Source organism: Schistocerca americana, chromosome 2 (assembly GCF_021461395.2).
Source record: "Schistocerca americana isolate TAMUIC-IGC-003095 chromosome 2, iqSchAmer2.1, whole genome shotgun sequence".
NCBI lineage: Eukaryota > Metazoa > Arthropoda > Insecta > Orthoptera > Acrididae > Schistocerca > Schistocerca americana.
In genome coordinates, this window is record NC_060120.1 from 872063722 (window position 1) to 872207900 (window position 144179).

Consider the following 144179-nt stretch of genomic DNA (forward strand, 5'->3'; position numbering starts at 1 on the left):
TTAGATCCGGTAAGGCGGCGGAAGGCCGACCAGTACTTAGAGAGTTGATAGGTAGTGTAGCATTAAGACGGGTGCATGTCTGTCTCCAGGCCCGGTGTTTCTTGGCCTCGAGCAAGTTTCGGACGTGTCGTTGGAGTTGCCAGTGGCATTGTAGTGTGTCCCGGTCACGTGTTTGAAGGAAGGCACGGCATAGACGGCGGAATTCACTGAGGAGGAGGACGGCTTGTGGGGGTAAGTTGGGACGGTGTGGATGGATGGAGACGGTAGGGATGTGGGCCTCCACGGCCTCAGACAAGGTCTGCTGGAGAAAGGAGGCGGCACCGGTAACGTCATAAGGGTGGTGGTAGGCGACGGGGTGGCTATCGAGTGGTGAGGGTATCCCGGTAGGCATTCCAGTTGGCACGGGAATAGTCATGGATTCCTTCTTTATTTTTAATTTTCGGTTTTTACGTTACCTTCATTGCAAATACATGGGGTGCATATGTGGAAACTCTTTCCTTGTTTTTAATTTGTGGTTTTTACATTACTTGCATTCCCAATACATCGAAATAATGCTCAATATACAGGATGTACCAAAAAGAATTATCGGATTTAAAAATATCATAACTATTATGTTAATTGAGATATGTGCGTGAACAATGTACTGTTGGAAAGAGCAAACTCTCGAGCTTTACATGGTTCCCGCTAGGTAGCAGCAGTGTGCGCCCACTTCTAGTAAAAATGGTGTCGGAACAACAGGAAGAGTTTTGTGTTTTACGTTTTCCGCAGTGCGGGTGAGTAATAACTGTTCAGCGTGACTTTCGTACTAGGTATGGTGTAGATCTTCCGACAGCCAAGACCACTAGACGATGGCATGAATAATTCCGACAAACAGGCTGTTTGTGTAAAGGCAACTCGCCTGGCCGTCCCCGTGTGTGCCTGACACAGACATCGAACGCGACCGACATAGATTCACAAGGAGTCTGCAGAAATCAGTTCGCCGTGCAGCTCGACAGCTCACCATGCTCTCGATGTCCGTCTGGCGTGTGTTGCGTCGACGATTACACATCAAACCATACAAAATTCAGCTAGTGCAGGCTTTTCGTGAAGGTGACAAACAACAACGTGTATAGTTCTGCAATTACGTTTTCGACCAGATTGAGGATGACAGTTTTCTTCCACGCTTAGTGTTTAGTGACGAGGCAACATTCCATTTATATGAAGAGGTGAACCGTAAAAGTGCAAGAATATGGGGTACGGAACAACCATGCTAACTTGTACAACATAAGAGGGACTCTCCAAAATTGTGTTTTTGTGCAGTTTCACGGGAAAAGCTGTATCGTCCAATTTTTCTTTGCCGAAAGCACTAATACAGGAGGTACATACCTCGATAAGCTTGAGAACTTTCTTTTTCCACAGTTGGAGACCGATTCGAACGGCTTCATTTACCAACAGGATGGGGCACCACCACACTGGCATCTGTAAGTGCGGGATTTTTTAAATCAAAGGATTACTGAACAATAGATCGGTCGCACTGTACCACATGATTCGGCCTTACATTACTAGCCTCCAAGGTCACCAGGCCTGACTGTATGTGATTATTTCTTGTTGGTGTTTGTAAAAGACTCTGTTTGTGTGCCTCCGTTACCAACAACAATGAATGAACTGAGACATAGCATGGCAGCATCTGTGGAAACTAAATCAAGACATGCTCGCTGCAGTGTTGGAACAATTTGAATACCGCATTGACATCTGCCGTGCATCTCAAGGGGGTATATTAAACACCTATGAAACAATATAAAAAAATCTTTTTGAGTTTCTCGTTCATCAAAAAACAAAATGCATTGTATGTCTTTATTAGTTTCAGAAATATGGACATGCGAAACAGGACGATTCTTCCTGATACACCTTGTATTGTACTTATTAATATTTTCATAAAAGGCATGGAAAGAAAAAGCAAAGGAAATGGTGTGATTGCAGGTAAATATCCAGGAAGGCATTGTAAGTCGTAAACAAGAAGTTAATTCTTCTATAATTATACAGATGATGTGCGCCTGCGTAGCTGAGTGGTAACATGTTTGCCTACTACACAGCAGTTGGGTTCGATTCCCGGCAGGGTTGGAGGATTTTTTTCGATTTTGGACTGGGTGTTGTGTTGCTCACATTGTCATTCATCATCATCGACCCACGAGTCGCCCAATGTGGTGTCACATGTAACAAGACTGGCAACCGGCGGCCGAACATCCCCGGATGGGTCCTCCTGGCAATCAGTGCCACACTGTCATTTCATTTTTTTCACAGATCATGATTTGTATATGCTCGAAGGTAAAAATCAAACTAACGGAATGTGAAGCCCTGAACGCATACAATCCCCTCTTGGAGAGTCCTCGTTTCCACTGTAAGTAAATTCCTTTTTTGAAAACTATATTCAGTCCCAAATTTTATTTTGCGTTTCCTCTTAATGACTTTCCTGACTATATTAATTAAACAGCATATTTAACACTACTTCGCTTTATTTACAGTGTAAGTAAAGGAAAAACTGAAAGTAAAAAGTAAAAAAATGTTTTAGCATCGGGACTCGACCCCAAGACTCTCGGATTACTGTGCTGTACACTCTTCCCTGCACTATCCGCCGCTTGAAAACTACAGTACTACATACTGTGACAATAAAAAGACACATCACACAGAAGTTATACAAACAGGTCACAAATTGATATTCTCACCGGTGTCGTCGGAAAATGTAAAATAGTAAACTTTACTTCCGTTGGATGAATGTGTGACACTGAAGCGCAAGTTAATAGCGCAGCTGGCAAGGATAGTGAATAGAGAACATTAAGTCTTTGCGAATTTCATTCAGTGTGCTCAGTTGGACAGTGACTTTGCGTTGTATACTGGAGCATCAACAATATACGCAGATGACAGCGCTTGTGAGGAGACGTGTATTTGGGCTCAAAGAAGCGGTTGGAGTTCTTAGCGAAACGCTCGACATTTGAAAGGGAATGATGGCATTATTCGACGACGATGGCAGGAAAGAGAGAATCATGGCTGAACACAGCTTCAAGAAGGAAGCAGCCCATCCAGAGAGGACATACCGTCAGGACCGAGGAATCATCAGCGAGGCACTTAGAGTCCCAGATTCGTCATTATCATCGATCACAATGACCATTAATAGGTGGTTCACATAAAGGGGGCTGAGATCATATCGCTTCTGCGCCGACTACCATTGACGTCTGTACACCAACGAGCCCTTTTGCAGTGGTTTCGGGCACATTTGCCCTGGAATCTCATTGAATGGAACAGAATTCTCTTCAATGACGATTCCCCCTTCAAACTGAGCCCTGATGACAAGGTGGGACGTATCTGAGACACCCCAGACATTTGTGGGATACCTGTCTGACTACCGCCTGCCGTATAGTCCGACAACCATGAGTGGTGGCCTGGGGTGTCATATTATTTCATAGCGAGACACCTTTGGTTGACATCTGCGGCACACTTATAGCACAGTATTACATCGACGATATTCTGTACCCTGTTTTGTTGCCTTCCATGATATGGCCTTACATTTTAGCGAGATAATGCTCAACCACCCACAGCGAGAGTTTGTACTCTTGTCTTCGTTGTGAAATTTAAAATATTCCCGGCGAATCAACGGTTCAAAGAGATTTCGGGATTGCAGCCGGTCGTCGTAAACTTCATTCCACGATATTTCGACTGGACAGCTGCCAGCCATCTTCAGGTGAGCCGAACTAGGACTGACTGCCCCATATGGGCAGGGGATGGCTGTCAGCAGCACAATCCTCCGCTCTTCAGCCGAGTGACATGACAACTAAAACAAGAATCAAATGCTACATATACAGGGTGAGTCACCTAACATTACCGCTGGATGTATTTCGTAAACCACATCAAATACTGACGAATCGATTCCACAGACCGAACGTGAGGAAAGGGGCTAGTGTAATTGGTTAACACAAACCATAAAAAAATGCACGGAAGTACGTTTATTAACACAAACCTACGTTTTTTTAATGGAACCCCGTTAGTTTTGTTAGCACATCTGAACATATAAACAAATACGTAATCAACGATGGAATTTTTATGGATGATGATTCACCATGTGACCAGGCCACAATGTTCGCAACTGGTTTGAAGAACATTCTAGACAAATCGATCGAATGATTTGACTGCCTAAAATGCCCTACTAAATCCCATCGAACATTTATGGGACACAATCGAGAGCTCAGTTCGTGCTCAAAATCCTGCTTTGGCAACACTTTCACAAATATGGATGCCTATAGATACAGTATGGCTCATTATTTACAGGGGACTTCCAACGACTTGTTGAGTCCAAGCAACGTCGAGTGCAGTACTACGCCAGGCGGAAGGAGATCCAACACGATATTAGGAGGTATCCCAAGACTTTTGTCACAGTACATCTTTGGGCATGCCCAGCAAGAAAGCGAGACTTTGAACATATAATGCATGGCACAATGCTATTGTCCTGCTACACATACTTTAACGTAATAGTACTTTCCCTTCCAACTCACACAAAAGTCGATCGATTACATCATAGGCTCTGCCCAGTGGTAACACATGTTGGCTACACACTCAAAGGACGCAATATGTACCAAATCTCACAACATCTGGCATTATGTAGTAGCCCGTAAGCCAGAGGTGCCTCGTGTGTTGCCAAATGTGGAGCATCTCTGATGTTTATGTGAGAACCATTTTGGCAGCCTATGGAATACCTGTGTTTGAGAATGACAGTACCACCAGTTTCCCTACAACCTTCAGCTGTGGGCTAGCTGCGAAGACCAACATGCAGTGCAGAGGTGGAACGTCTGTTTCACAGGAGCTGTGCACAATCGTCCAGATTTCTTAGATGACACAAACACTGCTGAGCCTCTTTTGATCCATTGTGGAATCTGGACGGCGGCCAGTCAAATATTTACCAAGGGAAATCGCCAAACAGCCGTACGTTTTCAATAGTTATTCTGTATAGACAAACAGTTTTGGCACTTCAATAATGACACCTTCAGTCCCATATGCACTCCACATACAGACGGTCAGATATATCGATACTTGCGTAATGGAGCCATCAGTATATGGATTCTCTGAGTTTATCTTTGCAGTTTTTTTCCTCGAAGACTTGACAACAACTGAGCACACCTGCAGTCTCTTACTTACTCACCCACAGCATAGAGGATGTTTACAAGATGAATTTTTCACTCTACAGCAGATATCGTTTAATCTTCAGACAGTGCCTGGGCCACTCCCATGAAGTTGGATCCTAAGAAAGATGGTTCTTTCCAGCTCTGTGGTGATTACAGAACTCTTAACTCTCGCACAGCTCATGGTAGCTACCCTGTGGTGAACATCCAAGACGTCTTGTGTCCGCTCATGCTGGTATTACTACTTCTAGTGAGATCGATTGCCCACAAAGCCTACTGTCAAATCCACATGCTTGTGGACGATTTCGCAAAGACGGCTATTATTATGTCCTTTGGCCTGTCTGAGTTGCACTATGGACGGAAGAATGCAGCTGAAACGTGGTAGCGATTTTTTTGATGGGTACTTTTCAAGCTCCACTGCTGTTACATGTTCCTAGATGGTATCTTAATTTTCTCTACTGGCGCTCAAAGCAGCAAACGACACCTCCAATTACTTCTCGCTGCTTTCTGAGACGCAGGAGTGACCATCAATGAGGATAATTCGCTGTTACAGAAGCCAGAGGCGACATTTCTCGGACACACCATCAACGCTAGTGGGATCAAACCAACACCAGACTGTGCCGACCTTGTTCATCAGCTGCCACCACCTTGAACATACCATGACCTTCGGTGGAGGCTCAAGCACCTCTCTCCCCACACAAACACTTGAAATGGAATCTCGTCTGGACAATGGATATGCAAACAGCGTTCAACTACTCCAAGAAGTGTCTTGCGACAGCTGTGTACCTGACTATCCTATACCAGATGTCCAGCCTACCATCACCATGGACTAAGTGATTCAGCCATTGGGGCAGTTCTCAGCAAGAAGTGACACACAATCCCTCTTTTACTTCTCCAAGAAACTAACGGCCTCTTAAACAAAATGGCCTGAGACCACGAGATGTTCGCCTTATACGAGGCTGTGCACTACTTTTGGTAAAACCGTGCAGGTCGCCACATTGTCATGTACAGTGACCACAAACGACTGGCGGAAGCCACATGTCACCTCTCTATGACTGTGAACACACGACGGTTTCGCAATTTAGATCTCATTGCCCAGTACTCCACCAATGTCCGTCATCTGTGCGAAGTGGACAACATTGTCGCTAATTACCTCTCACACAAGAACATGATCTGCCTCACTCCCAATAACAGCAGACTGGCTACGGAACAAGAACTGAACCTGACGATTTCTGTCTTTCTCGACAACAATTCTCGAATCTCAAGCCTGAGTGCCAATCAGCTCCGTTTGGATGCCAGTATCCTTTGAAAAATGTCCCAATTAAAATACTAGAGTCCTCTGTGATGTGTCCCAGCACAGACTTCGACTGCTCCTCCCTACGTCGATGCAATGGCCACTCTTTGACCGTCTCCACAACCTGGCTCGTCTGGGAGTTCGACAGACGATCCGGCTTGTCGCCGAGAGCTTTGTTTGACCAAGTGTCAGGTGCGACTGCCATGTATGGAAGTGGGCATGCTTCGAGTGCCAATTCAGTAAGATGTGTCGCCATGTGCAGGCGCCCCTTGGCAGCATCATGTATCACAAGGGCACTTTTCTTACATAGATTTCGATCTTGTTGGATGTCTGTTGGAGTCAGACTAGTATAGATATCACTCTCCATGAAATATCGTATTTCACGCTTTGGTGGAAGCTTTGCCAATCACAGCTGCTTGGATATCCTATTTCAATTGCCCAGATACCATTATCACTGCTCAGGGTCTCATCAGTTTCGAAACTTCACTCTTCAGTGCCCTCTGTAGCTTCTGTAGCATAACCCACCATCATACCCCAGCGTAACATCCACAGAGCATCATTCTCGTGGAATGGTGGCATCTTACTATGAAGATGGCACTCATGTGCCACATTTATTTAGCGTATGGCTAATACAGACATATCATGTAATTAAATTACTTATACATATGTACATACTGACACACAAGAAACTTAAGTTTGTCTTTATAACTGAATATACAGTCCTTCAATCCAGCGCACTGCATCTGAAGTTGCTAGCAGGAAGTCCTCTTTGGCGCTGTGATAGGCTCGAATCCTGCATTCAGTGACAATGTGGTGAACAGTCTGGTATGGAGCCCCGCAGTCACAAGCTGGATCAGACAGCTTCTTCCACTTAAAGAGAGCATCCCTGCATCGCCCATGGCTGGTACGGATTCTGTTGAGAGTAGTCCAGGTCTTGCGTGGTAAATCGAATCCACTTGGAAGTTTAGCACCTGAGAAGAAGTTATGCAGGCACACATATGTCACTGCTTCCCACCGACCTTTCCATTCTTCAAATTCTTAGCAACCATGTCAGCAGCATCGCACAGAGTTGGGTGGCGTGATTTCAGTCTCTTGCGATTTAAAAGTGGCAGGTCGCTATGCACAGGTAGGTTAGAATTCCTGGAGATCTTGTGGAATTTTCTCATAAGGGCAGTACATCTGCATAGATCAGGAGGCGTTATACCGGTTAACAGTGGAAGCCAATAAACTGGAGTAGATCTGATTGCGCCAGTTATTATGCGCATTGTCGTATTTAGACGGGTATCAACAAGCCTTGTATGATGACTGTTCATCCAAACAGGTGCACAATACTCAGCACTTGAGTACACTAAGCCCAGAGCTGAAGATCGCAGGGTGGTTGCTGAAGATCGCCAGGTTGTTCCGCATAGCTTATGAAGGAAGTTGTTTCGAGTCCTCAGCTTTTGAGCCAAGTTAAGAAGGTGTTGTTTGAAGTATAGTGTACGATCCACGATGACACCAAGATATTTTGAGTTCCAATTATGACGAAGAATTCTGCCTCTGAAACTTGCTTCCAGTTTTACGTTCGCCAACCAGTTATTTAGATGGAAGCAACACACTTCTGTTTTACTCACACTGGGTTGGAGTCTCCAGATTTTGAAGTAATGATCTAATGCAGACAGGTCATTCGTTAGAATCTCTTCTGTTGTCTCCATTTCCTGGTGTTTTACGGCTAGAGCCAGGTCATTGGCATAGTAGTATTTTCTGGACGAAGTGTCAGGTAGATCAGATAGATATAGGTTGAACAGTAAGGGTGAGAGAACTGATCCTTGAGGCAATCCATTGTTCAGCTTCCTCTCCTTACTTATGTTGCTTCCACTGATTACCTGGAACTTCCAATCACTTAGAATGCTGTTAATCAGTCGAGTCATTGTTCTGCAGGTTATGATGCGGAGAAATTTGTAGATAAGGCCTTCTCTCCACACAGTGTCGAAGGCAGCAGTTAGATCAACAAATGCCACAGATGTTTTCTGCTTCATTTGGTATCCTGACTCTATGAAGGATGTGAGAGACAATACTTGGTCGCAGCTACACCCTGGTCTGAACCCTGCCTGATCAACTGGAACGTTCTCTAAGATAGCGCTACTTATTCTGTTATATATTAGCCTTTCAAAAAGCATGTAGCAGCAGCTGAGTAGGGAAATGGGGCGATAGTTTTCTGCCCTGTTGCTGGGTTTGCCAGGTTTCAGAACAGATATTATCTTCACCTTTTTAAACTCAGATGGAAGTTGACCAGTCAGCAGAATGTCAGTGAAGAATTCTGCCAGCCATTTCTTAGCTTTTCCTCCCATATGGATCAGGAATTCTGGGTGGATACCATCGAATCCAGGTGCCTTAAGAGGTTTGAGGTCCTTCAGTCCAGAGTCAATGTCTGAAACTGTGAAGGGATGGGTATACTCAGATGAGGGAGATGCCTTCTTTTTCAGGTCACGAAGCTGTCGTCTGATATGTCTTGTATGCTTCTTGTCAGGAGGTACTCTTGAGGTAGTAATGATGTGGGAAGCAATTTGGTTTGGTGTTACTTCGGAATTTTTTCTGCATGCTGGTGCACTTCCTCCCAGTTTTCTCAGGAGACTCCATGCTTTCCTGCTCGAGTGGGTAAAGTCCATATTTTCGACTGTTTCTGCCCATTTCTGCCTCTGAGACATGTCCAAGCTGGACAATAGTTCCGTAGCTATCTCTGGGTCACCACTTTGCTGGAAGTGTTGGTACAGTGTTTCACTTTCATCATTCCATCCTGGAACATATTCTTTTCGGTATCCTCTTGGCATACACTTTTTAGCTGTTGCTGTTACTGCAACAATGAAGCGTTGATAGTTATTACGTGATGGAGGTATCCATCGAATGGTCTTATCCAGTTCCGTTGAAAACTTCATCCAGTCAGCTTTCTGGAAATTCCATCGAGCATGCGGAGCTGATCGTATGACAGGAACAGTGCAGCCAATTTGTGTTATTACAGATCTGTGTTGGCTGTGAGGAAAGGCATCTATCACTCATGTGCCACAGGAGTGCATGGACTGGAGCCCTTCTGTGTGTACTCCTGAGCGTCTGTGCAGCGTTCAAAGATGACTTACATGCCATACTCGAAGAAATATTGTGTGGCAGAACCCTGGCGCTACCCACTCCTATGACTATCTCGACACAACTCTTGTCTTTGGTGTAGCGTGTCAAAAATCACATCCATAATTCGCTAGTGCCTCTCCCAGCTGTTCACTTTGCCCCATCGGCATTCATCCACAGGAAGTTCACAGACTGAGTAATTTTGTATATGTCATGCTCTATGATGCCACTATATAGGTAGTCTTACAACCTCCCTGTACTGGACTGTTCCGGATGTTGAAGTGGGGTTGTGACGTACAGATTATTTCTGCGATTGTCTCCATCTACAGACTGAAACCTGCGTGTATCTTCTGCACCTTAGACGACCCAACTGATTTTCAGGATAATAAGATGTGACAATGAAACGTCCCCTTAGAAACATTAATGAATTACTGTGCTGATAATCATCCTACATCATTTAGTTTTCAAACAGCTGAGCAGAACTGAACGTACTCAGACATTTCTCTCTTTACTTATTCTTATCATCACTAAACTGACACACAATATTTTTAGCGAAACACAATCTGACTTTCAAAAATCCCTACAAAAGGATGGTCCTGACTAACAATAACCTATACCTTTCATGAATCACCTACCTCACAAAAATCTTCGTTACTCTAAGTACTGCAATACAGCGAGCGCCAATACTGCCAGCTAAATAAAAGATTCTAACTACTGAAGGCACTAACTACTGATAGGCATAGTTAGCAAGTGAATGATTTTGATAGAGAACAAACAATGTACTGACCTTACTAATATTCAAAGGTCATCGTATATACATATTTAAGTTCATGAGATCCAGTCTTACAAATTTACTCTCTCTGATGGACACACATGCAGATCATCCACTCTCAAAACTCTACCATCTCACTCCCCACATCCACCACTGCTGGCGGCTCACCTCAAACTGTGCAACGCTACGCGCTGTTCACATCTAACTGCCCAACACTACAATAACAATGTTCCAACAATGCAAATCAGCCACAGACTGCACACAGCACAGTCAGTGATTTTCATACACAGCGCTACGTGGCGTTACCAACATAGAAACCTAAACAGCCTACTTACAACTCACCCACACTGGGCTCATGACTCACAGAGCCAGTGACTAATACAATCAATGTCCACGGCTTTTGACTGGAGAAAGTCAAGGTCAAAGTGGCCAACAAAGAACTTTTGTTTTAAGTTAGTCATGAGGGTACAGACTCCCCATCCATGCTAATCACTATCTGACTGATCCACACCTTCCACTTGTCACCAGATGTGGATTTTGCTGCTGTATACTCCCAGCATTCTCCAGCAGGTAAGCTCACTATCACCCTGCCAGCTAACTTTCTGCACCTCTCGCCATCCACAGCTACACCGCTGCTATTGCCACCACTGACAACCTGTCCATCAACATCGATGGCAGATGCAGATTGCTCCCAGTATCTCATGCTATGACCCTCCCAAAAGTCTGCCCCCGCAGTTCATGGTCTACCAACTGTACTCAATATTCAGGTGAGAGCCATCAACAAGTATTGGTAGTGCTTGATGCTCGCTGGTGTTGATCTCATAGCACACCCTCCAATGTTTGCACTCCAGAGGAAGCAGGAGGGGGAGGGGGGGGATGGGCTCCTGTGGGACATCATCATAAATAGTATCACTGACCAGCATTCTCATGTGGAGGAATGGAATATCTGTGACTGGGAATGGCAGTTCATTCTAAAACATGTTAAAAACATGTTAAAAAGTGTATGCATTTTATTGTGTTATCATGTGTGAATAAAAGCTTTACATCCTTATATTGTGTCTGGTGTATTACTGTTCTGTTCCCCTATCCTATAAGAGTAACACTACCTAAATGCATTTCAAATGTTACACAATGAAGAAAATATGATTTAATGGGAGCTTCAATTAAAAATCAGTAGTTCCTAATAAAGTGTGCAAAAAATGAAAAATTCAGCATTTTCTGCAATTAATGGAATGATTATGATCAACATCTATCAAGACCATTGAATCATAAATGTAAGTACAATTAATGTTTGGTTTTCTGCTCTTGACTAATTTTACATATACTGGAATATGCTCAAAATTTCTGAGTGAATTTAAAGTACAACTGAATTCTGTACAAATTGTACCTCATGATTAATGAGTTCATGAGTATTACACACTTTGGCTTGGTTGCAGGATCAGGAGTATACTGTTGCAATTATGTATGTTTCCCTTAGGAAACTGCCTTTGTAGCTGAGGTTGCTAATGGGCTTTTGTGCAGTGGTGCTCAACTCTGAGATAGCTGCTTTGAATTCTAGCGGTGGAAAAAATTTCCACTGACAATATTTGGCTGACAAGGGGTGGAGAGGTCATGGCATAAAGTTCATAATCACCTTATACTGGCAGCATTGTCCTGCATCAAATTCCAAACCTCTTTGGAACATGCAACACTGTTGAGGGGATCTGTCCATTCAAGAGGATGGTAAACTCAGTGGATCCCTTGGCTTCCACATTACATGTAATAATTTCGGGTGTCAAAGCTCTAAAGGCCAGTATGAGGATTAATAATGTTGGTAACTTTATTATTAATGACTCTTTTGGATAATCACATAGCATCTAGTACTTTTGCACCACAGATAATTTTGTGTAGGATTTCTTTTTGTATTAATGCAATGTACACAACAGGTGTAACATATTCTTTCCAGAATATCTGCTATCAAAAAAGTATTACTGTTTTTCAACTTTAAAAATGTTATGACCAATTTGATAATAACGACATCAACAATATTGCTGTAATTTTCTGAAGTTTCCTCATGAATGACTTTCCCCACAGATGATATATGTAGCTCACGTATGGTCCCTGTAGTGCCTTTGAAATATGTCCAAAACAGCCCAGTCTCATGCCACTGGAAACCTTATACACTAACATATTCCCCCAAAGCTCTTCCTTTCACAATTATCTTTGTGTCAGATATCAGTTCCAAAGAACCGTGCAGTAGTGATTCAACACAGTGCTTGTTGGTTCTCTTTATCAGCTGGTGTTGGTGTGGAATCGTTATCTGGGTGTTTTCTCTTTTCATCATTTTATCAATGACTTTGCTGTATCACTATATAGTTCAGTACTAGCTAGAGAGATGTCAGTTTAACCTGAGGAATAAATTTGTTTGTGTTGGTTGATTGGTCGACTGGTTGGGGGCAGGGACCAAACAGTGAGGTCATTGGTTCCATTGGATTAGGGAAGGATGGGGAGGGAAGTGTCTGTGTCCTTTCAAAGGAACCTCCTTGCCTGAAGTAATTTAGGGAAATAATGGAAAACCTAAATCAGGATGACGAGATGCAGGTTTGAACTGATGTCCTCCCAAATGCGAGTCCAATGTGCTAACAACGGCACCACCACGCTCTTGGAAATTTGTTTATATGGAATTTTTAAGTAGTTATTTTGTGAGCTCTCCAATCAGATAGGTTGCCTGGAATACCATTGTATCCTGAAACTCTCTGTTGTGGATAGTGGTGGTGGTAGTTTACAGGAAGACTGCTTGTGCAGTTTCCATTTAATTAGTGTGAACTTAAATGTGGCTGTACTTCTCTTGTAGATGATTTATGCGTGAAACAGTAATCATAAGTATGGGAAAAGGATTGAGAAAGTGTGTTATATAGTATTGGATGATGAGCATTTAAAGGTGCAAGGAATAACTGACACCAGAGTATAGAAGATTTCATATAACGCATGAAAAATTAGTTATGTGAAAGCTTTGCACTTGATGGGTGTCACCTTCGTAGAGATGAAATGTGAAAATGAATTTATGAGCAGTACTTGTTTATCATTGGACAAACAACAATTTATTGAACATATGCAGTTACTAACATGACTAACATGAACTACAAAATGAAACTAAGTTGAATATTCTAATCTCTAAATACTATTCAATGAATCCTAGACTGATGTGATGCAGTGTAGTGAACAGTAAGAGTGTGTAGCATATAGTCAAAATGGCACTGGCACAATCAGACCCAACCACGTCCAAAACAAAGGTAGGAAATCACTATAGTTTTTTATAAAATAAACACTGTGACAGGAACAGTGGGTGTAGCATTCACAGCATACCATTAAGTTTTGAATGTACTCTCTTTAAGTAATGGAGGTTCCATCTTTCTGCAATGGTATGATTTCTGATTGCGGTATTATGAGTGGGAGAAGTGATGGGAGATGAATCTGATTAAGGCTAGTGTGTGTGTATGTGTATGTGTATGTGTATGTGTGTGTGTGTGTGTGTGTGTGTGTGTGTGTGTGTGTCATGTGTTCATTTGTTTATTATATCCTAATGCTTCTAGTGAGTCTTCTTAACTGTCATTCCACAGAGTTGCTTTTAACGTAAATTACATGTTACTGGGACAATGTATGTTTTCTAAACTTCTTTCATCCTCCTGAGATCACAATTTCTTTCATTATGGTGGTTGTTGACTGTGTTTCAAACAGACAAATGGTAGCACAAAAAGGATATAATGGAGAGACAGAGACATCATCATGGTCCTAATGTCAGCTGAAGTGATGTGTGTAGTGTGTGTATTGAGTTTGATGCATGCAATTGATGTACATATATCATCTGAGGTTTTCCTAGAGCCAAAAGTTCTGAAATTTGATTACTCAAATGAGGTACCTTTTATAATCATGAATTGCTACATCAGGCAAAATAATTTTAGTTATTGGACGAAAATTCATGTGTTCTTTAGTTAATTTTCACATGAAGTCTGCATGATGGATTGCCCAGCTTGTCATTTCCTGTTGTATATTGCTTGATCGAACTTATTTTAGAAGCTTACAAGAAATACACAAAGAGTTCTACTTTCCTCATTTTGTCATTATGATACACACACCCGATTCTGTTCCCAATCTGTAAAATTTCACAATCTCATATCCCTTACCAACCAATGAAAACTGTAGTATTGTTATTACATATTAAAATGAGTGAAGATTGAGATAAATAATTTTCAGAGACTGTGAAAACAGAGTTTGAGATCACTAATTCTCTACTTTCTTATATTAAATTGTATGACTCAGCACATTTATAATGCAGCATGAGCAGACTTAAGAACTGTGTTTGCTCTATGACTAACATTTTTCAAATGTTAGAAACAATTTCTGGGTTATGCTTTTATGGGGAGCTCACAAGCTCATATTGTATTATTTCACAGTAAACAGTCACTGTAAAACAATTATATTCTTATTTTCTTTAAAAAACAGCACTAATTTCAATCACAGAATCACAGTTCAGTCAGTGTCATCCTTTGCCAGCCTTCTTTACATACTGAATTAAAGGACTTTCCACATATTATTTACGAGTTACAAAAGTTTGCTTTGTAGTAGTACAAGCAGAAAGTATGTGATAAATTAACTAGTGTTTCATGTATCATCCTGTATCTTACTTTCCTTTGATGTGGTCTTACAACTTAACCATTGTGTAGTACCAATGTATAACTACACACAATACAAGAGAGGTTTATATTTCACAGTCTTGTATGTGAACATACCAGTTGACAATGAGATTTTATAATAAGAGTAAAAACTTGGAAAGTGAACCCAGTTTCAGAATTATATAACCGAAATTTTTGGAGAAAAGAAGTAAAATAGCCTTTAGCACATATTTCAAAGATCCAGTATTCATATAAACACGTAAATTTGCTGCAGGAGTTTATTTTTTTGCTACAGAATGAAAAGATGAAATGATAAATTTGAATTAAAATAAATCTATTTATTAAAAAATATAGTTTGTTCTCTTTTTCCTTCAGCTTCAAGAAACAAGCATGACCTCAAAGGTCAGATGCTGGTCTCCTGCTGATCCAGTCTTTTATGGCTGGAATTTCACATATCTTCTTCTTAAGAGCAGCTAGATTTGGATAATCTTTTGTAATATCAAACTGAGCTACACAGTTCATATATTCAGAGATTCCAGCAAAGAAGAAGTCTCCCCAAGACAACTGTAACAAAAGAAAAAAAATATGTATTAAGTGGTATTTCAGATTTCATATTAATCTCAACAGGACTGCAGTACAGCATGGCAAGCACCACAGATCTAGAAACAAATCAGATTAATATGTTATGATAGTATAGTTTCTACTCTTTGTAATAATATCCGCATCCAAATATTCCACCAAACTCTTAAATAATTCACAGCTTTATCCCTTGAATTTTACTCATATAGAGCTATCAACATCAAAAATATTTAAATGTATCTTTCATTATTTCACTGCTAGAGTGTGATATATGTAGTTAGAAGATATACATGAATCTTTGCTGCCACTTAGATAGAAATGAGTTATGTTTTGTGATCAATGAAAAGTTTGTATAAGAAGGAGTCTGGTGACATGAAACCACAACAGATATATTTTTACAAAATTTGACATTTGCTGACGTCCCTGAACATTTGAGAACATTCACTCTCCATTGTATTTGTTTAGCAGTTAGCAGTGGCATAGCAAATGCAGCCAGTGCCCAAGGTATGACACTTTATTGGTACCTTCCTCCCCCCCCTCCCCACCACTTTTCTCACATTGGTACCTGGGGGCACAATACTTTTCTTAGAGAAAAATAAAAAAATAATCGTTAGCAAAAATCTCAGCACCCAGGGTATGACACTACCCTTCACTGGTGTCCCACTCCCTCCAGAAACACATATAGGATGTAACATATAGAATCCAGTAATAATATATGTTCCATAAAATGTTGTTTTTTGTGGAGATTATTTGTTGCCACTCTGTAAGTGGTGCCTGGGACATGATAGACATCTCCCACCCCCCTCCCCCACCTTGCTATGCTACTGGTGTTTAGCTAGCAACAGCATATTGTATGATTCATTAATAATTACTAGCGCAGAAAATATGTAAACATTCAATAAAATAATACTGGATTCCACTTAAATTCGTGCATCCAAAACATCAAACATACAGCAGCAGAATGGGTGTTCTTTCACTCCGCTAACAGACTCAGTTTTATTAATAACAACGGTGCAAAATACTGAAATGTGTAATAGCAACTTGTTACAGTACTTCAAGAAACGTAAAGATATTCTGAAAAATCTTTACAATAACCCCAAAAAAACTAGTTTGATTAAATAGGCGTTTATAAGACTCTTGAGTGATGCAACACTGAAGCAGCTACAAGGTTTTTATAAACGAGTACCCTACTACATAATATCAGCATGAAAGTTGAATCCGACAAGAAAACGTAATACAACAATTATCTGAGCCATAACTACTGTCCATAAAAATTACTCTGCAAACCATTGTGAAATTCACAACAGTGGGTATGTCACGTAGTACTTACTAAGGCGTTTTTCCTGTTCCATCCACACATGGAGCATGGGAATAATGAGTCTTTATATGCCTCTGTGTATACTATAATCAGTCTTATCTCGTCCTCACAATTCATACAGAAGTGGAACACAGGGGTTTTATTAGGTTCCTAAAGTCAAAATTTAATGCCAGTTCTTGAAACTATGAGAGTAAGCTTACTCAGGATAGTTTTCATATCTCTTCAAGTTTCTGCTATTTCAGTTCTTTCCACATCTTTTTGACACCTTGCCACAGGTCAAACAACCTTCACAGTTATTAAAGGACTCAAACATATAATGCTTAACTAGAAGGCTATTGTTAGGGAAATTAAGCTGTAGGAATATTTGAGCATGTTAACATAATATGATGACATTACGGTAAGGATTTGCAAACATTATGCTTAAACAATGAAAACCAAGCCATAGTTTGTGAAGTTAATCACACATATTTGTTTTCTTAACTATTATCTTTTTAATAGAAGTGGTTCCTAATTATCTGGATTACACTTAGAATTATGAAATTAAATTGATGATGAAATAAATTTTATTTATTTTATTTTTACAGTAATAAGAAAAAAAGGAATTAGTCTGTAATAGTCATCACTATAGCAGAGGAGAAGTGTTGAGAGATTTAATGGAAATATTTAGTATGTAGAACAATGTTACTAATTACTAATCAGGAAGGATTACATACAGGCTACCAGTTTTAACTTCCATGAAGAACTATTTATTAATCTTACTGTTAAAATCCTTAATACTGAACTAACAAATAAATAAAATAACTTGACCTACAAACTTGAGTTTTTTCCATGAAAATTGTTTCTCCATGGACATACAAAGCTACTGTCCAACATTCAGTTTCTCACCAGCATGTCACCAGTCTTGTCTGCAAGTGTCAAACTTGGAGCATGTATAATCTCAGAAATATCCTGTCATAATAATTTGAGTTGACTGCCACAATCAGTTAGTTCCTTCACCTCTCGGTTACTTATTATACTTTTTAAATTTGCAGTTGTTGATTTTCATCTTAAGTGTGTTGGCATTCATTGTCGCTTTCTGAGCATTCTTCTTGTATGTACATTCAAATAAGATATGGGCACACTCTTTGTAATTGAATCGTCTCTTTCCATTACTCTTCTGGTTGCAATCATTTGACCTGTGGTCACTCGCACTGCAATTGAAACAATTTTTGTTTTTATCTAAAGCTGCACTTTCAGTATTTCTGTTACTTGAGTCTTTAGCAACTTTCTCACAAGAGTTTAAATTTTCATTGCTGTGACTTTTGCTAACATATGTCTTTTTGGCAATGACTTCACAAATCTCTCATAATACTTCGTTTTTTCCTTAAATTCTTCCACACTTGCAGAGGCATAAAGTAGAAGTTTTGCGCCAGAGTTCTCTTCTGTCCCACCAATCACATGCTGACATAACAAGACATTATCAATACCAACAGAGGTGTCAGTTTCCTCTCTCGAAGAGAATCTTCCCATTTCTTATTTTATTGAGACAGCAGTTTGGTCGATCTCCACAGCACTTGTTTTCAAATTGAACTCTTCCTGCAAACGATGTAATGCTTAGCCAAATCCTCAAGTGTTTATTTGAATAAACAAGGGTTTGCAGCTGTCTCCAACTCATTAAAAACTCCATTTCCTCGAAATTCATGGACCACTTTTTAACTGGATATCTGTCACTGCCAATAAATGGCTTAAGAGCACCATCAATATCATGAAATGACAGAAAATTTACACTGATTTTGTGAATGTGGTGAGAATCTTATTTTGCTTTCATCGCCTGTCTCCTTTTCGAGTAAACTCAGTCATTTCTCATTTACCATTTGGATTGCATTCTCTTGATCATCACTGGCATCACCACCCTCTTTTTCATGTTCTTTGTTGTCATTAATTTCCACTGCAAGTTTGTAAATGTTCGGTAAATAATAATAAATCTTGGTAGTGTTTTCAGGTTTCGTCCCACTAGAAAAATCATTAGATGAACGTCGGCCGAAGAACCCGAGACAGAAGCCAATAGGCAGTTTGTCAACAAGTGGCCATGAAAGCCTTAACAGTTTTGTATTGCAGATTGTCCCTAATTATGCTTCTGAAAATGATACATCAATGAATGACTTCTTAGCTTCAGGTACACCAGCTACTAATTCAAAAAATCCATGGTCTAGATGTCGCCAGCACAGTAGCTCAGCGTGCTCGGTTAGCTGCCCTCTGTTATAAAAAAACTGAGTGAATGGGTCATTGACAAACTTGAACAGGTGTCATGGGACGTCCGCCTCGAATAAATGCAATGAAAAATAACGATCAAAAGGAGATCAACAAAAAGAGAGAAAAGGGGGTAACATCTAGTCAAAATGTCGTCGGTCCAGGTTCGAAACTCGCTACCGGCTAAATTTTGATTAATAATCAGCGTTGGCGTCCAAAGACTTCTGGCATAACACGTCCCCCCCATTCCGCCAACGGCCTTGTCAAAGAGGACGGAGGAGTGGACAGTAGTACAGGGCACTCTCTTGCCCTTAGCTTCATGATGCAGAAGGCAACAGAAACCACTGGATTAAAGACACATACCGTGCATCCGCAGGACATGGGACCTGTAATTGAAAAAGTGGCTTGGTGATCTCTCTCCATTGGCAAAAGATTCCAGAATAGTTCCACATTCGGATCTCTGGGAGAGGAACGCCAAGGGAGAGGTGGCCATGAGAAAAAGATTGAATAATCAACGAAAGGATAACGTTCTACGAGTCGGGGCGTGGAATGTCATAACCTTACATGTGGCAGGGAAGCTAGAAAATCTGAAAAGGAAAATGCAAAGGCTCAGTCTAGATATGGTAGTGGTCCGTGAAGTAACGAGGAAAGAAGACAAGGGTTTCTGGTGAGAAGAGTATAGGGTAATATCAACAGCTGCAGAAAATGATATAACGGTAGTAGGATTCATTATCAATAGGAAGGTAGGGAAGAGAGTGTGTTACTGTGAACAGTTCAGTGATAGGATTATTCTTATCAGAATCTACAGCAGACCAACACCGACAACGATATTTCCGGTATACATGTCGACGTCGCAAGCTGAAGATGAAGAGATAGAGAAAGTATATGAGGCTATTGAAAGGGTAATACAATACGCAAAGAGAGATGAAAATCTAATAGTCATGGGGGACTGGAGTGCAGTTGTAGGGGAAGGAGGAGAAGGAAAGGTTACAGGAGAATATGGGCCTGGGACAAGGAATGAGAGAGGAGAAAGACTAACTGAGTTGTGTAATAAATTTCAGCTAGTAATAGAAAATACTCTGTTCAAGAATCACAAGAGGAGGAGGTACACTTGGGAAAGGGTGGGTGATACGGGAAGATTTCAGTTAGATTACATCATGGTCAGACAGAGATTCCGAAATCACATTCTGCATTCTAAGGTGTATCCAGTAACAGATATAGATTCAGATCACAATGTAGTAGTTATGAAGAGTAGGCTGAAATTTAAGAGATTAGTTAGGAAGAATCAGTACGCAAAGAAGTGGGATATGGAGGTACTAAGGAATGACGAGATTCGCTTGAAGTTTTCTAAGGCAGTAGATACAGCAATAAAGACTATTCCAGAAGGCAGTGCAGGTGAAGAGGAATGAACATCTCTAAAATGGGCAATCACAGAAGCTGGAAAGGAAAAAAAGGTACAAAGAAGGTAAAGACAAATAAACCATGGGTAACAGAAGAAAAACTTCAGCTGATCGATAAAGGAAGTAAGTACAAAAATGTTCAGGGAAATTTAGGAATACAGAAATACAAGTCGCTGAGGAATGAAATAAACAACAGGTGCAGGGAAGCTATGATGAAATGGCTGCATGAAAAATGTGAAGAAATCGAAACAGAAATGATAGTCAGAAGGACTGACTCAGCAATAGGAAAGTCCAAACAACCTTCGGTGAAATTAAAAAGAAGGGTCGTAGGAGTGCAAGCGGAATTCCTTTGTTAAATGCAGAAGAGAGAGCGGATAGGTGAAAACAGTACATTGAAGGTCTCTATCAGGGGGAAGATTTGTCTGATATGATAGACAAAAGAAACAGAAATCGCTTTATAAGATGTAGTGGATCCAGTGTTAGAATCAGAATTTAAGAGAGCTTTGGATTACTCAAGATCAAATAAGGCTGAAAGGATCGGTAACATTCCATAAGAATTTCTAAAATCATTAGAGAGACTGGCAACAAAACTACTATTTACGATGGTGAGTAGAATGCATGAGTCTGGCAACATACCGTCTGAATTTCGGAAAAAATATCATCCACACATTTCCGAAAACTGCAAGAGCTGACAAGTGCGAGAATTATCGCACAGTCAGCTTAACAGCTCATGCATCCAAGTTGCTGAAAAGAATAATATACAGAAGAATGGAAGAGAAAACTGAAGACGTGTTAGATGACGATCAGTTTGGCTTTAAGAAAGCTAAAGGCACCAGAGAGGCATTTCTGACGTTGCAGTAGATAATGGAAGCAAGACTAAAGAAAAATCAAGACACAGTCATAGGATTTGTCGATCTAGAAAGAGCATCCGACAGTTTAAAATGGAGCAAGATGCTCGAAAATCTGAAAAAATAGGGGTAAGTTTAGCGAGAGACGGTAATATACAATATGTACAAGACCCAAGAGGGAATAATTTGAGTGGACGACTAAGAACGAAATGCTCGGATTAAGCAGGGATGTAATCTTTCGCCCTTACTGTTCAACCTGTACATCGAAGAACCAATGATGGAAATAAAAGGATGGTTCAGGAGTGGAATTGAAATTCAATGTGAAAGGGTATCAATGATACGATTCGCTGATGAAATTTCTATCCTGCGAGAAAGTGAAGAAGAATTACATGATCTGCTGAATGGAATGGACAGTCTAATGAGTACAGAATATGGATTGAGAGTAAATCTAAGAAAGAGGAAAGTAATGAGAAGTAGCAGAAATGATAACAGCGGGAAACTAAACATCAGGATTGATGGAACTGGAAAAAAAGGCATTCCTGGCCGAGAGAAGTCTACTACCATAAAACATAGGCCTTAATTTGAGGATGGGATTTCTAGAACATACCTTTGGAGCACAGCATTGTATGGTAGTGAAACATGGACTATGGGAAACCCGTAACAGAAGAGAACCGAAGCATTTGAGATGTGGTGCTACAGAAGAATGTTGAAAATTAGGTGGACTGATAAGGTAAGGCGTGAGGACGTTCTGCGCAGAATGAGAGAGGGAGAGAATATACGGCCGGCCGAAGTGGCCGCGCGGTTCTGGCGCTGCCGTCTGGAACCGCGAGACCGCTACGGTCGCAGGTTCGAATCCTGCCTCGGGCATGGATGTGTGTGATGTCCTTAGGTTAGTTAGGTTTAACTAGTTCTAAGTTCTAGGGGACTCATGACCTCAGCAGTTGAGTCCCATAGTGCTCAGAGCCATTTGAACCATTTTTTGAGAATATACGGAAAACACTGACAAGGAGAGGATGATAGGACATCTGTTAAGACATCAGGGGCTGACTTACATGTTACTAGAGGGAGTTGTGGAGGGTAAAAACAGTAGAGGAAGACAGAGACTAGAACACAACCACCAGACAATTGAGGACGTAGGTTGCAAGTGCTACTTGTGAGATGAGGAGGTTGGCACAGGAGAGAAAGTCATGGGGGGGCGTATCAAACCAGTCAGAAGACTGATAACAAAAAAAACAAATTGAAAATTAAAACCAGAAAATTCTCTCAAGCATTTCATATTTCTTCTGTCATCTTGAACTGTTCCAAAAATTAACTTATGAACAAATGGTTGAAATGGCTCTGTGCACTATGGGACTTAACTTCTGAGGTCATCAGTCCCCTAGAACTTAGAACTACTTAAACCTAACTAACCTAAGGACATCACACACATCCATACCAGAGGCAGGATTCGAACCTGCGACCGTAGCTGTCGCGCAGTTCCAGACTAAAGCGCCTAGAACCGCTCGGCCGCACACGGCCGGCTAACTTATGTACAGATTTAAAGGTTTAACTGCCGAGGTAGTTATTATTTTATTTACTTTCTTGATTTCAACTAACGTTGCTACTTCTAGGTTTCTTCCTTTCTTTGTCAGCTTTTACTCTTTTTGTCATGTTTAAAATTTCTCCTTGCATCAGTTTGCTACTTCTAACTGTCGTTATAGTGTGAAGCCTCATCGCAGAACGAAAATAAACACAATTACATTCTGCTACATTGTCGCAGGCAAAACGACGCTCAGGAAAGCTCATTGTAAATGTCATAGACTAGGCGTTCGTTCAGTTGATCGCGGGTGAGCAAGCAAAATTTATAGGAGAAATTGTTTCAATTTTCATGAAGAACTATTTTTTAATTTCCTTGTTATAAACTTTAGTACTTAAATCGCAAAAAAGAACTCAACCAACAAAACTCTTTTTTTATATGAAAATTGTTTTTCCATTAGTACACAAATCTACTGCCCAATATTCAGCTTCTCTGGCACGTAACCACCATAGTTGGTAGGGAAACTCCTAAACACTCCATTCAAATCACACACACACATTCTTATCTAACAATATGTGATTAACCAGTAGCATATGGTAATATTATTGGTTGATGTGCCAACTATATCACCTGATAACTGGTACTATAATTAACATTAAACAAGATTATACTACTTTCTGTTAAAGCGATTGGATACTTACACATGTTAAAATACCTTAGTCTTTTATATTTAAAATTATATTAGATTTTTAATTACTAAAGCTTCTGAGTCATTACTGAAGCAAAAATGACGTATCCAACAAAAGAATGAATGAGTTTCAGTATCAGTACCATTTAATTACTACGAAGATCACAGGCTGCCACTTATAAGTTGAGACATAAAAACATTAGCATCTGCAATTTCATCTTAAATCTGCACGTAAGCAAACATAACTAGCTTACCAAAAACGAGCGGAAAGGCATAGAGAGAGCTGTAGTTTGAATATCTTAAAATGCCTCATCAGTTATGAATTTGTCTCTTTTTCTTGGAAGGCAGGGGGGAGGCGTTGGCACATCTACATCTATACTCTGCAGACCACTGTGAAGTGTATGGCAGAGGGTACATTCCATTGTACCAGTTAGTAGGGTTTCTTCCCTTTCCTTCCACGTATGGAGCACAGAAAGAATGACAGTTCGAATGCCGCCGAGTGTACACTAATTATCCTAATCTTATCCTCACAATTCCAATGTGAGTGATACATAGGGAGTTATAATATATCCCTAGAATAATCATTTAAAACCAGATCTTCAAACTTTGCTAACAGCCTTTCTCGGGACAGTTTGTGTCTGTCTTCAAGGGTCTGCCAGTTCAGTTCCTTCAGTATCTCTGTGACACTCTCCCACGCATCAAACAAGCCTGTGACCATTCGTGTTGGTCTTCTCTGTACATTTTCAATATCCCCTGTTAGTCCCGTCTGGTACCGGTCCCACACACTTGGGCAATATTCTAAGATGGGACGCAAGAGTGATTTTTAAGCAGCCTCTTTTGTAGACTGATTGCACTTCCCCAGTATTCTACCAATAAACTGAAGTCTATCAACAGCTTTACTCACAACCGAACAAAAGCTATCATTCCATTTTCATATCCCTACAAAGTGTTACATCCAGGTATTTGTGTGAGTTGGCTGATCCCAAAAGAGATTCATAGATATTATTTTTTGTAAACCCTCGTCATCAGTTTTGTAACATACTCGTCGTTACTGCTGTGAAGGCCGAGTTGCCACTGTTGTAACTGTAGGCTGTGTTTGTGAGTTTGTGAAACGGCTTCTGGTGCAGAACACCGCTAAGACAATTTCTCCCTGTGACTATTACACAGCTATGCTCTAGGGTCAAGTAACAGGATAGGAGAACGAAGACTCTACAACATACCAACAAATCAGTAACAAAGTCACAAAAATGTGTTAAAAGATTTAATTATTTTTGTGACTAGTTGAATAATGAAATCTTCAACGCTGCATATAAATAACACAAAAAAGCGTTCAGTGGCTAGGTGCAAACATAGGTAAACTTCACAGCACATAGCAAATGCAATTTACAACAAGTGTCTGTTCACTTCTAAGACTTCACTAACGACGTTCCCTGTCTAAGTCAGCCTTGAACGATGATTTACAAGAAAATGAACAAGAGCTGCTCTTCTATCTTTTGAGTAGGCTTCTGTCCTTTGTCCTCCCGTCATTGGTGGATTATACTCGGCCGGCAACTGGCCGAGGCGAAGTCAATATCTCCTTCCTCAACACCACCCGTGGCGCTGTCGGAACTTGCGCAAGTGGCGAGTATCTATGTAACTGGCACCAGCTCATATCTTTGCGCCTGTAATACTTTTTCCCTGGCTGTGTCTTGTTCAGACGACACAGATTTATTGTCATAGCATAACACGGTTTTTGTTTCGTGAAGTGCTAACTTTTACATTTCTGAACATTTAGAGCAAGTTGCCCAACTTTGTACCACGTTGAAATTTTATCAAGGTCTGACTGAATATTTATGTAGCTTTTTTCAGATAGGACAACTATCCTATCAGATATTTTACTATTAATATTGTCTGCAAGGTCATTAATATACAACTTGAACAATAAGGGTCCCAACACACTTCCCTGCGGCATACCTGAAGTTACTTCTACATCTGACTATGACTCTGGGTCCAAGATGACATGATGTGTCCTCCCTACCAAAAAGTCTTCAGACCAGTCACAAATTTCACCTGATACCCGATATGATAGTACTTTTGACAATAAGTGTTGGTGAGTCAAATGCCTTTCGGAAATCAAGAAATACTGCATCTACGTGGTTTCTTTGATGCGAAGCTTTCAGTATTCCATGTCAGAAACGTGCAAGTTCGATTTCACATTATTGATGTTTTGGATATCCATGCTGGTTGGCACTTAGGACGTCGTCCTGTTCAAGATAGCTCATTATGTTTGAGCTCAGAATATGTTCTAAGATTCTAGAACAAATCTATTTCAAGGATACTGGACAATTGTTCTGTGGATCACTTTTACTACCTTTCTTGTAGATCGGCGTGACTTGTGCCTTTTTCCAAGATCTATGTTACACTATTGGCCACTAAAATTGCTACACCAAGAAGAAATGCAGATGATAAACGGGTATTCATTGAACAAATATATTATACTGGAAGTGACATGTGATTTCATTTTCATCCTCTACCCTTCATTCGATCCCTGCAAAAGTCTACATTTCATCATGATAATGCATGACTGCATGTTGCAGGCCCTGTACGGGGCTTTCTGGATACAGAAAATGTTCGACTGCTACCCTGGCCAGCACATTCTCCGATCTCTCACCAACTGAAAACGTCTGGTCAATGGTGGCCGAACAACTGGCTCTTCACAATACGCCAATCATTACTCTTGATGAACTGTGGTATCGTGTTGAAGCTGCATGAGAAGCTGTACCAGTACACGCCATCCAAGCTCTGTTTGACTCAATGTCCAGACGCATCAAGGCCGTTATTACGGCCAGAGGTGGTTGTTATGGGTACTGATTTCTCGGGATCTATGCACCCTAATTGCGTGAAAATGCAATCACATGTCAGTTCTAGTATAATATATTTGCCCAATGAATACCCGTTTATAATCTTCATTTCTTCTTGGTGTAGCAATTTTAATGGCCAGTAGTGTATGACAGATTGTAGATGGGCAAACTCCACCACAGATTCAGACTTGAATCTGACAGGGACTCCTTCAGGGCCTGGAGCTTTGTCCAATTTTAACAGTTTCAGCTGTTTCTCACTGACATTAATACTTATTTTATTCATCTTTTCAATTGTATAAGGATTAAATTGGGGCTGTTCTCCTGGGTGTTCCTTTGTAAAGGAACATTTGAGAACAGAGTTAAGCATTTCAGCTTTTGCTTTGCCACCCTCAACTTCAGTTTCTGTGTCATTTGGTGGGATTGGACATTAACTATGATATCACTAACAGCCTTTATATTTGGCCAGAATTTCTTTTGGCTTTGTGAAATATCATTTGACGATATTCTGATACAGCAGTACTCAAGGCAATGAGCATTACTCTCTTGACAGCAAATTGCATTTCATTCAGCATCTCTCTATCTAGAGCCCTATGCTTTACTTTACACCTATTATGCAGTACTCTCTGTTTCTCTACAAGTTTGTTTAATGTGACTATGTACTATGGAGGTTCCCTCCCATTATGACCTGTTCTACTGAGTACATATCTATTCAGTGCATGGTCAATTATTCTTTTAAGCTTACAAGTGTTTTCAGTGTGTCTTCTTTCTTTGGAGAATCTGAAATCTCTCACGTATGCCAACAAACCACAACCAGTTTAAAATAGTCAATTTTCGTTTTTTGGGTTCATCAAAATATGTGTGCAGCAATATTTGCAGATGACTGTTGTGTGATATCATATTTGAGATGGAATTCCTCTATATTTTGGCTAATATACCCTGTATTGATTATATCTGACAAGCTAGAACTGTATATCATACTGGAATATAGATCCAAGTTTCTGCCTTTTTTGTGAGTGTATATACAAAACTGCACTACTCAAGCAACGCCAAGAACTGATTAAACAGGTAACTAGTTACAGGCTTCTTCAGTACATTCTAAATCTTGTAGACGCTCGTCCATGGTAATGGAGGGCTAGGATTTTTAAGAAGAGACATTCTTCCCAGAGTTTAGGTTTACCACAACATGAAGTTGTAATCAGGATAGAATTATTCTACACTCTGTAGGGCACACGCTGTTACATACCTTTCCCGCTGCAAGGTAACCTCCATTTTCCTTCACCAATGCATCAAGCCTTCCAAGAAAGAAGGGAAGTGTTTCATTTAAGGCAGTTGTTTTTTTCCTCTGCTTTACAGCTTCATCAGGTTCCCAGTAAAACTCAGATAACTCTGCATCAAGATTAGAAAAATAATTTTCTTTTACTAACCATTTCAAAATGAAAATACAGACTCATGAAAACAAAACTCATTATTTACCACCAACAGTGAAATTGTGGATGCTTGTAAATTGTGAGCTATTATTCTTGGAACATACATTTCAAAATAATTTGATTCAGGTATGTGGGACATACCAGAAAGTTGGTAGAAATTTAACATTGTTGAAATGCAGCAAGCTCTGACAATAGTAAGGTACCATAAATGTAGTATACAGCAACAAACACAACTCAGAAGAAAGAATATGCTAATTATTATGTCAATTAATGACTAACAAACAAAAATTTTTTTAAATAAGCATCTATAAAATGTACACACATAGCAACAAAATGGTCATACTACTATTTCAGAAGAAAATTATTGGCAGAATTATTATGTATTCAGAGGATGCAAATTTACCTTTAAAGCTACACTCTGTGACCCACTGTGAAGAGCATGGAGAGGGTAAATCCCAGTGTATTAGTTATTAGGGGTTTTTTCTCATTCCATTCTTATGTAGTATTCAAGAAGGACAATTGCTGGAATTCCTCTGTATATACTGCATTTAGTTGAATTCTGTTTTTTCGGTTGATATTGCAATCACACTAGAGTCACCATCCAAGTTAGTTTTGGAAAGTTTCGAAGTTGTCTTTCACTGTATAGTTTGTGTCTGTCTTCAAGTGTCTACCAGTTCATTTTGTTCAGCATCTCCATAATACTCTCTCATGGGTCACAAACATCTGTTATCATTAAGTTACCCTTCACTGATAATTCTCTCTCATGGGTCACACAAATCTGTGATCATTTACATTACCCTTCACCATAGATATTCAATATACCCTGTTATACTACTTGAATGAGTGTAACACACATCACACAGTGACATACATGTTAATCATTGTAACACCACACTATGACAGAAAGGTGTATATCATGCAGGAAAAAAACTACACAGCAGGTTACCAACTAAAGAGCTTTAAAAAGTCTGTGACAGCGTTCCTTCTGAAAAACTGCTACTATTCGACCTCACAGTATCTCATGCAAGAAAAAATTTAATTTGTATCTGTAATTTTAGAAATAACTTAAAAATACGCAGTATTAAAAATTGTAATTATTAACTGCATAGATCAAATTTGTTACAAAAATTTAAATACTATATGTTTGATGTTTGAAAAACCAATAGATAAAAAGGTTTTCTGTCCAATATCCTGTGTAAGATATCTGTACTGGAAAAAAGATTTATATAGACAAATAAATACATAAAAAGTAAATAAACACTTGAGCAATATTCTAATATGGATTGCATGAGTGTTTTGTATGCAGTCTCTTTTGTAGACTGGTTGCATTTTGCTAGTATTCTAGCAATGAAATGCAGTTTTCCACTTTCTTTGCCTCTGGCTGAGTCTATGAGACTGTTCCATTGGATAACCATACAAATGGTTACATCCAAGTATTTGGTTGAGTTGTCTTACAACTGCCCGCATCTCGTGGTCGTGCGGTAGCATTCTCGTTTCCCACGCCCGGGTTCCCGGGTTCGATTCCCGGCGGGGTCAGGGATTTTCTCTGCCTCGTGATGGCTGGGTGTTGTGTGCTGTCCTTAGGTTAGTTAGGTTTAAGTAGTTCTAAGTTCTAGCGGACTGATGACCATAGCTGTTAAGTCCCGTAGTGCTCAGAGCCATTTGAACCATTTTGACTTACAACTGTGGCTCACTGACATTGTAGTCATAGGGTATATTTTTTGCTTTTCAAAGTGGAAAATTTTACACTTTGGAATATTTAAAGCACGTCGCTAGTCTTTACACCATTTTTAAATCTTTCAAGATCTGACTGTGCAGCGTTTTTCAGAAAGTGCAGCATTATAGATAACGGCATCGTATGCAAGAAATATGAGATTACTATTGATATTGTCTGCAAGGTCATTAATATACAACATGAATACCAGAGGTTGCAACACACTTTGTTCTCCTCACCAAGAAAATTTCAATCCTTTCACAAATCTCGCTATGTAACTGATATGAGTGTACTTTCAATAATAAGTGTATATGTGACACCAAGTAAAATTCATATTGGAAGTCAAGAAACACTGCAGCTGCCTGACTGCCTTGAACCACAGCTTTCACCATGTCATGTGAGGACAATACGAGTTGAGTTATACATGATCAGTGCTTTTGGAACCCAACCTGGGTGGTATGGAATTGGTCAGTACACTTGAGATACCTCATTACGTTTTAGCTCAGAAAATGTTTGATGATTTTACGATGAATGTCACTGCTTTAGATAGGAAGGCAAGGACATGACGTCAAGAACACAGCAATTTTGTTTTGTGGATCACTCCTGGTGCCCTTCTTGTAGATGGATGTAACCTGTGTTTTCTTCCAATGCCTAGCCATAGTTTTTTGATTGATGTCCGTGGTATATTATGGTTAAAGAGGGGCAAACTGAGCCACAAATTCAGTATAGAATCTGATAGAGATTGCATTGATTCTCGATCTTTCTTCATTTTTAACAATTTTAGCTGTTTCTCAATCCCACTAATGCTGACATCCTTTTTACTCATCTCTACAGCAGTATGAACATTAGGTGGAGATAATACTCCTGGATTTTCCTGTGTAAAGAAAGTTTTGAAAATAGAGTTTAGCATTTCTGCTTATTCTCTGTCATGATCAATGTCAGTTCCTGTTCCTGTCCATGAAAGTCTGGACCCTAACACTGATGCCGCTGAAAGCCTTCACATATCACCAGAATTTCTTCACATTTTGTGAGAGAACTTTCAAAAATTTTCTGCTATGGAACTTGTTGAAGATTTTACGAATTGTCTTCTTGACAAGCAAATGCATCTCATTCAGCAACTTTCTGTCTATATTCTTATGCTTTGTTTTACATCTGTCAAGCAGTATTCTCTGTTTCTTTAGAAGTTTATTTATGGTGACCTTATACCTTGGGGGATATCTCCCATCACAGCAGGGTGCTCTACTGGTTACATATCAATCCACTGGATGGTCAACTATTCCATTAAACTTGAACCATCATTCCTCTACATGCTCCTGCCCTGAGCTAAATGTTTCAAATAACACACTGAAAAATGGGGTAATACTGCTTCTTTGTCTAGGTTAATGAAAATATAAATATTTCTGCCTCTTTTAGTTGCTCTTTCTGCTTTGTTAATCATTTGTGCTGCCATTGCTTTATGGTCACTGAAACCGATTTCAGTGTAGACATCCTTAAAATATAAAGTTCCTTCATTACCGTTAGATATGATATAGTTCCATCACAAGTAGGGTTCTGAGCTACATGTTCTAGGTAGATTTTAGACAAGGCACTCAGTAAGTTTTCACAAGGTGTCTTTTCATACTTAGCACTAACAAAACTGTAACTGTCCCAATTGAATGTCAGATGATTAAAATCTCCTGGATGATTACTACTGTTAATACAACAACTACAAAGGCTATTTGTAAATAAATATGCTTGCCTATATACTCACATAACTTTTATCAACTTACAGTAATCATGGCAATGTTACACATAATGACTATATAATAGTAAGGATACCAGAGAGGAATGTGGCTGAAAAAACAATAACTGTATTTTTTTTAAAAAATAGTAGCTCTGCTGCTGATTGTGTATGCCACTTTGTAACTAACCGTATGCCCAATTAGAGACAAGAAAATTTATATTACTGATGAGTAATTGTTGATATTATTTTTTGAAGTAATTTTCCATAGGTGTTTTGGCAATGCTGTGATCCATTACAAATCCCTGGAGATTTTGCTTGATTATGGGATTAATGAAAAGCATTGTATAAGTTTAGTATTAAACTGTACACCAATGTGGCTCTACACTTGTGTATAGATACAGAATTCCAACTCACAAACATTATCCCCACATGAGAGAGAAAGCTATTGTCGTAGGACTTCTTTAAAGGGGATAAGATAATGTATACATATCAAAAAGAGAATAAAATTTAAACTGAGACATGACCTTATCACAGTCAACATTTTGAAATATCAGTGTTGAACTAACAGGTTATCAAATTTATATAAAAGAAAGAGTAACTATTCTTTGTGTGTAGTGATCACTGATGGAAACAGAGATATCATTTTTTAATACATTAATTAAGGTTCTGAACAAAGTTTCAGTGTGCAAGTGTAGTATAATCTTATAAGCAGACATAACTAAAAACACAGATACCATAGATGAAACCAGTAGCAGTGTCATAAACATTCTTCACAGTTTTGACATGTAACAGTTGGTCAACAGACAACAAGGATAACAAAATCTTTATCTTCAGTAATCAATCACGTTTTTTTTTTTTGAAAATACAGTCACAAAGCATTGCCTTCTACATGTAGAAATTCTCGGACTCTCCAGTCATTTCTAGCAAATAACAAAAGTAAAAACTGTGTTGTATAAGCCCATCAGACTCCAGATCTAAAGGTCTCTTTCAAAATACTAAACTCAAAAGTTTTCAAAGAGACTGTTAAACCAAATCTGGTGTGAAGTGTACACAGAAAACAATATAGATACAAAATTCTCTATGTTCCATACAATATTTAAGCTAAACTTTGAACAGACATTTTCAAAAAGTATCCACATCTATAGCAAAGCCCAATAAAGACAGGTAGATAACAGCAGGTATAAGAAAAACCTCCCATACATAGAAATATCAGAGTTCCATAAGAAAAACCCATTGTGCACCAGAGTTCAAAAACTATTTACAGAAGATTTGCAGGAAGATGTTGCTTGCCATAAAAATGTCAGCAAATGGCTAAACAATTCTTAAAGCAGAAAGTGAAAGGAAAGCAGCCTGGAGGGTTGTATAGGAAAAAGCAGGAAAACAGAAACAGACTGACAATAAATTATAGATAAAAGACAGGGGTAGGTCGATTATTGATCCACTGAAACTAGCAAATTTTGAGAAGAAATATTTTATGTATAGCAGAGAAAATACAACAAAAACTGCAAAAATTAAAATTTAGTTCCAGTCAAACTTATGCAGCGAGTACAACGATGTTTCTACCCGCCATAGAGAACAAAGTCAGCAAACGAGTACAAAAATTAAAGAATAATAAGTGAGCAGGCATAGATGAAGAGCCAACCTGCGAATTTAAAGAATGCATAGGCACTAAAAGGCCCCAGAGTATCTGAAACAGGCAATATATGTGCCTCTGCTAAAGAAAAAATGGTGATTCACGAGATTCATAAACTACAAGCCTATTTGTCTGCTGTCATCACTCTAAAAAAATTAATAGCATCTTTTTTGAACGACAAACTAATGAGTTAACTGGATAAATGTATCTTCCTCCATGAAGCAAATTTTGGTTTTGAGAATGGAATAAGTACAAAATCAGACATAGTAGAGTTTACAGAAGTATTATTAGGAGCACGAGACAAGAATGAATGTGTCAAACATATACACTGTTGACCATAAAACTCTACTTAAAGGCTAGAATCATTAGGAATAAGAGGAATTGTAAATGGCTGGTTCTGATTATATCAGGAAAACAATGTACAAAGTGTGAAGGTAACAAAGGCTTAAAATAAAGCCAACTTTTTTGGGACACTGGTCAGTTCACAACTACACTTACATACGAGTCCCTCAGGGCAGCATCTTAGGATCTACATTGTTTAGGATGTACATTAATGAACTTCTAGACATTGTTAGTCATGGGAAAAATTCTACTTGCATATGACAGCAACACTGTATTTACAAATAAAACGTGAGAATTCCTAGAAGAAGAAGCAAAAAACTCTGAAGAATGTTTGTAGTCCTCACACAATAAACTTACACCAACCTAAAGAAAACAAATAGCTTGAATTTCTGCTTCAAGGAGGAAAATAATTCTGTAAAATTAAATTTGTAAGAAAATGTTGTAGATTGTATAGCAACACAAAAATTTCAAGAATTAATATTAACTGTCACCTAAGAGGAATGAACCACAAATTCACTAGCAAAGAAAATGTCATCAGCATGCTATACCCTAGAGTCTTGTCATCAGTGTGTAGCAGATAATGCCTCCTAGTCCTCCTAGTTACATCCTTCATGTACTCAATTTTTAATTGTGGAATGATTTCTCAGGGTGGGGGGGGGGGGGGGGGACGCAGTCGTGAAACTACAGAATAGGATCATCAGAATATTAACCAAAACATTACCTGAGCTCCCGATAAGGATATGTTTAGACAGTTGGGTATCCTAACTACACTACGTGAGTGCATATATTAATCTGTTAGGCACATCAAGGAAAAAATCAGTAGTTACATCAGAAACCACAATATTAATGATCATCACAGAAGATCCAGACTAAACGTACTTTTACCAAGTAAAGTAAACCAAGTAAACAAGTAAACAACAGCATTTTCTGCAAGGGAATAAAATTGTACAGTGACTTCCTAAGGACATGAAAGAGACAACAAAAATCCAAATATTTAAATATCATTTGAAGCATACCTCTTAAATAACTCATTCTAGTACTACAAGTGAATGATTATTTAGGCAATACTGAGTAGAAAATGGTAAACAGCTGCCATTCCACTGTAAACCATCATACCTAAATGACTCTTACTGTAAAATCCTATGCCCAGGATCTGTGACGAAAATTCTAACCTCTTTCCATTTCCATGAAGTCAACATCTCATTAACTGTTGTGTGGTGCTGACTCAGATTTTCCAGTTGGGACAAGGGGACATCGTGAAGAATCTGATAGAATTGTAGCAGTATCATAAAGGTCCTGATGCCAACCAAAAGTGCTGCGCAATGTAGTGGGGCGTATGCACAGTGTGGTCCATTGATCGTGATCAGGCCAAATATCTCACGAAATAAGTGTCAAACGAAAAAACCACAAAGATTGTCTAGCTTGAAGGGGGAAACCAGACGGCGCTATGGTCGGCCCGCTAGATGGCGCTGCCATAGGTCAAACGGATATCAACAGCGTTTATTAAAATAGGAACCCCAATTTCTTATTACATATTCGTGTAGTACGTAAAGAAATACGAATGTTTTAGTTGGACCACTTTTTTCGCTTTGTGATAGATGGCTTTGCAGCAGCTTTTCGTGAAATATTTAAATTATTCCTCAACTTAGTAACTGAGTTTTCCTTAATTACCCTGATAACTTTCAAGCAATTAAATATTTTCCTGCAAAATTACAAGGTGTATAACTTTGCTTCCGCCGTTTGCCGATAGGTGGTGACAACGGTAAGTAGCGGTCGACAGAAACAGGTCGCAGACGTCAGACAGTTAGCTTGGACCTCGGTCACCATAACCTCATTTAAACATTAGTCGATTTGTGTCTACATCATAAAGTTGTTCTTGATTGAAAATGTCATTTTACAAGCCTAATTCTCGTCATTTGCGGGAGGTGTTACTATTTTGTTTCAATATGAAGTAAACAGCTGCCGAGTATCATCGAATGCTCTCAAGTACGTATGGTAACGACCCTATTAGTGAGAGAACGTGTCGTGAGTGGTTTCAACGATTCAAGAACGGTGATTTTAACGTCGTAGACCGGCATAGTGGTGGAAGAGAGAATGTTTGCGAAGATGCATCGCTGGGTGAAGACTCGAGTCAAATTCAAGAAGAATTGGCACGATTAGCGGTAGTGACACAGTAAGCCATTTCAAAACGCCTCAAGGCTATGGGCATGATTCAGAAAGAAGGAACTTGGGTCCCGTGTGATCTGAAACCAAGAGACGTTGAACGGCTTTTGTGTGTTTGTGAACAGTTGCTTCAGAGACAGAAACGGAAGGGATTTTTGCATCGCATTGTGACCGGCGACGAAAAATGAGTTCATTAGCATAACCCTAAACGCAAAAAATCATGGGGATATCCGGACCATGCTTCCACGTCGACACCCATACCGAATATTCACGGCTCCAACACCATGCTCTGCATTGGCTGGACCAGCTCCCCGTCGTGTACTATGAGGTGTTAAAACCGAGTGAAACAATCACAGGTGCTCGTTATCGAACGCAATTAATGCGTTTGAGCAGAGCATTAAAAGACAAACGGCCGCAATACAGCGAGAGGCACGATAAAGTGATTTTGAAGCACGACGAGGCTCAACCCCACGCTGCAAAAGAGGTGAAAACGTACTTGGAAACATTAAAATTTGAAGTCCTGCCCCACCCGCTATATTCTCCAGACATTGCTCCCTCTGACTATCAACTGTTTAGATCAATGGCGCAGGGCCTGGCTGACCAACACTTCTGATTTCATGAAGAAGTCACAAATTGGATCGATTCGTGGATCGCTTCAAAAGATGAACAATTTGTTCGAAGCGTGAATCGTACACTGCCCGAAAGATGGGAGAAAGTAGAGGCCAGCGATGGAAAATACTTTGAATGATACATGTGTAACCAATTTGTTACATTAAAGCCTCAAATGTTGGAGGAAAAACGGCGGAAGCAAAGTTGTACACCTTGTAGATCTCACGTTGATCACCTTGATACACCGTTTGTCTGTTTCTCTCTCTTTGTTTGGCTTGAAAATTCGGACAAAACTCATGGTGTAATTTATAGGAAGTCTTGGTTTCACTCTGCTCACACGTTTGACAAAAACGTATCGAATGTTAATCATACGATAAAAAATCCTTTCTGTGTGCTGTCATTTGCAAAAAACGTTGTTTCGATATCTTTAACCGTTTATGAGATACGACGATTTTTACGACCACTTGATTCCCGAAGCGCAGGAAAGGATTCGGACGCGCCGCGAGCGACCTGTCCGCGGATATAACAACCTGTATCTCAAGAATGAAAAGAGATATCATTCCGCTCTCAGTTTTAAATACAATTTAGATATATCGGTTACATTTCATACGCAATAATGTATCGCCTAGAATGAAATATACGGAAAGTCTCCGTAATGTAATTTTACCTCTGCAAACACTTAAAAATTTCGTGCAGCCATGTAACTCACAAGGGAATGGTCCAGTAAGAATGTCCAAACCTACCCTGAAAGTTCTTACTCAGGAAGAACACAACGAAAGAAATGAACTGTCAAAATTTTTGCTGCTACGAGGCACTGCAAGTACTGTGCAACTAGGTCCACACACACACACACACACACACACACACACACATAGAGCCGAGGTAGGCGGTACATTTGTAAACAGGAAAACCAAACAACCCGATCGTAATTTGTAAAGGACGTCTCAGGTTACCATCCGTTGTAGTTTTTCTGACACTACGCTACACAGTTACTATTCTCTCGAATTAGTCACTCAAGTAACATCTATTACAAATTATCAGTTGCTTTTCGCAGTATTGGTAAGTACTGACAATACAGTTAAGCTGAATTAATATTTATTGTGCGTTCGTAAGGCTAGGCTGCTAATAGTACCTTTTTTCCTTCCATTTTCACAGTAATGTGGAACCCAGTTAACGTTCTGAGTTTAGCAATGATGAAATATGAAGAACGTGGTTTGCAGCCGAAGTCCACTACTTCTGAGGACGTACATATGTGTCACTTGTTAGTTGATTTCCTTGACATTCATTCGAATGATAACGACATTTCGTTTGAAATTGTGGATACGTTAGAAGAAATAGGAAAAAACTGTGACGATTCCATGAATTATGGTTCGAGCGACGTCAGTTGTGCCAGTAACAGTTCCAAAGAAGAATACCTTCGAGGCCGCCCGTGGTGGCGGAGCGGTTCTAGGCGCTACAGTCTGGAATCGCGCGACCGCTACTATCGCAGGTTCGAATCCTGCCTCGGGCATGGATGTGTGTGATCCCCTAGGTTAGTTAGGTTTAAGTAGTTCTAAGTTCTAGGGGACTGATGACCTCAGAAGTGAAGTCTCGTAGTGCTCAGAGCCATTTTTTGAATACCTTCGAAGCCTTAAAAAAACATCTACTGCAACAGCTTTTAGCGACAAAGAAAAGGTGGAAATATTGGTTAAACGATGGAGGGAAAAGATGCTTGAAGTTACGCAGTGTGAAAAGGCGTTTTCGTTTCGTAAAATCGGGGCGTGAACTGTACAAAAGGAAGAATGAGTTACATGAAGCAAGCAATTTGCGTCAAACGGAAACCCGAAACCATCTGAATGAAAAACTGCTCGAAACATTTAGAATTGCTGGTGAGAGACTATGCACTGTTACCGATGGAGATCGACGAGACTGGGCCTTCCGAATTGTATCTGACACAAAAATTGCTAATTTCCAGACTTCGTCGACCTGGCTACGCAGATTCAAGAAATCGTACAGAATAGGAAGTCGCATAATTACCAAGTTTATGTCACGTAAACGTCTACAGCACCTACCAGTGATAGACAATGCTATAGAGGAATTCATAGCTGACATAAAGACGAAACTTGGTATTATCCCCGCAGCTGCTGCTTATAAAGCTAATCAGTCAGGTTTCGTGAAAGAACTGCGTGCATACCGCACTGTATGATTTCGGGGTGTAAAAAAGACGGAGTCGGTTGCCCAATCGATGAATGCAATGACACATTAACATACGATAATGCCCGTGATAGGTATGAGTGGTCCACCGTTCCCGCAGCTGTATATCTGCCTTCAAGAACCGCAAGGAACATTAGGACCAAAACTAAAAAAAATGGACTGTTTAGTTGCAAAAATCTTGTAATCGGCCGGCTGGAGCGGTTCTAGGCGCTACAGTCTGGAACCGCTTGACCGCTACTATCGCAGGTTCGAATCCTGCCTCGGGCATGGATGTGTGTGATGTCCTTAGGTTAGTTAGTTTTAAGTAGTTCTAAGTTCTAGGGGACTGATGACCTCAGAAGTTAAGTCCCATAGTGCTCAGAGCAATTTGAACCATTTTTTTCTTGTAATCGACGTATTAAAATCTGGAAAAATGGGAAGGAATAATTTTCAACATTTCGTTCGAAACGTATTCCTACCAGCTGCAGAAACTAATTCATTGCTTTTGATGGATTCATGGCCTGGACATAACGATGCCTCTGTTTTTGTGGAGGACACGAAAAATCTGTAATGTAATGTGGATTCCGCCTGGAACTACTAGTGCCATTCAACCTCTCGATAAAGAATTTTTTCGACCGTGGAAAGCATTTTTCGGGAAATTATCAGACAACGTAATTTCCGATATCTCTCCCTCATTCAGATTTATCAGCGGAATTGTGATCTTACGCTCCAGTCATTTGTGCATTACCAGTTATCTTCTCCACGCATTACGAATTTGATCAAGTACGCCTGGTATGCAGCTCAATGTGCAGAACAAAAGCCGGGACCATTTCTGATTCCATCCCAGCTCTGTCTAAATAAAACCTGTGGTTTTTCTGAAGTGACTGATTGCATCAATTTTTCCTTTGTCTGGTGTGTCTGGTGCAAGAGAAATGTTTCTTTTTGTCATTCAATAGACACTTCGCATTTTTGTGAAGGAATAAACTAAGAGCTGTTTCATTGACAGTCAAATATAAAACATTCCAACATTACTATAAGGAACGGCCTATAGGAATTGTTATAAATTGTAGTACTACAAGACACATTTCGTTTCAACATATTACATGTCCTCAGTGATGGAAGTCGTCTGTGACATCAAACACTGCTATGATTTTATTTTCTCTGTTAGCCACTGTTATCGGAATTATATATGCAAGAAATGAACTGTCGATACGAAATTATTCAAAAAAATGTTTGTATAGTTTAAGCCAGGTTTTCACCAGAGCAGACAGGATAACAACCACGACCAAGAGAGTATTCCGTCTGGTGTACCCGGTAGTCCTCTTGCAGGTGTTTCAACTGGACGCCACTGCAGCTGTTTACATTTCCGTAACCTTCCCCAGTTACCTAATCGGCAAATGAAGACCTGCAGTTTAACGTGGATTCCGAACCACATATCTTTCGTGGCCACTGCAACACCTGTGAGAAGTGAATGCCCGGTTAAAAATCACAGTGAAAAAGTTGCGGTCTGAACGAGATTTGATCGCGCGCTCTCTGGACCACGAAGCGCACGGTTTGTCACTAGAGCATGCTGTTTTTTGTTTTTTTCTTTTTAAGAAAAAGGATCTGACCATTATCCCTTACACACTAGATGGCTAGCTGTGTCATCTCTTGAGATGATGTTCGACGTCGGTAATTAGTATTCTGTTAATAAATTTCCTCTCAATGGTAATGAGAAGCAGGAATAAATGGCAGCCGACATACAAGGAAAATTTTGGACTGGTGCTAAGGAGAGATGGAGATGCAATTTCGTGTGAAGTGCACGAATTCCACGCATGTCACGCTTTCATAAAAAATGAGGCACTTAAATACTTCCTTCTCAGCGCCTTTTTCCACACTCCGTCAAGAACAGTGCGCTTTCCATGCAAAATAGTCCTCAATCATTAGGAGAGTTTCGCATTGTGGCACCAACAAGATAGAGTTGTATCCCGTATGCCGAATATTAGCTCCAAAAACTTAAAACTAATAACATAGCGTTCATAGGCAATGTTCACTACCTCATGATCTCTTCGATTCCCTCTAGCGTAACCCATATACAAGCGAAGGATGAAAGGATGATGACAACACAACACCCAGTCCCCGAGCGGAAAAAATCTCCAACCCGACCGGGAATCGAACCCGGGTCCGGTCCATGGGAAGCAAGCACGTTACCACCCAGCTAAGCAGGCGGACAGTGACAAGAGAAAACTGGCAAGACAGGAACTGGTAATACAGAACTGGGAATACAGAAATGGAGGAGTACCGGAGTGACAGCTACACTACGTGATAAAAAGTATCCAGACACCCCCAAAAACATACATTTTCATATTAGGTGAATTGTGCTGCTACCTACTGCCAGATATTCCATATCAGCGATCTCAGTAGTCACTAGACACAGTGAGAGAGCAGAATGGGGCGCTCCGCGGAACTCACGGACTTCGAACATGGCCAGGTGATTGGATATCACTTGTGTCATACGTCTGTACGCGAGATTTCCACACTCCTAAATGGCCATAGGTCCACTGTTTCCAATGTGAAGGGACACGTACAGCACAGAAGCGTGCAGGCTGACCTCTTCTGTTGACTGACGGAGACCGCCGACGTTGAGGAGGGTCGTAATGTGTAATAGGGTGACATCAATCCCGACTATCACACAGGAATTCCAAACTGCATCAGTATCCACTGCAAGTACTATGACAGTTTGGTGGGAGGTGAGAAAACTTGGATGGTCGAGCTGCTGCCCATAAGCCACACATCACGCCGGTAAATGCCAAACAACGCCTCGCCAATTGGACGATTGATCAGTGGAAAAACGTTGTGTGGAGTGACGAATCACGGTACACAATGTGGCAGTCCGATGACATGGTGTGAGTATGGCGAATGCCCGGTGAACGTCATCTGTCAGCGAGTGTAGTGCCAACAGTCAAATTCAAAATTCAGAGGCGGTGGTGCTATGGTGTGGTCGCGTTTTTCATGGAGGGCCTTGTTCGCCTTGGTGTTTTGCGTGGCACTATCACAGCACAGGGGCACATTCGTGTTTTAACCACCATCTTGCTTCTCACTATTGAAGAGCAATTCGGGAATGGCGATTGCATCGTTCGACACGATAGAGCACCTCTTCATAATGCACAGCCTGTGGGGGAGTAGCTATACGATAATAACATCCCTGTAATGGACTGGCCTGCACAGAGTCCTGACCTGAATCTTATAGATAGATGTGGAGCGCCGACTTCATGCCAGGCCTCACCAAGCGACATCGATACCTCTCCTCAGTGCAGCACTCCATGAAGAATGGGCTGCCATTCCCCAAGAAACGCACTTTATTGAAAGTATGCCTGCGAGTGGAAGCTGTCATCAAGGCTAAGGGTGGGCTACCACCATATTTAATTCCAGCATTACCGATGGAGGGCGCTACGAACTTGTAAGTCATTTTCAGCCAGGTGTCCGGATACTTTTGATTACATAGTGTATCTCTCGTACAATTCAGAGGAGCTGGTGCTGGAGACGGCAGTGGCTGGGAATAAAGAGGAATGGAGGAGGTCTTACATGATATAGTTATTAAAAAGCTTCTCACTGTTTCCTCTGAAATTAATAAGCTTTTACTGAAAATCTTATACTTATTACACTTATCAGCTTTTTGTTGTACATCCAACATATCTAATACAAAAGTTACCTGTCCACGTATCTGTTGATTATCATGGGACCAGAGACGAAGATGACAAAATGAAAACTGAAATACTAAATTCGTCCTTGTGATGAACTTGAAAGCCACAGTTTATGTCAACATGCAACACAATGGATAAAATCATGTGTTAGCAACAGAAAGGAATATCTGATGGCAGAATCTAGATGCATATCTGAAAGCAAGGCCATTAAATACAATGCGCCTCAGGGATTTGTACATAGTCCACTATTTCTGTACATCCATCCTTCTGATTAATGGTCTCTGTGACTAGGGCTGTTCACATACATACTGAAATGAACTGGTTGCTATATAATAAAATAACATCAAACAATGGCTGCAGGTATTTAATTTTATTAAGTATGGTGTGCTACTATCCAATCTCTTTGAAACAAAGTCAGTGAGAAGGAACAAAAATTTTTGTATCATGGTGACATGACGGTGGTAAATGCAGAGAAAGAAACTTGCACATTCATTTTAGCAGATAACATGGTTCAGTAGTTCTCCCAGAATGACTGAATTAAAAAATTACAAAAGGCAGTGTTCATGGTTTTCACTAATAAATAAAAGGAAGATCTCATAAATGTACTTATACATGAAACAAGACTGGAAGAAATTACCTGTATAACATTTTTGAAAACTGTGCCAGATAATTAGCTCTAATGAAGACAACATATAGACAGTGTTTGCTGTAAATTGAGCAATGTAATATTCACTATGAAACTAGCCACTTCAGTGTACAGTGTGTCACATTCTTCTTCAACTCTACTTACAATATGGAATTGCTTAAAGGGAAGCTCTGGCAGAATAAATGGAAAAAAATTCTTATATCGCAAAAAAAGGCCATTGGGATTATTCTGAATAGCACCAAAGTGACTCCTGCAGAAATGCCTTCCAAAAACCAAAAATACTGGTATGTCCATATATTAACATATACAGAACAATAGTTTCATTTATAAAAGATTGTAAATTACCAGAAGAAATGCAGATGCCAATTTTCATGACACAAGAAAGAAAGACCAGCTAAGAAGTATACCACACAGACAGGGTTGTTGATAAAATTTCTCAACAAACAGGTGTTCAACTGATAAAGTACCTTAGAATGTAAATAATGGGGAATGTTTTATTATGTTTGTTTTTCATTTACCTTTATATGAAGTGTATGAAAACAATATATATAACTGGATATAAAACCACAGCTAAATGTGAATTTCTGTATGTATTATACACTGATGGAAAAATAATCGCAAGATCAAGAAGGAGGTGCGCAAAATAAACGAAAGCTGGTAGGTGTGTTTCCACATCTGAAAGTTGAATTCCATTGCAATTTCGCACCAGTCGCGTAAGAGTGACGTAGTAGCGCCACTATGAGGATGCAAATCAGGTTTGCTTTAAATACATGCTGTAAACCTCGTGGGCATTAGTCTGAGAATAGATACGATGAGTTGACGTTAGTCAAGAATGCCTTTAAGGCAACAAAGACCCCATTATCAACATCTCACTGTGTTTAAACGAGGTTATGTATTAGGGTTATGAGAAACTGGACGTTTCTTCTGTGATACTGCAGAAAGCCTTGGCAGAAATGTAGCCACTGTATGTGTTTGCTGGCAGCAGTAGTCATGAGAACGTATGGTCCCAAGGAAAGTGGGCTCCAATTCACCATGTGGCGCTACCAAGAGGAGAGACCATCATATTTGGCATATGGCTCTGGCACATAATACTGCATCTGCAGTAGCAACTTGATCAGCAGCTAGCATGACAGTGACACAATAAGCAGTTTTAAATCAGTTAGTTCAATGACAGCTCTGAGCTAGCGACTCTGCAACGTTGATTCCACTATCCAAAACCACTGCTATTTGCGACTTCAGTGACATGAAGCAAGAGCTTATTGGAGGACATGGTGGAAGTCAGTTGTGTTTTCTGATGAAGGCCAGTGATGACCTTGTGTTTGTTTGAAGGAAGTCAGTTACGGGGTTGCAAAAAGCTGTCTGCATGCTAGACACACTGGACCTATACCTGGATTAATGGTCTAGGATGTGATTTCATATGACAGCAGAGCACTCTCGTCGTTATCTCATACACCCTGAGAGAAAACTTGTATGTTAGTCTGGTCATTCGATCTGTTGCGCTACCATTCATGAACAGAAGACCAGGAGGTACTCACCAACAGGATAACACTCACTCACAGGTAATTGTTGTATCCAAACGTGCTCTACAGAGTGTCAATAAGTTGCCTTGGCCTGCTCAATCATCAGATTTGTCTCCAGTCAAGCACATACAGGACATTATCGGATAATAACTATAGTATCATCCACAAACAGTATTAACCATCCCTGTATTGACCAATCAAGTGCAACAGGCATGGAACTCCATCCCACAAAGAGATATCCAGCACCTGTACAACACAATGCATTCACATCTGCATGCTTGTTTTCAACATTCTGACAGCTGCATTGGTTATTGATGTATCAGCATTTGTGATGACATGTCTTTTGTTTAAATCAACCTGTGATCCTGCAGTTTTCATCACTCAAATATACCTAGACATTACTCTACATTAATTACTTTTTGGTGTATGATTTTATATGTCAGTGCTATAATCACCTGATTTAAAGAACATTTAAGTAACTTTAAAACCTAAAATAAATATTGATGTAAATGTATTCACAAAGTCACTATCATATCCACCACTTTTTGCTTCAACCTGTAGGTAATATGTAGATTAAATATTTTAAGACAGTATATTAAGGTAATTTGTTCTTGCACTAAATGTAATCAAAAGGGACTACATAAAAACCGATCAGTGAACCTATGTTTTTCACACAGATTTGAAATTGATGATACAGAAATCAGTGAGTCAAGGATTGAAAACCTGGCCCCCCCAAAGATGAAAGCCTGCTGAATATGACGTGGTATCCATTTAATTCTGGTTGAGCATGTGAGATAACTGCCTCTTCCGCTAACAATAGCTCATGTTATTCAGGGAAATTGTAATTTTTAAACTGTGTATGTGATCATTATTTAATTTATTCCAGAAACTATATTTTTATAAGGTCATCACCTCATCATTTGTAACAAGCCATCCCATCAATTCACATATCAAATCACATGACCTATAATTCAAAAAACTGATTTGTACAATATTGTATTGTACAACTTGTACAATATATGATCAAAAGGATTAACAGAGGCACAAATAGAGGTGCAAATAAATTTTTCTTGTTTATTTTGCAGTGTTATACAGCAATTATTTCACATTTATAATAACAGACTGGAAAATTTTTCAATATTGGAATTTATTACAACTTGTCTCTAAATTAGGTACGAAATTTCCCTTCATAGCACAAGTTGTTTTTTATTCCATGATTACCTGTATTAGGTCCTAGCTTTCAGTTAATTTTACCCTTGTTTGTTTTAGAGCCAGAGGGTTCAATCTATGCCCCACAGGCTGCATGTTGTCCAAATTGTCCAAAGCAAATTTCAGTGTGTTGTCAGAAGTGAACATCTATCACATGATCAGTGTTAGTGTTAATGTTAAGTACATTGCATGCAGCACAAAACCCCATCTCCTCTTCCAGTGTGATCCAGGTAAGCTAAGAGTTTGGACACCTTTTGTAGAGGAAAAAAGGCTGAATGCACTGTAAGAATATCTTTAAGAAAGAGCTAAATTTGTTCATCTACCTTTTGTAAACCACTTAACTGTAAATATTCTCTTAAAACACTGTTATCTAGTCATTGTTTACAATACTGTAATACAATACTTTTCTTCTGTGATTTGAAACTAACAGGTCAGTAGCTACAAATCTTACATGAGAATAATGGAAGATAACTGGATCTAAAAACAAATGGTCGACAGTTGCTACACAACATCCTTCAGTTATCAGTGGGAAGATTGGAGTGGCAAATAAGTAAAACATAGTTAATCCAGTACAATTATATTGCATCATTAAGTTCCAATGGCATGCCTGCTCAAGCAAGAAAGAGGAACAGCACAATATTCCACTGAGGTGGTAATGGTGAAAAAATGTCCTGGCCTAAAAGGACATATACCTAATTGAATAATTAGCCATTGTTATTTGCTATACATAATGTAATTATTTGATTGTCACTATAGACACTGTTGCACTATTTGCTGTTACCTCAATGCCAGACACCTCAAAGCTCTGTTCAACAAAATATTTGCTTAGATCTAGAGATTCATATGTACATTATCTCTAAAAAAAAATGGTGCAAATTCACCCTTTCTCATACTAGATCTTCAACAATAGCAGCTAAACAAATGTTTTCGGTCTTTACCATATAATTCTGTTTGTAACAGAATTGTAGTAGTAGATTGTACAAATATAGAACTAAATAACTGTTTTCAGAAATATGCTTCAAATACTGCTAAACACAAAACTTACTTGTTCTTAAGTCTACTACTGTATCAACAGCCATATCAATCTGAGCAGATTCCCAATCATTTTCACCTGCCAGTCCAAGCTTCCTGCCTAAGTAACGGCATATGGTTATGGACTGATGCATCTTCTTTCCATCAATTTCAAGAAGGGGAACTTGTCCAAATGGTGTAGCTGCAAAATTGGAAACAATTATTTACCATTTCCATATAAACACAGAAAAATTACACAAATGCTATAAATATAGTTCTAGATATTTCTCCAGTAATCAGAGTTGAAGATTATGAAACACAAATTCTGTTGTAGAGTAGCCATTCACACCGTAGCTTTAACTTAAATCCTTGTGTACATGTGCCACCTCAAGGTATGATAGTGCAACTTTTTGTCAACATTAAGTCCTGCATCCCTGTCTCAACATTTTTGTCTCTAAATTAAGTTGTAACAGAGTTTTTAAAGTCGCTTCACATTTAAATAATCTGACGCGTAGAGGTAACAACTCACTGAATAGTTGCAGTGCTGAGCCGCTGATAATACATAAATATGACAAAGGACTTAGTTACTTTTTGGATGAATTCTGCAGCAGATCTCTTGAGTACAGATGCATACACAACCATAAAACTATACAGTGAGTTGTTATGAGGGCATGCTGAAAAGTAATGCCTCTGAATTTTTTATATAAAAACTGTTAAAGCGTTTAACATAAAACAAACACTATTAACATAATACTTCTGTTCTTCAAGTCAAGGTATATGCACCCTGTTGCCACAACTCCAACAATGTGTAACATTGTGGGCTGTAATATAACTATGTCAGTCGGTGAGAAACAGCATGATGTAATTGTGTTATAAATTCAAAGAGTCATCCACACATGGACCATCCTGTCCTTCAGCAAGACAAAGCCAGACAACATATGTATGAGTGCTGTGATATCTGCAACAATCCAATGCTTTGCGTTCACTGTCATCAGTCGTTCTCCATATAGTCGCAACTTGGTTAACAAGTTGGGCCAAAAAATGAAGGTAATGTAGACAAAAGTTTCAACCAGTTCTTTCAATGGATTGTGAGTTTTTTGATCTGCAGTGGCAGCTGACCTACAAACTTACTTCCAATTAACAGTGGGGTCCTTATCAGCTCCATCTTTTCTATTCTGAACTGGTGCAAAGCTTCTCAGATAAACAAATTTGCCAAGATTTTATTCTGTTGTGAGGTTAAATGACCTCTTTTCGACAATTTTACGTTCTGGCTGTTACGAGCTGGACACAAAATCAAGTGTGTAACTCATTATTGATCTGTTTAATCACTTCCAGATCCAGTGCAGTAACTATTATGTCACCTACAAACATGAGTATGAAGGCTGGCTGCTGTCTTTGATTGGCTATATAGACATGGTGATGACTATTTTGGATGCAACACAATTGACTTTACAGTTGCATTTACTTAGACCACTGTTGTCTGGCCAACTGAGTTTATAACTATTTTTTCTGGATTAACAGACTGTATACACAGAATGCAGTCACATTCACTAACCAATTTGGCTTTTACATGAATGTTAGTTTGTCTGTGTCTACAGTGAGAAATTCACTTAGAAACAGAAAAGTCAAACTTGTTTAACTGAATCATTTATAATTGAAATACAAGTCTAAATTGTTTGATAAAGTCATACATAGTTGCAATGACTCACACCTATCCCATACACATTAACCCTTGTTTTTATCGACATTAAAGCTCCCCTACTACTCTGTTTCTTTCCAAAAATGGTTCTGCAGTCCATTCATTGGTTTGTTGACAATGTGCCATGTATGATTTATACCCAGCTCTCCCATCTCATTGCTTAAAAGCTAAAACAAAACTCTATGTAGTTTTGGCCCCTTTAATGCACAAATGATACAAGTGTATTAAATCTGTGGTGATGCTGAGACCATGAACTGAAGTATCATCTTGAGGCAAAAACCTCACATGAAATATGAGGCATCAACATCTCAGTAAGCCTAAGTCACAATACACACATTTTAGCTATCTGTTAAATGATAGGCATAACTGAATACTTTACATTTGGGGCAAGAAAAAGAATTGGAATACATACAATTACACAATGAATATTCAGTGAAAGGGCTACGCTCTGTAAGAAAACCCATGGAAAAAAAGTGATACTACAAGTAAAATGCAAATATTGATGATTTCTGAGCTATCTATGATTTATTATATAATAAATACATAAAATGAGTTAGTTTGTATCATCATTAATGTTTACTGCCAACTGTTCTACTACATTCCTCCTATGGGAATCATCACATTAGGTCCAGTAGAAATAAAGAGAGTGAGATTGATAAAAATAAGGAAAATAATATTGCTAGATTTCATTAAGTAGTTCACTTTTAAACACAGTCTGATCTTAACCTGGTTTTTATGAAGATGTTACAAAGCCAGATTAGCTACACATATAAAGTACAAGGACTAGCAAGGTTTAATACTTCTTCCCTCTGGTTCTGGCATTTCTTTAAAAAGCTCTTTTGGTTAGTAAAATTCAGCCATATTATTCAGTCGATATGCCAATAAATATTAGAAGACTCTTTGAACTGCTTCATGCAATACTGCTAATCCTCGAAAACCAAAATCTACAGTACAACTCATATCAACAGCTGAACGACTGTTACATATGAGGCATCTGTTTCATATAAAAATGCTATTTTTAGCTTTTTATATTACTAGAAATGGGAAAGGTAACCATTATCTATACAGGCAACATGCTGAGCATCAAAATACAGATGTAGCTGAGCCATAGAACTAAACTTATTCATCAGAGCATGCACTGACACAATCTTGTGTGTTCAATATCTTCGTTACAAGGATTAAGAGTGTTTTGTGAGACAGTATGCTGCTTGATGACTTGCTCTGATTGTGAATATTTCTCCTTTCTCCAATAATTTCAGCATATGTAAGTTGCTTAGATACATTTGATTAAATGGGATGTGTTTGCTTTGTATGACTATATGAACACAGAAAAGAAATATTGCAAATGATGGATGCATTAATTCAGATATCATACTTACAAGTTTTCATAGAGCTCCACTTCTCTGGAGATTCAATACGGACATCCTCAAACTCTATCTTTCCGTAGAACAAAAGAAAACGTATTGGTTCAGCAGTTCCCTTAGCATTGAAGTAAGTTAATTTACATTTTGGTGCCATCTGGAACTAATTCATATTTAAAAATAAAAAACTGAAAGAGACGATTGTATGAACATTTAACATAAATAAAAAACATAGTAATATTTATTGTTATTTACATTGGCTGTAATTCATATCTCTCCATATACTATCTACCTCACCTATCTTAATGAGAGACAAAATTCAAAACATAACAATGACGAACATAATATGTAAGAACGATTGATATTCTTCTTCATCATAACCATTTCTGAATACCTATTTGCATTGTTTAAAACACCTTTTTTTTAAAATTACTCAAACTGACTCACTATCATACTTATGATCATGGACATTCATGTTCTACAATAACTATATTTTGTTACCTGAAGCAAAGTGAAAATATATTTCAGTTACATAGACTGTAGTCAAGTCTGTAAACGAAGGCCCCTGGCAAATGCAATGGGCTGGGCATGGTAGCTTTGCAAATGTACCTTAACCAGCTGTGCAACAAAATTTTGTAAATGTGTCTATGGCACTGCCACAGTGTTGGGGGCAGCTCTATAGTTGTGCGCTGTTTTCACCTGCAGCAACTTGCAGTTTGCTGCTGAAACTGCCAACAGTTAAGGCGTCTTCTTACACTGACTCAACTATAAGGATACTGCCTAAGTGATCACCTTGTAAACAAAATTATTTTATTGTATCTTCCCAATCTCAGACCACACAAACTATATTATTACTGGTTTTGACTTCTTAGAAAGCCAAAATCAGACTTGCATGTTTACCAAAATATTGCGTTACTATATAGCATATTCTAAAAATCTGCTAATAAATTTCTAAGAAGTCAAACTTGTAATGGCACCATTAGTATGACCTGATTTTGGAGACGTAGAATAAAAGATATTCCCTGTGTTATGCGGCCACTATCAGCTAACGAATTTTTTTAAATGCTTATAACATCCAACCGATTAAAGACAAATGGCGCCTTCCATTAGTTACAACTATTCACAACCTTATCATACATATTATTAATTGTGAGTAACATATTTTATTATTACCACAGTCAGTAATAAAAAGCAGTTTTGTAAATACTTCATAGAAAGTTAGTTACTGAAAAGGGAGGGAAACAATGATACATGCTAAACCTTAGTGCACAATATTACATTTCCAAAACTCCTCACTTGATGACTGTACGCAAAACGAAATGTAAATAAAAAGTACAGTATTCCAAAGAACATTTCCAGTCCAAAAAATTGTTGAAAATAAAATAAATAATAAGTAAAAAATTGGTTGAAAATAATATGATAAATTTTGTTAATGTCTGCTCGAAAATTTATGAGGATCTTCACTTGATGTATCCCCCAGAAACAATTTCATGCGACATGCTATGCCATTTATTCTTATTGGGCCAGCTCAGATCAGATGGATCCAATTATTTCAAATCTGAATGTTATCTTGTATAGATGGTACCTATATTATAAAACTAAATTTTAAGTTCCAAATGCAACTAACTCAGGGCTTCGATGGAGGGCTGTTAAGGTCATGCGATCTCAACAATATTTTCCGCAAACTTTAAGAGAGCTTAAAACTGAAACTAGAAGCAATGTAAACGAGATATCTGGGGTAAGTGGACAACGTTTTGAGCTCTTCGCACTGTTAGAGTTTCAAGTTTGTGTCATATACCATTTTTGTCCTGCATGAGTTCAAAATTTGGGTAAAGCAGTTGTGACGATTTTGTTAAACATGTTGTGGTTGCATAATTATTAAAAAAACAACGTACATTGAGCACTATTCAATAGTTCTGTAGAGAAAGCTGCTTGCTATCAATTCTGCCAAAACGTATGCATGAGTATGCTAGAAATTAAAATGTAAAAACCACATAAAACGTGTGCATAATTTGATGTTGTATTGCTAACTGGTACCAACACTTTTTTTAAAAGAGATAATATATATACCCCCTGTGAATCATGGACCTTGCCGTTGGTGGGGAGGCATGCATGCCTCAGTGATACAGATAACCGTACTGTATGTACAACCACAATCTGATGAGAGGCCAGACAAACGTGTGGTTCCTGAAGAAGGGCAGCAGCCTTTTCAATAGTTGCAGGGGCAACAGTCTGGATGATTGAGTGATCTGGCCTTATAACACTAACCAAAACGGCCTAACTGTGCTGGTACTGCGAACGGCTGAAAGCAAGGGGGATAATTTTTCCCGGGGGCATACAATTTACTGTATGGATAAATGATGATGGCTTCCTCTGGAGGCAAAATAGTCCCCCATTCGGATCTCCAGGCGGGGACTACTCAGGAGGACATCGTTATCAGTAGAAATAAAACTGGTGTTTTACGGATTGGAGTGTGGGATGTCAGATCCCTTAATCGGGCAGGTCGATTAGAAAATTTAAAAAGGGAAATGGATTGATTAAAGTTAGATATAGTGGGAATTAGTGACGTTTTATTGCAGGAGGAACATGACTTCTCGTCAGATGACTACAGGATTATAAATACAAAATCAAAGTAGAGGTAATGCAGGAGTAGGTTTAATAACGAATAAAAAAATAGGAGTGCGGGTAAGCTACTACAAACTGCATAGTGAATGCATTATTGTGGCCAAGATAGACACGAAGCTCACCCTACCACAGTAGTACAAGTTTATACGCCAACTAGCTCCGCAGATGACGAAGATATTAATGAAATGTGTGATGAGATAAAAGAAATTATTCAGATAGTGAAGGGAGACGAAAATTTAATAGTCATGGGTAACTGGAATTCGATAGTAGGAAAAGGAAGAGATGGAAACGTAGTAGATGAATATGGAATAGGGGTAAGGAACGAAAGAGGAAGCTGCCTGGTAGAATTTTGCACAGAGCGTAAATCATACCTAACACTTGGTTCAACAATCATGAAAGACGATTGTATGCATGGCAGAGGCCTGAGGATACTGGAGGGTTTCAGATAAATTATATAATGGTGAGACAGAGATTTAGGAACCAGGTTTTAAATTGTAAGACATTTCCAGGGGCAGATGTGGAGTCTGACCACCATCTAATGGTTATAAACTGTAGATTAAAACTGAAGAGACTGCAAAAAGGTGGTAATTTAAGAAGATGGGACTTGGATAAACTGTCAGAACCAGAGGTTGTAGAGAGTTTCAGGGAGAGCATTAGGGAACGATTGACAAGACTGGGGAAAATAAATACAGTAGATGAAGAATGGGTAGCTTTCAGAGATGAAATAGTAATAGCAGCACAGGATCACGTAGGTAAAAAGACGAGGGTTAGTAGACATCCTTGGGTAACAGACGAAATATTGAATTTAATCGATGAAAGGAGAAAATATAAAAATGCAGTAAACGAAGCTGGCAAAAAGGAATACAAGCGTCTCAAAAATTAGATAAACGGGAACTGCAAAATGACTAAGCAGGGATGGCTAGAGGACAAATCTACGGATGTAGAGGCATATATCACTAGGGGTAAGATAGATACGGCCTACAGGAAAATTAAAAAGACCTTCAGAGAAAAGAGAACCACTTGTATGACTATCAAGAGCTCAGATGGAAACCCAGTTTTAAGCAAAGAAGGGAAAGCAAAAAGGTGGAAGCAGTATAATGTACTTGAGGACAATATTATGGAAATGGAAGAGCACGTAGATGAAGATGAAATGGGAGAGGAGTTTGACAGAGCACTGAAAGATCTAAATCGAAACAAGGCCCCGGGAGTAGACAACATTTCATTAGAACTTCTGATAGCATTGGGAGAGCCAGCCCTGACAAAACTCTACTATCTTGTGAGCAAGATGTATGATGCAGACGAAATACCCTCAGGCTTCAAGAAGAATATAATGATTCCAATCCCCATCAAAGCTGGTGCTGACAGGTGTGGAAATTAGCGAACTATCAGTTTAATAAATCATGGCTGCAAAATACTAACACGAATTCTTTATAGACGAATGGAAAAACTGGTAGAAACCGACCTCGGGGAAGATCAGTTTGGATTCCATAGAAATGTTGGAACACGTGAGGCAGTACTGACTCTACGACTTATCTTAGAAGATAGATTAAGGAAAGGAAAACCTACGTTTCTAGCAACTGTAGACTTAGAGAAAGCTTTTGACAATGTTGACTGGAATACTCTTTTTCGAATTCTGAAGTTAGCAGGGGTAAAATACAGGGAGGGAAAGGCTATTTACAGTTCGTACAGAAACCAGATGGCAGTTATAAGAGTCGAGGGGCATGAGCGGGAAGCACTGTTTGAGAAGGGCGTCAGGCAGGGTTGTAGCCTATCCCCGAGGTTATTCAACCTGTATATTGAGCAAGCAGTAAAGGAAACAAAAGAAAAATTCGGAGTAGGAATTAATATACATGGAGAAGAAATAAAAACTTTTTTGGTTCGCCGATGACGTTGTAATTATGTCAGAGACAGTAAAGGACCTGGAAGAGCAGCTGAACGGAATGGACGGTGTCTTGAAAGGACGATATAAGATAAACATCAACAAAAGCAAAACGACGATAATGGAACGTAGTCAAATTAAATTGGGTGATGCTGAGGGATTTAGATTATGAAATGAGACACTTAAGGTAGTAAATGAGTTTTGCTATTTGGCGAGCAAATGATGTTCGAAGTAGAGACGTAGAGATGATATAAAATGTTGACTGGCAATGGCAAGGAAAGCGTTTCTGAAGAAGAGAAATTTGTTAACTTCGAGTATAGATTTAAATCTCAGGAAGTCGTTTCTGAAAGTATTTTTGTGGAGTGTAACCATGTGTAGAAGTGAAACATGGACGATAAATAGTTTAGACGACAAAAGAATAGAAGCCTTTGAAATTTGGTGCTATAGAAGAATGCTGAGGATTAGACGGGTAGATCACGTAACTAATGAGGGGATACTGAATGGAATTGGGGAGAAAAGGAATTTGTGGCACAACTTCACTAGAAGATGGGATCGGTTGGTAGGACACGTGTTGAGGCATCAAGGGATCACCAGTTTAGTATTGGAGGGCAGCGTGGAGGGTAAAAATCGTAGAGGGAGACCAAGGAATGAATACACTAAGCAGATTCAGAAGGATATATGTTGCAGTAGGTAGTGGGAGATGAAGAAGCTTGCACAGTATAGAGTAGTATGGAGAGATGCATCAAACTAGTCTCTGGCCTGAAGACAACAACAACATACACAGGGTGGTTCATCTGAAGTTTCGGATGAGATTATCTCGAAAACTATACACTGGGTCTAAATAGTGGGTAAGACAAGTTCGTAAGCTCAGAGGGGGACATCAAATGATACTACATGTGACCTCTAGCGCCCGCCCCCTTGGGTGGGGCGGGGAGTAACTTTTAAATCTTAAACGGAAACACATATTTCTTATTGCAGATTCGGATTCTCCATAAAAAAGTAATGAAATTGTGTCTGAAACATTTTTTTAAACGATTGACAGGTGGCGTTGAAGTTGAGAAAAATTAAAATTGGGGAAGAACTCATATTTATTTAGAATGATCCGAGACGGACGCATCAAAATGGTACAAAATGTGCACCAATTCTTTCGTTACGCCAGATTAAGCTATTTTCGTACAAAATTTACTGTATCCTACTTTCGCGTTACCCAGGAACAACGATATGGACGCAGTAGAATGATGTTCCTATGGGGTGCTTCATTAATGTGATTCCCCTTGCATCTCACATGTTGGGATGCTACATTAGTGTTAATCCCCTTGCCTTTAACATGTTGGGGTTCTTCATTAGAATGAGTTCTCTAGCCTATCATACTTTTCGGGTGCTTAATTAATGAAATTAGCCACGAAGAAATTGTTCAAAATTGTCCCCATTTGCTTCAATGCATAAAGTCAATGGACCTCCCTATACATATATATAGCAGTGAATCTTCTCATTATTTACCTTATCAGTCCACCCAGTTTTCAAAATTCTTCTGTAGCACACTTCACATATGCTTCACTTCTCTTCCGTTCCAGTTTTCTCACAGTCCATGATTAATTACTATGCTGTGCTCCAAACCTACATTCTCAGAACGTTTTCCTCAAATTAAGGCTCATGTTTGATTGTTTGATACTAGAGGGCTTCTATTGGCCAGGAATACCGTTTTTGCCAATGCTAGCCTACTATTCCCTCCTTGCTCCGTCCATCATGTGTTTTTTGTTGCCTCAGTAGTAGAATTCCTTAAATTCATCTGCTTCAAGATCATTTCTGATGTTAACTTTCTCACTTTTCTCATTTCTGCTACTATTCGTCTATCATTAATTTTCTCTCAATCCATATTCTGTACTCATTAGGCTCTTCATTCCATTCAAAAAATTCTGTAATTCTTCTTCATTTTCACTGAGGATAGCAATGTAATCAGCACATTTTATCATTGATATCCTTTAATCTAAAATTTTAATCAGGCTAATGAACCTTTCTTTTATTTCCGTCACTATTTCTTAGATCTATAGCTTGAATAGTCGGAGCGAAAAACTACATCCCTCTCTTACATTGCTTTGAATCTGAGCACTTAGTTCTTGTTCTTCCAGTCTTACTGTTTCCTCCTGGTTCTTTCACATGTTGTGCTGTATATTATCTTTAACTAAAACTTACCCCTATTTTTTTATAATGTCGAGCATCTTGCACTATTTCATGAGTACACTGTCGAATACTTTCACCAGGTCGGCAAATTCTATGAATTTGTCTTGATTTTTCTTCAGTCTTCCTTTTTACTAATAGTCACAACGGCTGAACTGCCTCTCTAGTGCGATTACCTTTCCTAAAGCCAAACTGATGGTAATCTAACAGATCCTCAATTTTCTTTTCCATTTTTCTGTATATTTCTCATGTCATCAACTTGGATGAAGGAGCTCTTAATTTGACGGTACGATAATTCTCCCATTTGTTGGCTTTTGCAGCCTTAGGAATTGAGTGTATGATGTTTCTCCGAAAGTCTGATGATGTATCGTCAGTCTCACACATTCTACACCAACGCGAATAGTCATTTTATTACCAATTCCCCCAATTGTCTTACAAATTCCGAGGGAATTTCATCTATCTATTATGCCTTATTTGATCTTAAATTGTACAAAACTCTTTCAAATTCTTATTCTAATACCGGATCCCCTCTCTCTCCTCTGTCGTCTTGTTTCTTCTTCTGTAACGATGTAACGACATCCCACGTAGAGGCCTTCAATGTTCTCTTTTCACCTATCCACTCTCTCCTCTGCATTTAACAGTGGAATTCCCATTGCACTCTTAGTGTTACTGCCATTGCTCTTCATTTCATCGAAGGTTGTTCTGAGTTCTTAATATGTTTATTCAGTCCTTCCAAGCACCATTTCTGTTTTGATTTATTCACATTTTTCGTGCAGCCAATTTTCCTTGGCTTTCCTGCACTTCTTATTTCCCGGTACTTCATTCCTAAGTGACTTGCATTTCTGTATTCCTGAATTTCCATGCACCTTTTTTTTTTTTTTACTTCCTTCTTTCGGCGATCAGCTGAAGTATTTGTTCTGCTACCCATGTATTCTTTGCAGTTACCCTACTTGTACCTGTGTTTTTCTGCCCAACTTCTGTGATATCCATTTCTCGAGATGTCCATTCCTCTACAGCTGAACTGCCTGTTGAGCTATTCGTTACTGTAGTATCAGGGAACTTCAAGCGTAACCGTTCATTCCTTGGTCCTTCCATATACCACTTCTTTGCTCACTGATTCTTCCTGAACCGCCTCTGAAACTTCAGCCTACTCTTCATCATTACTAAATTTAGATCTGAGTTTATATCTGCTCCTGGGTATTCATTACAATCCAATATCTGATTTTGGAATCTCTGCCTGACCATGATGTAATCTAAATGAAATCTTCCCGTTTCTCCCAGCCTTTGCCAAGTTACCTCCTCCTCTTGTGATTCTTGAATAGAGTATTCGCTATTACTGATATTTGTTGCAGAACTCAGTTTTAGCCCTCTCGTTCCTACTACCAGGCCCATGTTCTCCCGAACTCTTTCTTCTACTCCCTCTCCTTCAACTACATTCCAGGCCCTCATGACTATAAGATTTTCATATCCCTTTAGTTACTGAAGTACCTGTTCAGTATCCACCTACATTTTCTGTATTACTCATCCTCTGCTTGCAACCTCCGAATGTATACCTGAACTGTAATTGTAAGTGTATGCTTGCTGTCGATTCTGATGAGAACAACCCTATCACTGATATGTTCACAGTAACTCGCTCTCTGGCCTACTTTCCCATTCATAACGGAACCTACTCCTCTTACCTCATTTTCTGCTGCTATTGATGTTACCACATATTCGTCTGACCAGAAATCCTCATCTCCTTTACGTTTCACTTCACTGACCGCACTAAATGTAGATTGAGCATCTGCATTTCCCTTTTCATATTTTCTAGGTTATCTATCAGGTTCAAACTCGTTACATTTCACGCGCCGGACCATGGAACGTTACCCTTTCGATGGTAATTCAGTCTTTTTATCAAGGCCACCTTCCCCTTGGCAGTATCCTCCTGGAGAACCAAATGAGGGCTAGTCCTGAATCTTTTGCCAATGGAGAGATCATCATGACACTTTTTCAGTTTCATGCCACATGTCCTGTAGATACATATAATGTCTCTTTAATGCAATGGTTTCCACTGCCTTTTGCATCATCATGCCGTTGATCATTGCTTATTCTTCCGCCTTTTAGGGGCAGTTTTCCCACCCCAAAGGCAAGAGAGTGCCCTGAATCTCTGTCTGCTCTCCCGTTCTCTTTGACAAGGCCGTTGGCAGAATGAGGGTAACTTCTTAAGTATTCCGCTGCCACTGCTGATAACTTGTATTTAGAATTTAGCCAGTGGCGGGTTTCGAACCTGAGTCTCAAAAATATTTTCATTACTAGTTAAAGACGCTACCCCTTTTTCTTCCTTCATTTTTATCGTATTTGCTGGCATTTGGTATAGACCACGGGTACCATTTCATAAAATGAACTATAAAATACTAATGTCAGATACTTGCAAATTGTTTTCATATTTAATGCTATCAAACGCGACAGTGCTTCACAATTGCTAAATACGTATGGGAACTAGATATACAACCCAAACACCTTCTCCGAATCTCTGTCCATCTCCTCCCCCCTGCCCCCCCCCCATTTCTCCATCTCCTCCTCCACCCGTCTCTCTATGTGCCACTTCCCCCCCCCCCCTATCTCTCCTCCCCCCTCCATTTCTCTGTCCTTCTCCCCCATGTCCATTTCCTTGACCCTTCTTGTCCATCTCCTCTTCTCTCCTCTCTATGATGAGCCTTGTTTGTTGTTGATTGGGAACTGAAGTTGGGATCACTGATATACAGGATATGAGAGAGACCCCGCCAGCTGATGACTCTCAGTGGATAGTAACTACAATGACAGTATATCGCTTAGTTTTAATCTAAAAATGGGTAGAATTACAAAGTTTTGATGATTCATATTCCGTTGTAGTCTTCTAATCAAAAACCCATAAGCCATAAATACAACTTTCCCGTTTTCTGTAAAACTGATGGTGATGAAGAAAACAAAACAGAACATTATTTTGTATACACTCTGTGTTGAAATTAAATGCAAGGAGAAAGAATGTATATGGGAGAAACAATTTGTCTAATGGTTTACATGCATTGCAACTGGAACTCGCCACTGTGTTCCTCGAACCACTCCATCATGCTCCTTGTGACGTGGCCCTTTATCTTGTTGAAAAATGCCACTGCCATAGGAAAACATGATCGTCATTAAGGACTGTACGTGGTCTTCAACCAGTGTACAATACTTATTGTCAGTCATAGTGCCTTGCACGAGCTTTACTGGACCATTGGATGCCCATGTGCATGTGGAGCTGCCGCCAGCTTCTGTCCTTCCTGCAGTACAGGAGTCAAGGAGCTGTTCCCCTCAACGGATTCGCGCCCTCCTACCAGTATTATGAAGAAAGTATTGAGGTTTATCAGGGCTTGCAACGCTCTGCCGCTGCGCCGACGACGTCCAATGCCAGTGGTCACGTGCTCATTTCATTCGTAGTTGTCACGCATGGGTCGTCGGTTGCGGAGGCTCATTGTTAGGAGTGTTCGGTGTACTGTGTGTACACACACGTACTCTTCCCAGCATTAAAGTCGGTGTTAGTTCCATCACAGTTCGCCACCTGTCCTTTTTTGCCAGTCTGCCCAGCCTACGACGTCCGACATCTGTAATGAGGGGTGCCCGGCCAATCCCGCAACGTCTGGACGTGGTTTCACCTTGGTTTCGCTAGGTGTTGAAGACACTCATCACAACACTCCTCGAACGCCAGACAAATCGTGCAGTTTCCGAAACGCTCATGCCGAGCCTGTGGCCTTCACAATCTGCTCTCGGTCAAACTCAAATGGATCCCGCTCCTTCCCCATTCTACACATGGACAGTACGCTCACTGATACAAAATGCACTGTACGTGTCTGACTAGCAATCATTCCTCGCCAAGTGACGCCGCTTTCCCGTAGAAGTGTTTATATCGACAATAGGTCGGTGGTCATAATGTTCTGGCTGATCAGTGTATATAGACAGTTCGTCCATTTCGAGAATCGAGGCCCTCGATAATTTTTGTCTGTTATCAACATTGATACTTGCAAGATATCAGTCCAAGGGATTCCAAGATTTTGGAGGATGTTTTAATGTCAATAACATAAATGTGACAAAGGACGCAGGCGACCTTTATTGTAATAATCAATAGTTCCGAATTCAGGCTGACTGGATGGCAATGACAAAAGTCAAACATCAGTCAAGGAATGACTTTATAGCTCATGTGAAGCGCTTTGGACTTTATTTATCGTCAGATATACAGGAACGATTGCTACACGTAGGTATAGCGTTTCAAGCTGTCTGTGAGTGTATGTTTCACACACGGCTTGAAACACCTTATCTATGTGCATTAATCGCGCCTGGATATGTGACGATGGATAATTTCCGAAACGCGCCATATGAGCAATAAAGTTATTCCTTGCCCGATGTTTGGCTTTTAGCATTGCTACCCAGTCAGCGTGGATGGAGAACTCCTATTGTTTAAATTTCAAGTTTGACATTGAGTAACAAACGACGAAAGAAACTTTTTTCTAGTGATATAATTACAAATTAACAATTTTCTAATTTTTTTCCTTTACTTGTAGTGTGACACCTTGCTTCTTGCCGAATTTCATGATTCTAGGTCAACGGCAAGTACCCTACAGGTTTTGACGAGTGAGTTTGTATCAAAATATGTGACATAAATGGCCGTATCGTTTGACTGTATTGACTTAGAAGCTGCAATGTTTTACTCCACGAAGGAACCGTAGACCTTAGTACGTGACATAAATTTCGACGTGATACTTTTACCCGTTCCTGAGAGAAAGGGATTTCAACAAACAGACGGACAGACAGACAGGGCGACAACAAACGACAAAAATTTTTTCCGTGCGATATAACTAGAAATTTGCAGTTTCTGGATTTTTTCCTTTGATTTTACTGTGAAACCTTGCTTCTTGCCAAATTTTATGATTCTAGGCCAACGGGAAGTACCTTGTAGGTTTTTGATGAGTGAGTTTGCGAGTATAAAAATACGTGACATAAATAGTCTGGTTTTTTATTGCATTGACTAAGAAGCATCAATATTTTACACCGCCAAGGGACCATAGACCTTAGTAAGTAACGTCAATTTGAACGTAATACGTCTAAGGGATTCTAGGAAAAAGGGTAGGACAGACAGACAGGTAGACAGACGGACAAAAAAGTGATCCTACATGCGTTCCGTTTCTACCGACTGAGGTACGCAATCCTAAAAATATGTAGTCCATGTCCGTCTGAACGATTACTAGAGTACTGTTTTAAAAAACTGAAGTAAATTGGTCAAGAACCTTTCAAGATTTTTGTTGAAAGTGTTCCACATTTATCTATTATATATACATTTAAATATCATATACTTTTAAAAAATAAGTAGCTGACGTCCGTCCGACAATTTATTAGAGTATCGTGTAAAAGTTCGAAGTAAATCGGTCAAATACTCCAGAATGAGATTTTCACTCGGCAGCGGATTGTGCGCTGGTATGAAACTTCCTCGCAGATTAAAACTGTGTGCCAGACCGAGACTCGAACTCGGGACCTTTGCCTTTCGTGGGCAACTGAGTACTTGCCCGTGCAAAGCAAAGGTCTCGAGTTCGAGTCTCGGTGTGGCACACAGTTTTAATCTGCCAGGAAGTTTCATAGGTCAAATACTTTTCGAGGTTTTTGGTAACAATGTTAAACAACTTGTCTTTAACGTATTGATGTAGAGTATAGATGTCAGAGATTTTAGTGTTTTTAGATTTTGTAATTTTGTTTGTTTGCTAGTATTTTTACTTTTCATTTGCATCTATTCATAACCAAAATATTACACTGTCTAGTCACATTAATGTGACCGTCGCCATATTCGACATCAGTGTGCCATACTGTAATCGCTCACAGACGACTGGTGGCAGCACTAACAGTTGAGGGTATGTTAAGCGTGTCGGGCGGATGCGTAAATCAGTGAGGTCGTTGTCATAATGTGGCCAACGTCCAAAAGGGCATGATAATTGTCTTTTGGACCAAGCGTGGAAGAATGTCTGAAGTGGCTAACTTTTTAGACTGTTTGTGTGCCGCCGTGGTTAAAGTATACCGTGCACAGCAAAATGGCGCTATCGAAAACCAGCGCCAAGTAACTGTGATGCACTACGGGCCACGGATGGCAGGGGTGAATGATGACAGCGATGCGTTCGGGCGAATAGACGTGACAGCCCATATGAACCCTGGGACTACCAGCAATGTCTCCTCAACAACAGCAACGGGACATCGACTGAATCGCGACAGGTGGCATTTTCAGACGAATCACGTTTTGTGCTCCGTCAGACAGATGGCCGTTGTCGTGTACGGCGTGAAACGTCTGGAAGCAAACACCCTGCAACATTCGTCGCAAGGGTCCAGGTCGGAGGTGGGTGCGTTAGGGTATGGGGAACGTTTTCATGGCATTTCCTGGATGATCTCGTAATTTTCGAAGCCACAATGGATCAACGCATGTGTGCATCTATCCTTGGGGACAATACCCAGGCTTCTGACAAGTGGTGACATTCGTGTGACTGTGTATTAAGGCAATGGGCATCCAGGATGGAAATAGTTAAAAAAAGAACGGGATATCACTCACTAACAGATTATTATACAAGTATACTTCTTCAAGTATTCGACATACGTACGTTGTGGATTACATATCTCCAGACATACTCTGGCTGGATGCACGAAGTTTAGAGGTAGCTTACACCCACCAAAAGATAACATCTGTCAGTGTTTTATTTGATTAAAAAGTGACAAATATTTTGGTTAAAATTCTCGGAGGTTCAAAGGGTTCAAATGGCTCTGAGAACTATGGGACTTAACTTCTGACGGCCGGAGTGGCCGTGCGGTTCTAGGCGGTACAAAAAATGGTTCAAATGGCTCTGAGCACTATGGGACTCGACTGCTGAGGTCATTAGTCCCCTAGAACTTAGAACTAGTTAAACCTAACTAACCTAAGGACTTCACAAACATCCATGCCCGAGGCAGGATTCGAACCTGCGACCGTAGCGGTCTTGCGGTTCCAGACTGCAGCGCCTTTAACCGCACGGCCACTTCGGCCGGCTAGGCGGTACAGTCTGGAACCGCGTGACCGCTACGGTCGCAGGTTCGAATCCTGCCTCGGGCATGGATGTGTGTGATGTCCTTAGGTTAGTTAGGTTTAAGTAGTTCTCGGTTCTAGGGGACTGATGACCTCAGAAGTTAAGTTCAAATGGCTCTCAGCACTATAGGACTTAACTGCTGTGGTCATCAGTCCCCCAGAACTTAGGACTACTTAAACCTAACTAACCTAAGGACATCACACACATCCATGGCCGAGGCAGGATTCAAACCTGCGACCGTAGCGGTAGCGCGGTTCCAGACTGTAGCGCCTAGAACCGTTCGGCCACTCCGGCAGGCCAATTCTCGAAGGAGAGCAAGCTTCCAGTCACCCGTAGATAATTGTACAGACGTACTTCTTCAAGTACGACATACATTTGTTTCCACCCCCCCCCCCCCTACCCCCCACCCCAATTGTCTTTTAATTGTCGACGGCAGCGTGGTCATTAGGGGTATAATTGTTGTGAGTGTTAGCCCTTCTTTACAAATTCATCCGTCAATGAAACACATTGTTCCCAACAGCTGTATGCGTCTGCACTTTTGTGTTCAGGAAATGTTCCAGCATGAAAATCACCTCTTTGTCGTTCTGGAAATGCCTGAACGCAATGGTTCCTCCATCTGAAGGAAACGGAAGAAGTCACTGGCTGCCATGTCAGAAGAATACAGGGAAGTGAGGCAGAACTGTACAGCATAAAGAAGCAACGTGTATGATGAAATCCAGTGCATAATGAGCTGGTATGCTTCATGAAGCAAATATACCGTTTTGGAAAGTTTCTTGCACTTCATCTTGACAACCTCCCACAAACTCATCAGCTGATTTTAGTAGTACGCTCCGCTGACACTTTACCCCAATGGCAGTCACAAGAAACACTCATCACCTTGCCCATTGATGGTTGGGTCCTTGCCCTCCTCGGCCACTTTGTTCTTTGCCATTCAGACTTGTTCTGCTACACTGCAAGTGTTTGTGTCACCGAAGCACTGTTCCATTAATGGTGGATTGTTGCCATACACTTTCGCCATATGAGCATGGATTGTCGCAGTATTGTTCCCCCTCAAAATGTGGAAAACAAATTACGACATGATACTCTATCAGTGGGATGCTCCATGTTGTCCTGGCTCCTCTAGTAGCAAGCTACAGCGGTGCGGATTTCAGTGTGTAGCAAGACTGCAGTGATATACCTTGGTCTTCTGGGAGATACTGGTTAATATGTTGCCAACTTATTTCTCAAGCATGCAATAAAATGGAATTGATTTGTTTACTAGGTAGCTTAAAGGCTTTGGCCCTGACTTCCTACATCACACAATTAGTTGTTTTCATGGAGTCTTAATTCTCATAATTTTTTTTTTTTTTTTTTTTGCAAATTCACTGTTGGAACCATTTCGAATTAAAAAGGGCTTACATGCACCAGAAAAAGGAAGAGCAGCTGAATTAGGAATATTTCAAGAAAGTACTCAATATGTCAGAACGAGTTAACGAGTTCTTAAAAAATTAAAGATTCTGTTATTCTTATCAAAGGTTTCAGATGCTGATGGTCATGAATAACCAGAAATTGAAGAGAATTTTAATTCAAATTTGTCAAATCTTGGCTATTCTCCTTTAAAATAAGAGAAAGTTTCGAAATTAGATTCAGAAATTTACATAAAGCTTAAGTTTTGTCCGGTACATCCCGAAATTTGTAGACAGTTTTCAGTTCCTGGTGGGGTTGAGACAAAACATCTCTAGAGAAAAATTCTAGTGATCAACAATTCCAGTGCTGCGCTGATTTTGATGACCTACTGCTAAGTGAGTTGAAGAAAAATATTTGAGGTTTTTCAAGTACTGAGATTTGAATATATTAATACTCGCTCCAAAAAGTTGGCGTTTGCCGCAGGTTTCTTCTGACTTCACAATTTCAGTCAGAATGCTCATAACAAGCTTTACACTTAAACAGTAAGGAGTTACATTAGCGATGCCTGGCAGGAAGAAGAACAAGTTATTTCTGCAAGCATAGAAGGAAGGGTTTGTGTTTTGTTGAGAATAAAGGAAGTTAGTTGTGATGGAAATCTATCAAGTGCACTGTTGCACGCATAAACACTATTACTAAGTTTGTTATATGAAATATAATTGTCTAATTGATGGTTTGTGAGTGTCTGACAGTAGTATTTTCCAGAATATATTTTTAATCTTGTCCATAGGGTCTCCAAGACAAACAAAATCTTTTCTAGGAGAAAAACATTTGCACTTTCTCATGAAATAAAAATAACTAGACAGAAATATAGCACATGACATCAATATATGCACAATATTGATGGTATGTGTACATATTTATTACATCTAAAATACACTTATCAAGTGCAGTTCGGTAGAACTAGCGACAATGAGATCTCTGTGGAACTACTAAGAGGGGCTACCTAATACCTTATTTGTGCAAACATTACTAAAACAACAAAATGGTTGAAAAATCGTCACAATTGATTTTATACACAGCTCTAACCTAATATAGCACGAAAATGGCGAATGACACGGTAAGTTGTGCATCAGATTCAGGTATCTCCTTTGGGTTGGGCCTGAGGGGACTCGAGTAATAACACCGCTGCCACGACAGAAAAATACGTCTCTCGTTCCCGGCAGCAGGTTATTGTGTGGGCTCTTTGGTTTAACAGTCTGCTCGATGACTTGTAACGTGTCGGTCGCATTTCATGCATGCTTTTACGCTCGATAGTAAATCGTCATCTGCATCATTCGTACGTATATTAATTACGTTTCTTACCCACCACCGTGACTAAGAACTAGAAGCCTACTACTATAAGGCGTTTTGTCACGGTCCGCACGGCTTCCCCCGTCGGAGGTTCGAGTCCTCCCTCGGCCGTGGGTGTATGTGTCGTCCTTATCGTAAGTTAGTTTAAGTTAGATTACGTAGTGTGCAAGCTTAGGGAGCGATGACCTCAGCAGTTTGGTCCCGTAAGACCTTACCATAAATTTCCATGTTTTACTATTATAAAATTTCAATTTTAAGTAAAGTTTTGGATGATACCTAAAATTTGCCCACTTCATGTGGAATGACCCTATTATTAACCAGATTGACATTCGTCATGATGGCTGATCGGAGCGACTGTGAATGGAAAATATATTTTACGATCGCTCGTATCAGCCTTCGTGGATAGTGTGAACTGGATTTGCGCAAATAGAACAAGACACACAGGGATATGACAACTAAACTCTGATGTAACTGTTTCATTCTTAGAAGGTTTTTTAATCCAAATGGTTCCTCTAGAGATCTATTTAATTCGTTGAATGTGCTTTATTCAAAAACGTACCCTTTAGAGACAACGCACTGACCTTGCGATACAGTACGCATCCAAAGGAGCTGACTTCAGCAGATCTTGCGCCGAAACGTTTTATTTTGCGTACCAGTATACATTATGTTGCCTGCCACTGTGGCCGAGCGGTTCTAGGTGCTTCAGTCCGGAACCACGCAGCTGCTACGGTTGCAGGTTCGAATCCTGCCTCGGGCATGGATTTGTGTGCTGTCCTTAGGTTAATTGGGTTTAAGTAGTTCTAAGTCTAGGGGACTGATGACCTCAGATGTAAAGTCCCATAGTGCTTAGAGCCATTTGAACCATACATTATGTTAATATGTGAAGCTCAGCTGAGGGGTATAGCTATAGTCATGGAATCATGAGCCAAATACCATTGATTCGCCACTCATAACGTGTGTTCCGTCTTAGCCTTTGCCGAAACATATTTTACAGGTAATCCTTTTAATTTCACAGAGTCTTAATGCAGACTGACCTCTGACCTCGTTAAAGAAGTTAAACGATTCACACCTATGAAGGATTTCCAGACGTCTTTGATTACCTTAAAAACGTGGAAGATTTCTCTTAACTGCTCGATTTTATTGCTTCCAAATTTCCTTCACATTTTGTCAACTTATTTTTTTCTTCGAGTGCCAAGGGTAGCCTGATAGGATGAAGGAGTGTTCGGAACACCAATCACATATTCTGATGTACGGTAGTTCGCTGTTATCGTCTTTATGTTAGAAATGGCCTCTTGCGGCGCTTATTAAGTTCTTCCGTGAAGCTGAATTCCTATCGATGTTTTCTCTGTTGTGACCGTTTCCATAACAACTTCTTAAGAACAATACGGCCCATATGCCCGGAGGGCTTCGATCAGTAGTGCCATTAACAGTTAATATCGGTCTCTGAACAGCAGGCACTGGTAAAGAAATAGCCTAAGGTTTTGCAATGGATATGGAACTGACAGAATTAACAGAGTTACAGAAGAAGCAGTGAAATAACAGAGGACTGGAAAATAGCGAGAAAGGGCGAGCGAGGGAGTAACGAAGAGGAAGATAACTACGCACACACACACACACACACACACACGTACACACACACACACACACACGCACACACACACACACACACACATTCTCTGATCAATATGATTACTTAATCAAGGCTGACTGTGAGATGTATAATTCAAAAAAGAGAATCAAAGGTTTGAGATGCAGAACTTCCCAGGAACTGCGATGTAGCTAATGCTCATCTTTCGTAAGAGCGTAGTACCTGGACGTAGTGACCGAGCGTGATGGCGCGTGGTTAGCACACTGGGCTTGCATTCGGGAGGACGATGGTTCAATCCCGCGTCCAGCGATCCTGATTTAGGTTTTCCGTGATTTGCCTAAATCGTTCCAGGCTAATGCTGGAATGGTTCCTTTGAAAGGGCGCGGCCGACTTCCTTCCCCATCCTTCCCAATCCGATGAGACCGATGACCTCGCTGTTTGGTCTCCTCCCCCAAAAAACAACCCAACCCAACCCTGGACGTACTAAACAAATACTGCTCTAGTACGATGTACATGTCAAGGGTTTCCGAGAACTCTAGGTTCAAAGTTTTACGAGTCGTTGAAGGTCAAGCTTGATCAGTGGCGTCAGCAAAAGATTATGTCTGACGATACTGCGTTCAAGTTTCGTCATTAATTTTTTCTAATCATCCATCAGAGACTGGTATCATTACAACGAATTATCTTGCTTCAGAGAGCGATAGTAATAATCATAGCGCTTGGTATGAGGCAAAATATGTTAACGAATCGTGATGAAAAGAATATTTATTTATCAACACATTTATGCAAGTATCGCAGTGAAGGCATACCGACATACACCTCCTTCAGATAATGTACATTGTAATTGTATCGATTCTGAAGCATTAACAGAAAGCAGCTATGTTCCCTATTTGTGGGACGGGCCATGGTTCGTATCTGCTGTGTTACAGATAGCCTCATTTCGATTGCAGAAGTGATCGAGTTGTTAATCAACAGGTCATAACCGGTCAGGACCTTCTTTCATTTCTGTACGTTTACTGTGTTTTTGAAATGGAAATGTTACCAAGACCTTCTAGGGGGATTGGACAATAATCACACTAGTGCTTGATGGTAGAGTGGGAAAAAAATAACGGAATTCAAAAGTAATAAATGCATATTGGCCCGTTATACCAACGCCACGGCTCGGCGGTTGGTGCTCTCGTAAGTAATTCAACAAGCTCATAAAACTTAGAACCTCTGTTTCCCAAAAATGCTCGAGAAGCATCGTTCTAGAACAGCATTTGTTACATCCACCTGCTCATCCCTTAGTGCGGCGGGTCCAGGAAAACTGCCACTTGCTCCCTCTTGGTGGAGCCAATGTCGTGTTTCTGTGGGTCCCTGGTCACGACGGTCTGCCAGGAAGCGAGGCTGCTGACACTGCTGCCCAGGCTGCGGTCCTCGTACCTCAGCCCGCGAGCACCTCTATTCCCTCCGATGATCTCTGTGTTGCCGTCTGTCAGGAGGTGGTGTCCCTTTGGCATCGCCAATGGTGCTCCCTTCACGGCTTCTGCTTATTAAGCCTCTCGCGGCACCTTAGACAACCTCCTCTCGGCGCTCCCACCGGGAGGAAATTACTGTAACTCGGCTGCGTATTGGGCACTGCCTTTTCAGCCGTCGTCATTTGCTCAGTGGCGCTGCCCCACCACCTTGTACGCATTGCGCCCAAATTTTTACTGTCCGCCACTTCCTGCTGGAATGCCCCCCCTTTTTTTTAGCAATTTACGTTCCAGCTTGGGTTTGCCATCTGATTCATCAACCGTTTTCGCGAATGGCGCGCGGGCTGTCGACCGCGTTTTACTTTTTATCCGCCGAACCAATATGGCGAAGGCCATTTAATTTTCAATTTTTGATCTCCATTTTTGTATGTTTTTTTACCCTTTTTCCACGTTTTAGTTGTCTCCTATTCTGTCCATTGGGACTGACGTATAGTCAAAAATGGTTCAAATGGCTCTGAGCACCATGGGACTTAACATCTGAGGTCATCAGTCCACTAGAACTTAAGAACTATTTAAACCTAACTAACCTAAGGACATCACACACAGCCATGCCGGAGGCTGGATTCGAACCTGGGACCGTAGCAGTCGCGCGGTTCCGGACTGAAGCTCATACAACCGCTCGGCCACTGCGGCCGGCTGGCGTATAGCCGTTTCCGTTGTCTCTGTGTTTGTGTTCTATAGTTTTGACTTGTGCCCTAAATAAAAAAAAAGTATGCTAAAGTCTTGCGAAAGTTGCGAAAATCGGTGACCCGTTGGCCGTATGCTTCCCTTATTTTTAAATCTTCTTTTCATTGTTATTGCTGAGAGAGACTAAAGGCATAGTCGAAGAGTTGACGTGATCCACATATGTCCTGTCAGCCATATGCTTGACATGTGATGTGTGATAGTGGGTAAAGGATGAACCGTTTCTCCTTGTGCGGCTAGGAAGGCACAGATGATGTGGTTGTGTGTAGAACTGTAATTTTTCGCTAGTACTGTGGTAGAGGAAGAGTATGGCGTCTACAATGTCCTTCTGCTACTGATTACTCTTAGAGTCGTCCTCAGTCTGAGACTTGCTGGTTGAAAGAGCCAGAGGTTAAAAGTAATTTCGTGGAGCTACTTGGAGCTCGTGAAACCAAATGTAGTCGACCAGTAGCCCTCGTGTGGCTGTAGGAGGCAAGCCCTTTGCGCTAGGGTGTGGAGTTGGTGTTTCGACGTGTATTTCTTAAGCTGGCAGTCAGAGACCCATAACGATGAAACGAGTTATTTTTTAAGAATCAGAAAGCCAACAAGAATCTAAACGCATTCCCGAGCGCGGTCGAGGAATTCTGATTAAATCATTTCTAGTTTTGTAGGCAAATAGTCGAGCTAAATACACAGAACACGAGATACCGTTCGCTTCTGGGTCCGTTGCTTTTCTTGATATACATCAGTGATCTGCCGTTAAACATGACAGACGACTGGAAAATTGTTCACTTTGTAGATGATACAAACAGTGGCGGCTCGTAGCTATACATTCTGGGTGTTCACAAATTTTTAAATTCGGATAAATGTGAGAGCGTGAAATTAATAGCATCTGCTGTAAAACAGCTATGCTTATCAGCATATTTATACAACTTCAGCCATCGTCAATAATAATAACAATAATAACAATGATGTGCATAACTTACCCGAAAGAAAGAATTGTTTTTGTGAAATTTTGTTGTTTTGTACATAATTACGTACAGTTTATGGCAAGAACGAAATGATGTTTAAGCTTTCGCTACTCTCTGTTTCGCATTTTTTGTAAGTGGGAGCTTTCGTGCTTTTTTATTTTTTATTTTTTAGACAAATTTACAAGATCCAAAATATTCATGTATTAGGTAACGAATTCACCTCTTAGCTGAAAATCAGGCATTCTTACTTTGCACGAACAAGGCAGCTTACGCTTATTACATATTTCTTTGTTAAATTTTCGCTTGCAGTTACGCTTAATTGATTTCGTCACTTTCTGAGACAAAAGACCTGGTCTGGGAGGCCCTACTTCCTTTGTGGATTACTTTTCCCGGTGATTTCCTTTTCTGTTAGCGCTTAAAGCAGATTCAACAGAGTTCATGTTGAAACTGCATAGGAATGCCTATTCCCACACAGTAGGCAACCAGCTCCAAACACAAACAGCCTTTTGTGGAAATTATTAAATTCAAGTAGTACTATCTACCAACAAGGTCACTTGACTAGAATACAAATGAGGTGCTGACAGCCAGAAGGACCAAAAGCGCACCGGCTTCAACCCGACATTTATGTGAATATCAGAGAAACCAGTGAGTCAGCTTTTCGTGAATGTTCATGTATACAGTGTGAGCCTACAGCACAGATAAACCTGCCCCACCGTAAGGTCAACAAATGTCAGAAGCGTCGATAAACGCTACAGTCTCACAATCGATGATGATGTGCTTTATGGTTCTCAGTGCCTCAACTGGATTACTGTATGATAAAATTCAGAACCTAGTGTGCGATATCTCACTTACAATCGCACAAAACAGGTTTTCGTATCACTCTAACTGTAATATATACTGATATCCGATTTAATTGCGCAATATAGTGAGTGAATCGGCGTATTTGTGGAGTGTGCTGCTGCCTAGCAGGATTTCTGCCAAACAGACGTAGATAACAGCCTGCTGCAGTGTGCTACCACCTGGTGGCATTGACGTAAGCTTGTAGTTGAGTGGTAACGCTGAGCTGTGAACCGTGCACATTGTTTATCAAACCCGTATGTATTTGGCCTGTAAGGCAATTACGTCACACCAGTTGCGCATGGGCAGAAGCAACTTAAAACGTTCACAACGGAAGATGTGCTTGCGACCCTGATGCCAGGCTCCACTTATACAAATAGTCTACAGGAGCAATGTAGCACAGCATTACGTTTTATGGCATTCAAAGAAAAATAGCCAATACATCCGCAATGTATAAAAAATGGCTCTGAGCACTATGGGACTTAACATCTGAGGTCATCAGTCTCCTAGAACTTAGAACTACTTAAACCTAACTAACCTAAGGACTTCACACACATCCATGCCCGAAGCAGGATTCGGTCGCGCGGTTCCAGACTGAAGCGCCTAGAACCGCTCAGCCACACCGGCCGGCAATGTATAAAAGCTTGAGTGTGCGAGTGCTCTTGTGCTCTTACACAACAGCCGCCACTGGACACAAATATTGTTGTGAAAGACTTGGGGCGTAATATAAGTGATGTAGCTCATACGACTGTCAGTAACATCTGCACGTGGCATTCGGAGAACAGATTAACGCTTAATTGCAACAGAACACAATGCATAAAGTTTCGGACACGGAACTCTTGAAAAAGCGAAATTTTGTAGTCCGAAATGTGGTCAGTCAGTGAAATCGGTTATCTTAAATTCTTAGGACAGAGTGTAGACGGACGGCATTCCTGGAAGTATCACATTCAAGATCTTGTGCAAAAACCGAAAGCTGCTATCTTCAGAATAAGGGAGCTCTCTCCTGTCTCTGACACTGAAACACAAACACATGTTTACTGTGCTCACTTTGACTTTATATTATATTTTGGGGCAATTCTGTACATTCATCAAGAACATTCTTAGCCCAGAAAAGAATGTTCAGACTGATATACGGTGTCAATTCGCGAACTTCCTGTACACTGTCGTTCAAGTGTCTCTGAAATCTAACGCTGCCGTCCCCGTACATATATTACATCTCCCAGATTTGTTGTTGACAATGTTGACTCTTCAGAAGAAACTGCAACTTACATGCCGTGAAGATTAGACTGAAAAATGATATGTACTTGGATCACACTTCCTGAATAAAAGTTTGCACTAGTCAACAGGTTTCATGTTCAATAGTCTTCCGTAAGAATGATAACATTGCGTGATAAACCGGAAATACTCAAATCCAAGTCGAAAGTTTCGTTGAGGCTCACTCCGGTTCTTCCCACGCCCGGGTTCCCGGGTTCGATTCCCGGCGGGGTCAGGGATTTACTCTGCCTCGTGATGACTGGGTGTTGTGTGCTGTCCTTAGGTTAGTTAGGTTTAAGTAGTTCTAAGTTCTAGGGGACTGATGACCATAGATGTTAAGTCCCATAGTGCTCAGAGCCATTTGTACAGAAGTTGAACGCATTACTTAAAAGCCTTTCTCTATAATGTTTTTTTTATTAGTATAGTCTGTTTCTACGTTGTTGACAGGTTATTTAAATCTTTGTTTATATATATTTGAATCTTTGTTTATATATATTTTGTAAGTTGCGCACTGTCTTGTTCCATTACCAATTAACTTTGGCTCGCATGGTCAAACTGAACCTGGTAAATAAACTATAGAATATCACGTGTGTCAGGGGTGTCTAGTCTGTCTTTGCGTCTCCCGATTTTCGTGTTCTACTTTAAAGGCGTTAGGAGATTAAGGAAAGCATTTAATCGCATATCTGATTAGGACAACTAATGACATTTTGGAAAATTTGGAAATTTGTGGAAAGGTCTTATGGGACCAAACTTCTGAGGTCGTCGGTCACTAAGCCTACACACTACTTAATCTAACTTAAACTAACTTACGCTATGGACAACAAACACACCCATGCCCGAGGGAAGACTCGAACCTCCGACGGGGGCAGCGGCATGGACCGTGACAAGGTGCCTTAAACCGTGCGGCTACCCCGCTCGGCTATGACATTTCTTGAGCCTCCCAAAGAAGTGCGTGTTTGGGATAAGCGTACGAGAATTTTTGCCTTCATAGCGACAATTGTTGTGGGGAAATGCAACGACTGTTAGCGAAAATAGAATTTAGGTTTCTGATAGTGCCTTTTATAATTCAAATTAGCAACAAGAAATTTTATCGCGTCAGAGCATTGTACATCTTTTCTACTATTATTTTTCTCTAAAATTTATTACGTTGAGAACGTATTGTATTTTACAAAAACATTAAAATTGGCATTTTTACGTGAGGTGACCTCTTCAGATATGAAAGTAGCTTAGGGCATATCCCAATGGCGTGTCAAAGGAGTATTGCTGCAATTCCGTTCATGATATGCACTGAGTTGACAAAAGTCGTGGGATAGCGATACATACACACACAAATGGTGGTGGTATCGCGTACTTAAGGTATAAAGGGCAGCACACTGGCGGTGCTGCCATTAGCAGTCACGTGATTCTTGTGAAAAGTTTTCCGAGGTGTTATGGTCGAACGATGGGAATTAACAGACTTCGAACGCGGGATGGAGCTAGATGCATGAGACACTCCATTTAGGAAATCGTTGGGGAATTAAATATTCGGAGATCCACGGTGTCAAGAGTGTGCTGAGAATACCAAATTTCAGGCATCACATCTCACCACGGAAATGAAGTGGCCGACAGCCATCACTTAGTGACTGAGACCAACGGCGTTTCATAGCCATGGAAATCAATATCAGACGAACGTATCCGTTAGAATAGTGCGGAGATGGCATTAATGGGCTATAGCAGCAGACGAGCGACGCGAGTGCCTTTGATAACAACACGATATCTCCTGCAGCGCCTCTTCTGGGCTCGTGACCACATCAGTTGGACTCCAGAGGACTGGCCCGGTCAGATGAGTCCCTATATCAGTTGGTAAGAGCTGAAGATAGGGTTCGAATGTGGCGCAGACCCCACGAAGCCATGGATTCAAGTTGTCAACAACGCACTGTGCAAGCTGGAGGTGGCTCCATAATGGTGTGGACTGTCTTTTCGTGGAAAGGTCTGGGTCCTCTGGTCCATCTGAACCCATCATTGACTGGAAATTGTTATGCTCTGGTTCTTGGAGACCACTTGTAACCATTCATGAAGTTCATGTTTCCAAACATAGATGGACAATGCGGCATGTTACCGGGCTATAACTGCTGGCCATTGGTTTGAAGAACGTTCTGGATAATTGGAGTGACATGAATCCCATCGAACATTCACGGGACATAATCGAGAGGTCAATCCACGCAGAAAATCTTTCCAATTACGGAAAGCTGTAGGGGCAGTACGGCTTCATATTTCTGCAGGAGACTTCCTACGACTTTCTGAGTCCATGCCATGTCGAGTTCCTGAATTTCGCCGGGCAAAAGGAGGTCCAGTACGATATCCTATGACTTTTGTTACCTCACTTTATATGATACATTGGTTAACGAGACAGTCATATATAATTTTTTGAAAGAAATTTCGGCCATTTGACTGTCAATTATTCATTTATTTTACACAGTCATAGAATGAGATTTTCACTCTGCAGCGGAGTGTGCGCTGATATGAAACTTCCTGGCAGATTAAAACTGCGTGCCCGACCGAGACTCGAACTCGGGACCTTGGTTTGGAAGGTAGGAGACGAGGTACTGGCAGAAGTAAAGCTGTGAGTACCGGGCGTGAGTCGTGCTTCGGTAGCTCAGTTGGTAGAGCACTTGCCCGCGAAAGGCAAAGGACCCGAGTTCGAGTCTCGGGCGGGCACACAGTTTTAATCTGCCAGGAAGTTTCTTACACAGTCATGATATTTGCTTTATAGTTATTCTGAAGTGCATGTTGAAAAGTTAAAATATATCTGACCCGTCTCTGACATGTCATCGTCGTCGTCAGGAAAGATGTTTTCTTAACCATGACGTGTCGCAGACATATTTTAACTTTTCAACATGCACTTCAGAATGGTTATGACGCCGAAAACATGAGTGTGCAAAATAAATTAACAATTAACAGTCAAATGGCAGAAAATTCTCGCAAAAAAGAAGAAAAAAGAAAATTAATCAAGAGATTCTTGTATTAAGCTTCTTCTTTGGCTGTTGTAATGTCCGCTCCGATACCTGAATGGTCAGCGCGTTGGAATGCCGGGTTCGATTCCCGGCTGGGGGGGGGGGGGGGAGATTTTTTCCCCTCAGGGACTGTGTGTGTGCTGTCCTCCCATCAATTCATCCCCATTACCGATGCGCAAGTCGCCCACTGTGGCGTCGCACTCACTAAGAATTGCACTTGGTGGCCGAACTTCCTGTCTGGGAACTCCCGACCAATGACGCCATACGCTCATTTCCATTTTTATGTTGTAATAAGTCGAATCACGGACACACACTTTCGGGAGTGAAGATCTACATGTAAAGAAGCCGAATGTGCGGTTGTCCACTCCAGACCGAAATCGCTGTAAGAAGGACATTCCTACATAGTGTTTATTAAAGTTCAAGCATAATCTGTTGTACGTCTGGGGTTATTATGTGATGATGATTCGTGGAACCACCGTTACATCCAGAAGAAAAAAGTGTCAAGTCGTTGGTGGCCGTGCAAAATATACGGAAGTAGTGGGAAAACAGGGGAAAGTAATGGCAACTGTTTCTCTTCTTTTATGGGCACGTGGACAAAAGTTGACCAGCTATCATTGACCAAGGCTCTTGGGTTAATTGCATAATGCGTAGGGGTGGGTGGCATTTCTCGGTCCAGGTTACTGAGCCTGTCCATACATGGGTGATTGGGATGGTAAGTTTTGTTCACAGAAGAGAAGTAATACGCAGAGTTACAAACACATTTCTTGTCTACCGGAACTCAGATAACGGACCCCTGTTATATCGAACGAACTGAGGTCCTCGAGGTTTAGGCTGAAAATCCTTTTCTTTTTAAAAAAATAATAGTAAAGTTGGTCAATCCACTCTCACGATTCTACCGGAGTGAATAACTGCAGAAGTTCGAGTTCCAAACTGCAGTGCACCCTTGGACTAATGACCTCCGCAGTTGAGTCCCATAGTGCTCAGAGCCAGAGCAGTGCACCCGCAATGAATTACATTATACCAATGAGCGATAAAAATGCAACGATTTAGTCATTTAGAAAGTGAGTCCTACCTAGATCTGTTGCTGAGAGAATTACAATTTCGTCTGGCGGTTTCAATTTTACAAGGATTTTCTTTCCTATTCAGGGCATTTTTCTGTAAAAGATCTCCTAAATGCCTGCCGGAGTGGCTTACTTTTCCCGGTGATTTTCTTTCCTGTTAGCGCTTAATGCAAATTCAGCAAGCCGGCCACGGTGGCCGAGGGGTTCCAGGCGCTACAGTCTGGAACAGCGCGACCGCTACGGTCGCAGGTTCGAATCCTGCCTCGGTCATGGATGTGTGTGGCGTCCTTAGGTTAGTTAGGTTTAAGTAGTTCTAAGTTATAGGGGACTGATGACCATAGAAGTTAAGTCCCATAGTGCTCAGAGCCATTTGAACCATTTTTTATCTACTAAATACGATGCCTCAATATTTCCATCTCTAATGAACTCGTCGCCAGCGAAACGTTAAACCCTTATCTTACATTTCGTCAACAAATAAGCCTGCAGTCAAGGGTTGAGTATGCTTTTCTGGTTACTGAACCCGCAAGGATATTCCCGTAAATAAAAGATTTGCCACAACTCCGAGACTAGCTGCTAGCCAGGCACACAATTATTCATATCATGCGGTAACGAGTATTAGTGTCGGTGCATTACATACCAGATGTGAAGTACAGTCGCAATAAGCGGGGCGTAACGCTGCTGGGCGAATCGCACGTGTCTGTATCGGAATGGGCGGCTACAGCCTGTTTTGTAACCCTGCAGGAGCTGCGTCATGCTGAGAGCAAACAAAAAACACATTGACGAGATAAGAGCGTCGATACCGCCGACTCATACTGACTCGCTTCACGTTTCTAGAAAGTTAGTAACTTGTCTCGTCATTTACAGCATCATTTTAGAAGGCTCTGCAAAACATAAGGACGAGATGGGTAACGTTACATAACATATTAAGCACTCGGTAAAAAAGTGAATGTAAGTGCGGCAGCATGTTACCAGACGTTTTGCAGTCATGTTGGGCGTCACACGGCATGATGTCAGCGTCACTGTAGCGTCAAATTGGGCTGGTCTCTCAACGTGATGCAATAGAAGGAACGGGAAAAGACAGCGTGTGTCAGTCAGCGAGCGTTTGCAATTCGCTGTGGTGATGTTCTCCATTACACGGGTTGGCGACAATATTTAGATGTTTTCACAAGGGGATGAATCATCTGGAAACTGGAAGAGGGACGAAGTGCCCCGTGCGTAGCCCAGGACTTTTGTATAGCTCACAGTACTGTCCCACCTGCATAGGAAGTGTGCCGAACCACAAGTACTTGTTCGATCCCCACCTCTTTCTGTGTACCCTTCTGAGTGTCCGAACGAATAAATGGATCTGCACTGTAAGATAAAAAAAAAAAAAAAATACGGCTCACCACGAAGGAGATGCGCAGATTGGTCACATACAGGTATTCATACAGGTGTCGACGGAAAATGCAAAACTGTAAACGTTGGCGGCCGATGGATGAACGTGTAACGCTGCAGCACAGCTGGTAAGGATAGTAAACAGGGGACGTGTCGATACCAGGATGCCATGCACAAAGGACAACTTCAAGGTTTGCGCACAAGCTCAGTGATACGCAGAAACACATGCACCGGTACAATAGGTATTATTATAAATTGACTTCATTCCCAGTCTAAAACTTATGTTGGAATGGATTGCACATACAGGTATCATATAAAGATGAGGATCGGTAATCACAGAAAATGGCAGTGTAATTACAGTTAAAGTACAGGGTTACAATGGACATTCACAAAGAAGAAGGAAAACATCTTCAGCATATGAATTCACTGTTAACAAGAGTTATGATGCAGTCTTAATTAAACAGTCCCTTAACGCAAGTAAGACGCCATAGTGACAAAACAAACATTAAATGCTGTAACTGAACAAGGCGAAAACTTCTTAACATGTGCCGCTACTCGTTCTGCCTGTAACTCAACGTATTTCAACATGGAATACATCATTACTTGCTGGCCACAAAACAACGGACACTTGGTACAGTCTGTTCACCACGACTGTATTCAACATAGCTTAGCCCACATATAAAACTCAGAGGAATAGAGGCGCGAAATCACTGAACTCCATCGCTGAAGGTGTAATCTTTTCACTTAATTAGTTCAAATCACTTACTTAGTTCAGAATTAACTTTGACTGACTGTGGTGCCACGTAGCATGACTACAAATCGAACGAATTCCGAAAGTAAAATGACCAAAATCATTTGAATAAACGCGCGTTTAAATTACAAATGAAGCAGCTCACGAGAGACTATATTTGCAGATCTGTAGGCACTTCTAATTACGTTTCAGCACGGACAAAGCTTGCTACGCGAAACTGCACTCTACTCATAGTATCTCAATATAAATAACCAAGAAATACTATCGTAAATTTATCTATTCAATTACAATTCCGATCGTAATAGATGGAAACCCGTTACGTCTTGAAATGAATCAAACCGAACTGTACCAGTATTCTCAAAAGAGCCACCGTCTTATACTCACCTGTCCCAGAAGCAAACCTGTCGCCTCATTCGCGAATTTCGGCCGTCCGCGTCCTCTCGGAAGAGTGGATGGGTGCACAGTATCTTTCGTCAATGCCAGCCACAGCTCAGGCGCGCTTAAGGAAAAACGGAGTCTCTGTGGGTTTGCCCTGTGTTCATTGCTGTCCCCAACTACCATAAATAAGTTCTCTTCAAAAATCTCAGGCACATACAGTGGTTACCTCTATGCCACAGCGTGGAACTCATAAAAAAGACAGAAAATGACACACTACGAAGGAATTATACGAATGGAATCAAAATAAGTGAGATGTACATGTACAGACAAACAAATGATTAAAATTTCAGAAAAAATGGATTATTTATTCAAGAGAAACACCTTCACAAATTGAGCAAACTAATAACGCACTGATTCTCCTCTGGCCCTAATGGAAACAGTTATTCGGCTTGACATTGACTGATAGCGGTGTTGGATGTCCCACTGAGCGATATCACGCCAGATTCTGTCCAAACTGTGCGTCAGATCGTCAAAAGCCCGAACTGGTTGGAGGGCCTGCCCATAATGTTCGAAACGTTCTCAATTGGGGAGAGATCCGGCGACCTTGTTGACCAAATAAGCGTTTGGAATGCACGAAGACAAGCAGTAGAAACTGTCGCCGTTTGCAGGCGGGCATTATCTTGCTGAAATGTAAGCCCAGAAGGGCAATAAAACAGAGTGTAAACTGTTATCTAGGTACAACTGTTTCATAAGAGTGCCGCGGATGAGAATGAAAGGGGTGCTGCTATGAAATGATATGTATACCAGACCATCATTCCTGGTTGCCGGACTGTATGTGTTGGCGACAGTCAGGTTTATGTTCCACAGATGTCCGGGACACCTCCAGACGCGTCTTCGCTTGTCATCTGGGCTCTGTTCGAAGCGGGACTCTTCACTGGAGACAATTCTACTACATTCAATGAGATTCTATGCCGAATGTACCAGATACCACTGCAAACGGGCATGTTGGTGTACAGAGGTCAAAGGTAGTCGCCGCAAGGGGTACTGTGAGCTCAGCCGCCTTTCTCTGGGCCGCCCGCCGGCCGCTGTGACCGAGCGGTTCTCGGCGCTTCTGCTGTGATCGCAGGTTCGAATCCTGCCTCAGGTATGGATGTGTGTGATGTCCTTAGGTTAGTTAGGTTTAAATAGTTCTAAGACGAGGGGACTGATGACCTCAGATGTGAAGTCCCATAGTGCTTAGAGCCATTTGGAACATTTTTTTGTTGGCCGCCTATTAATGGTTGTTGAGGCAACTGAAGCACCAGCTGCACGTCGGATCGATGATAATAATGAATCCGGGTCTCTGAGTGTCTCTCTGGCAATTATTCGATCCTCGGTTTATGTCATACCTCTAGGTCGGCCGCTCCCTTCTTGATGCTTTTTTCGTCCATGAGTCACCCATTCCTACCAACATCGTAAACAGTGGCATCGCTCCTATTCCGATGTGGGGCGCTTCGCTGAATTCTCCATTCAGCTTCTTTCAAATACATCTAAATGACTGCTCTGCAATTTATAATTAAGTGCCTGGCAGAGGGTCCAACTAAACGTCCTCTCTAAAACGTTGACATCTGTCCATGTTATTCACGCGCCTGTCTATGAGGCACAGTTACTATGCGGTGAAACTACGTTGAAGCGTTACACATTCATCCATCGGCCGCCAAAGTTTACATTTTTGCATTTTCCGTCGATACCCGTATGAATATCGGTACGTGACCAGTACGTCTTTATTTCCCCTTAGGCCGGCCAGAGTGGCCGCGTGGTTCTAGGCGCTACAGTCTGGAACCGCGCGTCCGCCACGGTCGCAGGTTCGAATCCTGCCTCAGGCATGGATGTGTTTGATGTCCTTAGGTTAGTTAGGTTTAAGTAGTTCTAAGTTCTAGGGGACTGATGACCTCAGAAATTAAGTCCCATAGTGCTCAGAACCATTTGAACCATTTTTCCCCTCCAGTCACTCGTTCAGACAGTCAGAAGGGTACACAGGAAGAGAAGTGGATGAAACATAAGAAATTAACTCAGTTTCGTCGCATTCTTCCTCCATAGGCTCGTCACTACAGTAAAAGAGTGAGATTGGTGTGACTCACACGTTAATAACACGCTCGTTAATGCCAAGTGACAAATCCATTGAAACAGGATAACAGTACCGTTTCAGTTGTTCTTTTGGAACAGTGTAATCGGCCGTGGAAATGATTGTAGAAGCAAAAATATAGCGCAATAAAATGATTAGAAAAAGTAAAACAATTAATCAGTTTCGCTTGGCGTGAATGTATGGTAGTAGGTGTAGAGATGGAGGACATTCAAAAAATTTGACTGGTTGGTGACCGGAAAACAATAGGATCAGTGGCACCTCGTAACAAGAATGACGCTGGAAGTGGAGAGGCAAGTTGGGAGCTTTCTAGAAACGCGAAGCGAGTAAGCATGATTGGACGATTTCAGTGCATCTTATCACGTTAATGTGTTTGTGTTTGTCCCGATGACTTTGGCAATTTTTATCACTGTGACCACAGGTGTACTTGTAATATACATAAAATTTTTCAGGTCGTGTCAGAATAAAATAAATTACATAGTTTTATTCATGAATTAAGATAAGAAATTTTGTAAAGTACCGTATAATTAATTTCATGAAACCAAAAAGAAAGCGCAGTGTTGAGAAAACCACTAACGATTCCGTACATACAAAAGATGAAACGTATCGGCATTAACATTAACTGCTTTCCAGAACGGAAATAATAGATTTATTAATTGCAGATGAACGTGTAGCATACGAAAGCTGCTGCAAAAAACGGTTATCCTAACGTAGAGTTCTATAGGAATAGTGAAATTGACTGGTGAAGTAAACATAGAAGTAAAGTTATTTGCGTGAGACGATGATCAGAAAATTGAAGACAAGTTACCAGTGTTGCTCGTTGTGATTGTAGTAGATGAAGATATTGAGGACGCCATCAAAGAAGTTGAAAGGCTGATGACTGGTAAACGATGGAGTCAATAGCTAGCTGTGTGACAAACATCATAACTGCCCTGGAGAGCAAAACTTAAGGAAGAAAGTAGCTTTCACGTGATGTGGCTCTGTCAAGTAACATGACTCGATGATATTTGGACTATACGCAGAAAGAACTACTGCAGTAAATCCAGAAGGTAACTGAAAGAAATAGCCAATGCGACGAACAGATGTTGTTGTTGTTGTTGTGGTCTTCAGTCCAGAGACTGGTTTGATGCAGCTCTCCGTACTACTCTATCCTGTGCAAGCTTCTTCATCTCCCAGTACCTACTGCAACCTACATCCTTCTGAATCTGTTTAGTGTATTCATCTCTTGGTCTCCCTCTACAATTTTTACCCTCCGCGCTGCCCTCCAATACTAAATTAGTGATCCCTTGATGCCTCAGAACATGTGCTACCAACCGATCCCTTCTTCTAGTCAAGTTCTGCCGCAAATTTCTCTTCTCCCTAATTCTATTCAATACCTCCTCATTAGTTATGTGATCTACCCATCTAATCTACATCATTCTTCTGTAGCACCACATTTCGAAAGCTTCTATTCTCTTTTTCTCTAAACTGTTTATCGTTCACGTTTCACTTCCATACATGGCTACACTCCATACAAATACTCGATTTTAACAAATTTCTCTTCTTCAGAAACGCTTTCCTTGCCATTGCCAGTCTACATTTTATATCCTCTCTATTTCGACCAACATCAGCAAAACTTATTTACTACTTTAAGCGTCTCATTTCGTAATCTAATACCCTCGGCATCACCCTATTTAATTTGACTACATTCCATTATCCTCGTTTTCCTTTTGTTGACGTTCATCTTATACCCTCCTTTCAAGACACTGTCCATTCCGTTCAGCTGCTCTTTCAAGTCATTTGCTGTCTCTGACAGAATCACAATGCCATCGGCGAACCTCAAAGTTTTTATTTCTTCTCCATGGATTTTAATTCCTATTCCGAATTGTTCTTTCGTTTCCTTTACTGCTTGCTCAATATACAGACTGAATAACATCGGATGACACTTTTACTCAAGAACAATAGTTACAGTGAAGCCACCGTGATTTATTATTGCCCCCTGGACATGGCAAAAGGCGGGACACGGTTCATAATAGCCTGTGTGATCACCAAGGACGACAGCGCATGCTGTGAAACGTGCTACCATGCTGGCTGCAAGGTTGGTGAGGAATTCTTATGGTAGAGCGCTCCATTCCTCCATCAGCGCGGTTGACAATTCCTGGATGGTCTTTGGTGCAACTGGACGTGCTGCGACATGTCTCCCCTATATATCCCACACGAGCTCGATGGGATCTACGACGGGGTAACGGGCAGGCTAGTCCATTCGTCAAATTTCGTCTCGTTCCAAGAGACTCACCACCAGCACACTTCGATGCGGTCCCGCTCGGTCATCGATAAGAAAGAAGGCAGGGCCGAATGCAACCAGGATAGACCAACATGGGGAAGGAGTACAGCGTCATAATAACATTGACCAGTGAATGTACCGTGTTCACATACAATGAAGATCCAAAGAAACTGGCACACCTGCCTAAAATCGTGTAGGGCATCTGCGAGCAAGCACAAGTGCCGCAACACAACGTGGTATGGACTGGTGGACTCGATTAATGTAGTGCTGGAGGTAAGTGACACCATGAATCTTGTACGACTGTCCATGAATCCGTAAGAGTACGCGGTAGTGGAGATCTCTTCTGAAGAGCACGTTGCGAGGCATCTTAGATTTGCACGTTCGTGTGTGGAGAGTTTGGTGGCCAGCGGAAGTGTTTTATACTCAGAAGGGTGTCTTTGGAGCCACTCTGTAACAATTATGTACGTATGGGGTGTCGCATTTTTCTGCTGGGATTGCCTAAGTCCGTCAGAAAGCACGAGGTACGCCAATGGATGCAGGTGATCAGACAGGATGCTTACGTACATGTCACCTGTCAGAGTCGTATCTAGACATTCCACATCACTTGAACTGCACACGACCCACACCGTTACAGAGCCTCCATCATCTTGAACAGTCCGCAGCTGACATGCAGCGTCCATGGATTCATGAGGTTGTCATCCGCTCGATACAATTTGAAACGAGACTCGTCCGACCAAGCAACATGTTTCCAATTATCAACAGTCCAATGTCAGTGTTAATAGGCCCATGCGAGGCGTAAAGCATAATCAAGGGTACACAGTCCGCGGCTCGTGGTCTTGCGGTAGCGTTCTCGCTTCCCGCGCACAGGGTCCCGGGTTCAAATGGTTCAAATGGCTCTGAGCACTATGGGACTCAACTGCTGAGGTCATTAGTCCCCTAGAACTTAGAACTAGTTAAACCTAACTAACCTAAGGACTTCACAAACATCCACGCCCGAGGCAGGATTCGAACCTGCGACCGTAGCGGTCTTGCGGTTCCAGACTGCAGCGCCTTTAACCGCACGGCCACTTCGGCCGGCGGTCCCGGGTTCGATTCCCGGCGGGATCACGGATTTTCTCTGCCTCGAGATGACTGAGTGTTGTGTGTCTTTCATCATTATTTCGTCCTCATTCACTCGCAAGTCGCCGTAGTGGCGTTAAAGAACTTGTGGAGCGGCGGCCCAACCGCCCTGCGAGGGGTCTCCCGGCCACCAATGCCATACGTTCATTATTCATTAAGGGTACACAAATCGATGATGTTTCATTGATTGATTCTCACGCTGACACTTGTTGATGGCCCAGCATTGAAATCTGCAGTAATTTGCAGAAGGGTCGCACTTCTGTCACGTTGAAAGATTCCCTTCAGTCGTCGTTGGTCCCATTCTTGCAGGATATTTTTCCGACCGCAGCGATGTCGCAGATTTGATGTTTTACCGGATTCAAGATATTCACGGTACACTCATGAAATAATCATAGATAAAATCCCCATTTCGCCGGCCGAAGTGGCCGTGCGGTTAAAGGCGCTGCAGTCTGGAACCGCAAGACCGCTACGGTCGCAGGTTCGAATCCTGCCTCGGGCATGGATGTTTGTGATGTCCTTAGGTTAGTTAGGTTTAACTAGTTCTAAGTTCTAGGGGACTAATGACCTCAGCAGTTGAGTCCCATAGTGTTCAGAGCCATCAAAATCCCCATTTCGTCGCCGGCCGCGGTGGCCGAGTGGTTCTAGGCGCTTCAGTTCGGAACCGTACGACTGCTACGTCACAGGTTCGTATCCTGCCTGGGGCATGGATGTGTTTGATGTTCTTAGGTTAGTTAGGTTTAAGTAGTTTTAAGTTATAGGGGACTGATGACCTCAGATGTTAACTCCCATAGTGCTCATAGCCCTTTGAACCATTTGAACCCATTTCGTCGCTACCTCGGAGATGCTGTTTCCCTTCGCTCGTGCCCCGACTGTAACACCACGTTCAAACTCACTTAAATCTTGATAACCTGCCACTGTAGCAGCAGTGATCGCTAACAGCTGCGCCATACACTTGTTCTCTTATATAGGCGTTGCCGACCGCACTGCCGTATTCTGCCTGTTTACATTTCTCGTGTCAAATCGTATCGAGCGGATGGACGTGTACGGGTTTGAGAACAACCGAATGGATCCATGGACCCTGCATGTCAGCAGGAGACTGTTGAAGCTGGTGGAGGCTCTGTAATGGTGTGGGGCGTGTGCAGTTGGAGTGATACGGATCCCCTGATACGTCTAGATACGACTATGACAGGTGACATGTACGTAAGCACCTGCTGGCTGATCACCTGCATCCATTCAGGTTTATTGTGCATTCAGACGGACTTGGGAACTTTCAGCAGGACAATGCTACACCCCACACGTCCAGAATTGCTACAGAGAGGCTCCAGGAACGCTCTTATAACACTTCCGCTGGCAACCAACTCTCCAGGCACGATTGAGCATGTCTGGGATGCCTTGCAGAAGAGATCTCCACCCCCTCGTACTATTACGGATTTATGGGTAGCCCTGCAGGATTCATGGTGTAAGTTCCCTCTAGCACTACTTCACACATTAGACGAGTCCATGCCACGTCGTGTTGCGGCACTTCTGCTTGTTCGCGTGGGCCCTACGCGAATTAACCAGGTGTACCAGTTTCTTCGGCTCTTCGGCGTATAACGCTAATTACACTATGTGACTTTTGGGACTGTCCTCCACAGCTTAGATACACGGTAAAATATTTTAAATTTTTTGAAAAAATACTATTAAAATCTTCTAAAAATTTTTTGGTAGCCACATTAGCTGTTAGCGTATCCTTTATTACTGGATCATACATAACAGGTTTCTCAGTTCAGTCTCAATAAATTTCATTCTACAGGTAACTATTCCGTTTTTTGTAATGACTGTCTGGCGCCCTACATTGGGCAAACACAGCATAGTTTCCGAATTCCGTATGGGAAACATTTGAGCCTTAAGTGTTCTAAATCAACGCTTATCATTCACCTAGGTGAAACCGAGCGTACTATTTCCGACCCGGCCACTAATCTAAGAATTTTATGTAACGGTAACAAAGAAAATGTCTTCAACGTACTCTGAATGGCCAGTTGGAACTCAGACGTCGTAGCATGCCCTCAACTCTTATTGCCTGTGGCCTCCCCCCTCCTCCAGTTTCTCACCATAAGTTCGTCCATTAGGCACCGGTTTTCTTTTTCTTTTTGCATACTAGTCGTTGCAGTTTTTAGTTCAGTTGTCAATCTACCTCTGTATCTATTGCACTACCTAGTCTGGACTTAAGGTGTGACTATGGAGCGGTTACTTGTCTCCATTTAATTGTTCCATAATGGGTTTTGTTACAGTTTAACCATTTACCTATATATAACTATGCAATCTCCTTTATTCATGTTTCACTACAAGAAGTTTAAGTTTTCTTTGACACCCCGCTATGTATGCATTTATACTATCTACGCCTAGCATTACTGCATGACTATGGAGCGGTTATTTCTCTCCATTTAACCGTTGCCCTAATGTGTTTGAACCGTTTAATGAATCACTCTGCGATTTCACATTACTCATGTTGTACTACAGGAAATTTTAGTTCTCTTCCACAGCCTACCATCGTATGTTTTTGAACTACCTACAGTTTGTCTAGTGTTATTTTATGACTGTAGAACGATTACTTGTCTCTACTTCATATGTTACTGTAATGGGTTTTGTTGCAATCTTATCTATTTTCATAGGTGACTTTGTAATCTTTCAGGCATAGTCACGTCTCCATCATGTGGCTTTTCAGGCATCTGTTGAGGTTTCATCACTGGTGAGTCGTTATATTTTTCTACCCAAACACGGGTTTATTCCGCACGGTTTTCCTCTGCAGTCTTATTGCTACTCCTTTTTAGGTTCATACCTGTAGCTCACAGTGCTCATGTACATGACCTGCGCCTGCTACCCACAGCAACTTTCGATGTTTCATCTTGTAATCATACAGTTTAGACGATTCTGGCAATTCGAATGGCATTCGAACGGTTGGGAGACCGTGTATTCAACGAACCAATGTTAAATTAGTTATGTATCTGCAGGACTGTGTTTCTTGTTAATTGCTTTATTTTTAGCATTTTTATAACTTGTAATTGACATTAAATTTTTTTCATAAATGTATACATCTGAGAATGTGATTAGCTATCGCGAAATCGGTCGTGTATGATCCTGTAATAAGGGAACTACTAACAGTTAATGCAGCTACCGAATAGTTTTTGAGAAGATTTTAATAGTTTCCATATTACACTAGTCAACAAACAAACACTTTTTCTTCGTGTACTTTGTAAATAGGTGGATATGTTCAGTTTTGGAGAGGTAAATTCACTGGGAAAATCAGTTTTTCTCTATCATATCACAATTCCCAGATACACAGTATAATCACAAAAAAGTGCTGGCGAACACTGATAAACTTAAAACAAACAATAAAAGCACGTTCATAAATAAAGAACTCAGTACTATTTAATATGGATATGACACCAATAGGAAGCCTAAATTATTCCACAACATATTTACAGCTTCAATCTCCGATATTCGTTTCATCACTCTCCCTAGTAATACCCCAGCAGTCATCGCCCATCAATGAGGTGTTCCAGTCACTTTGATAACGGTGCTTCACCGCACGGATATTTTGGTAGAAGCGTTCACTCTGATCATTACTTACGGCTCCCAAATTTTCCGGGAAGAAATCAATGTGGGAATGTAAAAAGTGAATTTTAAACGACATTCTACACCCATATTCTTGTAACAACGTAACAGATCATTCACAATGGAAACATAGGTATCATCTTCCTGTTGCCCAAAAGGCCCAGTCTCAACTCTTTTGAAAGAGGACCAAATAGCTAATTCGATATTTTTGAGTTTGGTATTAAAAGTTGGATCTTTTTATCAATTTTCTTACTTTTGGTTCAACAAATATACCTTCTTTCAGCTTTGATTCGGCCAGTGTAGCAAATTTTTCTTTCTTCATCCATACGTTTTACAAAATTCTTCATAAGCCCCATCCTGACGTGAGGATGAACAAATATGCTAAAGCTACGTTTGAAACGTCACAACTTTTTACTATTTCTCACAAGAAACATTAAAGTGAACGAAGTTTAGAATTTTTATCAGTCTGCCATCTCGCGACGATTTGCAGATCTCCTAGCATTCCTGTACAAAAAAATTAAAAATTAGACACACAAACAAAAGAACAGCAAACAACAAAATACGGAAAATAAACAATAAAAACCTTCAAACAGTCAAAAACCTTATGGTAGAATACTTTTGAAAGGTAGATTCGGATTCTACATACAGAAATAAGCTGTAATCAGTACATCACATTCCAAATACCAAATAGCTGTTGAGTAGTGTTACTTTTTCAGTGGTTCCACAATTTTTGTGTTTTGGATCGGCAGCGTGCAACAATATTGTGTCCGCTTTGTAAAATGTTCTGTTTATTTTGGGGAAATGTGTATGTGTGTGTGTGTGTGTGTGTGTGTGTGTGTGTGTGTATGTGTGTGTGTGTGTGTGTGTGTGTGAGTGTATGTGTTCTCTTGTGTGTGTCAAAGAACGGGTGTTATCATGTTCATAATTTTTGAACAGGTCATTAGGTTTTTCTTTTGTACTTAGTAACAGAACTGCTTGTCATTGTTTCATGCCTCAAGGAAGTTCATTCGACAAGAGGAAGTTTTCATTAAACAAGAGGAATTATCATTATTCATTCTAGGGCAAAGAGTTTTTTAATCACTAGTGAAGTGCAGGACATGGTGTCTGAACGAGATGTGCTAGATAGTGGAGCCGCCTTAGCAAGCCAGGAGAAGGTGAATAGTTGCAGGCAGAAGAATTCGCAGGAACCGCAATGCTGGGTAGTGCGAACGACCTTCCAGACGAAACAAGAGAGGCGGAAACAGGTTTAACGGCCCCTTCCACGTCCCTGGTAAGCACAAACGTGTGTCTGGAGCCCAGAGTGGACAATGTTATTGTGGGGTCAACCAACCCAGATTGGTACAATTGAGATGTGGGCCACACTGGCACACATGGAAACCAACATGCTCGCACTAATGTGACGGATGGTTCAGGAACAAAAAGGAGTTGCTTCATAGGAACTCGTAACAGTGGTGACCAATCTGTGGTATGTGACGAGTGACATGAGGAAATTAACGAGCAAGCTGAAGGCATGTTAAGCAATTCAGTATCTTTGATGGCAGGAAGCCACTGCACTGCGGAACATATTCAAAAGTAAGTATTTGAGAGTAGAATAGAGAATCCTGACAGCGCAGTTGAGAAACGTGACGAACCTAATGAGGGACCAGATGCTCAAACGCACAACATGCAGAGTGCATCTGAGCCTACAGTCGTAGGTAGCGGCAGGTCCATAGAAGATGTTCAAGATGAGGTTCACAAGAACGAAATAGTCAGTCATGAATTACACGTAACAAGTGTGGATGAGAAAGTGGGAGAAGAGTTGCAGTTAGAAGATGTGTGCATGTTATTGATAGAAGATGCGAACAGACGAAGTTTGAACCACATCACGAGAATAGATCATAGTGGAGAGAGATGTTTCCAGACTACATATTTAGAAGTTCAGGTTAATTTTGTGGCACTGCACAAAGCAGAGGCGCAGTCTGAGTCAGACACCAAGATTAGTGGCAGTTATAGTGGAATCTGCTATGTTCTGAGTTTATTAGATAACTTGTGTGATTTGGAAGGTTGCAACAGCATGAGGCCACACGCTCAGAGACGACATCTGTTCAGGGTTTGTGCCGCTAAGATAGACAGGGCCTTTTATGCTGATTGGTGACGTGCAGGAGACGGCGGAAAACGAGTGGTTACACAAATACAAAGTGTGAGAGACGTAGGCGCAGCCCACTCCGAAGCAGGCGCGGTTGCATCAAGAATACCAGGATGTTTATAGGAGTAGGAGCAATGAGTTTGATGCAAACTGCATGGTCAGACGTAGGCTCCGTGGCTAAAACTATGACTTGTGCCCACACCTGTTCTCTGGCTGACAAAATTTTGACAAGAAAATGAAGTCAAGCATGAAAATGATGCAACTGTTGTGTTATTTGTAAGTGCAGATGTAGTAACACGTAGATAATTTGAGACTAGGACAGAAAGTTCATGAAATCATGTTGGCTGGCAAAAAGGCATAGATTTTTGTGTAATAATTTTTTTAACATATGTTTGGTCCTTTCTGTGGCAGTAGAATAGTTCGTCAAAACCCCAACTAAACTGAACCCTGTGAATGAGAAGCCTTGCAGAATACAATGCATCCCCAACCTTAAAGTTTTCATAGAATAAGATTCGTTATTAACTTCAACATGACTCATTCTTAGGTTTTTCATCGCTATCTGCATTAGTATTGTTTAGGTTTTCTTTTGCTCTCATCTCTCGTTTGTTGGACCTGCTAACAAAGTCATTATAACACGTTAGTTGTATTTCGAGTTGGAGAATGGTTCATTAGAACAGTGTGTTTCTTAGATAACAACACACGTTGCGGAACAGGAAGAAACCTAAGATGGATGAAACTTCATGAAGACGTGTCGCCATTGTGGCGCACCAGGTAAGTTAGGGGTAGATTCATACCATAGATTCAAAACAGGTTCCAAACTAGCTGCAGTAAGAGTAGTAGTAGTAGGTTCTTACCAAAGATTCAAATATATTCTCAAGTAGCTGTTTCACAATGACCACATACTTTTTTGACAGATGGCAGTGTTACCGAACACTAATTTTCTCCATAGGTCGGCTACAGTGTGATAGAAATTCATTAGTACTCATCGGACCTGTCGTGGTCTACGCTACAACTCTTATGCTAAAACATGGCGATGTATAGAGGCAATTTGTTACAATTTTTCTGTAAAATGACAGAGTACGTGAGCTTGTTACAAGTCTGGTGTAACATAGTGGCGTATGAAACAGTCTGATATAATTTTGCTGTAACCTGGGGTGATTTGTTACAATTTTGCTGCGACATTCTGATGTATGGAGCAATTTAACTGTGGTCTCAGCCCGGCATGACATCTTCCCTGATGATGTAATACTTTAAGTCAGAGAAGACAAGATATTTCAACAACACATTCATCAGACTGATATGAGATATTCACACTTCAGGCGCTGCTGAAGCATTCTCTTTAAAGTCGCCTACTTTATGAGAGGTCTTGTATGACCAGCACTACAGTGAATATATGATTTCTGCTGTTCCTGTCACACTGTTTCTGCTGACACTGTTTAGTAGACACATATTAATCCTAACTGTCCCCGTTGTGGCAAAGATTGTACATATCTTCCTTAAACCAGTCCTATTATTCGTATATTACGTTTAGAACACGAAATTTTCCTCATGAACCAACGATAGTAGGTCTGCAACAATTGTCTTCTATTTCTCCTCGTTCAAGGTCTGTTAAGTCCAATATTATGGTTTATTGACAGCGCCATGATAATTACACACCCACTGACAGCTATATGGGCAAGTCTGAGCCTAATATGTAATAGGAAATTGTACTCCAGGTCCGCCATCTATGATTAAGTACGTAGCACTATTGAGTCTGTGGAACTGCACATGGATTTTGGAATTTCGTTCCATTTTCCGAATTTTAGTGATCGATGATGATGACGACGACGATGTCGACATGGAATGGATGACTGGGAGGCCCCACCAGGGGAAGTTCGGCCGCTGAGTTGCAAGTTCCTGCAGTTGATACCACAATGGGTGACCAACCGTCGATGATGATAAAATGGTGATTACAATTCAACACGCAATCCTACAGTGGTGAAAATCTCTGATCCAGACGAGAATAGATCCCGGGCTCTCCGCATGTCAGTCAGATGTGCTGACAACTGAGCTAAGGAGGCGGACCGAATTTCGGTGCTTAAAACTGACCGAATAGTTATATTTAATGATCATTCATCTGCTAAAGTGGTACATGTAGCTATTATTTGAATGGAAATTTATAATGCAAACACCAACGTAAGTATTACATGAGCGGATTTTGACACAAAAATAACTGGTTCTACACAAAATTCGGTGATTTCTAACAAAATCCTGGCAATTTGTCACAATTTTGTTGTAAAATGGGAGCAATCGGTTTCTATTTCACTGAAACATCGGCTAGTTGATACAATTTTATCGTAACCTTGGCAGATCGTAACTACTTTGGTAAAATATGAGCGGTTTATTAGAACTTTACTACAACGTGGACAGTTTGTTATAATTTTCCTGTAACGTGGAGGCAGTTTGTCACAATTTTGTTGTTACACGGTGACAATTATTGAACTATATTAAATAAAATAGTCATAACTTGTGAACGGTTTGCCTTAGGACGTTAAAACTGTGCTGTTGGCCGCAAGGCATGACGGGAATTAGTGTGGGCATTACGCTTTGGTTTAGCGACGAACCCCACTTTCATTTGGATGGGTTCGTCAATAAGGAAAATTGGCGCATTTGGGGGCCTGAGATTCCGCGTTTCGGAATCGAGAAGTCTCTTCACCCTCAGTGTGTGACAGTGTGGTGTGCAGTGTCCAGTCACGGAATAATCGGTGAGATATTCCTTGATGGCACGGTGACTCCTGAACTGTACGTGTAGGTTTTGGAAGATGTTTTCATTTCCGTTATCCAAAGTGACCCTGATTTCGACAAGGTGTGGTTCATACAAGACGGAACTCGACCCCATAGAAGCAGGAGTGTGTTTTACGTCTTGGACGCACACTTGCTCTGGGATACCCAGAGGCCTCGATTGGCCACCATATTCTCCGGATCTGAAGGCATGCGACTCCTTTTTGTGGGGCTATATTAAAGACAATGTGTACAGCAATAAGGCCAAAACCATCGCTGAGCTGAAAATAGCCATTCAGGACGCCCATCAACAGCATTGATGTTCCAGCACTTCAGAGGGCACACAGAATTTCGCTTTTCGTCTGCGCCGCATCATCACCAATGATGGCAGGCATACCGAACATGTCATAACCTAAATCCTAATATCTGTAGTGACGTTTGCATGTTGGATAAAGTGTGTCCACGCCGAAGTTTGTAACTAATTTACGTTTTTTCATATAGTTCAGTAATTGTCACCCTGTATATGAGTCAGTCTGTTACAATTTTTGCTATGACATGATGATGCATGACGCATTTTGTTACAACTTTGATGTAACATGTTGATGTATACGGCGAAGTGTTATGCAGTTTCCAAAGTGCATTAGAGTAATTTAGAAACTCCCGCGCACTTGAAAACTATGTGCCAGACTTAGGCTCAAACTTGGGAACTTTGCCTGTCACAGGCAAGTGATCTACCAACTGAACTACAAGAGCAAGACTCATGATCCACCCTCACAGCTGTACATCCGGCAGTACCTCGTCTCCTATCTTCCAAACTTCACAAAAGTTCTCCTACGAAGCTTGTGGTACTGGCACTCCTGGAATAATTGCGGAGAAATGGCTTAGCCACAACCTTGGCAATGTTTCCACTCTGTAGCATACGATGCTCTGTTCAGTACTCTTCTAGAGGAGCGAAACTCGCTGGAGTGAAGCATACATTTTGCACTAACAACTGTTTATGACAGATGAGCAACAGGTGCTGCGATGATATGGTCCTGTGAGGCTGAGAGCTGGTAACAACACTGTCTCTGAAGGCAATGAGCATGTGGGCAATCACAACAAATACTTCGAAGAGGAGCCCTCAGCGGCTGGTGGAAGAGCAGCCTCGGAGGCGGCTCAAGACAAGTCACTCTCTGTGCACAGAATGCCAACTTAAGTACACTCCTGCGGAAGGATACATGTATGGTACCATGTAAGCATATGACCGTGCAGACGTAAATTAACTCCTGTGACTGTAGTGCTGTGTGCTACCCGCCAGGGTAGCCGAGAGCGCTAACGCGCTGCTTCCTGGACTCGGGTAGATGCGCCGGCCCCGGATCGAATCCGCCCGGCGGATTAACGACGAGGGCCGATGTGCCGGCCAGCCTGGATGTGGTTTTTAGGCGGTTTTCCACATCCCACTAGGTGAATACCGGGCTGGTCCCCGTGTTCCGCCTCAGTTACACGGGTCGCAGGCATCTGAACACATTCGCACAATTCCATGGATTACACTCGATGCAGACAGTTGGGATACACTAATTCTGTCCCGGGGGTTATGAGGTGGCGGCAGGAAGGGCATCTGGGCACCCCTTAAAACATTAACATGCCAAACCCGATTAACGACGGCTGACCCTGTTTAACTGCGGGACAAGGCTCAAGCGATGGATAGATAGATAGATAGAACTGCAGTGCTGTGTGCTGTATGCCACTTGGTGGCGAGAGTGGCGTCCCCAGGACGCGCGGTGTGGCCGCATTGTCTGAGGCGCCTTATCACGCTTCGCGCGGGTACCCCCATCGGAGGTTCGAGTCTTCCCTCGGGCATGGGTGTGTGCCTTGTCCTTAGCGTAAGTTATTTTACATACGATTAAGTAGTGTCCAAGCTTAGGGACCGATGATATCAGCAGTTTGGTCCCGTAGAACTTATCACAAATTTCCAATTTGGCGCCCCTGGATACTGTGTTGACTGCAGCCAGTTTGACTGTTCACAGTAGCTTGCCTATTCTGTTTAAATATAGCCTTCTAGGTAAGGCAGGGGCTGTACTGGCCTGCGAAACATAACAATAAATGTGGTGGCCGAAATATCGCACAGAGCAGTCCTGCATACCCACTATCCATCGCTCCTTAGAAAGAGATGATGCATCAATCTCAAAGGAGCGCCATACAAGGAAAGAGGGACACAATAGCAGCCAGCGCTGACTGTCCAACCAATACAGTAAGACAATGTGTAAACATGTGCCTGAGAAATGAGCAACATGGGGATAACGAATTTAAGACAACCCTGCATCCCACAAGCACTGAATAGAACGTAAACATTATATAGAAAAAGAACCCCAGACCAGCCCCGGCTCTAACATATTTCCGAACCGGGGCAAAAACTTGATAGTGGTGCCCCCAACCATGCCCTTCCCCTCCAGCGTCTAAGACAGGACCTCAGACATTAAAAAAGAGAAGTATATTTTATTTTTGTAGACTTGTATTGTTGGTACACTTCACTCTCATTACGGTCGAGTTTTTGATAATTATTCTGTTCGTTGATCTTCTGAGTTAATTTACTATATCATGGAAGTTATTAGATTAAATGAATTTTCGTATTAGAATCTATACTTTTTTTTATAAATTCCTTCTTAACTGAAATTTCACAACTTGAAGGTAGAGTCAATGTGTTCCATAGGCATTTTGTGTCAAGATTATGCACCCAATTTTCCTGCGCAGACTGTAGTTAGTTTTTTGCAGTAATTTTTTTTAGCTCTTTCTGGTAGTGCTTCATTTTGCAGGTGACATTCATAATACGTGATTGTTTTGTTTCCTTTGCGCAGTCTGGGTTCTGGCAGTTTCTTTATTTTACCAGGGCCATATGTCAGTGCAGAAAATTTTCGTGTGTTTCAGGTTACATTCTTATACAGGTCGAAATCACAGTTTTTTTTTTATACAGTTACGTGTTTTTCAAACTGTTCGCACTGACCAAGTGTACTGAGCCTGAAATTATTGGTTTCCTTATTTATTTGCTTATGAATAAGATCGGTTGTCACACACACACACACACACACACACACACACACACACACACACACCAACAGACACAGGATTATTTTCAATTTAATGTAAGTGACGTAGCTTTGAGCTCAGTAGCACATTTAGATTGTCAGTTCACATTCCCAGGTTTGTATTTACAATAACACACACACAAGTATAGGCAATTTACTTACAACGTTCCACTAACATGTCATAATCCATTTCACCGGACGAGAGGCTTGAAAAATCTGACAACACAAACGGAAATTTCTACACCACACAAAAAAGAAAATTGGCAATGCGTTGATTAAATCGTGTACCGTAGGCCATGAACCGCAGCTGTTGACAGTACAGGTCCCAGCCCTCTTTCTGACCGTCAAACACACAAACAGTTCGCACAGGTGCAGGAGCGGCATGTCAACACACGGCTGTAGAAGCCAGAATCTGAGCAGTGGTTTCTGTTATTTTCTCATCCTCTAACTGAACTTGAGACAAACATAGCTCAGATGACATGATGATTAAAAGACAAGCAAACGTAACGCGAAAATACGCAGCAGAAAAATGAAAGTTGAACCTCTAAATACTGAAAAAAAACTCGAACCAATAGTGGTAACTGGGAGAATTCACACTCACACAGTATGTGAACCGACCGCCTGAACTATGCTGAAGAGACAACAACGATTATGAAACTTCGTTCGCCTACGTGCGTAGACTGGGGAACTTGTTCCGTGGTAGGAAGTGCAAAATTCGATGGACGCCACTGCCTCTAGACTACAGCAACACAAGAAGCAAGAGATGTTGCCCTGAATCAGAGGTTGATTTCTGAATGCGTCCATAGTGTATTTGATGTCCTGCCAGGGGAATCTCCGTTACATCTAGAAATAAAAAACTTTCCCGCAGACGAAAGAGGACGGGGCTGTACGAACTTAGGCGAATAAACCTAAACGGGTTCAAACCAGCTGTATGTTTATGTGGTTGACTGGGTGCGAGAATGATAAACGTTACTTTAATTATTACTGACATCCATACATTCAGACTGCCAGAGTAGAAATAAACGACTAAGAGGAATAACAAGTAAGAAAGATTCCATATTATCTTCTCGATGCATAAAAAAAAAATGAAATTTTAACAGAAAATTTTTGGTAGAGCGCTACACTGCTACGAGCCAGTTGTACAGCCGATTAAGTTATATTCTAGAAATGGAGCAGAAAACGCGAACTTTCACACAAGCAAAAATCCACTTGGTTCTAAAACCACACGAACAAATCTGAAAACGAACTCTGCTGCGGGAAACGAACTAAGGCGCATCAAAACACGAAAAAACACTTCGAAGAACCAAAACGCTAAGCCTTTTACCTTGTCTCCAATGTTCCATCCTTTGGCTCTGAGCACTATGGGACTTAACATATGAGGTCATCGGTCCCCCAGAACTTAGAACTACTTAAACCTAACTAACCTAAGGACATCACGCACATCCATGCCCCAGGCAGAATTCGAACCTGCGACCGTAGCGGTCGCGCGGTTCCAGAATGAAGCGCCTAAAATCCCTCGGCCACACCGGCTGGCTTCCATCCTTTCCTACAGGAAAAAAAAGTTCAAATGTGTGTGAAATCTTAAGGGACTGAACTGCTAAGGTCATCAGCCCCTAAGCTTACACACTACTTAACCTAAATTATCCTAAGGACAAACACACACACCCATGCCCGAGGGAGGACTCGAACCTCCGCCGAGATCAGCCGCACAGTCCATGATTGCACCGTCTTACGTGGTCGTGCGGTAGCGTTCTCGCTTCCCGCGCCCGGGTTCCCGGGCGGGGTCAGGGATTTTCTCTGCCTCGTGATGACTGGGTGTTGTGTGCTGTCCTTAGGTTGGTTGGGTTTAAGTAGTTCTAAGTCCTAGGGGACTGATGACCATAGATGTTAAGTCCCATAGTGCTCAGAGCCATTTTGCAGCGCCTTAGACCGCTCGGCTAATCACGCGCGGCTTTCGTGCAGGAGCAAGATTCGCTGAAGTGAGACATATACTTTGCAATAACTACTGTTTATTACAAGAACTAAGCCAAATACAACCTCTGAGATTCACGCACACAAAACTTGAGAAGAACAATGTGTTGAGGAGCACGGAACACGACACAGTCCCATGAGGCTGGTAACTCGTAGGCACTCTCCTGATGAGCAGCAGGTGCTGGGACTACATGTCCCATGAGGGTGAGAGCTCGTAGGCGGTTTACTGGTCTACATCTACATCTACATGGATACTCTGCAAATCACGGATAAGGGCCTTCACCTTCACAATAATTCTCTATTATTCCAATCTCGAACAGCGCGCGGAAAGAAACGAACACCTATATCTTTCCGTGCGAGCTCTGATTTCCCTCATTTTATTATGGTGATCATTTCTCCCTATGTATGTCGGCGTCATCAAAATATTTTCGCATTCGGAGGAGAAAGTTGGTGATTGAAATTTCGTGAGAAGATTCCGCAGCAACGAGAAACGTGTTTGTTTTAATGACGTCCACCCCAAATCCTGTATTATGTCAGTGACACTCTCTCCTCTATTTTGCTATATAGAAAACGTGCCGCTCGTCTTTTCTCGATGTACTCCGTTAATGCTGTGTTTTAAGGATCCTAGACTGCGCAGCAGTACTCTAAAAGAGGATGGACAAGTGTAATGTAGGGAGTCTCTTTAGTAGCACTGTTACATTTTCTAAATGACTTACCAATAAAACGCAATCTTTGGTTTGCCTTCCCCACAACACTTTCTATATGTTGTTTCCAAAAAATTGTTCTTAATTGTAATTCCTAGGTTGTTGTTGTTGTGGTCTTCAGTTCAGAGACTGGTTGATGCAGCTCTCCATGCTGCTCTATCCTGTGCAAGCTTCTTCATCTCCCAGTACTTACTGCAACCTACATCCTTCTGAATCTGTTTAGTGTATTCATCTCTTGGTTTCCCTCTACGATTTTTACCCTCCACGCTGTCCTCCAATACTAAACTGGTGATCCCTTGATGCCTCAGAATATGTGCTACCAACCGATCCCTTTTTCTAGTCAAGATGCGCCACAAATTTCTCTTCTCTCCAATTAAATTCTATTCAATACCTCCTCATTAGTTATGTGATCTACCCATCTAATCTTCAGCATTCTTCTCTAGCACCACATTTCGAAAGCTTCTCTTCTTGTCTAAACTATTTATCGTCCACGTTTCACTTCCATACATGGCTACACTCCACACAAATACTTTCAGAAACGACTTCCTGACACTTAAATCTATACTCGATGTTAACAAATTTCTCTTCTTCAGAAACGCTTTCCTTGCCATTGCCAGTCTACATTTTATATCCTCTCTACTTCGACCGTCATCAGTTATTTTGCTCCCCAAATAGCAAAACTCATTTACTACTTTAAGTGTCTCATTTCCTAATCTTATTCCCGTAGCACCACCCGATTTAATTCGCCTACAGTCCATTATCCAGGTTTTGCTTTTGTTGATGTTCATCTTATATCCTCCTTTTAAGACACTGCCCATTCCGATCAGCTGCTCTTCCAGATCCTTTGCTGTCTCTGACAGAATTACAATGTCATCGGCGAACATCAGATTTTTTATTTCTTCCTCATGGATTTTAATTCCTAGATATTTAGTTGAATTTACGGCCTTTAAATTTGACTGATTCATCGTGTAACCAAAGTTTAACCGATTACTTTTAGCACTCGTGCGGGTGACCTCACACTTTTCATTATTTAGGGTCAATTGCCAATTTTCGCACCATATAGATATCTCTTGTAAATCGTTTTGCAATTTGTTTTGATCTTCTGATGATTTTACTAGATGATAAACGACAGTATCATTTGCAATGAACCCAAGATGGCTGCTCACATTGTCCCTTAAATCGTTTTTATAGATAAGGAACAGCAGAGGGCCTATAGCACTACTTTGTGGAACGCCAGAAATCACTTCCGTTTTACTCGATGACTTTCGGCCAGTTACTACGAGCTATGTCCTCTCATACAGGAAATCACGAACCTAGTCACGTAACTGAGATGATATTCCAACAGCACGCAATTTGACTACAAGCCGCTTGTATGGTACAGTGTCTAAAGCCTTCAGTTTGAGAAAGAAATCAAAAAACATAATTCCAGCTTATTACACCAACATAAACAGCCATTGGTTAAGAATTTTCAACTGTCAGCAGATATTTTAACTCCATCCAATTGTAAGTCAGTCAATGTGAAATGTCAGCTATCTTTATTGCATCAAAATATTCGAGGACTGAGAAATAAAATTAATGAATTAACTATCTGCATAGATGAATTAGAGTCTTCAAACCCAGCTGACATAATCTGCCTCTCTGAACATCATGTGACCACTGGTATAGAACTTTTAAGTGTTACAGGGTTTAGGTTAGCATCTCACTATTGTAGATCAGAAATGGAGAAAGGAGGAGTTGCCACATTCATCAGGAACTGTCATAAATTTAAGAACATAGACATTCATAAATTTTGCCTAGAACAGCATATGGAAGCATGTGCAACAGAATTAGATTTTCACAAAAAATCTTTCATAATATTAAGTGTATATCGAGCACCTGCAGGTAACTTTAATCTGTTTGTAAACCACCTTGAAGCTGTACTGGCCCATTTAACAACCAAAAACAAAGAAATAGTGGTTGCTGGTGATTTCAATGTAGATTTCCTTAAAGACTCTCCCAATAAGAACCTATTTGAGTTAGTAACACTATCATTCAACTTAATTCCCACAGTAAAGTTCCCCACTAGGATAACCACTTGCTCACAAACAGCCATTGATAATATCTTTATAGAAAAGTCAAATGAACAAAATTATATTACAAAACCAATAGTCAATGGCCTCTCAGACCATGACATGCAGTTCCTTCTGTTAAATGTTAATACTGAACAGGATATAAAATCTGTTAAATCTGAGCTCAAGAGGGTAATCAGTAAGCCAAAAATTGATTATTTTAGGACACTCCTCAGAGACATTCACTGGACTGATGTTTACAGTGCTCATGGCATGAATGAAAAATATAACATTTTTGCTAATAAAGTGCTTACCTTATTTGAACACTGCTTTCCCCCAAAACTTACCAAGGTTAGAGCAAAGTCTACAAAGAAGCCATGGATTACTCGAGGAATAGGGGTATCTTGTAAAACAAAAAGAAAACTGTATCTGTCAATCCGAAACATTTCCAATGTTGATGCTATAGCACATTATAAGAAATACTGCAAAATATTAAAGACTGTAATACGGATGTCAAAGCAAATATATTACAAGGAAAAGATAGTCATATCAGATAACAAAATAAAGACAATATGGGATATAGTGAAGGAGGAGACCGGTAGAACCAGACATGAAGAGGAACAAATAGCATTAAGAGTAAATGATGCATTGGTGACAGATGTGTATAGTGTTGCAGAACTTTTTAACAAACATTTTATAACTGTTACTGAAAAGATGGGGTTGTCAGGTTCGGTAGATGCTGCTATGGCTTACCTTAGACCAGACATTTCAAGTAACTTCCATAATATGAATTTGACCCTCACTACCCCAACAGAAATAATGTCCATCATAAAATCTTTAAAATCAAAAACATCTAGTGGATATGATGAAATATCAACAAAGTTAATTAAAGAATGTGATTCTGAGCTAAGTAACATATTAAGCTATCTGTGTAACCAGTCGTTTATCAGTGGAATATTTCCCGAATGGCTGAAATATGCTGAAGTTAAGCCACTGTTTAAGAAGGGAGATAAAGAAATAGCATCAAATTTCCGTCCAATTTCACTGTTGCCAGCATTCTCAAAAATTTTCGAAAAAGTAATGTACAGTCGTCTTTATAACCATCTTATCTCAAATAACATACTGCCAAAGTCACAGTTTGGATTTCTAAAAGGTTCTGATATTGAGAAGGCTATCTACACTTACAGTGAAAATGTACTTAATTCATTAGACAAAAAATTGCAGGCAACTGGTATATTTTGTGATCTGTCAAAGGCATTTGACTGCGTAAATCACAATATCCTTTTAAGTAAACTAGAATATTATAGTGTAACAGGAAATGCTGCAAAATGGTTCAAATCTTATATCTCTGGCAGGAAACAAAGGGTGTTATTAGGAAAGAGACATGTATCAAGCTATCAGGCATCATCCAACTGGGAACTAATTACATGTGGGGTCCCACAAGGTTCCATTTTGGGGCCCTTACTTTTTCTTGTGTATATCAATGACCTTTCATCAGTAACATTACCAGATGCCAAGTTTGTTTTGTTTGCTGATGATACAAACATTGCAATAAATAGCAAATCAAGTGTAGTCTTAGAAAGATCAGCCAATAAAATATTTGTAGACATTAATCACTGGTTCCTAGCCAATTCTTTGTCACTAAACTTTGAAAAAACACACTACATGCAGTTCAGAACTTGTAAGGGGTGTCCCAAGAGTATATGTCTAACATATGATGACAAGAAGATAGAAGAAGTGGACGGTGTTAAATTCTTGGGATTACAGCTTGATAATAAATTCAACTGGGAGGAGCACACCACAGAACTGCTGAAGCGTCTTAACAAATCTCTGTTTGCAATGCGAATTTTGTCAGACATAGGGGATATAAAAATGAAAAAGCTGGCATACTATGCTTACTTTCATTCCATAATGTCATATGGGATTATTTTCTGGGGTAATTCATCAAGCCAAGCTAAAGTTTTCCGGGCACAAAAACGTGCAGTAAGAATTATATGTGGTGTGAACTCAAGAACATCCTGCAGAAGCCTGTTTAGGGAACTAGGGATACTAACTACAGCTTCCCAATATATTTATTCCTTAATGAAATTTGTCATTAAAAATATATCACTTTTTCAAACCAACAGCTCAATTCATGGAATCAATACTAGAAATAAGAATAATCTTCACAAGGATTTAAAGTCACTTAGTCTTGTACAAAAAGGTGTGCATTATTCAGGAACACACATTTTCAATAACTTGCCAGCAGCCATAAAAAGCTTAACAACCAATGAAATTCAGTTTAAGAGAAGCCTAAAGGATTTATTGGTGGCCAACTCCTTCTACTCCATTGATGAATTTCTGAGGAAAACCAACTGATTTGTATATAAGTACAACATAACTTCTACACAATTTCAGTGCAGTAATGTGTTCACTGAAAATTTGTGTGTGTGTGTGTGTGTGTGTGTGTGTGTGTAAGTATAATCTAACTTCTGCACCATTTCAGTGCAGTAATGTGTTCATTGTAAATAAGTATTACAGTAGTTGTATTACATGTTTCTTACCTTATAAATAAATATAAAACTTTTTTATTTTAAATTCAGTGCAATAGTATTTGTAAAATGACTCTTAGTGTTCATTAAAAAATGACGATCATTCCACTTGGGACCTGTGGAATGGTACATTAGTTTATTTGTTTTAGTTTAAATATTTGTCATGTATTCTTGTTTTTCTGACATGTTCCACATCCTGGAGGACCTCCTCACTACGGATCAATTGGAATGAAAGTAAATCTAATCTAATCTAATCTAATCTGGTAATCTAGAAATACGGAAAACCCTGGTCAATAGCACTCAACACATTGTGTGAGTAAAGAGCTACTTGTGTTTCACGAAAATGATATCTTCTAAATCCGTGTGGACTGTGTGCCAATAGACCGTTCTCTTCGAGGTAATTCATAATGTTCGAACGCAATATATGTTCCGAACTCCTACTGCATATCGACATCAATGATATGAACCTGTAATTTAGTGGATTACCACTATTGTCTTTCTTGAATGTTGGCGTGACCTGTGCAACTTTCCAGTCTTTCAATACAAATCTTTCGTCGAACGTTACTGGTAACGACATGGTCCTACAAGGCGAGCCGCACGCGGGGTAGCCGCGCGGTCTCGGCCGCCTTGCCACAGTTCGCACAGCTCCTCCCGTCGAAGCTTCGAATCCCCCCAAGGGCATGGGTATATGTATTGTCCTTAGCGTAAGTTAGTTTACATTAGATTAAGTAGTGTGTAAGCCTAGGGACCGATGACCTCAGCAGTTTGGTCCAATAGGAACTTACCACAAATTTCGCACAAGGCGATGATAACATGAGCAGTCAAATCAAGTACTGCGAGGGGGTGGAAGTGCAGCGTCGGAAGCTGAGCGGATGAGGGTAGCACGGCACGTTGGCAGGCAGAAAGTGGCAGCAGCAGGCAGTGTCCGCAGCGGAGACTTGAGACTGTTGCTAGGAGCTTGGGATGTAGCTGACATAAATGCCTGCGGAAGTACACGTGCATGTTATCACGTGAACATGTGACCGTGTGGACGTAAATTAGTGCCCGAGACTGCAGTGCTGTTAAGTTTGCACGCCACTTAGTGGCAAGAATGGCGGCACCGGACGCTATGGCGACTGTTGGCGGATTGACTGTACGCACTACCTTGCCTCCTCTGTTTACAAATAACCTCCTAAGTGAGACAGGGGCCTGCGAAACATACACGTGAATGTGATGGCTGAAATATGCTGGGAACAGCCCTGTATACTCAATAAGCGCTAATATAAAACTTCCTGACAGGTTAAAACTGTGTGCCAGACCGAGACCCAAACGCTTGAACTTTGTCTTCCGCAGGCAAGTGCTCTACCACCTGACCTGCCTAAGTACGCCTCTCTGACCGTCCTCACAATTTTGCTTTCACCAGTATCCCATTTTCTTCCTTCCAAATTTCACAGAATTTCTTCTTCAAAACTTGAAGGAGTAGCTTCCCTGGAAGAAGGATGTTGTGGAGATATTGTTTAGCCGTAGTTGGGGGATGTCTCCAGAATGAATTTTTCAATCTGCAACGGAGTGTGCACTGATACAAAACTTCCTGGCAGATTAAACCGTATTTTGGACTGAGACTCAAACTAAGGACGTTTTTCTTTCGCAGACAATAGCTCTACCAGCTGAGATACCCAAACATAACTCATTACCTGCCCTCACAGCTTTAATTCCTACTTTCCAAACTGCACAGAAGTTCTCCTGCGAAACTTAAAGGACTAATTTTCCTGGAAGAAAGATTATTGTGAAGATATGGCTTAGACCGAGCCAAGGGGATGTTTCTAGAATGAATTTTTCACTCTGCAGTGGAGTGTGTGTTGACATGAAAATGCCTGCCAGATTAAAACTGTATGGCAGACCGAGACTCGAACTCGGGACTTTTGTATTTTGAAAGCAAGTGCTCTACCAACTGAGCTGCTCAAGCGTGACTTACAACCCGTCCTCACTGTTTCAAAGTGAATAATGCAGTCTGGAAATATCCCCACAGGCCTTGCTAAGGAAATATCCTTTCTTCCTGGAATGCTAGTCCCATAAGTTTCTCAGGAGAGCTTCTGTGTCGGTGAATGTAGGAGGTAGGGTACTGGCGGAAGTAAAGACATGAATACGAGTCATGAGTCGTGCTTGGTTAGCTCAGTTGCTAGACCATTTGCCAGTGAAAGAGAAGATTTCGAATTTGTCTCTCGATACTGCAAACAATTTTAATCTGCCGTGAAATTTCATAACAGTGCACACTCTTGTGCAGAGTGAAGATGTCGTTTCAGTATAAAGCAGCATTATCAGCCCATTGCATTTATTAGTCCTCAACACAGTCACATAATGCAGGTCACATGTAGTTCAAATTTGTCCTGCTCAGTCCATGAACTGTTCATGTCATATTCCGCTTCACATAAAACATTGAAAATTTGGCATTCATTCAAAACGCAACAGTGTGTCCTTCATAAAATCAAAGTCCCCACGACCTTGAATACCTCTTAGCTTGACGAATGTCGGGAATATTTCAAGTCTCCCTATAGTCGAATATACACACATCAAAAAAGTTTTGCATCACTTCGCATCAAAGAATTCCAGAACCTGTACAGAAAATTGGAATTTTCACCCTTTTTATTGCTCATGAAAACCACACATTGCATGTTGTACCACCACGTAACGAGACCTTCAGAGGTGGTGGTCCAGATTGCTGTACACACAGGTACCTCTAACACCCAGTTGCACGTCCTCTTGCATTGATGCATGCCTGTATTCGTCATGACATTATATCCACAAGGTCATCAAGGCACTGTTGGTCCAGATTGTCCCACTCCTCAACGGCGATTCGGCGTAGATCCCTCAGAGTGGCTGGTCACGCCGTCCATAAGCAGCCATTTTCACTTCATCCCAGCCATGTTCGATAGGGTTCATGTCTGGAGAACATGCTAGCCACTCTAGTCGAGCGATGTCGTTATCCTGAAGGAAGTCATTCACAAGATATGCACGATGGAGGTGCTAATTGTCGTCCATGAAGACGATTGTCTCGCCAATATACTGCCGATATAGTTGCACTATCGGTCGGAGGATGGAATTCACGCATCGTACAGTCGTTACGGCGCCTTTCATGACCACCAGCGGCGTACGCTGGCCCCACATAATGCCACCCCAAAACAGCAGGGAACCTCCACCTTGCTGCACTCGCTGGACAGTGTGTCTGAGGCGCTCAGCATGACTGGGCTGTCTCCAAACACGTCTCCGACGATTATCTGGTTGAATACATATTCGACACTCATCGGTGAGGAGAACGTGATGCCAATCCTGAGCGGTCCATTCGGTATGTTGCTGGGCCCATCTGTACCTCGCTGCATAGTGTCGTGATTGCAAAGATGGACCTCGCTAAGGACATCGGGAGTGAAGTTGCGCATCATGCAGCCTATTATGAACAGTTTGAGTCGTAACACGATGCCCTGTTTCTGCACGTAAAGCATTATTCAACATGGTGGCGTTGCTATCAGTGTTCCTCTGACCCATAATCCGTAGGTAACGGGCATCCACTGCAGTAGTAGCCCTTGGGAGGCCTGTGCGAGGCATTTCATCGACAGTTACCGTCTCTCTGTACCTCCTCATGTCCGAACAACATCGCTTTGGTTCACTCTGAGACACCTGGACACTTCCCTTTTTCAGAGCCCTTCCATGCATAAGGTAACAATGCGGACGCGATCGAACCGCGGTATTGACCCTCTAGGCATGGTTGAACGACAGACAACACGAGCCTTGCACCTCCTTCCTGGTGGAATGACTGGAAATGATCGGCTGTCGGACCGTCTCCTTCTAATAGGCGCTGCTCATTCATGGTTGTTTACATGTTTGGGCGGGTTTAGTGACGTCTCTAAACAGTCAAAGGGACTGTGTCTGTTATACACTATTCACAGTCAACGTCTATCTTCAGGAGTTCTGGGAACCAGGGTGATGCAAAACTTTTTTATGTATTTGGATGGCCCACAACCTCGTAATTTTTTCAGAATTTCTTCCAATACTGCATTTGCAACTGTTTCACCACGTATCTTCACCTCTGCAAAAGTGGAAGAGTCCATTGTAGCATTGTTTTGCCAGTACTCTTGATCTGCTGACGATTCTATATCACTGTGTGGAGCACAATGTAAGGCACAGTGGTCCTACATCTGTACACCAAGTGTCATTTTTGCACACAAGAGGATGTAATTTCATTGGCTAGCCATGTAGTTCTTACATGTGATCGCTCTTACAATGGAACAACACAGTGGTATCTAGAAAGAATGATGTTTTGGTAACACGAAACGAAATTGAGATTGCTGACAAATTATTGTAGGCATTAATACCAGAACCTGTCTACTGCAGAGTGCAGTGGAGTTACGTTAAGTGTCACCTGTTACGTAGCTCTAATTTCAGAGGAAAGCATCCGGTGTCTATACAGCACTTGTACATGCGTCTCCGGCAGCCCAGTGCAACATTGTCCAGACGATTTTACTTTAAAATAAGGACTGTGGGATTGAATTAAATCATCGTTTCATTCATGCTGTGAATTCTGACACATGTTCAGCGCCACTACAAAATGGATTGCTGGACTGGGGGCTACGGAATGGATGGTCTGCAGAGGACAGGATTTTTGAAAGGCTATTACGATGTATATATTAATAGTGGGCTAGATACCAAATGAAAAATATAGATACTCCTGTCCACTTAGAACTCTTCTTGCATATGAGTACTGACAAATTTATATCACACTGATGCCTAGCTATTGCGTAAATCAGTGTTTGTTAAAGAATAATAATGTCATCTGCGAAGAAAGTCTCTTACCACTGTGGTACAGTAGTTGAGGATCTATATGTTTTGTGTATTGTTTGGGGGAAGAGGCCAAACAGCGAGGTCACTGGTCTCATCGGATTAGGGAAGGAAGTCGGCCGTGCCCTTTCAAGGGAACCATTCCGGCATTTGGCTGGAGCGATTTAGGGAAATCATGGAAAACCTAAATCAGGATGGCCTGACGTGGGATTGAACCGTCGTCCTTCCGAATGCGAGTCCAGTGTGTTAACACTGAGGATCTGTATGAATCTGTGTAAGAACCTAGAACTACACTTTTCACAACTAGCTGGGAATCTATTTTGAATCGGTGTGATGAACCTATTACTGTCTTACCGAGTGCACCTCAATGACCATGCATCCTTATGAAGCTTTATGAACATGTTTCCCTTATGCAACTACTGTACTGGAGTTTCAGCCGTCTCAGGTTTCCTCCTATTCTGTTGTCGTCCGCATCTCGTGGTCGTGCGGTAGCGTTCTCGCTTCCCACGCCCGGGTTCCCGGGTTCGATTCCCGGCGGGGTCAGGGATTTTCTCTGCCTCGTGATGGCTGGGTGTTGTGTGCTGTCCTTAGGTTAGTTAGGTTTAAGTAGTTCTAAGTTCTAGGGGACTTATGACCACAGCAGTTGAGTCCCATAGTGCTCAGAGCCATTTTATTCTGTTGTCTGTGTTGCTCTCCAAAAAAACACATTTCACTGACGATCCATTCTTCAGTCCTTTGAGGTTACAGTGCATTTTTTCAGAATCATTGGGAAAAATCGCAACTGCCGAAACAGAATCTGTCAGGTGTTTCATAAATACTTGGTGCCATATACCAGCAGATGTGTGGCATGCGAAATTTCCGCTGTATTGTGTGCAGAGATTTGACATTACAAAATGGCCATTTCCATTGTCAAGCAGTTTCATCAGTCTGACGAATATAAGTCTACATCGCTAATGCTGGTCGACTGTATGATTTGATATTACAAACTTTCTTGACACTGGATGTCAACATGCATTCCCTAAACAATGATCATGTAATACTTGGTTTGCTCTGTTCAACCACAGAACCACGGAAGAAGTAAATACTGATATCTAGGTTGATGCTCAAATGGTTCAAATGGCTAGATACCAAATGGTTCAATAGGACTTAACATCTGAGGTCATCAGTCCCCTAGACTTAGAACTACTTAAACTTAACTAACCTAAGGAGATCACACACGTCCATGCCCAAGGCAGGATTCGAACCTGCGACCGTAGCAGCAGCGCGGATCCGGACTGAGGCGCCTAGAACCACTCGATCACAGCGGCCGGCCAGGTTGATGCCATTTCCTTTGTGGTCAGCACTCGATACAGTTTTACACAGTCGCCATATGAACAAAATACTGAATATCAGAGCAGATTTGTGACTGGACTGAAGAGTTCGTAGCAGTTAGCATGTTGTTCTCACCACAGAGAAATATTCAGAATTAAAACTAGTTTCAGGCGTTCCTCTAAGGAGTTTTATAGCATCCAGCAGTGGCACAACGCAGCGCAATGACCACAGTGATGTCAGCCAAGTCCAACTATGAAGGTCTATTGGCATGCAGCCTGTAACAGCAGCGACCTTGATATAATCTCCTGCAGCACAATAGGAAGTTGTCCAGCTATAAAATTAAAGCAGCATTAACTGTGAAATTGTGTAGTCTTACAGTGCCCCACCTGCTGTGTGTGCACACAGCGTGGCAGCACAGTAGACAACAGGCGTTTGTCCCTATTCCAAGCAGCATGACATTGCACATTGTCCTATAGGTGTGCCCCATTGGTGGAAGCAACTCATTGAGATGTCGACATGGACGATATCACACTGTGCATCGGCTGCTCCCATAGCCTTACAGCTAGTTTGCACTAGGCTGGCAGGCTGCCAAGACATTGTGCCAATAGCATGCAGTCAGCTGCCAGCCAGCAAAGTTGTCCAGCATTAGTCCCCTGTGTGTGTCAGATGTTGGCACTTGGCCAATGGAATTGCACATGAGTGTGGGAATCACAAACATGAACACACTGATCTTCATTGTGCATGGTACCATCAGCAACACAGCACAATGCTCACTGACTTTTCTGACCATGGAAGGGGCTCTTCCACATTTTGTTTAAATAAAGATGCAATTGTCCCCGTCCTGATCTATTGTATATGTTTAAACTCAACAGCGTTCTTAAATTAGGGCATCTTGGCTTGGTGAAACCCTGTGGGGTGTTAGAATTTCCCACCATTTTAAACTTAAGACAAGGAACACAAGTGACCTGGCAAGAATGATGGCTCCACCAGTGAGGTTAGAAACAAGGCAACTGTGCAGACTGCCCCAGTACAGATCCGCTGTCTTGGATTCTGGTATCATCAGTGATGTCTTCAGTAATCCGATAGGCTGCACCACTATCGTCAGGACCACCATCTTGGATTGTGATTTCATTTTGTTGGGCAAAACCCACGGAATCTTGCAACTAAGCAGACTGTGCCAGTATCTGTAGATCTGGCATCTTGGATTTAAGTGCCCTGGCAACCATGTAGGCTGTGCCAGTGTCCCTAGGTCTGTGATCTCTGACTGTGAACCAACGTTTTCAAATTATCGCCAAGAGGCTATCTGCCCGTCTCAGATTTTTGTATTTCCCACCATTTTATGCTTACTACAAGTGGTTTGTGAAATGAGAGCTGGGGGTGGGGGGGGGGGGGGAATCTGACAACAGTGCATAGTGTAGTGTCGCAGAATAGTAAAGAGTTGGAAACGTGGAATATTGCCAAAGTTTTCGTTGCCTATGTCGAGAGTCAGAGGCAGTAGATTGGCCAAGAAGTAAAAGAATTGCACATATATCGGAATGTGTTGTCACGCAGGAGCAATGGCCTGGCTACACACAACAGGCGAGAGAGAATTGCTTAGCACGCGGGTTTGTGTTAGACGGAGACTTTCATAGAGTGCAAGACAGAGGTATAGCGTCAGCTGTACTGCATTTCACAACTTCGCGTAAGTCTGCCGCAAAAACACATAACTCTGTCGCAAGAACACCTAAGGGGCGAGTACGACAGATGAATCAGCAGTATAAGTGGAATGAATGAGGTCATTACAAACGAGCATGACGTCAGGACGTCGCTTGTGCTTCCTTTAAATACGCCAGCTTTGATAGCAACAAGGCACTCGCACTCGCAGTTAGACATGCAGTTAGATGTGTACTGGGTCGCTGCATAGCGCTCAGCTCGGTGATCGACACATTAATCATTATTAAGGAGATGTTGCAGTTAGGGCGGTCCATCCAGCAGCAGATGTGAGGGGACAATATCAGCTCTGGTCCTCTCTGCTGCTGCTGTCAATCATCAACGTAGGATTAGCGACTCGCTCGCCGCCAATGCTGGCCACATCAGTGAGCCGTCGTCGAGATCGTTCGGGGCCCAGGCCCTGTGCATCCGCCGTCACAACCGGGTGAGCCGACGGCTCTGGGGGACTGCAGCCCGTTCCGCCCGTCCACCGCAGACGAGCCACCAGGAGGAGCAGGGAAGAAGACGGGGTGGGATAAAGTACACTCCGCACTACGAGAACGCCTCTCGTGCCGACAGCGTCGGGACTCCAACCCAGAGCCACCCACGCGCAGCAGCTTGCTGTCTACAGCCGAGCCGGCCGCCGCCAAGCCCGCGCGGCCGAAGTAAGGGCATTCCTCCGCTACGTCACAGCACGCGGCGCTGCATTAGCAAGACTGCGCAGCCCGGATCTGGTGTCATCGCTACGAGTCAGCGAGGACTCTGGGAAGGTCGTTGATATCATGAAGCTACATTGTACTCGGCAGGAATAAAGTTGTTATGAATGAATAATGTTTCTTTGGCGTTTCTGACGCTTCTACAGCCATTTCCTAGCATTCTGACAAATGGAGAGGCCAGCGCTCGGCCATCCAGTCAACCGTAGGCGACCGGTACCACCGGAGCGCCTACAATAGTAACATCATCGAAAATCTGGCAGCAGTGCAGACTGTGCCAGAAAATTGGTAGCCCCACTACTGGATAAGCCTCGCCTTTGTTGGAGAGTTATTTGGAAGGATAGTTTTTTCTGTTTTTTATTACCAAAATACTTTTTAGTGTGACAAGACGTCACTCAGCAACAAACTGTATGCTATGTAGCAGAAAACATTTTACTTTCAGAACGTATTCGTACCTGGGGTACCTTCCGAGGTCAGAAGCTCCCGCTGAACTGAGTCAGCAAGACCAAGTAGGTGACTGCCGCAGCTAGGGCGGACACCAGCAAGCCGCGGTCGACGTTGACGAACCCGGCGGCGGTGAAGCGGAGCCGTGGACTGAGTGCGACCAGCCGCAGCAGCGCCGCCATCTGGGGACTCGGTGTGCGGTGGAAGGCGAACGCCCTCTGCAGCAGCAGCCGCGTGGCCGCCGCCTCCGTGGAAACAGCCGAGCAGCACAGCGTCAGCGCCGACAGCTTCCACACGTGCAGCACCAGCCACAGCAGTGACTGGCGTGTCGCCCCGACGTACAGGATGCCGACCACCTCTATTTGGCGGCTCATGGCTACGACTATCTCGTGCGAGCTGCAGATGATCCCAGATATGGTATAAGAGAGATCCAGTGCTAGTGTCATTCCGAAATGATCCTGTAGAACTTCCGCAGCCCTGCGTAGTAACAGATGTGTCCATCGCAGATTGTGGAGGTTGCCCGATGTACTACCTGGTGGTGTACCTGAGAGACCCAGAAGTGTAGCCACCACACATGCGCTATTTTCTGTCGCGACCGTCTGAAGAACAGCACTGTTCAGTGCCTTGAATCCAGCCCACAGTTCCAGCATGAATACTACGAATTGTAGCGTTACTAGAGGGTCAAGTATCACGAGATATACAGTCATTACAATTTTGAGTACGTCAACGAAACTGCTCATTACATCAGGAAGGTTTTCTACGACCGTATTTACAATCAAAGCAGTGCATAAGATGCAGAGGAAAATGCACAGTGCTACTCTCAGTCCTTTTGTTTTGGTACTTGTGCCACTGGGTAGCCAGATCGCTGCGTGATTTAATGAAGCGAAGAATAAACTGAAATGTTTCACTCCCTCTTTTCTGTTCACTGCAAGCGTACAAAGTATCTTACCTGCTCCTATTAACGACATGGCTTTGTAAACTAGCATGCTCAAGAGCGATGCGTAATGTTGGAATGGACTGAAGACTGCTAACCCGAACACAAACATCATGGTGACACACAACAACCAAATATTTGAAGGACTAACAGCTTTCTTCCAGTGCCATTTATTGACTTCTGTTCTGCGGTATGTATGCTGGGGAACCACTTCTAACGGCGCCATTCCGAACATTTGCCATACCTTGTATATGAACATTGCCGAAAAGAAAGTGGAAAGTTTCCTCAACAGTGGACTCGTTTATGACGTCGTCTAGACGAAGGAAATGTGGGGCTTCAATAACGCCTCTAGCGCTGCAGTCCTAAAATTTTCCACTGGACTGTCGAGGTGAGTACTGCTGCTCTTGAAGTGTTTCCACGGTAAGCTTTTCACAGTTCACATTGGCTACGTCCACATAGCACTTTGTGGAATTAAGTCCCTTGCACCACATAATGAAATCTTTTCGATTATCTGTCATGTACGTGAGCGATAATGAGATGGTATCTATCATCATGCTTCTAGTCCTTTCTAGGCAAACGCAGTATGAAACCTCTGAAGGAAATGTAGTTGCCTCTAGAGAGGAAAGTTTTTCAGAAAACAGTGCACAGTATGCAACCAAATAATCTGTATAAAATGGCATTTTCATTTGGCATAATGCTAAAATTGGTACTTCTGATACAGTAGTGTGCTATCTTAATAATCCTTTTTTCAGTTACTATCAATTAATTTATCTTTCCCTGAAGAAAGCAACTTGCCTTTTAGTCTGTTACGTTTCTTTACTAGACAGCCATGAAGTATGACAATTTAAGTCAAACAATAGCCCTCTTTCAACTGAACCAGCAGATAACGTTGTTCCATGCTGTACTCCTTTCAAACGGACAAATTTTCGGTTAAAGTGAATATATGAGAAGACATTACAGAATATATCGGCAGCAGCGATGTGTCAAATTCAAATAACTTAATTTACTGGACACTTCCGGGTTTAATTTGAATAACATCCACGATCTGTTCTGATAAAAGCGATTTTCTAGTTTACTACACTTTATATGTTAAACTATGCAGTGAAAATCTTACGAGTCCGGCTGAAAAGTACTACGTGTAATTACAAGTTTGAATTCGTAAACAAGAAAGGAAATATTACGCATAAAAGTCTACATGAAAAACGAAAATATCGTCCCTGAAGCAATGAGCCCACATAAATGAAGTTTTTGATCAACTACTACTAAAATTATAATCATAAAGCTTCCCAGGAAGCTGGACTCTCACAGGACTTACAAAAAGTGGACTTTCGTTATCAGAGGGTGCTATGATAAAACTTTTCTCTCTGTATCTGGTTTGTTCGATACTAAAAGATTTTTATAAATTATTTTGAAAGATAAAATTTTTATTATAATGATGAGACTTTGAAATTAAAAAAAAATTGAAACTATTGAGGTAGCATATCGAGGTAGCAAGCTGACACGAACAGTTTGATACGGGACACTTATGGTCTATGAGGTCGACAAACTACCTCTAATTGTCCTATAGAAACTACGTAAGCTACAGCGCATGCGCATCGAGGGAGTTTTTCAACATTCTCGCTCTCTGTTCGCACAAACCATTAGTTCTAGAGAAAAAAATGAATACGACCTTTTTTGTAGGAAATTTAATATAGTTTAATTTTGTACTTTGACACGTTTTCGCTGGAGGGAGCGGTTTTCGAGTTATTCAAGAAAAACCTACAAAAGTGATATTAAATGTAATCTACCCCGGAAACCATTTGGAATAGGACATGCGTCAATATGAAGTTTTTTGTTCAGAATCACTAATACTATCACCCCTCAAAGCATGTACCTTTCCTCCTCACTCACCCTATACAGGGTGGTCCATTGATAGTGACCAGGTTAAATATCTCACGAAACAAGCAACAAACGGAAAAACTACACAGAACGAAACTCGTCTATTTTGAAGGGGAAAACCAGATGCCGCTATGGCGCTATGGTTGGACCGCTAGATGGCGCTGCCATAGGTCAAACGGATATCAACTGCGTTTTTTAAAATTGGAACCCCCCCATTTTTATTACATATTCGTGTAGTACGTAAAGAAATATGGATGTTATAGTTGGACCACTTTTATCGCTTTGTGATAGATGGCGCTGTAATAGCCACAAACGTATAAGTTCGCGGTACACAACCCGTGATACATTATCAGTGTTAAAATGGACCGTTTACCAATTGCGGAAAAGGTCGATATCGTGTTGATGTTTGGCTATTGTGATCAAAATGCCCAACGGGCGTGTGCTATGTATGCTGCTCGGTATCCTGGACGACATCATCCAAGTATCCGGACCGCTCGCCAAATAGTTACGTTACTTAAGGAAACAGGAAATATTCAGCACATGTGAAACGTCAACCACGACCTGCAACAAATGATGATGCCCAAGATGGTGTTTTAGCTTCTGTCGTGGCTAATCCACACATCAGTAGCACACAAATTGCGCGAGAATCGGGAATCTCAAAAACGTCGGTGTTGAGAATGCTACATCAACATCGACTGCACCCGTACCATATTTCTATGCACCAGGAATTGCATGGCGACGTCGTGTACAGTTCTGCCGCTGGGCACAAGAGAAATTACGGGACGATGACAGATTTGTTGCACGCCTTCTATTGGGCGACGAAGCGTCATTCACCAGCAGCGGTAACGTAAACCGGCATAATATGCACTATTGGGCAACGTAAAATCCATGATTGCTGCGACAAATGGGACATCAGCGACGTTGGCGGGTTAATGTATGGTGCGGCATTATGGGAGGAAGGATAATTGGCCCCCATTTTATCTGTGGCAATCTGAATGGTGCAATGTGTGCTGATTTCCTATGTAATGTTCTACCGATGTTACTACAAGATGTTTCACTCCATGACAGAATGGCGATGTACTTCCAACATAATTGATGTCCGGCATATAGCTCGCGTGCGGTTGAAGCGGTACTGAATAGCATATTTCATGACAGGTGGATTGGTCGTCGAAGCACCATACCATGGCCCGCACGTTCACCGGATCTGACGTCCCAGGGTTCTTTCTGTGGGGAAAGTTGAAGGATATTTGCTATCGTGATCCACCGAAATCGCCTGACAACATGCGTCAGCGCATTGTCGATGCATGTACGAACATTACGGAAGGGAAACTGCTCGCTGTTGAAAGGAATGTCGTTACATGTATTGCCAAATGCATTGAGGTTTACGGACACAATTTTGAGCATTTATTGCATTAATGTGGTATTTACAAGTATTCACGCTGTAACAGCATGCATTCTCAGAAAAGATAAGTTCACAAAGGTACATGTATCACATTGGAACAACCGAAATAAAATGTTCAAACGTACTTACGTTCTGTATTTTAATTTAAAAAAACCTACCTGTTACCAACTGTTCGTCTAAAATTGTGAGCCACATGTTTGTGACTATTACAGCGCCATCTATCACAAAGCGAAAATAGTGGTGCAACTAAAACATTTCTATTTCTTTACGTACTACACGAATATGTATTAAAAATGGGGGTTCCTATTTTAAAAAAACGCAGTTGATATCCGTTTGACCTATGGCAGCGCCATCTGGTTTCCCCCTTCAAGCGAGACAAGTTTCGTTCTTTGTAGCTGCTTCGTTTGATGCTTATTTCGTGAGGTATTTGGCCCAGTCACGATCAATAGACCACCCTATCTATCTATCATGAGACCTTTCTTAAAGTTTATTTGTGCTTAATGTAGCTCCGGAGTGCTGGTAACGTATTCCCGAGTCAGAAATGCAACATCTCACACAATCTTCCACAAGTAGTAAATTGCTCACTGGATATCGTTCAGGTAACCGAAATAGTTCTTTCAGAGATAGCAGTTTAACCTAATGTTCGACCCTGCCTAGGTCCAAATCATCACTTTCACTAACACGTCAGGTAGGCACTCACAATCGCTAAATGATTTCTTACAATTTTCACTCTAGTTCCCATATAGTACTTTAACTTTGTAGCTTGTGACGGTTTTTTTACATGGCACAATAACACTTCAGATATTTGACCCTTCAGATCTCGGCAAGGAACAAATTTACTTATTCTGTATGTTATACTTAGAAACATTAAAAATTTTCGTTTACATTTACAAATCGGTCTTCGTCCTTAACAAAAGTGTCTAATTTTTTATCTCATTACATCAACTACAGGCAAGTAAATAACAGTTGGGCCGATACAGTTTTTTTAATACTCAGTACGATGCCGGCGCTACACTATTTCAAATTCAGACTTAAGTTATACTTTATTATCAAGTAAGATAGCTGCACACGGCAGAGCAAGAAAACCGAAAATGTGTTTAAGCTACACGTGAGCTAAGTCAAGGCAAAGATAAGCTCAAACATGGAGCACCACTGGACAGTGCACATACAATTAACTTCATCAAAACTTTCGTCCACTAGATACTGCTACTTTCTTATTCTACATAAAGCTATGTGAATAATACGTTAAACAGGCTTCAAAGCTTCTTGTTCGAATTACCATGACAACAAAATACATGCACTTAAAATACAGCTTCAACGAAAAATATTAACAGAATCTTCCGTCGGTTCTTGGTAGAACAACATTATAATAATAAATGAAAAGCACCAGTTTGCTTTTGTTCTTTGTAGAACAAAAGCAAACTGGTGTTCAACGAAAAATGTTTACATAAAGAGAATCCCTTCGTTGCTAGCTGTAAAAGTTCATGTCATACGTATTCATGGGTGTAGAGCAGTTTAATCAGCATTACGCTGCATAGAAAAACTTATAAACTAGTATGTACAATTAAATTCATATTACTCATTAACATAACATCGTAGTAGTACCTAAAGACAGTATAGCTCATGCCTCTTCCAATTGTTCCTAGAGCACAGTAGTCACCTATTATTCAGATAAATTGTTTGTTCACAGTTATACATTAGTATCATGGAAACAATAAATCATTTTCACATAGAAATCTTGCTTCTTTCCAATATTAGTTTCTTGATAACGCAGAAAAACAGGTAAAATGAGGCTGCTATCTCAGGACATAACTGAATGTGTTATCATGCTAAACAAAATAATGGAAATACATTATAGTTGTGTAGACAACAGATCACTCTTTAGTCTTTCATAGAGGTATTACTTTAATCGAGTATAATCCGTGTACTAACATTAATGACTTTTCATAGAATGTAGTTACATATACAAAATCATGAATACGCTATACCATTTCGTAATCTACCGGTAATAAACAGATGCGTTTTAATAATGATTCTCAGCCTGAAAACTTCGTAGCTAACTTTGTAAATATCTCTTCAGATCTTGGTGGGCATGTAAAACTTTAACTTTCTCTGATCCTAAAAATGTCTAAGGTTAACAACGAGGGTTAGGTATGCTAATGATTTATATGGCCCAGTATAAAGCAGTTGCCATTTACTATTGCATCTATACAGAGCAGAAGATTACGGATATGATTTTAGCAAAACTGTCTTTTCAAATGTATATGTTTGAACTCATCCTAACTTTTTATCGTGCGTTTTCTTTCTAATTCTGGTGTGCTCTACTGTGGGATTGATATGATTCATGTCTTTTCTTGTAGAGTGATTTATTCTTGAAAGATATTTGTTATTTGCTCGAATGGTTCAGTCAGCTCCACCCAGCGTGTGTGTTGTGTCTTCGTACAAGTTCTTACAAACTGGTTAAATTTCCTAAAGATATGTTCAAAGGGATTAGTTTTCGGATGAAAGTGGGATATCAAAACATGTTTAATGTCATTGTGTTTCAGAAAACCTTTCCATTTTCTACATGTAAAGATCGATGCACCTTCCGCAAGGAATGCAACAGGTTTGCCAACTGTGCGTATGTGGTCATTATGAATCCTTCTTAATATAGAGGATGCTCCTGTTAACTTCAAGGCATATACTATAACATACACTACTGGCCATTAAAATTGCTACACCAAGAAGAAATGCAGATGATAAACGAGTATTCATTGGACAAGTATATTATACTAGAACTGACATGTCATTAGATTTTCACGCAATTTGGGTGCATAGATCGTGAGAAATCAGTACCCGGAACAGCCACCTCTGGCCGTAATAACGGCCTCGATGCGCCTGGGCATTGAGTTAGAGCTTGGATGGCGTGTACAGGTACAGCTGCCCATGCAGCTTCAACACGATACCACAGTTCATCAGGAATAGTGACTGGCGTATTCTGAGGAGCCAGTTGCTCGGCCACCATTGACCAGACATTTTCAGTTGGTGAGAGATCTGGAGAATGTGCAGGCCAGGGCAGCAGTCGAAGATTTTCTGTATCCAGAAAGGCCCGTACAGGACATGAAACATGCGGTCGTGCATTATCCTGCTGAAATGTAGGGTTTCGCAGCGACCGAATGAAGGTTAGAGGCCGGCCGTTGTGGTCAAGCGGTTCGAGGCACTTTGGTCTGGAACCGCGCGACCGCCACGGCGGGGGAGAGCCACGAGTCGTAACACATCTGAAATGTTACGTCCACTGTTCAAAGTGCCGTCAATGCGAACAAGAGGTGACCGAGACGTGTAACCAATGGCACCCCATACCATCACGTCGGGTGATACGCCAGTATGGTGATGACGAGTACACGCGTCCAATGTGCGTTCACCGCGATTTCGCCGAACACGAAGGCGACATCATAATGCTGTAAACAGAACATGGATTCATCCGAAAAAATGACGTTTTGCCATTCGTGCACCCAAGTACGTCGTTGAGTACACCATCGCAGGCGCTCCTGTCTGTGATGCAGCGTCAAGCGTAACCGCAGCCACGGTCTCCGAGCTGATAGTCCACGCTGCTGCATACGTCGTCGAACTGTTCGTGCAGATGGTTGTTGTCTTGCAAACGTCCCCGACTGTTGACGCAGGGATCGAGACGTGGTTGCACGATCCGTTACAGCCATGCGGATAACATGTTGTCATCTCGACTGTTAGTGATACGAGGCCGTTGGGATCCAGCACTGCGTTCCGTATTACCCTCCTGAACCCACCGATTCAAAAAAAATGGTTCAAGTGGCTCTGAGCACTATGGGACTTAACTGCTGAGGTCATCAGTCCCCTAGAACGTAGAACTACTTAAACCTAGCTAACCTAAGGACGTCACACACATCCATGCCCGAGGCAGGATTCGAACCTGCGACCGTAGCGGTCGCGCGATTCCAGACTGTAGCGCCTAGAACCGCTAGGCCACCTCGGCCGGCCCCACCGATTCCATATTCTGCTAACAGTCATTGGATCTAGACCAACGCGAGCAGCAATGTCGCGATACGATAAACCGCAATCGCGATAGGCTACAATCCGACCTTCATCAAAGTCGGAAACGTGATGGTACGCATTTCTCCTCCTTAGACGAGGCAGCACAACAACGTTTCACCAGGCAACGCCGGTCAACTGCTGTTTATGTATGAGAAATCGGTTGGAAGCTTTCCTCATGTCAGCACGTTGTAGGTATCGCCACCGGCGCCAACCTTGTGTGAATGCTCTGAAATGCTAGTCATTAGCATATCACAGCATCTTATTCCTGTCGGTTAAATTTCGCGTCTGTAGCACGTCATCTTCGTGGTGTAGCAATTACACTCGTATAATGGCCAGTAGTGTATTTAGAGAAAAGAGCATAGAAAGCTAGTAAACATTTGACACTACCTCATGCAGCTGGTGCTGGCCCAGATGTAACGACAGATATTAAATGCATTCGTTGTGGTGATAGTATTGGGTATAGTTCAGTGTTACAGAATTTATTTGTTGGGTTAGCCTTCTAACACGTGAGACAGGTTTTTAAAAGCTATTCAGTGTATCTGCGTATATTTGTAAAATAGTAGTAAAAACTCTATTTTCTCAATCATTTATAGCACTGTAGTGACTCCAGACATAGTATGGCGAATTAAAGATTCTTTGCATTTTCTAGGGATGCATACATACCAGTTCTTACTATTTACATTGCACCGGTAGAACGATATGTGATTGTGAATCTTGTAATGTTGCTGAATTACCTCAGACGGGTTGTTTGATAGAAGTATTCTTACCTTATGCCACCTAGGATCTGAATCCTGCATTGTTACCGTATCAGTATACATGTCTAAATAGGACTGTGTGTGGCAGATGTCTTTCATCAGAAGTATTCTGTACTTTGAGACTTGTTCAGTGGTATCACAAAGTTCATTTACTCCTTGTGGCAGATACGATAAAGCCGTCAGTCACGACATTATCCGTACCTTATACACGTATTATTTCGAAGTCCTATTCCTGAAGAGATGGTGTCCATTTAGCAGTTCTAAAGTGCAGTAACTTACATGTTAATAGGAAGCTAAGTTCCTCGTGGTCGCAGTACACGTTGATATGTTTACCATAAATGTAATAATTAAATTTCTTAAAAGCGCAAATGACAGCTACAACTCCAAGACCAGTAGCTGAATATTCTGTCCACTCTCAGACTAAGTCCTACTTGCAAAGATGATCCTGTCAGTCTCTAGTTACTAAACTACTGTACCGTAGAATTATGCTATTAAAATTATCAGTTAAAGTCGCTAATTCATTGGATTGTTTCTTCTGTCCGATTTGAAACATCTTAAAATCTTGACATAACTTCTGTTGTTCAGTCTTTAAATCTTTTCGTGTTGTTCAATTGACAGTTTTTGCAACACTAGCATTATCGGATCAATATGTGGATTACTTCAGGTCGCACACTACGAAATTGGACATTCGCAAAATTATAGGCCATACATAAGTCAAGCAAAGAGTGGCCATATTGAAACACATATTTCATGAATCTTTTGTAGATATAAATAAATTCAATAAAGCCAAATTTACATTTATCAGACAACTGTGGACGAACGATCTGATAATATCAGTTGCACGCACTGAAGCCGAAAGTTTGCCATGCCGAGTGTCTGTACCTGAACAGCGATGTTGTCCGTCGTCTTAAACCTTGGCTTCCTCATTTAAGGTTACTTTATATATCTGTGTCCAATTTTGTTCATAAACTGTCTTTTCCTTCAATTCCAAAATAACAATGTTTTCGTTCCACACCGATGAGGCGGAATTCCATGAAACATTAATGAAAGCAAAACTCATTTTTACTGAAGTGGCCATGTTTGACCACTGAAAAGCAGTCGCCGGTCGCTACGCGGTTTGGCGGGAGCGGCAATACGGTTTCCTGAGCGGATGTGCGGTCTGTCGCCGAAGCTGGCCACCGTGTTTCGCATACCTCGCATTGCAAATAACGGGCACCAGTGGTGCTGTCTGCGATCGTGTTCGTGATCGCACCTTAACGCGACGCCGTATGCTCAGTTATGTTGAAAGCTGGATATTCCGAATTTTTGGAAAATTGGCTACTGATTCTGCTATTGCGCGCATAGACAAACTCTGAGTCTGAGATATTGTTATCGCGACTGGTAACGAGCGAACAGTTGTTGAGAGTAGTCTGACGCAGCCTGGCGTTGGGAGAAGCCGCGCGTCAGGCTAGGCGCAAATTGAGACGCGTATAGCGCGTGTGGCGCAACGCAGCGCAGCGCGCGTATTTGTAACTTCACTGGTTCAAGTGGGACCGCGCAAACTGCGACGCGACGCGACTGGGACGCGACACGCGCCTGCGCCAGGTCGCATGGCGTTGTGGTTGAGGCACAGTTTCTCGCGCGTGCCTCGCTAGCACCGTGGGAAATTTGAGGCAGGGACCGGAAAAGTAGCTCGGCCATATGCTCACATCGGAATGGCGCATACAAGCAATGGTAGTACTGTTCATACCATAAATTTTGTCTTACTGTGTACTAAATATTATTGCCTTTGGGTAGTGTTTCGTTTTTCGCCATTTAAACGCCCCAGCTTTCTTCGTTAGTACATTATACTTTTCTGTTATTTATATTTGTATAGTTTTGTTTCGTTTTGTTTTTCTTCTGCCAAGAAAAATGCATACTTCAGTAACTGATGGACCATTGGCCGCTGGAATTGTATCATATGCCTCCCCGATGTTTTCAGATCGCAAGAAGGGACAGAGGGTAGTGAATAAGGAAGTAAGGGATATTATAAAATCATATGATTAAGAATCAAGGAAGGAAAGTAAAACAGGGTTACCTTCTCGCTGCCTAGTATGCTGGCCTACCTGTACGATCTGTTACAAAAATTTAAGAATTGACAACTCTCCTCCTGTGCTATCATTCGCCAAATTTTCGTTTCTATGTCTCTAGCGGTTTAGGAGATATGAGAGATGTTGCGAGTATTTCATTCTCGAGGGCGTGAGATCGGAAGTGAGCGCCCTACATGGGATCCATTTTCTCGAGATCGGAGGCACATAGAGACCTCCTCCCAAGTCTAAACAAATATTCAACATGTTAACTAAATTCCATACGCAGCAACATATGGTGTAATACGCACCAAACGCAAAATCGTAGCGACCCCTAATTTTCGTTGCAAACTTTTTGAGTTTTGCGTAGTGTCTTACTAAAATAGGCACATCACGATAAGAATGGTCATTAGCGAGGTCATGGGCACTTCACCACGAAGCTGACATATAACGCTAGAAGTAAGGCAAAAATCATATATTTTCAGTGAATAGTTTCTGTAAAATCGTTTGAGAAAGATAACAGGTTGCGCACGCTTCCGTTCTGCCAGCGAGGAGTGTCGCCAGTCGGCGCGTGCGAAGTATGGTTTACGCGTCGCAATATGCGCTGGACCCGCGCGACTAGTGCGGCACGTGCGTGTCGCGCTGTAGTGTCGTGTCACGTCACACGTGCTATACGCGTCTCAAATTGCGCCTAACCTGTTCGAGTCCTCCCTCGGGCATGGGTGTATGTGTTGACCTTAGCGTAAGTTAGATTAAGTAGTGTGTAAGCCTAGGGACCGATGACCTCAGCAGTTTGGACTCATAAGAACAATCCTGCCCAGACCGTGATAGTAGCTGCGGAGGAGATTTTGGGATTAATCGAGGAATTCTGGTAATTTGCCTTTTTGCTACACGTAGTTATTGCTTGCTTTCGCAATGGACGGATTCTGTCAGATTTGTGTATCCATACTTCGAGAGTAATATTCGTATCTTCGTTGTGACCAGCTGCGTGATTATTGATTATATACGTTGTGGAATAATTAAACTGTCGAATAATTAAACTTTTCAAACTGTTCAAGGAAAAGAAAAGTCTGAGTAAAGTTCGTCAATGTATGAATCTTCGTTTTCAATTTATAGTAAATCAAAAGTTTTTAGTAGTTGCTTCCATTTTTTACACCGCCTAAGGCTTGTTGACCAAATTCCTCCTGATCACTCAATTTCTGTATCAAATAAAAACACAGGAGTAGTTGCGTCAGTAGTTGTAACCATGCACTGCGCTCTGCTTGGATCGCAGTATTTCTTTTGAGTTGTAGCGAGGAAACGAGGCAAGTTGTGTGTAGGGGCAATGCAGTATAGTTGTTAGAAGACGTTGGAGAATATTTTAAAATTCGCAATCAGATACTAGAGAAATGACTTTTTAATGATTTCTAGGAAGAGTAATTAATTTCTTTTTTTTTCCTCTATCACACATGTCCGACAGTAGGAGGTTCCAGAAAATGTTTTAATACTTACATGTCGGAATAAGGGTTTTCGTTATACAAGTTGTACTGCTACATATCAGATTTTATGATAACGATGGTAAAAGTTCACTAGATTGCCTCGCAATACTATTGTTTTTTCCCTCTTTCATTTTATTTTATTTATTTATTTACTTATTTTTTATTTTTGAGAAATGTATAGATAATGATAATGTCGTCAGACATAGAACTTTACACGTTTCCGGACGTCGTTCACCACGCCAATTATAATAATTATTACAATTTTCGATAGTTAAACAACTTTCAGTGTTAGCGTGGGATCGAGCGTGCGACAGCTTCCTGGTCATTGTTTCTGTACCGTGATTGCGTATTTCCTTCCTCGATGGCGGTAAGCCACGAATCTGGAAGCCTATAGCTATCTTCGCAATCGAAGTCACATTCATCCTTGTTAATGTCAAATGATCAAATCCTAAGGGATAAAATTACTGAGGTCATCGGTCCCTAGACACTTACACACTACTTAAGCTAACTTACGCTAAGATAAAAAAAAACCACACACACACACACACACACACACACACACACACATTCTCGTGGGAGGATTGGAACCTCCGGTGGGAGGAGCCGCGCAATCCGTGATATGGCGCCTCTAACCGCCTCTAATCGTTGGTAATCTCAAAGACTTACCGGTTGGTGTCCTTGGTGTCGCTTTGTTAGAGCCGGCCGAAGTGGCCGAGCGGTTCTAGACGCTACAGTCTGGAACCGCGGGACCGCTACGGTCGGAGGTTCGAATTCTGCCTCGGGCATGGATGTGTGTGATGTCCTTAGGTTAGTTAGGTTTAAGTAGTTCTAAGTTCTAGGGGACTCATGACCACAGAAGTTAAGTCCCATAGTGCTCAGAGCCATTTGAACCATTTTTTTGGTAGAGCATGATTCTTTCTCTCAGGGATATTTTCTTTTCTTATCACTTTTACTTACGTGCATAAGTAAATATGAAACGGGTTCTTGAAGGGCCGCTGTTATTCATGTACCAACATTAGATTTTGAACGTGATGACTATAATATAGTTGCTGTTAACTGAATTGAATGTAATTTTGTTAATTACTATTTATTGATTGCAAAGCAAGGCTCGAGACAATTTCGATTATTGCCGTGGAGCGGCCAAAGGAAAAAATTAATGAACTCATGGAATCTGTATAATTTAAAGAATGAACTTTAACGTAAATTAATTATCTGTTGCAATTTATAAAGATTTTGTGATAACAATAATTAGTTTATTTTAGCAGAATACCGAATAACTTACATAAAATACGTGTAGCCGCTCAATGACTGCCTTCCGTATCGCGAAACAAAACATTGTGAGTACCATAAAGTACGCCCGTCCTCCTCGGCCGTACAATCGCGTCTCTTTACGATCCTTTTCTACTTTCATAGACATTCATCCTTGGTAATCTCAAATGATCGAATGCTAAGGGAAAAAACTGCTGAGGTCATCGGTCCCTAGACACTTACACACTACTTAAACTAACTTATGCTAAGAACAACAGACACACACACACACATACACACACACACACACACACACACACACGGACGCACGCACACACACGCACGCACACACACATTCTCGTGCGACGACTCCAAACTACGGCGGGAGAGTCCTCTCAATCCGTGACATGGAACCTTTAACCGCCTCTAACCGTTGGTAATCTCAAAGACTTACCGGTTGGTTTCCTTGGCCAGCACTCGTACGTTGTTGAAATCGATGTCTTGGGCGTAGTTCTCCTGTTGTTTCGCTACCGCAGATTTTACAATTTATTTTCAATTTTTTTTAGCTTTCGAACTGCTTAATACGTTTTTGACTGTCTTTCTGCTTCTTCTAAACACACTCTGCTACAACCGTAGCCACATATCACTTCATATTCTTTTATGTTACGACCGGAAAATGCCATATTTTTTTCCGTAGAATCCTGCTGATTAACTCAGTGACTATAGACAGGAACGGTGTTGCAGAGTACTTGGCCATCAATGTTAAAAGCGCGGAGTGATTGATTGAGCTTGGGTCAGACATTTTACACAAAACATTTATTGAAACTTTTATAAATTTAATAGTAACGCACTCAACATGCCAGAGCCAATTCACAAGGACATATAGTTCAAAGAGATATGAATTTAAGAACAAACCAAAATCACTTAAAAGCTTAAGCCTTTACTATATGAATCACTTAGGAAAACAGTTCAGCAAGTAACATCCCATCGAGACAGCTTTAGCCAAAATTTCTTTCAATTATTTAGACAGTTTTACCAGTAACGGTGAATTTAGTAAACACAATACCGAAAAAAGAAAAGGCTGGCACATAACGCAATAATCAAAAATTGTTATCGTTACAAGAACCTGTCTATGGGCAAAGCACCACAGCCGTTGGTCTTCACTGTCGTTTTTAAGAAACCCAATTTAACTAACAAGCTGAAATTTACTCTGATACGCAAGACACGTGCAGAGTGTTGAGCACTGCTTGCTTCTGGGCTGGAAAATTGGAAATTTATGGTAAGTTCCAGTGAGACCAAACTGCTGTGGTCATCGTTCTCTAGGCTTACACACTATTTAATTGAATTTAAACTAACTTACGCTAAGGACAACATACACACCCACGCCCGAGGGAGGACTTGAACCTCCGACGGGGGGAACCGCGCGAACCGTGGCAAGACGCCGCAAAATGCGCGGCTTTTAGGCTGGGCGGTGGTGTGAACTGGCATCTAAATAGCTATTTGTGTTTTTAGGCCTTCAACAGGAAGTTTCGCGGGAGATTCTTCCCGCTCATTTGACTCGTTTTACAGTGAAGCGATTGAGAATTCTTTCTGTTGTAAGCGATAGGTGCTCATGCGCAAACGGCATTGGATCGTGTCTAGGTCGCGTTCACATCTCTTGTGGTCGGATGGTTGTCAATTTTTCAGAGAACCATTAAAGGAAGTTCGCGTCTTCTCCCCTTCAGTGCTAGATGTTGACGTGAGTTAAACGAGCGATTTAGTAGAGAACTGCTGACAGAGGATGCGGATGCACACCATGCTCGAACTCTTGTGGCAATCGGCGAAATACCGCGAGTAATGTGGATAACGGGCAAGGGGTACTACACCAGCAGTGTGTGGATAAAGTGAAATTTGCGTCTGACGGGATGCTTGCTAGATTAGTAAATGCAGCTGCGATGAGAACTGTGTCCAGACGGCGCAGTGGCCAGTGCACCTGCCTAGTAAGTAGGAGACCTGGGTTCGAATCCCAGTGTGGCATTAATTCTGAACGTTAAATGTTAAAGGAACATGACGGGAAACCAGCGTATTTACCAAAATCGTGTGCAATGTTGGCCACAGGCTTCAAAGAGAGTGCAAGAGTGATTGATGTTTACAGCACTCGCACCCTCTTGCCATTGGTATGAGAAACCAATTCGCATCTCTGAGAGTGGACTGCCAAAGAGGAGGTGACCATGTAAAAAAATGAGTAACCAACGGAAGGGTAACATGGTACCTGTCAGAGGGTGATATTTCTCAAGTCTGGACGTGATCGGGAAGCTACAAAATCTAAAAATAAGAGTGCAAATGCTGTCTAGGTGCAGTGGGAGTCATTGAAGTGAAATGGAAAGATGATCTGGTCGATAAATATAAGATCTTATCAACAGTTACCGTGAACAGTTCATCAGAGTTGCCAGCAAACCAATAATTTCTTTCAACAAATCCTGCAATTCTTCGTCACTTTCACTGATGATAGCAACGTCATCAGTGAATCTTATCACTGAAACACATTCACCTGTATTTTAACTCCATTCCCGAATCTTTGTTTTATTTCCTCCATTGCCTCCTCACCTCATGGATTAAACAATAGGGGCGAGAGACTATATTCCTGGATACTTTCACCTGTATTTTAACCTCACTCCTGAATCTTTGTTCTATTTCCCTCATCGCCTCTTCACCGCATGGATGAAACAATAGGGGCGACTACGTTCCTGAATCGTACCGTTTATGATCCGAACACTTAGTTCTTAGTCTTGCATTCTTATTTCTCGCTGTTGGTTCATGTACATATTGCATACTACCCATTATTACCAATAAACAAGGTCCTATTAGTGAACGAATAGCTCCAGCAACCAAATTGCCGTTTACTGTAGAATCACCACTGCGATGGAGGCCCAACTACAAAGGAAAATATCATCTTTAAAATGATTCCCGAACATTAATGGGTTAAAAATTCACGCGGATTACTCATAAATAAGACTGTTGGTACATGGAAGACCCTTGCATCTTTGCCTGCAACGAAAGACCCATTTCAAGGAGACTGACAGCCTTACTTTAGGGCGTTATATCCTCCACAAATAGGACGACCTCACAACAGAGACGGGTAAAGATGACACAAACACCTTTAGACCACAGGCACTTTTAGAAACGACAATTACCGCAACTTATCTGCCACCCATAACATTAACTTACAAATAGTTGATGCTATAGCTCACGTGACGCATGAGGTGACCATACGTATTTATTTGCCACTTAACGATACTCTTCTGCTGACAATGAGGCCTTCTACAGTCCATTACACCTCTGTCCCACCCGTTCAGAAAACTTCGATAACACACAATGAACTGTGGAGATTCACTACCAACTGCCCTCGGAGTGGAGCTATCGACAGCCTCACACTGATAGATCTTTGTCTTCTGAACATGAAACAGAGCACTCATTTCAATACTATTGCATAGTTTCTTTCTGTCATGCACCTATCGTAATGCTCTCCTGCCCTCACACATACTGCCCAAGGAGTGGTTGATGATCTGCGTTCTAGTAACCACTTCCCGAACTGATTGCACCTATTAGTCTGGGTAGTGCGCGATAGAAAGCTGCCGCCATGGGTGCTCAACAAGGCAAACTGGACGCTATACAGTCAACTTGTTTACATTGGAACGTAAAGCGTTCTGAGTCAGCTGGATCATATCAATAAAACCAATTTACTTTGCTGCTGATAAGAGCAGATCTATCCCAAATGCCGGGCGGAGTGGCCGAGCGGTTCTAGGCGCTCCAGTCTGGAACTGCGCGACCGCTACTGTCGCAGGTTCGAGTCCTGTGATGTTCTTAGGATAGTTAGGTTTAAGTAGTTCTAAGTTCTAGGGGACTGATGACTTCAGATGTTAAGTCCCATAGTGCTCAGAGACATTTGAATCATTTTTCCATCCCAAATTCTTCAGGAGAACTGCAAAGAGCATCTGCCCAGTGGTGGAACAGTGAGTGCCCATCTGCGATCAGGAACAGGCGATTGGCTTCACATGCAGCCCATGTAATGTGAACCTCGCATGCCTTTGGACAGTTGTGTAATGAAGGCCGGCGAAAGAGCTCCTGAACTCGATTTATCGATGCACTAATCAACTAAAAATGTGGGAAGCCAACCGTTGGAGCTATGGGCAAAGTGAGATACCCTGGTAATGTTATAATAAAGAACGGAGTGCGGTGGCAACTTTCTGCCTTTTCGCATTGATAATCCGGAATTTAGTTTTGGGAAGTGGGAAGTCATTTACACTTCAGCAATGCACAATCTACACACAGCCAGTTTCCTTTACGCAGTTAGTTCTGGTCCATGTTCATTCTCCACAGCCTTAAGTTTTATTTACCTCCCATACAACAAAGGTCCGTAGATTACTCGAAAACGTAACCCGAAAATAGTCTAAGAGCATTAGCTGTAATCTTCGAATCTAGTTGTTGACATCTGAACTCCATCTGCGGAAAAACAGTGCCTGTAGTATGGTAACTGACAGCAAGGCTTTTTTCCCAAGAAATAAAATAAAGTTGACTCTAGTAAAATGGACGTACGCTGAATCTTGAAATGTCAAAATAAGCCCTTGTAAACACACAAACGAGCAGCACCTCACACATCCCTCAGTTATAAGTGTGATAATGTTCCAATGTTCTCCTAACTGAAATAATTATTGGCCTGTTAGTTCAAAAGTAAATTCACTCGCATTAAAAGTAGAAGAATTTAATACTTTACTTGCCACGCAGAATCTTACGCAGACGTCGCAAAAAACTTATACAAATCGTGTATACATTTCGTTCATTTTGTCTGATTATAAAAATATTACTTGAAACAGTCAATTTCTTTAGCATCTATAAAATGTTCACATTCACCTTTTCACAACATGACAGTTATAAAAAAAATATCGAAAAATTTTGCAGCGGACATCCGGTTATCATTTCCAAAACGATAGCTTCTGGTAACTAAGACAGACAACTACACAAACAGTACAGAGTAGACTGATCAGCCAGCCTGGTTGCTTTAAACTGCTTGACTGCTCCAGAACACTGTGAGTGTAGTTTATGGGCGTGGAAGTTGTATGGAACACTCAAGTTTCCTGCTTCGAGCCCTATGCCACAGTCTAAGAAAGAGTCCACGCGTCATACAACATTCTAAGTATTTCTCCCAACTGCGAATCCAAGTGAAAGCCAACTTTTTCCAAGTTATTTCTGATACGATGTGGGTTATTAGCCTCCTTTATTTCTATAAAGTCGGAAGCTATCATTTCTCAAATGAACCCTTCCGGAAGTGCTGAATCGAAACTCTATGTACCTTGAACTATTAGCCCTTACACACATGAACACGGATAAGGCGTTCTTAGATTAAGTAATTAATATGCTGCTGAAATTTCAGACCTATACGTTAAGCCGAAACAGTGTACATTCTGTAACGTTTTACTGTTTTTGCTTTAGAAATAAGCAGCTTACCTAATAACTTGGAAAATACTGAAAAATGATTCAAGATTCTCAGGAGGATGTTTCTTTACTTAAATACATATACAGTTAAGATTTCAGATTTGTAGCTCTTGTATTTTGGTGAAACTAAAAATTACGGGATAAACTCGATTTTCTCGTAATCTATCAGTTGTACTGGGTTCAAATTGAATGGTTCGAATGGCTCTGAGCAATATGGGACTTAACATCTGGGGTCATCAGTCCCCTGGAAGTTAGAACTATTTAAACCTAACTAACCTAAGGAAATCACACACATCCATTCCCGAGGCAGGATTCGAACCTGCGACTGTAGCAGTCTCGTGGTTCCGGACTGAAGCGCCTAGAACCGCTCGGCTACCTAGGTTGGCCGGGTTCAAATTCAGGATACTTTAATTTGGGTTATGTTCAAGCATATTGCATTACTTTTTTGTATGTGTTATTTACCTACAATTTTTTGACGTGCTGTTGCACAACGTTTGACTGCCAATGCTGAGCTGCTTTCACACACAAGCATCTGGTTCCTCTCTCTGTGCGTCATATTGTTAGAGCGCTACGAACACACTTGTTGCACAGGCATTGACAGAACATTTTGCTCACATCGTCGCCAACACTAGCTAGGTTACATCTTAAAAGTTTGCTACAGAGAAATAGAGAAACAGGGTGATCGCTACTCTTACCGCCAGCTCGCCTACTGCGCGAGAATACGCTCACTTGAAGATTGCAGCTGTAGTTTGAATTGTCTTCTTTCAAGTTTATTAACTGAAGATCGCGCATTTAAGAAATGTAAAATCCAGCCTATCTAACGTTGGGATGCGTGCGCCCTAGATCAGGGGAGGATGAGGAGTCGGATGAATTTGAAGTACTGAAAGCCTAACCACAATTACGACTCAAATGAACTTTTATTGACTATGTTAATGAAAACCCTTATGAACGTAATAATATGTGTTGATTGTTGGTGCCTCATATACATTAAGTTCCATACACGAAAAATCTTGAACCTACCTTCCGTGTCCGCTACTAAATTTGTAGTTTATGTGGCGAATATAATCACAGGAAGGGTTAACCATACAAGCAATTAACATCCATATGCAGTTGATGAGGTTTACATTGAGGACAAAACAGGAGAACAAGGATCATCCTACACGATTACACATGGCTAGCAAAAAGATGCTGCTCCCTCCATTTCAACACACGCAATGAATAAGAAAATTATCATTGAAATCTACAGACGAAGCTCAAAACATGAACTAAAACAAATTTAACTTAAATACACCGTGTAAGAGAAAGATTATGAAAGCTACAGCACAAATGTTCTTAAATCAGTACACGAGGAGGTTGTGGTAACGAATCGAGGCAACTATCGAACAAACAGGAATTTCAGAAAAAATTCCAGAAAAATGAATTTATCGCAAAGGCAAGAAGATGTGAGAGCTGAAAGCCCCTAAACATGAAAACTAACACGGGCGAGTATCTAACAATAGATGCTATAGAATAAATCGGATTGAAAAATCAATGGTCAAAAAGAGAGTGGGGTGATATAAAGTACTTGCACTCGTGGTTAGAAAAGTGAGAAGGTGACTGAACTGAATCGTTACCTATTCAACATACCTTCACTTGTTCGAATGAATAGTTGAATCGAACTATAGCCTACGAAACCACATAAATTTCAACGTATTCAACACTCACGGTATTAAAGTAAAATTCGTTACGCACAGTAATACACAATAAGCCCGTAAGAGAAAAGCGTTAGCACTTCAGCTAGACTGAAAACTTACACAGATTCAAACAATGACTAGACCATCGAGGAGAAGCTGTTACAAGCAACCGATATTACGAAGCTCCCAGCGGACAGTGAAGAGCGAAATCGAGGTTTCCCCCTCCAACGGAAGTGCATGGAGAGCAGGCCTATTGTATTGTGCCAGCCCGCACAAGGTTCTACCAGGGTAAACATAAAATTCTTCGCTACCCACCAAGCATCTACAACAGCTGGCCATACTGTCACAGTAACAGATTTCTCTACTCCGACGGTTATGTACATAGAATTAATAACTACACACACACACACACACACACACACACACACACACACACACATTCATTCCTGTTATTATTCCAGGAGGGAAAGAAAAGGACAGGTTCAGTGGAATATGACACTGAGACATTGTAAAGATAAGTATGGGGCTCAAGTGACGTAGCAAAACTTAATGGACTTTGCACAAGTGCACCTAAATAGGTCATTAGCAGACAAGTTTAGTATAAGATACGAAAAATGTGTGAACTGTGGCTGATAAGAACTCACTCAGCTACTTATTGCACCGTAACTGTGGTGTCAGAGATACTGAGATGAGGTTACTTTAAGAAAAATCTGATGAAGCGGCTCAATAAGTCCCATGACCCTTACCATGGTTTCAGAGTAACTGTTGAGAGGGTAGTTGGAACTTGGGTTTACCAATTACGATGCTTATAGCTATCCTTTCCTTACAAGGACCTGGATTTAGCGTTGTCTATAGCGCATAACAGGACTCTCGGTTTCGACAAAATTTGTTATTATATACAGCAGCAACTTACCAGCAATGCAAAGGAAATTCCCCTCCAACTTTTGACTTTAATAAGGACACATGACAGTTCTCCAACTGACGGGGAGAAGCTATTTTAACTCTCTTACTTAAGATGAGGAAAAAAGAGATGTGGCCCAAGTGGCTATAATAGCCTGCAGGGGAAACATCTTGCTACAGTTGGTGAGCTGCTGCTCGACTTCGGACCCTAGGCTCCAAGCTTCTCATCAACGGCTTCCGGTGTCGGTTCAGGAGGTATCAGTCCACTGTTGATAATCTTTATCTGTTGGAGTCTTTCCTAGCCAAGAGACCCCTAAAAGGCATCGAGAAAGTCTTTGCTACTATTTGGAGGTACTATTTACTTAAACAGTTCCACACGAGAGTATGGAGAGGATGTCTCCCTATTTTTTACAGTCCTTCCTCTTCTGTCACTATGTTAGATACTGAGTTGTCCTTCCTCATTATGTCTTACAAGAGTCTGGTGGCAATGTAACTGTAGAGGTCTACTACCGTCTACAGCGGATGGTGGCCGCCTCGCGCAGCAGGGAGTAGTGGCTCTGGGTCGCAAAGTGTGAGAAATGGACGGACACCAGTGAGCAGCGGACACTTCCTTCATCCGCATGACGCAGAGTGCTGATTCTCCACGGGTTAGTGGCGGGGACAAATGGAGCCGGAGTGGGGCTCACGCGGGCGTCCAGCGTGACCGAGTGTTTCTTGGGGAGTGGCTACTGTGATCCACTTATATGGTAAATTCTTACACCTGGATTTGCTGATGACTTGTTCTTTGAAGTGGTTGGTTGAGGGACGCCTGTCTGATGTACAGTCTCACCTTGTACGCGCGTTTTCACTGTGACTGTCAATTCGAACATAGCTGCAGGCGGCCGTTCGCTGATTCAGTTCCCTAATGTAAAGTGAATCCATCGTGTTAAGCATTGGTGGTGGGCAGCTGCCCTCATCGTATGCTGTTCTTCCACCGGCCGTTGCAGGTTGGTGCGGCTGTAGGTTGTCTGTCCGGCCGTTATGGCTTGGACTTACACAGAAGTGTGTTGTAAAGTTAAACAAGGCAACATGAGCGAGGCTCTCAAATTTTGTTAATGTCGTTTAGTGAAGTTGGCTGTACCGTTTTCTAACATAGGGAATTCGATAGTCTTGTGACGATTTAAGAGCAGTTATTTCCTCTCCGAAAAGTGGTTCAAATGGATCTGAGCACTATGGGACTTAACATCTGAGGTCATCAGTTCCCTAGAACTTAAACTACTTAAACCTAACTGACTGAAGCGCCTAGAACCGCTCGGTCATAACGGCAGGCTATTTCCTTTCCGATTGGTGTTTTAAGTATCCGCCATTCAAGGTTAAATATTATCTCACTAGTGTATTATTAATATGTAGTATAGTGTTGTCTTCAAGTCAAAATTTGGCCTGCAGTGTGCCAGTTTCATTCTTGCCATAAGTTACGGATTTTACCTGGTGTGGGCCATACACATGCGTTAGCCTCCTTACAGCTCTATATACATTTGTTTCTTTTGGGGATTTGTTAATACCGGTTCCCATGGACCAGTCTTTTGTCGTAGTGAGGCCCTTGTGCCCTGCTGTGAGATTTACTGGTATCAGTATTGCCCTAGTTGTTCCTATGTTTATTTGTGGCGTGGCCGCGCCAGCTCACGCTTGTGTACGGCCCGCTCTGGACCTCCCCTGTTTCCGTCCAGTGACAAGAGGCGAAAAAAAAGAGGGGAACGGGAAGTACTTAATGCAGTGTCCTGTACATGAACGTTTATGTTTGATCTGTATCTGTTCCATTATCGGTCACTCCTGGCCAATGTTAGTGTATTATAGACGTGGTTCCATTTGGGATTTCCGGCCAATAACCTATGTAGCGGCGCTGTGACATGTGTTTCGTCTGGAAGCGAGGGCCGTGGTGTGCCATTTGGTGGGGTCACGGGTTGCATTTATGTCTGTCTATCGTAGTATACCGTGACTAGCACTATTCAAGATCGGTACAAAAAATGAGGGACTGTAGGATCCGTTCAAAATATTCAGAGGAGAAGACGACTGACAGCGAGGACTCCTTAAACTATAGACGGAATTCACATGGACATTACGAGAAGTCCCAACAAGTCTGTAAGGAGGTTAGCACGACAGGTTGGTTTATGTCATGCATAGCGCCATTGTGTACTAAAAGATATTAAACTAAAAGCCTATCGTGCGAATGTGGTGCAAGAGATGAAATTAAGGACCAGGAAGAAGGAGTTCATCATCGTAACTGGCCGTTACCATCAACTGCAAACGGTTACTTGGACGCCTTGCTATGCTTCTCGTGACCCAGTGTGAAACGTTCAGGGACGCAGAACGTCATTAATTAAGAGAGATACATACTTCTCAATTTTTAACTATTTAAAAACTGATTTATCATTAGCTTTTGTCATTATTATTGTGTGGGGCAAGATCATTAATTATTTGAGCCCTACTGCTTAAGTTCCACTTTGTTATTATTATTGTTTTACAACGAAATTTTTTTGCTATTTTAATACTGATTTCCCTAAGCCTTGGTCATGGTTATTGTGTGGGGTGAAGCTATTTAAAACTACTTTTTTTAACATTCTGTCTTTATTATTGTGTGAGGTAAAATCATTAATTATTTGAGATCTGCTCACTAAGTGCAGCTTTATCATTATTATAGTTATAGGATAATTTTTTTAGTTATTTAAAATCTAATGTTGTTGATAAGGTTTCGCATTTATTATTGTGGGATAGAATCACCAACCATGATCTATGGAGATAACCTTAGCTATTTAAAAGAGCTCATTGTGTGAGTACCTTGTTATTAATTATTTTAAGGTTTAATATCTGTAGTCGAAATTTCATTGTCTCAAAGGTACACTATCAATCAAAAGTTATAGAACATCCTGAATGTAAGATTAAAAAAAAGCTAGTTATCAGATGCAAATACGAATTAGCTATATTGTTTCCCCAGTGTCGCGCCCAGTATAACGTTTAAGAGTAATGTTACAAGTTTTTAAAAATGAAATAGTTCAAAACATAAGTTTCCGTTGTTGTGCTGTTCACTTTCCAAGCATTTAATGCTGCTAATTTTGTATTGTGGCGGCATAATATAACCTTTCCTCATTCGATGGCGTTCATAGGACGTCAACAATTCTGTAAACACGGTTACAGGTAAGAAAGGGGCATGTAGTTATGCACTAGATATCAAAGAGTGAACTTCGGTGAGTGCTCAGCGTAAACATCGATAATCGGACGTAGAAAGGAGCTTTCAACAGATAAACGTTCTGCATTTCCCTTGGATGTGTCCATTATACACACATCAAAAAAGAATTTTGCATCATCCCGGTTCCTAGAACCCCTGAACATAGATGTTGACTGTGGATGTTCTATCACAGACACAGTCCCTTTGACTGTTCAGAGATGTCACTAAACCCGCCAAAGATGTAAACAACATGGGTGAGCAGCGCCTATCAGACGAGGACATGAGACGGCGGATCAATTCCAGTCATTCCACCAGGAAGGAGGTACAAGGCTCGTGTTATCTGTAGTTCAGTCGTGTCTAGACGGTCAACACGGCGGTTCGATCGCGTCCGCATTGTTACTTTGTGCCAGGAAGGGCTCTCAACAACGGAAGTGTCTAGGCGTCTCGTAGTGAACCAAAGCGATATTGTTCGGACATGGAGGAGAAACAGAGAGACAGGAACTGTTGATGACATGCTTAGCTCAGGAAGGGCTACTACAGCAGTGGATGGCCGCTACCTACGTATTATGGCGCGGAGTGGCGCGGAGGAACCATGACAGCAACGCCACCATGACGAATAATGCTTTTCGTGCAGCCACAGGACGTCGTGTTACGACTCAAACTGTGCGCAACAGGCTGGATGATGCGCAACTTCACTCTCGACGTCCATGGCGAGGTCCATCTTTGCAACTGAGACACCACGCAGCGCGGTACGGATGGGCCCAACAATAAGCTGAATGGACCGCTCAGGATTGGCATAACGGTCTCTTCACCGATGAGTGCCGCATATGCCTTCAACCAGATAATCGTCGTAGACGTGCTTGGAGGCAATCCGGTCAGGCTGACTGCCTTAGACACACTGTCCAACGAGTGCAGCAAGGTGGAGGTTCCCTACTGCTTTGGGGTGGCATTGTGTGGGTCCAACGTACGCCGCTGGTGGTCATGGAAGGTGCCGTAACGACTGTACGATACGTGAATGGCATCCTCCGACCGATAGAGCAACAATATCGGCAATATATTGGCGAGGCATTCGTCTTCATGGACGACAATTCACGCCCCCATCGTGCAAATCTTGTGAATGACTTCCTTCAAGATAACGACATCGTTCGACTAGAGTGGCCAGCGTGTTCTCTAGACATGAACCCTATCGATCATGCTTGTGATAGATTGAAAAGCGCTGTTTTTTGGACGACATGACCAACTAGCCACTCTGAGGGATCTACGCCGAATCGCCGTTGAGGAGTGGGACAGTCTGGACCGACAGTGCCATGATGAACTTGTGGATAGTATGTGATGACGAATATGGGCATGCACCAATGCAAGAGGACGTGCTACTGGGTATTAGAGGTACCAGTGTGTACAGCAAATTGGGCCACCACCTCTGAAGGTCTCGCTGTATGTTGGTACTTCATGCAATGTGTGGTTTTCATGAGGTATAAAAAGGGTATAAATGATGTTTAATTTGACCTCTATCCCAATTTTCTCTACAGATTCCAGAACCGAGGTGATACAAAACTTTTTTTTCATTTGTGTACCTTGTAGAGGTATGCAGACTCTGGCCAGAATATCTACCAACCTCGAAAGGGTAGGCCAAAAGTCACATAAAAAATGATGGCAAATATATAGCGGTCACAAGTAAACGTGATCGCTTCAAACCAGCGCCAGTTTTAGCAGCAGAACTCAGCCACAATAGGAAAAAGCCGGTGAGTTTAAATACTGTGAAAAGTGAACCTTAACGGGCGTGTGGCCGCTAAGAAACCATTACTGACGGCTGCTAATAGGCAGAAGAAGCTACACTAGGCAAGACAACATGAAAGCTGGGCAGCATATCAGTGGAAAAATGTACTTTTCACTTATGAACCTAAATTTGAGGTCTTTGGCACAAAGCGACGCAAGTTTGTTCGCCGATTGCCATGTGAACGAATGTTACACCAACGTGCATCTCCCACATTAAAGCATGGAAGAGGTTTCCTCGTATTCAGAGGATGTTTTGGAGGCGGTAAGACTGGTGAACTTGTAGAAATAAACAGAATAATGAAAAACGAGGATTACCATCGCATTTTACAGTATCCCGCAAAGCCAGGTGGAAGACATTTGATTGCCATGGGATTCGTCCTACAGCAAGATAACGACCATAAAGACACTTCAAAACTGTGTAAAGCGTCGTATTTAGCAAATTTAGAAAAAAAAAAGAAGGAACTGAAAAATATGATCTGGCCGTCCAAATCCCCCAACTGTAATCCTATTGCCGGCCGTAGTGGCCGAGCGGTTAAAGGAGCTACAGTCTGGAACCGCACGACCGCTGCGGTCGCAAGTTCGAATCCTGCCTCGGGCATGGATGTGTGTGATGTCCTTAGGTTAGTTAGGTTTAAGTAGTTCTAAGTTCTAGGGGACTTTTGACCACAGCAGTTGAGTCCCATAGTGCTCAGAGCCATTTGTAATCCTATTGAACTGCTTTGGGATCACTTGGACAAAGCAGCTAAATCAAGGCCTATTACTAACGTTCGTCAACTCTGGACCTGACTACAAGAGGAATGGTGGCGTATCACCGAGGAATCCCTGATGAAGCTGACACCAAGAATTCTTTGCGTATGCAGAGCAGTTATTAAAGCCAAAGGAGACTACTTTGAGGAGAGAGTAAAGTTTGATTCCATGTATTTAGTTTCAGTTAAAGATTTTTCGAAATCTGGCTTATGAGTGTTTCTAACATTTCTTGTTCCAATTTGCATTTGTGCAAAAACTTTTGAGCGACAGTGTAGAAAAGAAAATTTACTGTTTAAAGCTGCTTTCTAATAAACCGGAAAGATGTTTGTTAATTGTAATCTGATTTAAAAGCAACTGTGTGTAACTATGGATGTTGCTGCCCTTGCAGATTAACCTGGTCCAGCCTTACACTGCACGGGCGCTTGCGCTGCACCTTGCGTCTTTTTAACCCAAAGAGGCAGATTAACGCACGCATAGATACACAGACGCTCACTGCTATAGAACGTTTAACCGTAATAACAGTTCGTTCTTCTTCAAGCTACAGAACTTACGAAAGTATACCTACCAACTAGTGTTTTCATTTTTTCTTCCCAAGAAAATGAAAACCCACTCAAATCGAAAGGAGTGCTCCAGCATTTATTACGATAACTACGGCAAAATGCTGATGTTTCGAAACAAAGCCTTCAGGGAGCAGCCGCGTCCTGCCCTGTCGTTGGGGATGGCTAGTAGCGTCACAAAGTACAAGCGAGTTGAAATTTTTATGAAACTTTTTATGGACGTCACTTGTGTGACGCCACTGAAAAATGGGCACCCCCATCGCTACAGCACCCACTCACCCTTCCTCTCAACCCCACTGCTACTCTCCTTTGCTCTCATGATCCGTAAGTTACCTCTGCAGCAACGTCAAGTGCAGTGTCCATCAAAGGAGGTTATTTCCATTGAAATGCCTAATCATGACATACAGTTAACTCGAAATTTAAATGGTACTCCTCTAGTGCGACCCAGGCAAAGAATAAGAAACATCACGGTAGGTGAGACAACGCAGTCTTGTGTTTGAAACTAGTACGATAACCTCAGTGTGTTGCCAGGAAAGTTTGCATGACTCAGAACAAAATACGTCTCGCTGAATAATTAAACAACCTTCAAGAACACTGATAATGCCCAGTAGTCTACGAATGGGTGAAACATGTCTGGTTGAAAAGGAAATTAACCTTCAGTCATAACATACGAACTATATTTATTCTTATCTACATTGTAAAAATAAACAACTTCTCATCTGTAATTTCCAACAATGCTGTGTGTGTTTACTTCGTGTAGCTAATGTCGCAGCATAATTGCCGAGGTAGAAAATCGCATATGCTGATTGAATTTTGACGCCATATGCGTTGCACTAGCTCCATCATTGTTCACAACGATGTTTTCTCCAAACACTTACAATTCATTTTTGTCCACTGTCGATTTTCATCAATGATATCTTGCTGCGAGCTGCGTAATTCGAAGCCATGTCATGTATCAGTGCAGGTCATAGACGTAACTCACAATCTTTGCTAACCTTACTGCGACACAATGTGCTCCAGGAATTACTTGTTAAGATATTCTGGCACCTTTCAGTTGAATCTCTCCTTCTAAAATGAACTCAGAATATTATAACTGGTAGTCATAAGGACGTCGCTTATGCTGGGAACATCTACAGTAATTAAAATATCGAAACTCCTAGAGGAATTCTAACTTTATGTTTAGATATCATGTACTTGTGCTTCCATTAGTGGCCTCTTTGATATTCCAAAGCAATTAGATTATAACTTTACGTTGTATACTTAACAAAGTATCTCAGGCTGCACTGTATCATGAGCATAGAACAAAAGATTCTTATGTAATGTGTATGTGCAACCATCATAGACGGAACCAATTTCCGTTACTGATATGCGAACACTTCGACGACGTGACGGAGAGAGCAATCAATTACGCTAATGGAGCGCCCTTCATGGATCATTTCTCACCATGAGCGCTTTATAAAGGGGCTTCTTCTCTGACAATGCATGACATGTGGGGTTCAGCTACTAATGCTGAATATTCACCAGTAGCTTACGTGGGTTAATTCAGTAAATTTACGAATGCTGGATGATATTAAAGAAAGAAATGCACAAAAGGATTGATAGGTGAATAATTTGTAGGAGTGCAACTTGTTTAAAATGTCTCGTAACTGGTTTTACGTTGTAGTTGAACCGTTACATACACTGTGGCAAATAGCCGGGCTCATGCCTTCCAAACGACTGGATGAGTGTCTGCAAGAATCGTCAGCGGTATGTAAGCGATTACTAGCAGCTTCTAATCCTTGGTTCCTTTTAATGGTTGCCGCTCTAGTGTTAGACCTCTATACACTGCACGAGATATACCAACAACTGTCAAAAGTTACAGTTTTCATCGATGTAACAGTGAGGATAGTGATTCGTTGTAAAGTATTGTGGGCTCTAGCAAAGAGCAGCACGTTTATGCTAAAGGACATGAGACAGTTTCTAGAAGTACTTAAATATTTTGACGGGCACGTACTCCAGAAGAGAGGTAAAAGAGAGAAGAAAATAGGGGTAGTTTTAACCTGCATTTCCGCACTTCTAATAATAGCAGACTGTTTTTCGGTCTTTTGTTATCTTCGCCGGTATCCTGATCATTCGAGAATGCCTCTGTGGATCCTGTACGCCATATTTGGACTTGTGAACAGCATTGTGACCTTGAATATCAACATTCTCATCCTGGAACTGTGGGCAAGACTGTGTGCGGTTAACAACAGTATCGTCAAGGCATTTGCCTCTTGTGGCGATCAAGAACTGTCAAAAATACTGCTGGGCTGTGTTCGGCCGACTCGCTACTGCTGCCCTGCCAAACTGGACCGCCTGCGGCAGGCGCACGCCGTTCTGCACCGCGCCTCAGAGCTGTTGATGCGTCAGCACGGTGTCACCATGGCCCTCGAGGTAGCGGGTGCTTTCTCCGCTCTCATATACTGCTCGTACGAAGTTCTGGTGCTGTTCGTGGCGCCGGAAAGGAGCCGAGGCACAGTGATCAGTGGTTCCGTGTCGGTGTCCTTGATGTGGATGACGTCACACCTGCTGAGCCTCGTCGCCCTGGTGCTGTCCTGTTCGGCGACAGCGGACGAGGCAGGGCGCACCACAGTTCTGGTGGTGAGGGCGGCCGCGCTGACGGGCTGCGCAGCTCCGTGGCCGCAGGTGGACGAGCTGATGCGGCAGGTGGTGGCCACTCCACGGGTCGCCTTCACAGCTGCCGGCTTTTTTACGATCGACCGAACGCTGCTGGTGTCCGCCCTCTGCGCTACCGTCACGTACCTAGTCATACTGGGGGAGATCTCTCTGAGTTGAACGGTGAAGGAGTAACGAGTTGGCACGAGACATCGATACAAAATTTTTTAATCTACGTTTTACTTTCAGAGACAACCGGTACTAGTAGCTTCGCTACAGCCTTCTGCAATGGGCAAACTGGTGTTTCTCCTTCTTGAACTAGCAGAAGAAAGTTTTTTTGTGAGTAAATGTATGCTGTAAGTTACATTTAATGGTATCGATTTCATACTTTTTTAAGTGATTGTATGCTATAAGATAGTTCAAGCATGTTCAGCCATCTATATCACAATGATTAAACTTCATTTTGAACTCATCAGCATAATACTGTGAGTCGAGAAGAAGTTTTGGAAATAGCACCAGCATTTCGCCACTTCCACAAGTCGGAAGTCTATTTTTTGCATTGCACTTTACAATTACCATTACTTCACTTTGTTACCTGTCAATTAAATCGTTAATTTGTTAGGAGAAACAGTCTAAAACCCTATGATACCGAAAATGTACATGCTTTTGAAGTGTTTGGTGTCCGTGTTATTAAATTAATGATGTACATACACAAAAATGCAGCCAGACACTTTTTTTAGTAGTTATTTATTATTCCACCAAACGGTAATCGAACCTTCACAGGCTCATCTTCAGATGGTTAAAAAATGGTTCAAATGACTCTGAGCACTATGGGACTTAACATCTGAGGTCATCAGTCCCCTAGAACTTAGAACTACTTAAACCTAACTAACCTAAGGACCCCACACACATCCATGCTCGAGGCAGGATTCGAACCTGCGACAGTAGCGGTCGCGCGGTTCCAGACTGTAGCGCCTAGAAGCGC

At 41.5% G+C, this 144179-nt stretch overlaps 2 protein-coding genes across 2 annotated transcripts; one reads left to right on the top strand and one right to left on the bottom strand.

The window, feature by feature from the left end:
* Positions 1-15228: 15228 nt before the first annotated feature.
* Positions 15229-77388, bottom strand: LOC124595772 (glutathione S-transferase-like). Its single transcript, XM_047134658.1, has 5 exons — positions 77316-77388; positions 49313-49457; positions 46269-46436; positions 27626-27768; positions 15229-15528 (listed from the first exon to the last, which is right to left on the bottom strand). The coding sequence occupies exons 2-5, from the start codon at positions 49449-49451 to the stop codon at positions 15361-15363; spliced, it is 618 nt and encodes a 205-aa protein (XP_046990614.1). The 5' UTR covers positions 49452-49457; positions 77316-77388; the 3' UTR covers positions 15229-15360.
* A 65290-nt stretch (positions 77389-142678) lies between these two features.
* Positions 142679-143374, top strand: LOC124594503 (putative gustatory receptor 2a). Its single transcript, XM_047132878.1, has one exon. It carries the CDS (start codon positions 142679-142681, stop codon positions 143372-143374), a length of 696 nt encoding a protein of 231 aa, XP_046988834.1.
* The last annotated feature ends 805 nt before the right edge of the window (positions 143375-144179 follow it).

What these genes read in the sequence shown, in the direction of transcription:
- LOC124595772 (XM_047134658.1), bottom strand. Translation starts at nt 49,451, where the DNA reads ATGGCACCAAAATGTAAATTAACTTACTTCAATGCTAAGGGAACTGCT. An exon ending in GTGGAGCTCTATGAAAACTT is followed by an intron (nt 46,437 to 49,312) that starts GTAAGTATGATA and finishes CCAATTTTGCAG; the next exon opens with CTACACCATTTGGACAAGTT. An exon ending in GTTACCTTGCAGCGGGAAAG is followed by an intron (nt 15,529 to 27,625) that starts GTATGTAACAGC and finishes CTTTTGTTACAG; the next exon opens with TTGTCTTGGGGAGACTTCTT.
- LOC124594503 (XM_047132878.1), top strand. Translation starts at nt 142,679, where the DNA reads ATGCCTCTGTGGATCCTGTACGCCATATTTGGACTTGTGAACAGCATT.